This window comes from Balearica regulorum, chromosome 17 (genome assembly GCF_011004875.1).
Source record: "Balearica regulorum gibbericeps isolate bBalReg1 chromosome 17, bBalReg1.pri, whole genome shotgun sequence".
Classification (NCBI taxonomy): Eukaryota; Metazoa; Chordata; class Aves; order Gruiformes; family Gruidae; genus Balearica; species Balearica regulorum.
In genome coordinates, this window is record NC_046200.1 from 10,258,540 (window position 1) to 10,402,718 (window position 144,179).

A 144,179-nucleotide genomic window follows, 5' to 3' on the forward strand; every position below is an offset into this window, starting at 1 on the left:
TATCTGTAACCTTAGAAACATAAGACTGGAAGAAATCCTGGCACCTCGGACGTTCTCAGCCACTACCAGCAACATGCCGTACAGCTCTCATACCCACGGATCCGCATTTGTCTGTAAAGTACTTGCAGTTTTCAGCTCTCTGCTCTTGTTGGAAAGCTAGTGTCCAGATAGACTAACACCTGTCCTAATACCTGTGATGAGATCCTACACAACAACAGACACGATGGTCCAGCAGTGCCTTGTGTAATGTCAGCAGTGCCTTCCTATTGCTATTGGAAGAACCTTGCCTAGGATCACCTTTGCTGTTTCTTTACTGCTTCATGTACTGATGGTTCACAGTCATCCACTGACAAACTAATGCATCCTTTTTTTTCCCCTTTTTTTTGTGGTAGTCAGTTTTCTTCCTTCAAGAGAATCTATTTTTCTTCATCCCTCTGCATAGGTTTCTGTATAGTTAAAAGAGAGACAGACACATCCACAGAACAGTTCCTCTTACCCTAAATTAAGAATTCAGAAGAGGCAGAATAGACCTCTATTCCTGAGGTATCTTCTTGTTTTCATTGGCTGCAGAAGAAGCCCTGATGACCGGTTTGACAAAGACGCCTCATTTTCCATAGCTAATGGTGAAGTGCATCCCAAATGTATGTTATATTTGTATGGAATTGCATCCCATTTCCATTGCTCATTGCTTTCATCGTCTTCCAGCTCACCAGCCATGATACTCTGATCCTGTTAATGACAGTGCCTCTTGACTGTTTCGTCAGAAAATTTCTTTAGGATACTCTGGCTTAAATGACAATAGATCATTATAGCGAATATTAAACAAGCTCAGTCTTGAATCACTAGTTATCTCTCTATCCCAACAGTAATCTATTGGCACCTCTCCTTCAGACAATTCCTTACGTATTTTACTGTTCTTGTACTAATCCCCATCTTCTCCATCTTAATTAATAACTTCCCATGCGGCATCATATCAAATGCTTGACTAAAATCCATATAGATTAGATCTACTACATTTCCCCTTTACTTAGAAAATCAGTTATCATCTCAGCAAAGAAATAGTTCAGGATACTCGGCAAAATCAGCATTGTAGTTGCATTTTATTCTGTTTATCTTCTCTTTCTCTCCCTTTTTTTTTCGTTAATTATATTTTCCTTCAAAACTCTTCTGAAAGCCTGAAATGGTCTCAAAGTCAATGAGCTCAGTGGCCACTTAGATAACTTTTAAATAATCTTTAAAAGAAAAATATTATATCTATTATTTTCAAATCATGTAAGAACCACCTTCAACTCAAACATTTATTTAAAATCCTTGCTATCAATCTCGTACTTGTTCCTCTGGAATTCTGGGATGAAAATTATCTGTTCTCCCTCACTTGAAAATGTTGAGCTCTTTCAGATTTGCTTTCACCTTTTTTTGTGATAATTTCAATTTTCATCCCCTCATTCCAACTAACCACACTGGTTTCACTCCCATCTTCAACTTCATTCTTCTCTTAAAAGCTATGGCTTTTAATCTTTTCCTTCTCTACTCACTTCATAGTAGCACCAGTTCTTTTCTTGTTCCCTGTTTATTTACATGGCTGAAGAAATGTTTGCTTTTTGTTTTAACTTCCTTCTGACATTTATTTCAGAGTTATTTTCAGCAAATCCTACTTTATTCTTAACACACATAGGTAGTGGTTTTGTTCATCAGTTGTTTTCCTTACTTTTTATTGCTCTCCCATAGTCTAGTGAAATTATGCCATTGCACAGACTATATTAACTAACAGGGCAGACATAGTGAAATACAGATGTTTTGTAGATAGGTACAGAGTGAACATATTAGCAATGAAATTCACAGGCCAACAGAAATCAAAGATCTTGTTATAATGGAAGCAATGTTTTTATCTGATTAGAGTCGCAAAATCCCTTGCATCAGCCCTGCGAATGCCAGAATGCTGAGCAAAAAGCCTCAGCTTGTAGCAATAAAAAAATTGTATGTTTCTTGTCTTCCAAGGAAATTAAAACTTTCTATCACTAAGAATACAACAGAAGCAGAAGTGTACAAAATAGTACCCTGTACAAGCACTAAACGACTAGCCTAATTTCTCAAACCACTACCTTCTGTTTATTTTTTGTTAATTGGGTTTCTAACCCCGTGATTTGGAACAGAACCCTTACAATGCAAACCAATGCAGAGCTGAGTGAATCTCTGACCAGTTGCAGCATAAAACTAACTCTGAATTGGGAACCTTTGTGGCTATTTTTGATACTAAGGATTCAGATTACATTTACAGTTTCTGATTTTCTTTGATTACATATGATTTTCCTAAAGGATTGTATTTTGCTTTTCAGCTATGGAAAAATTATTTGTAGAATTTGTACACTATCAAGTTTTGAATTAGAAAAAATAGGAACAGGTATGAGAAATTAAGGTATTGTTATACAAAGATCAAAATGTAAAGTTCCTTGTGTCCATCCACCAACTGCAGTCAAAAGCCCATAGATAGCAGCGGGGAAAACAACTAATCCAGCTAATTACAAAGGGGCTTTACTAAGGATAGTATATTCATACATAGAGCATTTGCAGCTTAGAGACAAAAGATTCTCAAAACCCATCTTAGCATAAAATTGGAATCTCCTCCATGGACACTTTGGCATCTGTTGGAAAAGACCTTCCAGACACATATGTCTGACTGTAGAGGTAGATTTCTATTAAGGGGGCAGTAAAATGACGTTTTAATTTCATGAGCTATCACCAGCTGTTCTGTTACCATTCAAGCACAGTTTTCCTGGGTCACTGCAATGCCTCAGAGGATCCCTATTTCAGCTCCAATCGCATGTTCTGGTCCTCAGCATTTCTAGTGGCGCTGTCAGGACTACCCCATCGGAGAGGCAATGACTACAAATCTCTGCTAAGAAACTTGCTTTATTTTTAGGACTAAATCCTTTTTTATTCCTGAGGAGCAGGCTGGTTAGCCCTCGCCTTCACTTTGCTTTCAGACATACACCCTATGCTGGCATTCTCTGCCCTGTGTGTTTTGCTTAGTTCCTGGAATTATAGTTTTCCCTTTTTGTTTCAACTTTTCCACCCAGCTTTACCCATCAGTTTACTACTGTAAACAACTGTTTTGCCTGCTAGATGGCACTGGACATCCACTAGCGTTGGGACTGAAGGCAGGTGGCACTGAAGAGCTGTAAGGGCACATGGCCACCCTTTGGTCGTTATTCTATTTACTTTCTGCAATGGCATTTTCTTTGCTCAGGTTACTTCATTCTTCACCCACTGCACTGACTTGCCACTATAACAATTCTGCCCATGTAGAATGTTTTCTGATGAGTTTAAACTTGCTATTAGCATAGCTACAAAGGACTGGAGCTGCTTCTGAACCCATCAGTTGGTCGAAAATGACTAAAAATAAACTGAAGCCCTGAAATTCCTCTGGGTTTCAGCCACTGACTTGATTTGAGTCTAAGTATTTTGTGAACAATAACTTATTTGGGGGGATACAATTAATTAAACTTTTCTGCCTGAAAGCAGCATTACAGAGCTATTTGTGAATAGATACTGAGGGCTCATATACAAGGACCGTGTGAAATCCGCTTGTTTGGATTCTGTTCTGAATTCTTTGTATACTGTTAGGACAAAAAACTGTTCGACATAGCTACCTTGGACGCTTTATACTCAACATATACACCAAGAAGGAAGTTGAAGCTTTCATTTGTGTCTGCAGAGCACCCAGCACAATCCACTGCTGCCGTTCTGACTGTGCTTTTTGCAAAATAAATGTTACAAAATCCAGTCAAACAAAATTAGGAATCAAAGTTAAACACAAGTATCTGGCTGGAAGTGGAAGCGTCTCTTTCTTCAAAATATCCACTAGCCCAAACCATCCTTCAGAATATGCTCATTGCATCACAGCATCTGTAACCAGAGTGCCACCGTTACCCTTCTAGTCCAGTCTTTCACCTGAGAATGCTGATCTGCACCGCAGTAATGTGCTTGCCTTTCTCGTACACGGACACATGTTTCACCCAGTGCCAGACGTGCCCACAGTGGGTGTGATTTCTTGGAACTTGAGGGTGTACCCTCTGTTTGGATGGCAAGTTCCCTGGTTGTGGTTGCTTGGAGACATTACAGGTATCATGGTATCTGCCTTGCATGCCTGTAGATGTTTTCCAGGTAGGTGTGGTCATACTTCTACTTGGCTCATCAGATTCTCCACAGATGTCCATGGTTCTAGTGACAGCGCCAGGTCTAGCTTTCTCATTAATTCTTTTTCAACCTTATAATTATCATGTATATATGAAGCTGAATGCAGTGTTGCATCCTACCATATCATTTCTAGGTGCCAGACACCTCATTTTTATCTTTTTTTGTCTCCTCTGCACTGAGAATGTGTCTCACTTTCCATTTCCTTAGGGATGCTCAGAACTGATTGTCCCCAAACCTAGAGAAGATTCAAATACAAGTACAGCTTTTTGCAGACTAAATCTTCTGGTGGCATTTTAGGATGTTTCTCCCCTTCTTCTCAACCTTCTTCGCTCCCTTCACTCTTAAATGTTATCACCTAGCAAAGTTGGCAGACAGACTGAAATGCTTGTGCCTCAAGCCATTCCTGTGCAAAGCCTGGCACCTTTGTTCAAATGTCTGATGAAAGTGGGTTTGAACTAAGATGTTGGTTTGTGAAGTGGCAGGGGCACACAGATTGTTCTGCTGCCTGTTTCTGGGGCGGTAAGCTTCAGCGGAAGGAAGGAAGATTGAGGGCAGATGATGGCATTGTTGAGGTCTTGAAATGCCACACAGAGATTTACAAAAGGGAGTCTTTCTAAACCCAAATGTCTAAACTTGCCTGAAATAACTCCAGGATGCATTTTTCCCCTGTTTAGATAACATAGTACAAGGACTTCTGTGTATTTGCCTACTAATTCCTCTGGCACAGCATGAGGCAAATGGCTACCTACACCTCCCTGGCTATTTGCAAGGCCACTTAGCTTTAAAATACAGCTAAGACCAACACCACCAATCTTAAATTAACTTTCCCGGTGGGGGAAGAGTCTTGAATTGATCCTTATCTACTTCACTGGGTCTTGTGCTGACAGTCAGGTTTGCTGTTCTCACCACTGTTAAAGTGTTCTGCTCTTTATTGAGTGTACTGTGAACAAACCACCAGTCCAGACCTTTCTGATATGGCTGTTGTGATTTGCCTTATCTTTATTTGCTCCTCAAGCCACTTTGGTAGGGCTGAAGAAACCATCTCCTGTAAAAAACTTTGAACTCTGGATGAGCAACTAGAAAATATCTTTATTATCAGGGAAGGAGAACTTAGGCTGCAGCTGGGATCCAGCTGAAGTGCAGGCAAACTGCAGGGATCTGCACAGGAAGTGGCTGAGAGAGTCGCTGGCGTTGAGGCTATTAGGGAATTCTTAGAGATGTGTTAAATGGTAGGCTCAGCTTCACTAATGAATCACCTTGCTCAGGCTACATACAGAGAGTTTTGGTTATGGGTGGCTCCGAGGGCACAGGAGAAAAGAAAATGTCATCTCACACTTGCCGCTATTACAGTGATTCCTACATGGGATAGTGGAAGAACTCCTGTGCACGATTACAATAAAAATGTTTATATGCATTGCTGCTGTTATTACAGATTAATTAGCTATTGAAGGGAGAAAGTGCTACAAAGGTATAATTATAGATTTCTGCACAGCTGTACTTTGTGGCAATGGTCAGTAAAATTAAGATGATATCAGTTCACTTAACATTTTACAAAATAATAGCCGGAGCTTGCAAGCTGCGCACATGCTTAGTGTAAGCACCTGAATAGCCCCTGCTTGCTCAGTGTGATTACTGATGTGCTTAAAGTTAAGCACGCATGAAAGTCTCTGCAGGACCAGGGATGCAAAACGCAAATAACTTTTCCCCTCAATATACTTCCAATAGGTAAATAACTTAAAAAATGCACAAAACAAAACTTCAGATTTCTATGGTTTCTATGGGTGCAAAGGCCATGTCTTCATCTGTGTCCTGGATGGTGCAAAATGCACTGTCAGTCCCTAACAAATAGACAGGAGTGAGAAAAAGCTAATATGCAAATTGCGTTATACATGAGGATGTTCTCTTAATTTGTGTATAGGGCTCATTTCAGATTCCAATACATGTACAAGCTATAATCTATATAATTTCCCTTAACACACACTTGAGACCTCATCAGTGATGGGAGAAATAATCTTAACAAATGTGTTTTTCATTGCTCAAAACCTGGGAGGGAGCAGCAGTATCTGGGTTGCCGGGAGGCAGTGGTCGGGCTCCGGGCTGGGTTTCGGGGTGTGGGTGGCAGGGAAGGGGGGGCGGCTCGGGGTGGGGGAAGCCCGGGTCCCTCGGTGGGAATTACCCAGCTCCCCGTCCCTCTCCCAGCCCCGCCGCGGCAACATTTATTGCAAAAGCAGGAAATCGCTTATTACTAAACTAGCTGGCAAGGGAGCAGGAGCCGATGCTGTTCCACACTGGCACAGCACTTGCTTAGCTGCTGCTTTCCCTGCCTCTCCTTGTTCCGCTCTTTCTTCTTCTTCTTCTTCCCCCTCTTTCTCTCCTCTCTCCCTCTCTCTCTCCTCTTCTTTTTTTCATTTTGGCTTCTATTCAAATGTGGGTCAGGGGTGAGCGGCTCCCAACGTCACAAGCTTGCAAGATGGCGCTGGGAGGAAGGCTGTGAGATGAGGAACAGGCTGGTATAAACCGAGAGGACAGGAGAGGGAGAGGAGGAGGAGGAGGAAAGGGGAAGGGGAAGAAAAGCTGCTGCTCCAGATGCAATAAGAAGGTAACGCGGAGCGGGGCGCGGGCGCGGGCGGGGTGCGGGGCCGTGCGTCCCGCTCGGGCGGCCGGGCGCTGCCGGGCTCCGCGGTGCAGCCCAGCCCCGCTCCCCCGCTCTTTATTTGCAACCCCGGTTATTTGCCCATCTGCACGGGTCCACTCGGGAGAGTCGCCGGGGTGGCGGGGGTGTCCCCTTGTTCCCTGCCCTGCAGCAGCCGTGCCCGGCACCGGCGGCAGTTCCATTGAAAAAAAAATACAGATCGTTTTCTTCTCCCTCTTGCCCCCCTCTCTCCATGCCCCGGGCCCCCTCCCCTCGCTCGCCCGGCGCGCTGCCCCGTTGCTTTCGGGGCCGGGGCGTGCATACGGTGTATTGGCCACCGCGCCTGTCTGGGGATTGCAAATGTTGGCTATTTGGTTGAAGCGGCTGGAAACTTTCCCCCTCCTCCCGTGCCATTTGTGTGTGTGTGTGTGTGTGTGTGCGCGCACGGGTGTGCGCTGCCCCTTCCCCGGCGGCGGTGGGATCGGGGCGGGGGGCCGCAGCTGCTGCCCGCCGGGGCCGGCCGGCGCGGAGGTGACCAGCGGGGCGGGCAGGCAGCCCCGGAGCAGCAGCCTTCTCCCCATCCCCACTCGTCCCCTGCAAGTGAGCCGTATTTTATTTCCCCCCCCCCCCGAAAAGAGGGAGCGGAGCCTTGGGTGCCGGGGGGCGTGTTTGTGCTGGGGATCCGGCCGCATTGTGGAGGAGAGGGCAGGGAAGGGGCTCCCGGGACTCGCATCGCCTCCTTCCCCCCCGCAGTCCATCCGCGGGGCTGCAAGGCGACGAGCCAGGCCGGCATCCCCCAACCGCAACGCCGGCCTCTGCCCCACCGGGCACCCCCTGCCCTACCAGGACCGCGGTGAACTTTTGCCCTGGCTCCCCCTTTCCCCGCCGCCCCCCTCGGCCGTTCGGAATCGCGGAGGGAAGGACCCGCCGGCTCCGCTCGCTCTGCCCGTCGCTGCGGGTCTCTGGCTTTTGTTACGGCACCGTCTCGGATGCAATGGACGGAGCGCAGGATCGCGCACCCTCCCGCGGCCGGGGGCTCGCAGGACCCTGCCCGCCCGGCTTTGTGCCCCCGGAGGAAATGCGCGCTTCCCCGGCCCCGCCAGCCAGGCGCAGAGCTGTCCACCCAGTTTAAAAAAAAAAAATAAAATTAAATTGTACGTCCAAGCTGGCAATATTGTTGCCGAAGCGCGTAACACTGTAATTCAGGGAGCCGGCAGGGCTGATCGCTGCCCGCGGCTGCCCGGTCCCGGGTGAAAGGCGCCGCGGAGCGCCGCGGAGCCGGGCCGGGCTCCACATCCCCAGGCGCGCCGGTGCCAGCTCGGCGGCGGGGGGCCCCGGGCTTTTTTGTTTTTTCTGGTTGCATTTAAAAGCAAAGCAAAGCCAAGCCGGGGAGGGGGGGGAGTGGGGGTGGGGGGAGGCTGTGTGCGCGGTCCCCTGCGCGGTGCGCGGCCCGGGGAGCCCCGCGGGCGCGCAGGACGGCCGCGGTTCCCGCAGCGCCCAGCCTGCTCCCTGCCTGCTCCCGGCCCCTTTTGTATGGGGCGAGAGCCGGCGGGAGAAGTCAATTATTGACTTCTGCTTGGACTGGTCCCAGGTGGAAGTGGGCACAGCGGCGAGCGGGCGGCTCTAGGCGCGCCCCCCGCGCTCCCCGTTATCGCGGCCGCCAGCCGCGCTCCTCCCGCAGCCGCTGGACACCGCGCCCGGCCCCGCCGCCGCCCGGGCGCTGCTCCCGGCCGCTCGGGTGAACGCGTGTTTATACCCGGGGATTTGGTGACTCGAAACTTTCTGCTGCGAAATCCGCAGCCTTTGAAAACTCGGGCTGCCTCGGCGCTTCGAGAGGCGGGTAACTTCGCGTTCAGTATCTGCGAGTGGGGCGGGTGTATACCTTTACATCAAATTAATGAATTATATATGAAAGCAAGTGTTTTAGCAGACGGCTACCGAAATCACCCTGGATGTTACTTAGTTGTTAGAATAAATCTGAGAGAGCAGCCAGAAACCAGTTAAGAAGAGCATCAAAATTACATTCTGCTAATAAACTGTCCTTTACCCAAAACTGGTTTAAATTTATTGCGGAATGCTGTTTATATTTGAATGGCTCCCATGTTTTTCCACAAATTAAAGGGGAAAACAATATGCAATAGTCACTTTCATTGGAAAATGTCAGAACTATGAGCAGATGTTTGCTGTGCTTGATAAATATAGTGTATAAACAACTAGTATTTCAAGATGACTTATTACTATTTTTTATGACTCAGAACTATTGTATATACTAAAGCAGCTCTGGAGAGAAAGCTGTAAATGACTCCTTAGGATTTCACAGCAAATCTACATGGAGAAAATGACATATGGAAAGAAAATTGACTTATTTCCACAACTGCAAGTGGCCTCCTTTTTGCGCCTTTTCATTAGCAATCTAATCCTAAAAGCATTAGGAGCAATTATTTGCAGTGGTGCCTGACATTCTAGGTCTAATTATTTAAATCAGTTTAACTTTTGATGGTTGACCCATTAGGTCAAATCTGTGTGCCCTTTGTTATATTTATTAAAAAAAAAAAAAAGGAGGGGAGGGGGGTCTTCAAACTTGCCACCTGCTACTGACATATCATTTTAGCTCTGGAGGAGATCAGCATTAAGAATAAGCAACCTCTTACATTTGTTACTTTCCATTCTACCATGGGGAAGGAAGCCCCGCGTAAGTGCCTTGTTCTTTTGCGTCTAATGTCCATTGCTTAATCAAGGCAGACTTGTGTGGCTGGAGGGGCGTAAGCAGGAGGAATGGGAGAATCTGAGGATATAGCAGGTTTTTCTTATGTCACGCTTCCTAATCTACGTGAAACGCAGATGAGATGCACATACATAAAAGAGATGATTTTTCAGTGTTTGGGGGAAAAGCTTCTTCCAAGGATCTAGGAGAGCTCTAAATCTTTAATGCATAAAGGAATAGCTCACGTTAGTATTCACATACGTTGCTGGGTGGAATGACTTATGGATGTGTAGATAGTAATAAGTATCGCAAGATGCTCGAAGCACTTGGAATCACGTGATACACTGTAGTGTCAGTGCTGAATTGTTTGGCAGAAGCCAATGTGTGACAAGGGGTGGGGGGAGAGGGGAGAGAAAGAGAAGGTGAGAGGCCTTATTCCAGGAGGGTACGTGTTCAATTTATTTTGATTAGTCGTTTAAAACAACTAGAACACAACCTAATGCTAATCAGTTTGGCTGTGTAACGGATTGAAACTCCCTAAAACAGCCACCGGAGCCCAAAATTGGTGGTCACAGCATGAAATTTGAAGTTGTGAACAGCAGATCTTGCAATGAGAGTTCTCGTTTTCTAGCATCTTTACAGCCCATAGTAATTAAGAACTGTCAAACATAAGCTGTATGTTGTGCGTTCCTGTGACCTTGTACAGAAAATAGTACGTGGCTATTCTTTGAGCTCCTGCTACCTTCTTTGATGATAAATGTAGGGAAATAGGGTATTGCTTGAAAACCAAGGTGCATTTGCCTTCATGTCAGAACTCCTGTTTGTGCTGACTGCAGCGTTTAACCCTTTCATCCAGGCTGATGAACATATTGTGGCTTGATAGGTAGAAGGTATCGGTATGACGGGGTTGTCATGTTTTCTCTACAGAAAACCAAATTTCCCATCCCTAACCAAATCTGACTGATAAAGTGTACAAACAAAACTGCAGTTTCTGACAACATCCGGGGAAGAACTGCCATGAAGTGGCATTTCAGTGCAGCAGCAAATATGGTCTAGGAGTGGAAGAAAGCAGAATCACATTTGTGACATAGCTATTATATTGGCTGTATTGTGACAGGCGAAGCTCAATGGGAAGGGGGACCATTTCAGCATCAGCGGACATGCCTACCCTGCTGGGCTTGGAGAAAAATTAACAGGGCTCAGCTGTGCGATTGCGAAAACAGAGTGTCGACCCAACCACAAGCAGGAGAATATCTTTTAAAAAATAAAGACTTCTCCTTTGGTTTGGTGTGGATTGAACACCAGTGGTGGAACCACTAGGGCTGCTTAAATTGTTTTTTATCTTGCTGTAGTATCAGGAGCAAGGACAATGCATTGCAATGCATTGCAATAGAGATTTCACTCTGCTGTGCAGTAGCTCATTGGCAAAGCAACTGCATTGGTTTGCTTAGGTCTTTTTTAATCAGCGGTGACAGTGTGCTTACTTCTCTCAAAAGCAGCAGAAACAATGTAAAAAAAAAAAAAGAGATGTATTTTCTTGTTCAGTTAGCATCTCCAGGTTCCAACAGGATGCCAATTTTAAGCTGGGGTTCTTTCCTTGAAGTGTACGCGTATTACAAGCTAGCTGTCCAAACTTGTAAGTTACTCATACTTCTTGTTTGTAATTCCTGGAAAGAAAATTCACCCTCCAGTGCTGGCTCCCACAAAACAAGGAAGAAATGAAACAGTGAGGTCAATTCTGAATTTTAAGCTGATATAAAAGGGCTTGTTACAATAGCTGTAAGGAGGAGACTACAACACTGCAATAGTTGTACCTGCTGTAAGTGACAGGTGGGAGAAATTTTGTTCCTTTTCATCTGTGTTTGGATGAGGGCCCGGTGCTGGCCACAAACTGCAATCCAGGATTAATCCTCACATAGTGTTTTCTTTCTATATATCAGATTTCTCATTTTGTTAATAAGCACAGCCTAGCATGCACTTCAAGTCAGCTGTTCTGGAGTGGAAGCAACAGGGTTTTGCATTATTGAAATGACGGCTCTCATGCTTTCCTAGAGCCCATATTGTTTGACCAGGGCAGGGCGGAGGGTGATCCTTGTAATCACAAATCCTAAACAGGGATTCTAGTTACTGATTTTCCTTAATGGAAAGAGGTGGGGAATCTAGTTTATCCAGGATTACATATGTACTATCTTGCATTTTCTGATGTGCACACTATGGATTTGAAGGGGCTAAAGAGTGATCTTTTAAACTGAAAACCTCACGCAGGGGTTTGGAAATGGACCTACTGTGGGAAACTTCCTTCACCACTAGCTCTCCTGCTAATGTAGAAAAGAGAAACTGCTGAGGTCTCTTGCAGCAAGTGTCAGAAGACACATGCACTGACAGCTAAGCTGGGAGAGGAAAGGTCCTGGTTGTCAGCTAGCAATAAGAAGAGTCTAGAGAAGTGCACGGAGTTTCCTGCTCAAAACTGTCATCAGGGGCTGTTCTCCCAATAAAAATGGCCCTGAAAACAGGGCATACTTCTTGCTTCTATTGCTAAATGTTCTGACAGATCTATGCAGGAACTAGGAACAACTCCCTCTTGTTCTTCCAGCTTTAGATACTGGATGGAAAAACTTGCCAATGTTGTCCTCGCCCAGGTTCTGGATGGGAGGTAGAAAGCATTTCATGTCAGTCTGCTGGCCTGAGGCATTCGCTGTCCTTCAGTCCCTTGGGTAAAGGAAGAGGGGGTAGCTTTCAATAATGGATCAGTTTGCCCTATCCACTCCCTTCCCCCACTGAACCAAACACTATGCAAGATAAAACTGTCTTCAAATCGGTCTTTTGCCATGAGTTTTAAAAGAGATACACGACGGACAGACTGGGGAAGAGGCCTCATATGGTAAACAACCTTACTCTGCTCTTCATGCTGGGCTAGTCCCATTCATTCCTGGACTGGTTTAAGATGACAGGGGTGTACAGCAGATTCCTTCCCCTAAATGTGTGCTCATTTCCTGTTGTATAAAGAACCATTCAGCGTGTGGATTCAGTTTTCCAGCAGTCACATAAAGACACTGCCATGTAGGACTCCACTTACTGCATTTCCATCTGCTGTCAGGATGCCACCAGCCAGTCTGACAGTTTGGAAATCTTTTCTCTTGTCCGATAAAGAACAGAATAGAGTAATTTGCATTGCCAATTTTGAATTGAAATCAGCTGACAAGAAACCTTATTTTAAAGCTTGCTTGTTTGTCTATGTGGTAGTTACTCTCCAGTGGAAAGACTGGATCTCACTGGTTTGTACCTATTAAAACATGCTGATGTGCAACTAAAAATAACTTTAAATAAATTTGATATTATTTTCAGTCAAGCAGGAGGACAGGGTTTAACACATTCGAGCTACGATTTAACATGCAAATCAGAAACAAAATTAATTTACTATGTTATTGTTTCTGAGAAATATAACAAGCAACTTCTTATATAGCATTAAATTCAATGAAATGCTAAACCTGAGTATTTTGAAGTGCTAAATAAAAATATTTGGAACATACTTTCTTACCAAAATACTTTCTGATGACCTCCTGAGGTCCCTTCCTATGTGACTTATTCTGTGATTGTTATTCAGCTCCATTTCAAATGCAAAGGAAAAGTTCTTTGAGCAAAAGGGAATTGATTATTTTCTAGTTATGCTGCTCTTTTATGAGTTTAGAACTAGTAGGTATTAGTCTCTAACACCTAGTTTTAATCTGGAGGGAAGTAAGCTTTCCTGCCCTTCTGCCCCTCCTCAAACCTCAATTGCTTTTGCCAATCTGAAAGAACTAGTTATTGAACTAAAACTGAAAAAAAACCCCATCCTCTCTGTCCCTTTACAAGAGGCTCCTGATGCAAAAGGTTAGTTAACTGCCCAGGATTGGATCAAACAATCAAGTAGTGGCTTTCTCTGTTTAGGGATTGACTTTCCTCAAAACTTTACTAGCAAACACATACAATTGAAGACCGACTTTTTTTTTAAACAAGACCTATTTAAAAGAAGATTTGCTATTATGCCAGCGTATAGTGAGACATGAACTTGTGCTGATTTTATTTAATGTTGTTTCCCCTGCCCCGGAAGGGTAAGGTGCTTTGTTATTCCTAGTTTCTGTTTACTCATAGAAAGTATTCAGAATGGTCCTCATGTGGAACTTTCTGCATCAAACTTCTCGAGTCCTTGAAAAAAGGCTCTTTGTTCATTTTCTAGACAGTTCAAATGCTCTTTGATAATGTGATATTAGTGGCATAATTATGCCCAGTCTTCAAAGAAAAATATGGATGTCCTTCTAGGTAGGAAAAATATCTACCAAAGTTGTAGATGGCAGGGAATCCACTAAGAAATAGAAATGTGCATGCATATCTATGAAGTGTACGTAGCCAGAATTGTAGTACCAAAATGCTCAATAAAAGGAATTTTGGTATGAGAGCGAAAGCTGTCTTGTAATTCTTCAGATGTCAGCAGACCGATGTTAGGCTGGGCGTGCTTTAAAAGTAATGTAACTTGCGACTCAAAAAGTTTTACCCAGAAAGCTTGGTTATAAGTTCTTAGTGTTATAAATTGGTGCAGTGGTTGAATGTATGCACGCATTTAATTCTTCTGGGTGAGCTTGTGGTCTAGGGAACTCTGGGTTCAGTTTCTATCACTGATTTAAATTTTCCATGCTATGGTCATGAAGGAAGTTAAGCAACTCAAGTTTTCTTCATCTTTAAAGTATGGAGAATACAATGTCCTTGGTTTGTCTTGTATATTTATCTTATAAATGCTCATCATATTTAAAAGTTTGCACAATGGGACCCTGACCTTAGCAAGGGCCTGTAAATGCTGTCATCATACATGTAACTCTACTAAAGCTTCAAAATGGTGAAGTTGCCAAAGGACTAACGCTTTAGTAGTACACAAAACTCATGGTGTGGGAGGAAGAATAGAGAAGATTGCTCTCCAGTCCTTCAGAAATGCTACATTTTTTAGTCTCCACTGTACTTCATCAAACTAGGCTTTCAAAATTGTGATGAAAATTGAAACATGCCAGATACAAAAATTATTCAGTTTTTGTTACAGCACTGAAAATATTAACAAGATTGTATTCCCCTGCAGTGAACACTGGGTTTTTTTGGAAGGTCCCTTTTGCACTGCCAGTCTCTTCCTGGGAATAAATAAATGCCTCTAAATAATCCCTTTTCAGGATGCGCAGAGCAGCAGCTTGTATTTTTTTGTCTTTCCTCCCTGGGTTGCACGGTGCAGTGCCAGTGTACTGCATGACGCAAGAGTCTTGGAAATTCTTGGAAAAGCACTTCCGTTTGCTCTAGGTAAAAATTGTGTTGGCAGCAAAACCAACTCTGCTGTTTACAAGCTGGCAGCATTCTTAAGTGAACTCCAAGAAAAGTAGTTTAATGTATGCGGTTCTGCATATCCATCCAAGATGCAGAGGTATTTGAGACTATTGGCCTGTTATTATGAGTGGTGCCTCTGGAGAAGGAATGTCTTGAGTATTTCCCCAAGTGTGGACCTCTTTTCAGTAGTTGTAGTCAGCTGGCTTAACCCAGTTGTGCTGGGTCTCCCAGTTTCTGGTTTCTACTTGTAAGTGATGGGTTTAATTGCGGTAGTGATATTCCTTAGTTCCTGAGTGAGGGAAAAAGTGACCTGAGTGCAGAGAGAGGACTATACGCCATTATTTTCATTCTGACAATTGCTATTTTGGTGGCTAAAACAGAGAGTTGAGTATGAGAATTTGTTTGCCACTGATTTGTTTTTTGATTCTGGAACAATAATTTAATCTGTCTGAACCTCTCTATCTCTACCTGTGTAAGGGCATGATATTTTGAAGATGGGCTCAATTTCCATTAGCATTTAATGAACAGTAAATAACAGTAGTAGCCACAATTGTCTAATATTTCACCCTGTTAATTGTGCAAGAGGATTTTAAGCTGAATGCTGTACTAATAATTCAGTGTCTTGTAAGTGGAACCAAATGCAGAGAAAACGAGTACATTTGATAGTGCTGTAGTACTGGAAATCATGCTGTTATTTAAAAGCTGCATGGAGGTGTAACTAACCACAGAGGACAGTCATGGAAGGAAAATATATTTTAAGGGTCCTGCTGGAACAGTGATCACTGGAATATGGAATTAAAATATTTGCCTGTCCAGCAAAGAAAACCTTTCCACCCAAGGGTCTCAAAAAGCTTTCATAATTAGTAACCTGTGACTTAACAGCTGCATCTCTGGCATCTTCATGTAACCTTTTTTGAGATGTTTATATGACTTTCTGAAAGCTGCACAAGGGCTGTTCCCTAAGAGAACAGAAGCCGTGGCCATAGCCAGACAAACCAGCTCCCACTCCCAGCAGACGCAAATGACTGATTAAGCACTCCAGTTTCTCTCTTTCACTTGTAATAAATAAACAAAATCTCCCTCTCCCTTCCAAATTTTGAGAGTTCATATGAAATGGGACCTGGGCTACATGACGCCAGCTGTACCATTTCAGAAGACTTATCAGTAGTGTTCTACCTAATACCCAGAGCATCTAGTACCATATGCCAGAGGCTTGGGATGTTCCCCATCCATGAACTGGTTGGACAAGAAAAGGAGAAAAGAGTCCAGGTGAGTCCGAGCAAGTTTCCATTTGTGTCTACTCTGCCATTATTCAGAATATTTGCCTATTTGTGCTTGCTTCCTCTGTGGTTACACATGGACCTGCGCTACCTCTGTGTTTGTCTAAAACAGCTTTGGTTGTACCCCCACCAAAAAGCAAAAAAAGCCCAAAAACCAAAACAAAAAACAAACCCCAAAGCACCCCTCCATAAACCTTCTTGGAGCGAAAGCAAAGCACATCCGCTTTTGAGGTGGAGGGGAAGCTGCTTCATTACAATGGCTTTGACCATCAAAAGTGGTGAGTGGGAGGCTATCTGACAGCATTAGGTCTGTAGATTGACTGGCTGGGGTCACGTTTTTGTAAGTGAGAAGGTAGCAGCTGTCCTTTCTGGCATGCAGGACGCAGCATTTCAGGGGAACTTGCCGATTTTTTTTCCATAAGAACTGCTCCATGCTGTGCCATGCTGCTGTCCCACCCCTCCCTCTCTGGTGCCTGGGGAGGGGGGAAGGGGCTGGGTGCCCATCAGGAATGCTTGCACTGGCACGGGGAAAACAAGTCTGCCTCTACTAAACTTACACATTACCAGGGACTAATCAGTCATGTTCATTGCTTTAGTTTTGTTTATGGTTCCCAGTTTATTAAATCTTCAAAGAAAGGATGGCAGCATCTTGAGTGAAGTCAACGTAATGCCAGGGTGTGGGATTTCCGTAATTCAGTCCTTGTCTTTAACAAAATGCTCGAAATTAAAGCAGCAGAGAGATAGTGTGATCATGGTGGTTTTGCAATAAAAGAAAAAAATGAACAGTGCAAACTGGTTGTTGGTCAGATCACAGTCTTCAGGGAAAACTGTCTCTAATAGATGTCATTGTAAGGGTAATGCTGCACTTGGCACCAAAAATTAGATTTAATGCCATAAATGGAGATAAAGCACATTGCAGCTGACAATATACTTCCAGACCGTGTCCCTGGCTAAAGAGCTTGCAATGCAAGGCACAAATAGGTGCAGTATAGATAACTGACTGGGGGGGGTCAGATTCTGCAAATGCTTACTCAGGCACTTTGCTTGAACTCAGTGTGACTGCTGGAGTAAGAGCTTGCACAATCCAGCCTGAGGAGTGGGGTTGGAACCCTGTAGCTGTTGGGTAAAACAGAACTGCTTGGGGGTTTTATTTATTTTTCAAGTGCCTGATGAGGCAGGCTTTAAGTAAAAGCCTGCTTCGAACCCTGACTTGTATGCCTGTTTATTTGCTGTAATCACCTGTAACCTAGAATTGCAAAACTCCTGTGGATACACCAGTGATGTCTTTGTAAAGTTTCCCTAGCAAAAATTCAACTGGATTTTAAAAGCACATGCTTCTTTCAAAACGCTTAGCTATAAAGTTCAGTCCTGCCAGCCTGGTGGGCTGAGAACATTTTGGAAAAGGTCAGAGGGCTACATGGAATACTATGGGTCCAATTTCCCAGGCTGATTTGTTGCCTGAACTCTTTGAAGGGAGCAGAGCACCTGCAAATCCCCTTCTGGGGATTCCCTTAAAATGTGGGGAAGCCTCCAACAGGTGTGTGGAGCTGGCATGGCCTTGGCCCAAGGTGGGGAGAGGTGTGGCTGGGACACGTCTGAACCTGCACTTGGGCTGGAGCAGGGAATCAAAGAGGCTCTAAGTGGTAGCTGTTCTCAGCTCCTCTCGTTCCCCTGAGTGCAGGGAAGGGATGCTAACCTTCACCAGGCAGAGTTCAGTAAGCCATTCTCCACTTTTCTGTGGCCTGTTAGGAAGCAGGCAGTGGGCAGGGGAGTTGCAGCTGCTTCCCCCCTCCCTCTGAGAAGCAGCGGGTTGGCTGCCAGGGCAGATGCTGACTAATTGTATCAGGAAAGAAGTGGGAGGTGATAGAGCTGATTCAGATCCCTGGTTTAAAAATCCTGAGCCTGGCTGAGTGAATGCCTGATTAATGTATTTTCTTCTCAGATTCATTTGCTTTGAGGTCACAGTTCAGAGGCTCAAGAAAAAATAGGCAAGATATTACGAGTCTCACTGGATGTGTGTCACATGCTCACTGCCTAGGTGATCTCCATGTAAAAGGCTTTGACAAAGTGAAGTCCCAGATAGACTGTGGCACTACCGTGTCAGAGAGGGGTCTGGCTGGGATGTCTGCTTGGGTAGGAGTTTGAATCTTTCCTTTCCTTAGGAGGCAGTCTGTTGGCTGGCATTAAAAAGTTATTCCTTATGATGGGTCATTGGATCTTCTTCATAAAATCTTTCTGGCTCATTTTAAAAACTTAATGTTTAAGGGCTAAACAAAGCATTTCTTTTGCTTTCATTGGAAAGAGTGTAAGCACTTCATCTGAGTAGGAAAGAAAAGCACGATTATTCATATGAAGTCAGTCTCTACAGTGAATGACTGAACAAAAAACGCCCAACTGGAAGAGCACATCAATTCTACTGAGGGCAACAGACTTTTTAATTCTATTCATCCCCAGAAGTCTTAGAGAAAAATATGTTTTCTCCCTCCTGCTTTAGAATGTATTTGCTCTTTAAGTACAAGTCAGCACAGTAATCCTGTTTCATGTTAACCGCTATGAAATATGGTGTGAACTTTTTAGCCTTATAGTGGCAGGAAATGGGATTTAAGATTTTTTTCCATGAGCATAGAAAAGTTTAGGAGCAGGATTTTAAAAAAAAATTCCTTACAATCCTCTCTCAGAGTCTATTTCCATAGACTAATCTTTCAATTCATCTCATTTGTCTATTATGCAATTTGGTGTATGATTTTAAATGCAAGTTGACACTTCAGATCCCTGTGCTGGCTTCAACTCTTAGTCCATAGTGTTGGCTTATTTCGATTTATGCTTTGGTTGTCTAACCTGTTGGATTCTTTGCTTCCTCCAGAATCCTCAGCTGTGCGCATACTTGCTTTTCCCAACCATTTCTACATATTTGCTGTATCACTGTAATCTCTTCATTCTCTGGGCTGTGCCTATTCTTATCTGTCTTCTCTGCCTCTTTCCACACAAAGTTTGCACCGTGTTTTGGGCTGTCCTTCATAAATGTAACAGTAATTTCTTCACTGTAAGCTACTCCAGAACTTCAGAGAGTCACCAAATAGTCTAGGATTACATCCATTCAAGTGTTGGTGTAGCATCTGTTTGTGCATGAAGACTCTCTTTAGAGTAAGATCTGTGTTTCAAAACCCTCTGCAAACTTCCTTCCTATTATAATTCTTGAAGGCCACTTGGCAACAATTTTTTTTTCCTGACTTGTATGAAACTGATATCCCAGTTAATAAAAAAGTATTATTGCAGATGCTTTTAGGGACAGGGAAAATGAGGAACATCTACTGTGACTTGCAGGAAAATCTTCTGGCTGTTCTACTGACGATGTCGTTCTTCTTCCCTTAGTGTACTTTTTAATGTTTGATTAATACTTCTGGAACAGAAGAGTCATATGATAAAGTTCTAAGGAATATTCCAAAAGAGACAAACTTGAATGTGTTGCTGCTTTGTCTTGCTAGATACTAGTGGTTATATTGAAGCCTCTGGTTGTACAATTCCCACTTGTTCTTGACCTCAAACCTCCAGCCTATGTCAAAGTCTTGCTTTTCAGAACTGCATGCCCTTATGTCTAGGGGAAACTTGTGACTGATGGAAGGTTTGATATCAAATGCTCTCAAATCCTACTGAAATCAGTAGGTTGAAGGTGCTCATTGCAAAGATCAGGGCCAACAGCTAAGATGCAGTTTGCAGATCAGACCCCTCCAGGATCTGGGTCACAGAGCCTTGGAGAGAAGCATTAGATAGTCTCATTCCCTGCCATGGACAGTCTTGAGCCTTCTCATTAAATTGATCACTATTTATTGTACACACACACATATATGCACTCTTTCTCTAATTTAAATATATATGAATAATACCTGACATGATCATTCCTGTGTGGAATAACTGAAGTCAGTTACGCTTGGTGTTTTACAACAGGAAAAAATGGGGTTTGGTACTTAGTGCTGAATAGCAGAGGCCAACTCATCAAGTTTTTCCATTGCAAAAATGCTATGTCTGAGTTTCTTAAATAGTGTGTGTCTGTAATAGGCCCAGAGACATGATAGCACACGTGGAGCACATGAAGGGGAAGACACAGGACATGAATTTTTCTGCAGGTTTTAACAAAGCCAGAATCTTCTGTGCCCTCTCTGCTCTGCCACACAGAACAGAAGCCTCAGGGGGTTTGTTTCTAAAGTCATCTGAGAGCTACCAGCACAAAATGAAAGCCCCAAGGGTTTCTCCAGTCATTGAAGGGGCATCCACAGCCTATAAATGTGAAAATGCAACTGAGCTGCACTTTGAAAGTGAGAGGACAGTGGCCTGGCACTGCCACTGGGGAGTCACTGAACAGTCAAGACTGACAGAATGTGGAACTCGTGAACTTTTGCTTAAACAAGTCATTTGTTTAACCAGGATGTGACTGACTGTATGCTGGTGGCTCTTGGGCCCCACATCCCAAATGTTCCTCTACCACCTTCCCCGTGTCTGTGCATAAGTCAGCTCCCCTTTGGGAGGGGAAGGACACTTGATGTGGCACAAAGCCTGCTGGAAAAAAATCCCAAAGTCATGCTTCATTTCAGACCTGGGCATGTGGGATGCCTGGCTCTAACAAGTAACGCGAGTTTTCCTCTGCTGTCTTTTAAGAGGGAGTGCCCACCTCTGTGTCTGGAGGCAAGGGTCTGCATGGCCTGTGTGAGGAGCAGCATGAGTCTGCTCCTGTTTTTTTGCTCCTTTCCCCAGAGGCCTCAGCATGCAGCTCACCCTGAGCGAGCGGGGCAGAAAGTGCTGCAGGAGGGAGCTGGAGGGCAGTGTGGGCAATGCAGGGGTTCTTGCTCCAGCCCTTGGCTATCTGAATCCCCAGCAGGCAGAGCTGCTGCGTGGCCACCGTCACAGACAGTTGCACCTGATGTGTGGGAGTTACTTGGCACCTTGTGGATGTAGTTTCCCATTGATTTTTGGTGGAATTGATTTATAGAGCTATTTAATGGAATTGATTCTTTTTACAACTTTTTTCCCCTCTTAAAGACCAATTGTTTTTCTTGAGTGATGGCTACAAGTTTGTGTTTATGTATTAATATGCTCATGCACCCACAGTCCCAACTGTGTTCTTTCTACTCGCACTGCAAAAGAAAGTCTCAATCTCAAATGCCATCTTAAATTTTAATATTATATTTGATGTATGACTTGGAATAAATTAAACATGCTAGAACTTGCAAGATGAAATCCTAGTGGTGGGTATAACCACAAAGCAGTGTTCTATTAAGCCAAGGACTGTCGAGAATGTCTGTTGTGGTTGTGTCTGGGTTATGAGTGGCTCCCTTTGGTTTAGTGTAGGTGGATATTTTTATTCTGCCTGGCTCATGAACAAGGGGATGAAAATTCAGAATTTACCTACAAGAAGTGTAAGACTCTGCTGAGTTTTCCTTTACAAGCCCATAGGTAGGAACCACATTTTTACCGTAAACCCAATATTTTGATTGTACTTAATGTCCTTCATTGATTGCCACTCCAAAGTGGCTTGTGTTAAGAAAATATGATATTCTGTACCTGGAGGAATATTATGAGAAACTGTGAATATCATAACTCTCTGTTATTGTTGTGCACTTTGCAGGTCAGTTTTGTCAGTAAGTTTAACTTGCAAATTTGTGTTGTGGTTTTGGGCTTCTTTATTTTTTCCTTCCTTTCTGTCTTTCTTCTTTCATGAAGCACCAAAATAAATTTGAGCAGGATCCTAGATCAGGGTGGGACTCCTGAGCAGATATTATGCCACCCAAATTTCCAGATCAGAAAGACTTAAACATGTGTGCTAAGGGCTTAGGACCTAGCTAACAACTGCCTGTCAGGATACAATGAAATAAATAACCTCTGAAATAGTCAGCACCCAAGTCATACATGGTATTAGTAATCCAAAAGTATCTCCTTGAATGGCAATGTGAAACAAAAAGGACATCAACAATCACAGTTGTGATCCCTGTGTGAAATTTAGCTAAGCAGTTTGGCAGCTGTATGTAGTACTAACTGAAGCTTCCAAGTGGTGGTCTGATGTAGCCCTAAGCATAGTACATTTGGGTAATCTAGTTATCACCGCAGAAGTGACAGAGATAGAGTCAGCACTAGTCAACATCCTATTTGAATAGAAAAGCTCTCAACTTCATGACTGCTTATCAAAACTTCCACCCTTGGCCAGCTATAATCTGTAGCCATCTAAAAACTGTTGAGAATCCAGCAGGGCCCCCTGCTGTGCATTTAACTTATATTGTGAGTTTAACAGGATGGCCCCAAGAATAATATCATTAGTATGCTGAATGTGCAACTGCTGAAGAAGTGGGTTGTACATGTGAACAAAGCTTAGCAGGAAAACTGTAGATGGTACGTGCATGACGCAGAGCAGATAATAGCAGTTTATCCGGTTGACTTATATCTACAACTCTAAATCCCACATACCATTAATTCTGGAAAAGGGCTCCAAACGTAAGCAAATTGCTCTGACCCAGATTTTAAACTAGTAAAGGAACTTGAATTCACATGCAAGACAATATGGGACCTTTTGCAAAACATGGTATTCAAATGTGGCTTGCTTAGAGAGGCTTCCAACAACAATCAACTTTCACCATGTGTCCCAGAAGACAGCGAAGAGTTTATTCAACATCTTAGTGATCCTAAATGGCAGTCTTTGAGAGGGAAAACTATATCATTACTTTGCAAATTAAACCTGCAGCAGTTGAATTATACTGTAGTTTTACAGAGGTGTTTTATATACCACAGCCACATTGTAAACTAGATTTTCTTTGCTTGGAATTATACTAGTGATTTGTAGCCTGTCTCTGACAGATGTGTATGTGTCTCTAACCATCACATGCCCTAAGCAATTATGCGGAGTTAACAAAACCTAGAGAAGGCAACTGCTCTTATCTGTCTTGCCCCATGCCAAGTCTTTGCCTTCCAGTCTCTGCTGGGAAATAGTAGAAATTCCAGGCATTCTTTGGAAGGGAGAGGGTTAAGTTTAAAGAGAAGGGTATCTTGTCTTTCACCACTACTGGGGTGGAAAGATTTTAACTGTGCCTGCTCCCTAGAGGTGCTTGGTTACGGGTGTGACGGTATGGCCTTGGCATGTCCTTGTGGGATTGGTTGGATATTAAGGATGTGTGCTGCCAATGTTCTTCCTTGTCATATGGACCAGTTCTGGCATTGTGAGTCTCAGGACATCAGAAAAAGCATTTACATGAGAATCGGAGATTTCATAGTTGGTGTTATGTAAATTGGTCTACAGCAAAGTCTTTATATAAAAGCATTGTTTGGCTTAGGGACTGTAGAGTCCTAAGGCTGTCACTGGGTGCTGTACAAGCACACTCTCTTCCCTGAAGAATGTCACAGTCTAAACAGACAGTATAGGCAAAAGATGAGAAAGGAACCAGAGAAAGGAAGAGATGCATTATTCAGCCAAAGTGGTGTGACAGATGGAGAGAACTAGGAGGACAACCTAAATTCCTTCAGTTCCAGTTTACTTTGCTACCAGAACAGGCAGTTTACTTTGCTACCAGAACAGACTACTGTTATTACAGCACTTTTTTGCATCCTTACTCTTCCAACTAAATTAACTTTCCTTGCCTCAAGGACTGACTAAGTCCCTGTGCAGTCTTCTGGTGTATTTTAGCTATTCCAGAGAACTGGAACAACAAGCACACAAACAAGTTACTGCGCACTGACTGATCACTGCTTACTCTCTCTATGTGAGGTTTTAGCTCATGGCAGTGAAAGGTAACCAGCTAAAACAGTTTTGTGCCCAGGACAAAGCCAGCCACACAAGTAGAAGTTGCTTCTGGATTTGCACAGCTACACTACTTGCTAGTTCTGGAGATGCCTACCTTCTGTTTTGGACTCTGGGTTCCTGGTGCTGTGCACAAGCAGGTCCAAGGTTAGGCAGTGCTAATGACACCTCAGTCTGCCCTAGCTCCATTTTGAGCATGCATGTGCATCTTACCCAGACTGGATCTGAGTTGTAGGCAGCTCTCCCACTAAGTCATAATGGTCTAAGTTGTTCTTGACTGTGTAACTTACAAAGAGCAACAAATAAGTCTGACCAGACTAAGGCTGACCTCTGGCCACCTACTCTCAGAACACAGAATGGACCCCATTTTTATGAGTCTCCTTGAGACAAAGTGTCGGTAAGAGGAAACAAACGCAACTTCTTACTGCCCTGTACTCTGCCCTGGCTCTATAGGGTGATTTTATCAGAAAGCTCCTGTTGGCTGCCCACTCTAATCTTGCTAGTGTTTTCAATTCCTTGCCAGACTCCTGCCTTACTAAGAGTTCAAGGGATTGCATTTCCGTAGTGCTTGGACTCAGAAAGCTACAAGATGGAAACACATATTCCTGCTCCAGAGGATGGTAAACAGGACCAAACAGTTACTTACTCTTTGTGTGTTGCCTTGGTAAATTTAAAGACTTCCGTGTATTAAATGATGCAATAGCAAATTCCTTACAAAAAATAAAATGCCTGTAATCAGATAATGGTTGCTCTGGTGCTAGTGGTAACATGGCATTGAATATCTCTTGGTTTGGCTTCCACAGTTCAGGGGTGAGGGGAACTGGAATGGTGTTTACTGAGCCAATAAACTTCTCACTAAACATAATTCATGGGCTCTAGCTGGCTAATAACCAGGACCTCAATGCTCTAACAGTTGGCCCCATACATTTTAAAACAAAGCTTTATTTGAAGTGAAAACTTTAAGAAAAATAAACTTTAGGATTTAGTGGCCTCTAATATTATCCACCTCCACAGACCATAAGATCTCATGACTAGAGAGTGCATTTTAAAATATTTCTATTGCAGTCTCTTTGACCAATGCTAAAGGCTGCTTGCTCCAGAGATTGCCTCAGCATCATTTTTTATTTGTTGTTTTCAAACTTACAGGAATCCATACACTCACTTCTTTTAAAATAGCACTGTGCAGGGATTTCTTTCCCCGTTTATGTTTAAAAGGAGTTTCTGCTGACCATTTGAGTGCTCTAGGCAATCAGCATTTCTTCAGTTATAAGAATGAGGTGAAGAGCTGAAACAAGGCTTACTCTCTTTAAGATGGCATTTCAAAAATTATTTCCATAACCTTTCTTACAGTCCTAGTTTTTCTCTGGAGAGATCTTCATCTGAACAGGTTTATTTAAACACTTGCTAGATTATGTAGCAGGATTTCCCTTCCTCTCCTCATGAATGAAGACCTGTGCTTCTGCAGGTTCACTCAAAGAGCGCTCCTCCTTGGAGCACTACAGGACTTAAGATTTGGATTGGTTTCAGATCCCCATCATTTCCCTGTGTGTAGAAGAGTATTCTTGTCTTCCGTGTTTGTTTAGTTTCTCATGAATGAAATTTAAATTCTTAAAGAATCCCTAGCAATTCTCAGAGGGGTGTGGGTGAGTAGTGGTTCTGCTCTCTAGTACACGTATCATTTGTACTGGGAGCAAAGTAGTTAATTTTTAAGGACTGGGAATCAATTAATTTAGATTTCTGCTAATGGTTTTACCTTCTCTGGGAGACCTTGCCACTTTGTGCTTCAGCTTCTTCCTTGGACGGATGAAGAAACAACGCCTGCCTGCCTCCTGTCAGATGCTTTGAAGCCTGTAGATGAAAGATACCATATGAATGCAAAGTACTTGCCAGTTAATGTCAGCAAGTCATTTTGCTTGTACCTTGATGGAAAAAGCTTTATTGTAGGCTTACAATGAATGGATCTCAATATGCACCAGTAGTTCTTTCACTTTTACTTAAGTCTTTTGGAGAATCATATTGACTACTTCTCAGAAAGATAGAGGGAGGTTAAATAATAAGCAATAAAAGATTATCAGAGGAAATTTCTTGTCATGCGATACCTTAAAGATAATACTTAGTAATATTTTGAAAAGGAAAGAAAATAATGACTATGCACCCAGTCACAAGGAGTTCCTGCTAAATACTATCTCATTCTCTGTATCTCAGGGATTATTTTCTGATGCAGAGCCAAGCCTAGTTCCATCAATGCATGGAGAAGTTCTATTATTATACACTGATTTGATAAGACAATATAATTAGTGCCTTGGTCCACTGATGCAGACCTCTACTGTCCAAAACCAACATCAGGTTATTAAATCAATTCTCGTATTTGTTACAGTAGTAAGTTAAAATAGCATTATTTAGATATCGCTTGTCTAAACTTAGATAAGTCATTCAACTATATCTGGGTTTGCTTATCCACATTTTTCTTCTGCTTTTAAAAAAACAGCATAAATTCATTAGGTAGGTGTAGGCTTTGGATTTCCTGGCTTTTATTGTCTGGTGTGGCAAGGTCTTCCCTGTCAGCTATTTGTGTCTTGTCTGTGTGGCTCTGCCTCCCCTGCAGCAGATGGGCAGTAAGGAAATGAGGGCTCCAGTGGATAAATGCAGCAGCAGCAGCAGCTGTTTTCAAGAAGGGTATCCATGAAGCAGGTCACAAGTGAGATAGTGTCTGGGCAGCTAATCTGGACAGATATCTACTAGCAATTTCTGCTGACACACAGATTGGGAGACCTGGAATTGAAGGCTAAACTGGCACAGAGCCAAAGTCAACAGAGAGAAGAATTTTTAGGTAGAAAGGCAGGTCTAAGTTTCCCCAGACTACAGTTGTCTTGGGGAGCTTGGGAGCCTTCTGGCTCCAGAGAAGGAAGAAAGAAAGAGGCCTTGCCAAATGCCCACTTCAAGTATAAACGCTATCCCAAGCCCCTAGTGTACAGGCTGATACAGGTACTTACTATTCTGCTGGAAGTGGGTTGACTTAAAGGTTGCAGAGAATTGGTTTTGTAGGTAAACGTTGATGTGTTTTGTTGGGTTTTTTTTTTTTAGCTCTAGAGGCACAGATCCTATAGGACAATGACTGATTTAGCCTGATGCTGAGGGACCCTTGTGTCTAGTAAGATCTGGGGTTTTTTTTACATATTGCATTTTGTATTAACTCGGGCTACAGACCACAATTCTGCTCTGTCTCCTGGTTTTGTAACACATTTACTTGCATGGGAACATCCTGCTTCTTGCATGTGTGAGGACTTCCAGGGTGAGAGCCGAGCCCTGCTCAGCTTTGTTCCTGAATTCTGCAGTGGAACACAGGACACACTGAGAATGCAAAGGGCCAAGCTGTGCTGCTGTGTGCTCCTGGCGTGCTGCTGGCATGACTGTGCAGGGCCAGACAAAGAGGGAAGGCTATTTAACGGGGCCATGTGTTATTGGAACTTGCCATCTAACATTCCTCGCTTTCCCCAGTGTGTTCTCCCCCTCCCAGGGTGGAATGCAGTAATTGCCATACCAGAAAGAAGCCATGATCTGTCTGTCTAGTCTGGCATCCTTTCTCCAAGAGAGGCAAACACCAGATGCTTAAGGGAAAGGTACAAGAACTCCTAAAACAAACAACTATGGAATAACTTGCCCATAGAGGAAGTTAAGTGGTTGGTTTATGCCCTAAGGCAAGAGAGTTTCTAGCCTTTACGTGAGTGTTTGGTGTAGCTGGGTATTCTCCATCATACACAATATACTTAAGCCATTCTTGCTGACTCGGTGCCTCTTTGAATTGGGGACCAAAGAACCCCACAGGTCAGCTGCACCACTGCACGTTGTGTTTGAGTGTCCTCAGTCTCAAACTTTTGGAGGGACAGGGATAGCAAGGTGTGATATTACTCTGTAGTGTGTTGCTGATGTCATTGCCTGTAGACCAGCGATCACTCTGGGCAGCTGTCATTCACATCTGTTTATTTTGTTTGCTAGTTTTGATTGTCTGCTGGCTTTTTTTGATTGCCCGTTGTCAGCAGCCCCTGTCTCTTGTGCTAAAGGCATAAACTGTGTTTGCCTGTGTGCTTTTTCTGTAGTGCTCAGTTTTGCATACCTCTATCCTCTGCTCTCAGTCCCTTCTACCTCTACCTGTACAGAAGTCTTTCTACGCTGTACTCGGCTTCGGGCTGTGTGTCGTGTCTTCTCTGGATGTTAGGGCTGATGAGTATACTAGATGTTCGTGGTCTTTCAGTAGCTCTTCCTGGAGAGGATCCTGAAAGACTGTGTTCCAGGTGGTATTAGCAAATGACAGGATTTACTCTGTTCAGGAAAGTGTGAGCTGAGCTCTTCCCTACTCCTCCCTTCTAAACACAAGAGCAGGAGGGTTGGCTCCATTGGTGCTCAATCAAAGCCACCAGTAAGGGACCACTGAACCTCTATTGTGAGTCAAGATAAGAACTACCATCCAGTTCCCTCCCTCCTGGTGTTCTCCAGTGGCTAAATCTTTCATCACAAGCTGCACATAGGAACAGCGTGTCCTGATGCATAGGAACAGTGCTGGTAACTGGTGTGAAATAGCCTCCAGCAACTGAAAGCAAGAGGGAAAGAGGCCTGCCTAGAAATGAGAAAGACCTCAAGCGATAGCTTCATTCTCTGGTGCTGATGTGGAAGTCAATATTATGCAGGACCTGTGTTCACCTCGGGGACGAGGAAGGGAAGAGTGCTTTTTTAATTATGTATTGTTAATTCTTTCCCAACCAGCCAGCCTGGGATTTCCTTGCATTCTGAGGCAATGCTTTCATCTGTCTCCTGTTTAACAATCTCGACTTGCTTGAGAAGTTGGTTTTCCTTCTTGTGGAAGATTGCATTGGAGCCAGAGTGTTGTTTACTTAATATCGATAATAAAAATTCTTTATCCTTCTTTTCCTTCCTCTCCTACTCAAAAAAGGGGTGGCATGGAAAGTAGCATGTATTTTGTGGGGGAAGATCTTTTGGGTTCAGCTTAGTTAGTAACCACAGTTACCAGACTGCTCTCACTTCAAGCAGGTGGTCAATCTCCCTTGTGCTAGCTGGACTTCTATAGTCCATGGTTCTGATTTGCCGCAAGCTCTCCCAGCAGTTCTAGGTAAACTGAAGCGGAGAAGTTAAGTCTCGTTTCCTAAATGGCAGCTAGACATAGAATCATAGAATCATAGAATGGTTAGGGTTGGAAGGGACCTCAAAGTAAATGGTAAATGGACATTTACCATTACTTGCTATTTCTCCTCTGTGAAATGGTTTTTGCTGAAAAAAATGTTGTATCTGTGCAACTAGCTGAGTTGTGGTGCTGTATGGCCCTTGATGAAGCTGTGAGAGGTCTGTTCAGCTTAGACAAACTGGAAACACTCCCAGTTGCATACAAACAGCACAACAATCTCACTTCTACAACTTGAGAACTGTCCTCTCTGGTAGGTGGTCAGATCAGTAGCTCATGGAAATGGTGGAGGCCACATCTAGATCCAGGTCCACAAGCAGACTATTGCACAGCTGTGGCTGGGATCTGGTGTCTATCTTTTCTGTATGTGAAGTACTGCCATGAATGTTTATTATGTGCTGTTGTCTTTTCCCATTTTTTATATCAAGGTCCTTTTTCCTTCTGATATTTTCATTCTTGAACAACACATATAATCTGGCAGATTGAAAAAAAGGCAAATGCAGAGCCAGAGGCAGGGTTTTTTTTAATGCAGCCTGAGATTTGGAGGCATGGATAATTAGAAAAATTGAATTTATAATTTTAGTTAAAATTAAACTCCAGCATAGCACGTATCTTCATCCTTTGTTGAACCCACTAATCTCTGCATGGGCACTCTTAGAATTAAAATGCTCTTAATTCAGTAAAATGAGATAAACCAAATTAAAGTTCTTTTTAATACTGAATGAGTGTGTCTGTATAGAGATATAATGTGGTTTAGCTAATTCACTTTAAATTCACAACTTTAGTTAATCTGAATCAAGTTTCCCAAGTCCTGCGTGTAAAGACCTCTTTATTTAGAAAAAGCTGCTCTTGTGGAAAGAGCAATGGACTCAGCCCTGTCCTGAGGCATTCTGGCGTACAGCTAGCTTTTTCAGAGAGAGAGTTTCTGGGCATTAGCAAATTGTCTACCACATCCTTTTCTTCTCCTCCCAGAACGCCGCTGTGCCACCTCCTAATATTGAGGTTTCTCAGCCATTACTCTGAGTACATGCTCTGTTTTTATTTGCGGTGCAGCTGAGGAAACAATATTTCAGCAACTTGCATCATTTCAGAAGAAGGAAAGGCAAACTAATCCTAAATCCAGCCCTGAACATATCCTTTGATTTGAAAGGCCTGTTCAGTGGACGTTCACTGCCCAAGCCAGATACAGAGCAGGAAGCGGAATGTGGGATCTCTCTAAAATAGCAAAGTTTTATGCAATAAAACTCAACTTGTACTGCATTTAGATGGGAAAGCCAAACCATTAGCACAACTATCTTTTTGGGTCAGAACTTGAGCTCTGAGATTTGCTTCTGGAAATACATGCTTTTCTGCTTGGAAATGATCTTGTGGTCATGTTACACCTTTCTTATGCAAGGAGAAACTAGTCACATGGGTCAAGTATAACCATTTAGGACAAACACGGCTTAATGAAACTTGCTGCTTACTGCAAGGAGTGCTGGACCATGTGAACTTTGACTGCAAGTTTCACCCAGTTCTGTTTATTGGCCTGTTTTCTGACTCTTGCCCTAATGGGTAATTGTTCATAGAATGGTTGTGTTGTCTCATTGGCTGCTGGTTTTGCCAGAAGATCAGCTGGGGAGCCTCACTTGGCATCCTCTAAAATTTTTTGGTTGGAATTTCCAGTGCATTGATCATGGATGTTATGAATAATGGGTAGGAGATAACCAAGCAAAAATTATTTTCCTTCACTCCAACTTTGAGTTGGAGACAAGCACGGGAGAGGTGGTTTTCTATGGATCAGTTGATTAATTCATGTTCCTTCCACCTGGCAAATTCATGCCTGACATGCTGAAGTCTCCAGAAGCCCTGAAAGCATCATGCATTCTGCATGTGTACTATAAATAAACTTTTAAAAACATAATTTAAAAACACCTCTGGCAAAGCACATGCTTAACTGAAACTCGCCTGGTGAAGATTGACTCAGGGGTGTAGGAAGGAGATGGGGAAAGATCAAGTGGGAGGAAATAAATGGAACCTGCTGTCAGAGAAAAGCCACTTGTTTGTAATTTTCAGGCTGTCCGAGCTCTTGGCATGTCAGCTTTGGGAGATCCCTAATGACTTTCTGGATATTTGCCCTTGGCATGCATGCGTGTGCATGAACTGAGAATTCAAATATTAACAAAGCTGCATGAACAGGTTTAGTCAACCTACTAGAAAAGGATCAGCTGTCTTGGAATTATGGTTGATTCTCCAATTCTAGGAATCCAAATAGTTCCTGCTGACAGTCTCCAATCAATTAAACAGAATAATTTCAACAAGTCCTCTTAATGAATTTTCATCTGTTCAACCTGCAATTTAGATAGCCACATCCCTTTATTTTAAATGGACAATACTTTTAATCTGCACAGAACCAGAGGCTGTTTGGGGAGATGGAGCTCTCTTAGGGTAAATTCCCCTGATAGTATCTGTGTAGGTATATAATCTGCACTGCTGCTGCCTCAAAGCAGGGCTGGCTTACTTGCTTGCTTGTTTTTTAAAGGTGTACGAAAACACGATGCATTTTTGAGCAGGAAACATGAGTCTTCTACACCAAGGCCTCTTTAGATTGGCTGCTAAGGGTTAAACATATTGACCAGTTCTGAGGAAGCCTGTTCCAAGGAAGGCATTGACTGGAATAAGGTTTTGCTGCAGACACAGGCTGATGTGCTTGCAGCAAAGATTGCAGGCTTATCAGTAAAGATAAACATGCAAGGGCTTCCAAAACCGTGTGTCTCTGCCACTTGTTTGGGATCCTTTTTCAGAGACCAAGAGAAAATACAAGATCTTCTCCAAGATAGATGCTACTTCGAAGAGGGCAGCCAGCAGACTTGGTAGAAACAGAGACCATGTATTACTATGTGGTTTGGAACAGGTACAGGAGATATTAGTTTACCTGGTTCAAAATAGTACTTGAGACCTTGCAGTATCATGTGGGGTTGGCTCCTTCCACTCAATCATCAGTCTTTTGCTTACTGTCCAAACGCTGGACAATGCTGGGTTTTGTTGTCCTCAGTTACTTGCCATAGCTAATTTCTGCATGTGGCTTTCTGCTGCCATGCAATCTCCAGGCTTTACTACTCATTTGTTTGCCATTTCCCACAAATACTTTGAATGTTATTTTATTTTAATCCTGGTGCTGAGAGGAGGGGAATGGAGATAATGTTTCTTTAAAAGAATGGAATAAAAATGCACAGGATCAGCTATAGAATTTCTGGGCACAGAACAGACCTCTCGAATTGCCTGCAAAAACAGTCACAATGATAACATTAGGTATAATTATGGTGTAGCCTTATAAAGAATACATTTGTCTTTATTTTCCTCTCTTCCTGCTTGTATCACCAAGCACTGCAAAGCAGGAGATGCAGAAATCAAGCACCTGGCTTCTTGAAGTCAAATTTCAAAAGTCTGCATTGAAAAATGCAGAAATTACTCCAGATGGGTTAGGCCTGGCACTTTCTTTCTGTCCAGGAAAGTCTGTGCCATTCTGAAATCTCAGCCTGGGTCCCTCTGTTTTGCCACCGAGTCTGATTGACACCTACATGTGCGTGGCTCTTTTATACAGGGGTGGACTTAAGTTTGAAAATCCGTACATTTTTGGACTGTGACAACAGTTGGTATGGTGTTTCAATCTGTATTTTAGTTTTTAAAAATTATACTGATTATTTTAAAAGGGAGTGTAGCAACTTATTGCAAAAATCAGGGAGGAGAACAGTTTATCAAAACAATTAAAAGGTTCTCTCAGTGGAGTGAGTCTTTGTGGAAAAAGGGACTTGTACAATTTAAAAAAATTCTCTTAAACTTGCAATGTGATAGATAAAGCTAGTTCTGAGAATGTGAAAATGTGGGCTCCATGTGCTAAAGCTATTTGAAAAGAGGTGTGAGTGAAGGGGCTGAGGTTGGTGTGAACGTCAGACTTCCTGCCTTCTGCACTTTCTGTGTCGCAGCTGTAGCACGTTCGTAGTGTGGCACTTCTTTTAAAAGGGACTCTGAACTAACCCAGCCTTTCAGGAAAAGGCTAGCTGCAGCCAGAAATTCTGGCCCATCGCAGGATGACAAGAGGAAGAGCTTTGTTACTAGCTTGTGTTTGATCTTAGCTGCTTTTTCTTCTGCTCTCAGTAGCATGCTAATGATACCTGTGGGAGGTGAAAAATGGGTGAATTCCTGCTAGGGTGCGGACAAGTTCGTAGTTTAGTTCTTGTCCTCTCCTTCCCCCCTGGTAAAAATTTTGGGGGCTGTCCCATATACATAAAAAGGAACTTTTTCATAGAATAATTTTCTGTCTTGCATCTGCTGAGGACTCTGAATCAGAAAGGCAGTAAGCAGTTGACTCAGTCTGTTTTGTCTTCTCTCCCCCTTTCTTAAGTTTAAAATTATGAGTATTTATGGGAAATGATTGGCTTGAAAGTCTAGGACAAGTCTGAGCTGCCCATAAGCCATTCCTTTGCTACAGTTCAGTTTTGCCTTGTTTATTTTAAAGTTTAAAGCTGAGATGCCAAGTGCATCCTGAACTTCCATTCTGTTTCAAATGCCAGAGTTGCCAGTTTCACTTTTCTTAAATGTGATTCTCTACATATTACCCCACTCTTGGTATCAGTGAATCCAGCAAGGGTGGGTAAGCTGCATGCTGGGTCAGAAAAATAGGGTGATGGTAAAAGAGAAGGGTGCCAAACCTGGAGGCAAATATGCCCCAGTTTCTGCTGCTGCCCAGGGAGAGGGTCTGCAAGTCTGCGATAAGGAATGGAAAGACACCAAAAGGGATGGGTGGGCCCCCAAAGGTGGTGATCTGAATGCCAAAATATCTTGCTCAGGCTTTGCAAGGAGCAGCATGCAAGTGCTTCAGAGGGAGGGCTAGCTGTGGTTTGTGGTTTAGGGAGTTGACAGAAATAGTCTCTGGACCCTTTTTTACGGGCCTGCAAAGCAGTGTTCTGCCCGGGGAACCGGAGCCTGTCCTCCTTGGTGTAATCCTTTCTTGCTTAGCAGGTTTGAGGCTGTGCTCAGAGCAAGCAGTCATGGCTGTCTGTCAGAAAGGCTCCTAGCTTAAGAAGTGGGGTTTAGCATCCTACATAGTTTTTGCTATGTTAGAGTTAGATTAGGATGGACACGTCTGTAATTAAACACTTGGCTTTGGGTTTCTGTTTTTAAACTATAGTTGTAAACCAGCAGTAAGTACTGTGGCAGGCAACCTGTGACAATGTTTCTGTGCTCAAGAACTGTGTGGGCTAGGCTATTTTTTTCTTCTTTCAGTAAGTGAACTGTGTAACTTTTTTGTGGACAGAAAATACAGAACGGCGTGTTGACCTTCATTGCTGATCAAACTTCAGTTGCACCCAGATATAACTGATAGCAGGTCTTACCTGGATTTACTTTCTCTCAATGCATGTAGCTGGTCACATGGAAGGGAAGTGAAATACATCAATAATATATACAGCACAAATGCCTGGATGGAATAAGAAGAAACAAAGTATGTCAGAGGGGAAAATGCACTGCAAATCTTTCAAATTCAATATGAAAACATTTCCATAGTCCAAATGCTTCATTCTACATGAAAGGCTGATGCTGAACCTGATAAAAGTCATCCAGATGGACAGAGATTGCTACGTGGTACTGAAATACTAGCATGCCTACTGACCAGTACTGTGCTCCTCATATCTGGTAAAGCATTGGTTACGCTAATCTCCCAGTCTGCTCCCCTTCCAATTGAGAGTTCTTCTACAGGGATGACCAGAGGGAATCTTAGCGATACTACAAAGAAACCTGTTTGCTTAAGAGGGCATATGTACATCTTTTAACAATCTGGTTGTGTACCTCCTTTGTGGGACAATTCCTGACCTTATACAGAGAGGGACAAGTGCTAATTAACTTAATTCTGGGAACAGGAGGTGGTACGACCTTTTCCAAAGTGATTCTTTTGGGCTAGAGTTTACAGAGAGGTATTTGCTAAGACTGATTCCTGGGTTTGCTATAAAAACATTATTCATGGAGAGGTGTAAAATTCCCTGGTGTGGCCAAGGGAAGAAATTAATCTCCCATTCCTCCGGTTTGGGTTCATGGTTCCTTGCCTAAGCATTGTTGGCACTGTGGCCAGATTTATGTTATTTAGTATCAAAACACAGTTAAGCTTCCTGTTTTATCTTTCAGCACTGAACACAGCACGCAGACTCAAGTTCTTAGACTATTGTTTTGGCCACCACTCACCGTATGTTGTGAACATCCCGTCTTTTATTGGCATCCCAGGAGGAAATTAATTTCAGGGGCATTTTTTTTTTTTCTAGCTATCAAGATGTTGTCTGTCCTGAGCATCCTCCAAATTTCTCCCTCTTTTGCCAAAGAAGTGGTAAGGATTCTTAATGCTATCTCTTTGCTGTACTCCCTCCGAGCAGCTCAAGGGACACAATTACAACCACCCTGAGTGTGCCTATGCCATTTGATTTTTGTTCTTGCTACCAGCACTAAGCAATCAGTCCCAGTTGCCCCAGTGCAGACAAAACCAGAGGCAGCTACAGCACTGCAGAAAGCAGAGCTTATAGAGATGTGCCTGAAGTGAGCAGGACAGAGGGCCATCGGTCTGACTCTGCTGAGGAAATGCAATGCAGCCCCCATGAGGGAGCCAAGTCCCTGACGACTCCCTGCCTGGCCACGTGTCAGGCTCACAAAGCGTCTCGGAAGCCCTGGCTGCCAGGAAGTGGGCAGAAAGCTGGCCATGGGGCCCTACAGCTTGAGAGAGGCAAGAAGGCAGCTGATGAGACTGAATTTTCCTCAGGGAAAGAAAAATCTTTGGTCCCTGCTGCCTGTTGTCTTCTAATGTTTTTTAAAAAAACCCAGCCAAGCAACTCTTCCTCATTCCCCACCACCACCCCCAACCACAAAAAAGCACAGGTTTGCTGGACCCTAAGAGAAACAAATGTAAGCACCTCTTTGGAAAACACTCCTGAGGCCTGCGGCCATCCTGCATTCCTGAGGAGGCTGTGAGAGCCTCCTCCCCAGCGTGCCTGCCCGGCAGGGCAGCCAGCTCCAGGGCTCTGAGGCCACGCTGTCACGCTGCCCCGCTCACTGCTCCAACACACCCACCCGGTGCTGCGATCTGGGGCTCGGACCTCTCTCAAGCCCGTCTGTAGCCACGCTTTGTGCTGCTCATGCTTGAAGCAGCATCTTTACCATGCAGTGTTTTCTGCCACAACTCCATGTCTGGAGTGTTGCCAGACTGATCTATGAAATTGTGAAGCAAACAGCTGCCACGTCCTCATCCCACTTCTTGTCACAGCGTTGCCAGTAGAGCAGGAAGTTTTTCGGTAATGTAACTAGGTAAGGGGTATTTATTTAGATGAGAATTAAGTGAAAATCCAGTTGGTTTGACCGCTGGGTTTCCCCCAGTTGGTTTGACCCTTATTTACAAAGCTCTAGTAATGCATGTATGTAGAAGAAAGATCTACATGAGTGAAAATGTGCCCTGCTAATATTAAAAGGTACACTGTGGAATTTTGCCTAAGGATAAAATGTAATTTTAATTGAAAGCTGCTGTAACTTGATAGGGAATATCCACAACAGTCTTGAGGATCTGCGTTAAAATATAGTTAAACACAGAGACAACTCCCACCACTCTGCCTCTTAGAGCTACATGCCCTCTTTGATCCATCCATGGTGCTTACGATTCCTAAGAGACATGCATACTGCCAGTAGTCAGAGCTCATTAATATTTATATGACACCTTCCATCTGAAGATGTGTGCTTTGTGATTATTAATTAAAACAATTTCACAAAACCCTAAAATTTAGCTCCATTTTATAGCTTACAAAACTGAGACCCAGAACATTTGTGTGTCTTTGCACGAGACAGAACAGGGAAGCTTGCACGCATGGACTCCTATTATGCCATATGTCTTTATTTTTCCTTCTCCAGTAACTTTTGAACCATATTTCGTTATCTTTCCTTCTCCAGTAACTTTTCAAAAGGCAGTACAGGTTTCCTTTGGCAATAAGATGCACTATGGTCCTTTACTACCTAGGCAATACTAAGAAGGTGAGTGAAGGGAACCTACTCTTTCACTGCGGTTCTTCATAGAGCATTTGCTTGCTTTTTAGAAAGCCTTTTTAAAAACACAATCTGGAAATGGCTTGTCAGTCCTGTAGAAAAGACCCTGAACAAATCTTTACTTGAACGTGTTAAACCTTTCCCTAGCATGCTGTATTTTAGTTCCTGTGTAAGAGTAGACAGAAAGGATGGTGGGTTATAATCCACACCAGAAGTGGGCTCTCTCTGTCCTTCCTGGTGCATATGGAATGAAGGAGCTTGGCTGAGTGTGAGACTGATAACGGGAGGGAGGGCTTGCCATGCGATTAGACCAGTTCACTGTAAACACCTAAGTTGCACAAGTGGCTCAAACTTTGATCTTTTTGTTGTGGAAAAGAAACCTGAGACTGTGAAACCTGCCCTCAGTCACAAACAAGGAGGTGGACATTACTCAAACTCAACTGCAGAAATGTAAATACAGATACATGTGATCAAAATGAAAAAAGCACTTCTTTCTTCCCCATCCCCTGCTCCCTGGCGTACAGTCTGCTTTTACCAGGGTTTCCTATTCTGACTTGCCTAGCTCTGTTTGTGAGTGCCGGCCCCAGTCCCACACCTGAAATGCCCAAATCCAAATGCTCCTGAGTGCTGTCTGGGATAAGGTTTAAGCCACAGGTGCAATTAAGCTTTTAAGTGGTAAGCCTATTTGGTTAGGGGCACACCTAGAGCCTGCAACAAGCTGAGAGAAAAACGATCAGTCTTTCAAACTGACAGGTGGTTCCTGAAATACTGCTGGAAGGGTTAAGAAGACGCTACAACATTCGTAATTCTCCTGGTATTTATTGTAACAACTCTCTGAACAAGTTCTCTGTGGATGTATCTGGCTGCCCTAGTGAGGTGGGACTTGACTTTAACTACAAATCTGTTAATGGATTATCAAAGTGATGGTGTTACTGAGGCCCTGGCCACACTTTTCTTAGTTCTCTCTTCTTTTCCTCCCACCCCCTCCTTCCCAAATCTGCCTGAGCAAACACTGGAGCAAAAGGAGAAGTTTCACAAGAGTCTAGGCTGTTAGCCTGTGGTCTCTTTTTCCTATTGGCATCTGGAGCTTTGATTAGATTTTTAGACGAAAACTGTTATAGCTGGTTGTCCAGTAAAATGCTGGTGAATATTTTAAGATGCAAATGTTCATAGATGCTTGGTGAGCATATGAAAAATGCTGGATGTGAGACTTCAGCGATTCCTTGACACTCTGATTTCTTTGCGCTGTGTTGTAGCTTTGCTTTTATAACCATTAGGACAACATCAGAGACCTTTGCTTTGCATAGCCTTGAGTTCTTGGGCAAGGATTTAAAAGTGGAACATTAAGACGTGTTAGTGAACACGTCCTAATTAGTCTCTACCTTGGCTACCACATGCTCAAAGGCTGTGAGCCTCACCTACAGTGTGCCTATCAAACGCCTTCAACAACATAGCATTTTATCCCAGTCTAGGCAAAGTCTCAAGGGTTACATTTTCTACTCAACGAATCACTCCTTTTAGTGGGAAAACTGCTTTCCTTCAGGATTGTTTCTCTGACTACTTTTTCCTCCTTGGTGTCTCTTTTCTCCTCCTTCCCTCTGCATACCTTCCCTGCAGCAACTCCCATTCCATCTGCTGTAATGTAAGCATTAACTATTTAATTGCTGATTAGGAAAATCTCATCATGTGGGCTTTGGAACCATACTGGAGTGGGAATAGAGGAGTGGGAGGCAGAGGAAGGAGAAGTGTGAGTTCCCAGTTCTCTATCACAGGCTGACCTGGGAGGGCATTAGTCATTCTTGATGCCATGAGGGTGTTTAACGTCCCTTCAATCTAATGGGTAGAACTGGTGAATGGGATTTTGATGTAACTGAGTCCTAGTCATCTTTTGCTGCTGAACTTGCTATTTGACCTTGAGCGAGTTAGGCCTGGCCTTTCATCCCTTAAGTGGATAGAGGGCAAGAACTATAGCTAAGTGCTTTGAGATTCTTGAATGCAGAAAACATACTCATGCAAAGGACTAGCTGCTTTTCCTGTATAATAAAATACTGTGGGGTTTGGAATTTTTTTCTTTTTCTCCACCAAGTTGTATAGTGTGAGATGAGGAGATCGGCAGCTCTCCAAGCAGTGAAAGCCCTTTTAGCTCTATGTTTCCAAGCAGCCATATGGGGGCTTTTACCCAACTGACTTATTTCCTTGTGTGATGCAAATTCAGCTGGTGTCCCCCTTCTCTCCCCCTGGCATCAGCTATTCTAAGCATTCTTGTGTTATCAGCATTTCAGCACCACTTTGCACTTGCAGTACCTAGTTGCCACAGTCAGCTGTAGTCTGTAGTGTAATTTGTGTGAAAATTCAGCGGAGTCCTGTGGGACTATGGGCTATGGAGGAGAGAAGGTGTGCAGGTGGTCTCTGCCTCGAGGACTTTTTGTGGCTAGTCGTAACTGCCAGTTTCTCGCTTGGTTTTGCAGGACCCTCAAAGTTGAATTGGAGATGGGAATTGGACCTTTTCCTTTCTGTCATGAAAGAGAAAGGACTGAAATATTTTGGTAGTTGGAGAACTAATGAAATCGCCATTGTAAAAAAAACAAGAAAATGGTATTCTTGGCAATTAGCAAGGGAAAGCATTCTAGTCAGACTGAAACTATCTTCTCATTTGTATGGGGAGTTTATTGTTAGCAGATGTTTAATTTCCATAAGCAATTAATATTTTGGAAAGCTTAAAAATTATTTATATACATGTAAAAAACCCCTTGTATTTGACTTCAATTAGGGGTAAGCACTCACACAACGCCTCCTCAAAGACCCCACAAAGACCAGAACTGGCATTCTTGATACTTTCAAAGAACAGATGGGTCTAGGTGTAGGACAGCACAGAGGAGAAGGTAAGTGTATATGTGGGCAGGGAATGGAAAGAAAGGAAAATACACCTTTGAGGAGAAGGACGAAAAATGTGAATACACTTCTCATGTTGTGTGCCTTCATCACAAACAACCCCTGCCTCCTATCCCCCAGCCCCACCCAAAAAATCCCCAATTCCATTTAGAAAACATCCTTGCAGATCATGTGGCAGCTGGCAAAGGCTGCTAGCCCTTCTGCCAAAGACAGCTTAGACTCCTGAAACAAAGCAAACTGGGTTGAAATTCTAGGCATTAAAAAACTAAAGCAGCTGCCTCCCTGACATCCTGGGTTGGACTCTGATTTCGGTTTCGCTTCTGCTAGATCTTAGTAATATCATTGCAAAGGTGTTACTGAAATGAGAATTGGGTCTGCTAATCTTGACATAGGGTCACCCATTGGTAATCCATTCGTTATCTCTGTTACGTTTGTGGGAGCACACGTATAGACTCCCTTTAGACTCCCTTTAGACTACAGTAATTTATTTGGCTTATTTTATGTCTGATGGTCACTTGAAACTGTACCTCTTGCTTGTCAGCAGCTGTAGTTGTTTTGCTAAGTGACTATCTAAAGTGAGACTTCCTTGTGCAAATGTGTATTTTAGACGCTGTCACCAGAAATCCAGTGGTTCTCCTCTCTCCCTACCCCTCCCGTCCCCTTCAGCTGTTTAGATTTCAGGACATGTGGCTTAAATGAACGTATGCTTGGAGTTTGCAAAATGGCTTGGATGACAGGAGAAATTGGATCACACAATGAGAGTTCAGAACCCAGGACCAATTGGTACAACAGGAGCCTGCTACTCCCTTACGCTCATTGTTGTCTCAGCATAACATCTAGCAATGCGCGTTTCTTGCGTCCCCCTCTGAAAAATGGTAATGCAACTGAAATGAGCAGGCGGAGGAATGTCACCACCTCCCTTTGAGCGGCTGGGCTGTCAGCCTTTGCTTTCTGTGGTACCCCCAAGGGCTGTGGGTATCGGGGTGGAGAAGGGCCTGCACACCTTATTGTGCCTTCTTGCTTACGCTGGAGAATCTCCAGCTTATCCTGCCAGTGCAGTGACTGCATGTGGAGGAGGGGGAGAGGTTGTGTTGCAACCTCTGAGAAAATTAGTTGTCTCTATTTTATCTTTTGCAGCTGCAGCACTTTTTTTTTTCCCCCCTCATCACTCCCCCCCCCATGCAAGTGGTATGTCTGAACCATATCCTTCAAAACCAGTTTTCTAAGCAGATTAGATGGGTAGCAGAGACAGCTATGCAATCAGGCAAAAATGTGCACTCAAGCCTTCATTTCGTGCAGTGGCCAGAGCAGTAAGTGTCTACCACCTGGATTATTTTTTTTTTTTCCTTCATTCTCTCCCTTTCCTGTCATTCTGCCGTGCTGTGGTCTGTTGCTGTTGCAGACTGAAACGAAATGCTTGTTCTTGTCCTTAATTATATCAAAAATAGGGAGGGGAAGGAAGTTGGGTTCCATGCTAATACTCATTAACATGAAACATAAAGCATGCTCCCTGGCTGGCATGCTTCACCATGCAAAGTGACATTTGCTCCCTGTGAGCGTGTTGAAGGGTAATCTGGGGATTACCCTCAGGTCCTCTAATACCAAACCTCCCCTGACTGGTCTGGAAAACCAGTGTCTAGGTTTACTGCTCCTCTGAATTCAGTGTACTCTCCTGGACTGCCACTGCATATGAATTTGGTCTCTTGCGGCCCCATATCTTTCAGTGCTCCCTATCAGCCTTGTTGCATGCTAGGAATCTGACAATAATGGTCTTCACCTGCTTTGAGATATCATGAGAACTCTTAAGCGTCGGTGTTGGTTTCATGTTTAGTCTTTTATAAGACAACGAGCTGAATTTAGGATTAAGCTCTTCAGACAAGTTTGGAAACCTTATGGCTTGTTCAGTGTGGGTGGAAAATGGGGATAGGTTAGTGGGCTGAGTGGCAGACCTGAGGAAAAGAGAGTTGAGTAAACTCTGGCTTTCTTCCAAGAGAGGAAACGAAGCAAAGCGTCCCAGAAACCATTTGTTGCCTCTTTGGAGGAGAGGAAGGAGCCTAGAGCAAGGTGATCCAAAAATGCTTTTTACTGTGAGTCTGGAGAAACACAGTGGATAAGAGAAGGAGCGAGAGAACTCATATGGTAAAACTAGAAAAGTTGGGGATTGCCGTTTGGGGGAAGAAGAGAGAAGGAGAGAAAATAAACCCTTTATTTCCCATATAAGGTATGGAGAAAGAAAAGAGAAACTAATCTGAAGACTTTTGTGCACTTTATAGGGTAAGAAATAAGCTACTAGAAACCCAGACAAGCAGTTATACTTGAAATATTGATAGAAGACTGTGTTTTAACATGTTGGCATGATGCACTTGATTGTCTTCTGCTGATCCCTCAAAAGTAAAGAATTACTTTGAGAAGAGGAAAAAAATTGCAAACGAAAGAAAGACTCAATCTTACTGGTATAAAGAGGGTGAAAAAGTGGGTGGAAAGCTGGTTGGATGTGTCAACCACAAGCGGTGAGATATGATCATAAAGAATTCAGGTTTTAAAACACAAGGAAATCATGCAGAGATATTTTTCACACTGACTTGTAAACAATGTCTTTGGGTGTGCAACATTGCCAAATTTACCCTTGTTACGGGGCAACTTACAGTAAGTTCCTACCAAAGCCATATGCCCTCTGTTTGAATTACTTAAGAGGAAAGGTTTGTCTCCTTATTCCCCTTCTATTAGGTGTGACAGATTAATGTCTTTGAGGGCAGATCACTGTTAGGCTAAATCTTTCTCTGGTTATGATTCCTTATAACTATAAAACAGTCACAAGGTTATGGGGTTTAAAAAGAGAGGTTTATTGCAGTTTCCAACACTGAAACTACAAGCTGAGTGTCTCTCTTTTTTTTTTTTTTTTATTTCCTAAAGTAAATCAAAACCATACATGCACATGCACTCTACCTTCTCTCAGATACACAGACCTAGGGGTAAGAACACACGCTACGAGAGAAGCATTATAGAGTCCACAGGAAAATCACTAAAATAGCGTTCTGTGAATATATACTGATCTTCCCACTGAGTCCTCTCCACTTGTTTTAAGAGCTGTTTGTTGAGCACGAGTTGGTGACACCTCTAATGTTTGGGGCAGAAGCCAGAGCCTTCAGCAACTCCACCAGCACTTGTTTCTACCCAACTATTGTAACAGCCGTGTCTGTGCCTTGGCTAGAAGCAGCAAGGGATCAACCATTCAGACTTCTGTTGCAAAACCTCTACTCCAATACTTGTCAGACTCTCTCTCGTCATTACATTTGGTTGATGAACTCAATCCTACAGTCCTTGGGTCACAACAGGAGCTACGGAGGAGGCAGAGACATGCTGATATTGCTATAATTTATGTTCCCTGCTGGGGAAATTTCTGTAAGTGAGCTTCATTGACTGCATTATTTTTAAGACGGTTTGCAAGAATGCTGCTGTGGTCAGTAGGAGCCTAATTTGAGTTTTTCTTTGTAGTGGATTTTTCAGAGAAAAATACAGTTTCTTTAAAATAGAACTTTTTTTTTTTTTAAAAAAAAGCGCCAAATTCTAGATTTCTGATCACCTGTAAAATTAATAAACTAGCATTTTACCAGAAATATTACATTGAACTGTCTATACTACCTGAATGGGAATACCTTTGCACTTTTTTTTTTTCTTTTCCTCTTTAACTAGTCTGAAAGGCTTTACTCAGAATTGGTTCAAAACATAGTGTTGGATTCCAGGTAGTCCTTGGCTGCTCAGAGAGCTTGTCTGATGTACCTGTCCTCTTCTGCCAGACTCCAAGGGCCTCAGGCTTCCCATATGGTGTTACAGCTCTCCTGCAGAGTGTGCTGTGCCATGGGACACCTTGGTGTGTGCTATGGGAACTGCCTTCTAGCCAGGGAGTCTGACCCAGAAGTGTGACCAGGGTTATCAGGCTGCCAAACTGCAGGATTTGAGGCAGTGCAACATTGTGGGAATAAAAGCAGTTCAATAGTGTACTGACTCAGAACAAAATTTCTCGGGTCAGGTCACCAAACCAAAATGAACCAACTTTGGTTTCAGTAATGTAAAAATATTCCATTTCAAATGACACAAAATGCGCTGGTGCTCACAAATAGGTTTCTCTTTTTTTAAACTTGTGAACTTCCGTTCTACAAAGAGTCTCTAATTTCAGTTTTTTTCCCCGAATTGGGATGAGAGCGAATGCTGAAATACTGGAATTTCTTCCTTTCTGGGGAGGAGGCAGCTGATAAGTATGAGCAACCAGTTTCAGGGTTAGGACAGCTGACTCTGAAGACCTGTACACCAGAGCAGGGGATGGTGAGGCAGATAGGTGATGAAGGGGACGGGAACAGGAGGCAGGAATGATAAGCAGCAATGAGGGCTAGAACGGAAGAGTAAGGAAGAAAGAGCAGAAGTTTTAACTTGGCTCCCTGGGCTGTAGGAACAGCTACATTTTTGTGCTGTGTTTTGCTGTTGGCTGTGCCTAGCTCAGCACCTTCTGTTTTGCTGAGTGACTGGCAGACATGCAAGCTAGTGCTGCACTGAGAGCTCCTTCAGAGAGCTTGAAGCACTTCATAGAGAGGGCAAGAGCTGGGTGAGGTGGAGCTGGAGGTTCACACCAGTGCACAACTAGGCAGTGCTGTGTGGTTTCACTTCTGCTCGCTGAGCAGTTGAGTCCTTCCGTGCTAATTGAAGAGGGGTTAATGCAGGACCAAAAGATGAGCATTTCTCAGTTCCCATCCAGGCTCTGAGCAGGGTGCTGCAGCCCTTGCAAGTTAGAGAATCTCTCTGCCACTAAGTCTTCTGCAAAGTTGAAAGAACAGAAATACTCTTTTCTGGTGTAACTGGGCAAGAGCCCTAGTGGCTGTTCCTAACACACTGCAGAGTGCTTATTATGCTGATGCTTTTATTATTTAAAAAGTTTCTTAACTTTTTCTTTAAATATACCAAATTGATACACTCCATCCATCAGCAATGCCCTCCAGGAATGAGTAGCTAATTAGAGAGCAGGACTTGTGAAAAGACAAACCTGGGTTATGCACAGAACAGGTTTCTCCAGTATTTATTGCCTATGTTACTGGCCAAGCTTCCTTGTAAGTAATAGTCAAATAATCGGCCTGGGTCCTTTTGTGAATGGTATGAGTCTGTGTGGTCCTCCTTTGTTAGAGCAGCTCATGGTTTCTGAAAGCTTCTGCACCCCCTGTTCTGAACAGCAGAGCCTGGTGGCACCAGCTGCTTCTCCCTGGAACAAACATTTGCATGTGACATTAAAAAAAAAAAGCCAATTTCAAAAAGTATTTGCTTTTTCTTATCCCCTCATTTTTCAGCCCTTCTTAAAACTCTGGAAATATTTAAAAGATATATTTAGCTTTTGCTACGAGCATCCCTTAAACAAGTAAAACTTGAAGAGGAAAGAGAAATCTTTCCTTCAGAAATGAAACAGCAGCCAGTGTTTGGAAATATTTTAACAATAGACCATATGGGAGTCCCAAACTATTAAGCTTTATTATTCAGAAGGCGGAAAATGTGGTTTGATATTCAATTGATATACAGCATAAATGAGAGCCGCAAACTCGTCTCCCTTGAGCTGGGATTCAGATGTTCTCTTGAATATAATAACTAACGCTTTGGCCTAGTTCCACAGAATGCATCCAGCCTGCTGATCACAAGCCAAGAAACTGTAGAGGTTTTTTTTTTCCTTCCCCTCTCTTCTCCAAAGTACTTTCCTCTCCTGCCAGCGTGAGCTTTTGGCCTGAATATAAATCTCCTGATATTAGATGCGTATAGAAAATGGGGAGGATGCTAATAGTGCGCAGCAGTAGAGCTCTGTGTGTGTTTGTTTTCGTTCTGCTTTAATGATAAGGTTTTCCCTCTGTGATGTGCTGTCAGGGGATTATGTTGGCCATCCTAGGTGGGAGCTTCTTTGTTCCTGTTTCACTGTTCCTTACTGCTGTGGGAGCAGGTGAACATCTTCTGGGGTTACTGTGAAGTGGTGCCAGAGACCATGAGAGTGTGGAATTTGTTGGAGAGAGAGACTGGAAGTGGTTTCAGTTTCTTTTTTTTTTTTCCCTCCCCCTCTGATTTGACTTGCATATATTTATAATTGCCCTTTCTATCATGTCTGTCTTAACTTTCTCTCCTATGGGGAAAAGAACCCATAAAAGTTGCTTATAAAATATTACATACATGCGCTAAGGTTGCCTATATGCAAAGGGAGACTGATAGTTACACAGATACTGTGATCAAGTAATGGCAGGCTGGATCACCTGCTATTTTTTGACACGGGATCCCTGATTCACTCCGTGTACAGGATGGACCAGCTTTGTCAGTGTGAATGTGGGAGGTGTGGTACCAATAAGGAGTTGCAGGGACACAAGAAATGGTCTTGCAGGTCTGGCAGTTGAACGCTGCCCTGAAATACTGAGTTCTGTGTCTGTCTTTCGCATCTCAAAGGAGCTCTCTGACAGTATCGTCCTTGGAAATGGCTGACCTATGTCCACTGAACCTTTCTGCCCTGTGCCCCTCCCTAGAACCCAACTGCCTGGGCACAGACCTCAGGCATGGAATATCATGCAGGTGGTGATGTTTAACAGTCAGCTATACCAAATCAAGTCATACTCTAACAGCGTAAAAGCAACCTTACAGAGTGTGTCTTGATTCTGTTCCCTGCCTATAATGCATGTGACATGAGATAGCTTTGTATATATTTTAAGTTGTAGGTGTTGACGATTTTTCTCAGATTTTTGGGCTGCAGGACTTGACAAGTTTCTATAACTCTCCCCCCAGTTTTGTGACAGACATCCTCAGCTATGTTGGGTCCTATCTTTTCTAGCCTCTCAGAATCTGAAATCAACCTAAGAACCTTCTCTATGGTCTGTGATTTCCCCTGAGTAGCTAGAAGACTCCAGCATTAAGCTATCTGGCATTTTTCTCTGTAAGTGTGATTAGCCCAAGGAAAAGACTTTCACTTGATGTTTAAGTCCAGGAATGCCTGTAATACAGAACACTGTAAAGAATATAAATTATGCACTCTGAATGTGAAGCTCAGTTTTGGCTTCTGCCTTTCCTCCATTTCTCTTTTCAGTTGTTCATGATAGCTGAAATTTTCCATGTTTTTGTCTCAACCCACACACAAATTTTTTCCTTTGGGGAAAACTGGAGCAAAATCAATTTTAGTGCAATTTTTCAAGCCTCTTTGACTTGCACCTACATCTGTTTGGTGTGGGGGAGTGGAATTTTATCATAAAACGTTTGATTTATTTAATGTATTCAATAAGCATCCAAGATGTGCCAGGTACTTTCTCAGCCCTTTTTGGATGAGAAATCTTGCAAGCTAAGAACTTAATAAACAAAGAAGCTACAGAACTCAAAATTTCCCTGCTGTTAAGGTCTCCATATATCTAAGGAATAAACCACGTTTCAACAAAGCAGATCCAGAGACAAAATGTCACATGCAGTACTGCTGACATCTAACATTATAGGAACAACTATTTTTTTTACATATTTCTTGATCCTGTTATCTGCCTGACTTACAACAAACTCAGCTGAGATGTGTCCACTCAGCAGCTCTACTTTCATTGCAACTATGAGTCAATTTTTATTGATGACGCCATTGCTATGATTGTATGACGCTCTACTAAGGGCTCATCTGAACAGGGTCATTGATTCAGACCAAGGTAAGTTACAAATCTGAGCGGAAGACCTATTCCCAATTAACTTCATCATCCTAACAAAGAGGTGATTTGGAATAGTTAATAAGGAATAGCTGTTCTGGAATAATCCCTTTTTAAGACAAACCCTTACTCTTTCTGTAATTGCATTCTAGGAAGCTATTCTGTACTGAATCAGCATGGGATAGAGTGCCTAGAAGACGTTCAGACCAAGCACAGCTAGCGGTGAGTGGGGCAATATACGCTGGGATGCCCTATTGCAACTATTATGAGTGAGCAGAAGAATAGCAAAATTGGTTTCCTGTGCTTCTCTCTAGAAGGCAACTGGAACTATTATATCAAAATAACTGTACAAAGGCCTCTCTCTTAGCAGGGATGAAGTATGAGCTGCCTGTTACTGTCTGAACATTAACCCCGTGTTATGGACAGAATGCATGTTTCAACTCATAACTGATTATGATTTGATTAAATGTTGGGGTGTGGAAAGGACATGTGTGCTTTTTTCAATGTGTATATTTACATTATTATGTGGGGAGCAATTGATTTATCAAACCCATCTGATTATTCAATAGTGGGGAAAGACAATTGGTTGGAGGAAAACTTGTATTGTTTCTAAGGTAGACAGAAAATTAGTTTAACAGATATTTGCACAATCTTTTTTTTGAGAAGAACCTACACTAACAAACCAAGCAAATAAAGGAAAAGCCAATAATTTATAATGCCATGAAAATTCTTCTGCAGCATAAAATTTTGTGCTTGCCCTTGTCAAGGAGGATGGGCTGGAGTAGAGGTGGTGTTCTTGTGCTTTAATGCACTGTAGCTGTGATAGAGTTGCTGTTAATACATAGTTCTCCTGACTTTTGGAATTCATCCCTTCCCTTAAAAGGGAAGATGGCAGCCTGGAGTGGAGAAGCTCCAACTGCAGCCCTTTGGTTGTTAATCCACCCTGACTTTCTTAAGCCTCCTACTTAAATCATTATCTTAATGAATCACCATTGCTGCTATCTTCAGTGCTACACAGGAACATGCAAATTTTCAACAGCCTGGGGGAAAGACCTTTTTGTCTGTAAAGTGCTCTGATACTTGCATTTAGATGTTGCCATGATAGGTACCTTGGATACCACTTTCTGCCTAACCCCATGGATAGATCACGGGCTATAGTGTATCACCAGCATATGCCTGCTGGGCAGCTCTCGGGGCTTGCCCCTGAGAGGAGATGGAGGTGATTCTGCTACTGACTATAAGGAGCAGCTTTAGTTCAAGCGGTTGAAGCCAGATCGCTGTGCAGGTTTGTCATTCATCTGCCTCTTGGCTATGCTTTTCTTTAGTTGCAAAATGACAAGGAGTTAAAGGAGTGAGGATGGGGGTCCCCCCTCAGCCCTGCAGGTGCCATTGTGACTTTGGGGCAAGTTTCTTCATCTCTTCACTTGACTGTTTCTACAGCACAAAGAAATATGCCATGCAAATGTTAATTATCAACTACATTGTCTCCCAAGTAGGTATCAAGAAATTTGACACAGCAGGAAAATTACCAGCTTGCTAGAAAATCTTAAAAACATTTGTTTGAGGAAAACCTGAACATAGTGAAGCCACAGAAAAGTATGTCCAAGACTTTCAGCATTATGTTGTCCATATTCTTCCTTGAAGAGTCAGCTTGGCTAGGCATTGAGCTCTGCCCGCTTTCAGCTCTCCCAGATGATCACTTCAGAAATGTTTACTTGTAGATGGTGGGTATGGAGAGTGAGCCATGTATAGCTGTTTCATATGGCAAATCTTTGTGGTTATTTGCAATATGCATTGAAAGATTTGATTCCTTTATTCATTAAACCAAAAACTGAGGAAGCTGTTTTATGCAAATGTCCTAGATGGTAAGAAGTACTCTTCTCAAATTGCAAAGTAAATTCACCCATTGTCCCCTTTATGTGGCTTAGAAGAAGACCCCATTCCCCTACTATGGGTAACTTTTCCTCACCAGTAATAATTCTGCTTCTGGAACAATGGCAAAGATACCAGGTGAACAGAGATCCTCTACTCTCAACTGGGAGAGGACAATATTAACAGAACTGAGCTTAAATGCATTTTCTGCAATAACCTTATCAATTGTCAAGTCCTGCTTGGGACAGTTATGCCCAGAAAAGGCCAGAATATCTATTTCAAGGAGGGCATCCTTATTCTTCTCAGCTAAATATTCTCTGAAACCCACTGAGCTGGAAGTAGATGTTTTTAGACTGAGAAGAAATGCAGTTTCTTGGCTCATGCTGAAGCTAAGTAGCATGTTCTCAATTGGTTACCAAAGAAAGGGAATGTGACCCAAACAGTACATGCTGACTCTTTGCAGCTCAAGGCCTGGACAGGAGTCCAGTGTGAGGCAGGAGATACTGCTTCCTTACCCATCTGTGCACACCTTCCTGGACAGCAGCAAGTAGCTAGCCCTGTGACTCAAACATTTTTTTCTTGCCTAGCGTAGCTCTGAATAGCCTGCCACTTTCTTGTAACAATGTTTAAGACACTTTCTGTAAACTGCTTTACAAAGATAATTTTTCTGTTCATTGTGAGCAGAGTGTTGTGTTTTCTGTATTGAAGCTCCTGGCTGGTTCTGATCCCTTGCTGGATGGCAGCATCTTATAATACAGGGGGACATTAACTGGAGAGGCCATCTATTAGATACAGCACTTCAAGAGCAGTCAGAGTAGGGATTTCAGAAGAAATACCAGAAGTGATTTTTATATGTGTGTGCATAAATAAGTGGGGTGTGTGTATATATATTTTGCGTGTGTATTTCAAAAGGGAAAATTGAGGTGACTAACATTTGAGGCTGAGCGCAAAACTTAAATGCAACTTTTTCTCATTCCAGTCTTGGAAAGTGAGGTGATGGGTGTGGGCAGGTCTCTGGCTGACTTTCTGAATTCCCTTTATGTTAGAGCTCCAGCAAGGGATTTGGTGGAATTTCTCATTCTATTGAGTAAAAGCGATGTTCTATCCCACATTAGTTTCCTTAGAAAACAGAAGGAAAGGGACTCCTCTTCAACACTTACAATCACAGAATTGTTTAGGTTGGAAACGACCTTTAAGATCATCAACCGTTAACCTAGCACTGTCACTAAACCATGTCCCCAAGCACCACGTCTACATGTCTTTTAAATACCTCCAGGGATGGTGACTCAACCACTTCCCTGGGCAGCCTGTTCCATTTCTTGATAACCCTTTTGGTGAAGAAATTTTTCCTAATATCCAGTCTAATCCTCCCCTGGTGCAACTTGTGGACATTTCCTCTCGTCCTATCACTTGGGAGAAGAGACCAACACCCACCTGGCTACAACCTCCTTTCAAGTAGTTGTAGGGAACAGTAAAGTCTCCCTTCAGCCTCCTTTTCTCCAGACTAAACAATCCCAGTTCCCTCAGACTTGCTCTCTAGCCCCTTCTAGCACCCTTCTTTGGACACGTTCCAGCACCTCAATGTCTTTGATTCAGTGAGCAGCCCGAAACTGAACATGGTACTTGAGGTGTGGCCTTACCAGTGCTGAGTACAGGGGGGATGATCACTTCCCTAGTCCTGCTGGCCACACTATTTCTGATAATTAACACACCCAGTGTTATTTTTGCAGGCACTGTATGCAAAATGTTCAGAAAATGAGATATCCAGAAGGAAGGTGAAGGTTTAGATTTCAATATGCTGAATTGACTTATGTTATTCACCTAGCTTTTGCATGCTATCTTATGCTCATGGGTAGTAGTAGAGCTTTGTTGATGTACAAAGGTTGTTATTTCTATAGTTTGCTAATTCAAATTCAGATGTTTGTAACTATGGAGGTAAAATGTGTCTGTGCTACTATTTTGTTAAGCTGTGTTGAGCTACTTTTGTTAACTGCATGTTCACAGGAGTCTGTGCTCAAGTTACCTGCTCAGTTTTCTGGTCAAGTATGCTGAGATGCAGTGTTTCAGCTCATAACTTTATGGTTTGTGTTATTTTTCTCATGGCACGTTACAAGTTCTTGCCAGAAATTCTGAAATTGGGGTCAAACAAAAACTGCTCTGATGTTTCTCCCAGCATTTGCTAATTTGGCAGTATTTGAGCTGCTGCTAAGAAGCATAGAGAAACTGCAGCTGAGCACTGTGACTGACAATGCTGTTATGAACAAGTGATGCACACAGCATTACACGGGTAGATGGATTTTAATCTGCAAGCATATCTATCATTAATTTTAAGGGCTTTTGGAACTATGGTAACTCAACTAAGAGAGGGGAGATAAGCCAAGCAATTATGTGGAGCAGCTATATTTGGTGAAGCATGTCTCTTGGGATTGCAGGGGCTTGTGAGGCAGGGTAGTGAATTGTGCATCACAGTGCCAACCCTGATCCTTCAGGACAGTCACTCATTATATGGGGACACTCAGGAGATTTCTTAAGACTGGGATATTCACTGGCATAAGCTTAAGAAAGTTTTCTTGGTTGGTCAGTATAGATTTTAATGTAACAATGCCTCTCCCAGCTTGTTGGGGAGAACCATATACTTTATGCTTCTCTGGTTTGTGGGTGTACAGGTGAAAGAAAGTAGCTGTGAGCTTTGAGCAGCTGCAAACTGCCATGGTTTTGGGAAGACTGGGTGGGGGGAATGGCAGGGATTTGAAAGCTGTGAGTTTGACTGGCTTGAATTGGGTAAAAAAAAAAAAAAAAAAAAGAGAGATCTGTGGCAGCAGTTGTTGAGAGATGAAAAATTTCACCTGTCACCTCAGCAGACTACTTAAGACCACTATCTGAAATGAATCCCCAAAAAGTTCTTGCAGAGAGACTAATGGCTGACTGGGAGGAAATGCTACACTCCCCGAAGAATCAACAAACTCTCTGGATGTTTAACCAAGCTGGTAAACCAAACAGAAACCATCAGTGTGCTGCTGTGTAAATTCATGGTGTGCCAGTATCTTAAACACTATGAAGTTCTGATTACAACCTCTCAAAGGTAGTGGAGGGCTAGGGAAGGTCCAGAGAAGACCATCAAAGATGGGTCTCAAGTCAGTCAACGTGATTTTTCTCTTTGCCATAGAGAACAGATGACTTATTACAGACATTGCAGATGTTTTACACTGTCATGAATGGGGTGGGGAAGGGGAGTAGGGAGTGATTCTTCACGGTTCTTTAGTATTAACTAAATTGATTCAAAGCAGGCAAAGAAGAGGCACTCTGTCGAGCAGCAGTTACCATGTGAAACTCATTGCCAAAGGGGGTTATGGATAGCAGAAGTCTAAACAGATTGAAAAATCGATGAAGGACAGATAAGTTCTTATTAAAAGTGATGGCCTGGATGCAACCTCTGGATCAGGAGATCTTTAACAATTGCACAGGGTATAAGAAGGGAAAAGACTGCCTGTATTCTATTTCACTGCCTTTTCCCCCCCCACCTCGCCCCCCTGCACTTTTTTTTTTTTTTTGGGTCCTATTCTGGCTGTTCCTGTTCTGAAGAACAGAGAGCAAGCTAGATCTTTGCTCTTACAATATGGCTATTTTTATAGTTCAAAACTAGAAAGGAAACTAGCTACACTGCAGTGCGGGGAACTACTTTTGCCTTGCAGCCCACAAGTAATGTAAAGTGCATTGAAATGAAGAGAATTAGGAGCCAAATGCCTCCTAATACCTTAAAAATGTGTGTGATATAAAATGCCTCTCTAGCCTGCTTTCTTCGTTAAATTTCTGACTTAATAAAAAGCTGAGCTTATTAACAAAGCTATGAGTCACTACAATGCTTCTAGTTATTTTTCTTACTTTCTGTGCTTGGTGCTACAGTCAGTTGAGTTGCCTGATAATGCACCTAATGAGCTGGCTTAAGTATTTTAACTTGAGTAGTAGTGGCACCTTAGACTGGAAGCTGAGGATACCTGTCCTCCGAAAAAAGGACTGTGAAGCACAACAGAAGTGAGTTGGGGAGGAGGCAAGATACTAAAATCTCTTGTATATGTATAAAAGCAGGAAAGTCTAATACAGAGCAGGGTTTATAGTTGTGACTGTAGTGGCAACAGTCAGTTGGTATTTGGGAGGTGAAAAAATCAGTTTTACGTTTTGCTAGATGATTGTACTGTAATACAGCAGTGCCTCCTGGCAGGGAAAGCAATGTAATGTAAAGCAATACAGTGTGGAAGAGCAGTTGGAGAGCTGTCAGAAGCTGAGTAGCTTGGAATGCTTCCACGTGAACCTGGGAGGAAGCAAGCTCGCTGCAGCGTGGCATTCCCCTGCCCTGAAGAGGAGTACGGACTGCAGCACAACTGTGAATAACGCACCTTACAAACCACACAGCACAGCGCTCTGGAGGAGGGCTGCAAGACACTTTTCTAGGCAAAATAGTGAAAGTTTCTTTCTTCTCTTGGGAGATTTCTCTTCCAGCTCACAGTGGCTTTCTGAGTTCACATGCCAGGCAGCCCTGGGGCAAATGAGTTTGTACCTGTCAGCTGTCATTGCCTGGCACACCTGAATACTCAAGGGCACAAGGCTGCCAAAGGAGTAGCAAAAGGCTGGAGCTCTCTAAAGCGCAGGCTGCAGGAAAACTGCTGGGGCTGATCTGATTGGGCAAACAAGGACATAATGGCTCATATTTTTTTAACAGTTTGTATTTCCAGAGGGCTTTGGTGCACGGCATTGGCTCTTATTCCAATTTTTAGATGTTGGATGTACTTAGCAACCTTACTTGTGGTTTTTAACCCTCCCCCTTCTTCCTGCCCCCAGCATTTTTCTTCCCTTCAAATCCTCTGCCTCACTCTGTGTTGCTACTATGAATTGCTTAGGATGATGAGTCCTGCTTCTTACTTGGAGCCTCCGGATGCTATTAACAAGTAATTGCTGGAAAAGCTTGTTTAAAGATCAAAACCCTACATTATTTTTTTAAATTGCCCTTTGAGGTGGCTGAAATGCTACTGAAAGATTACTTTCCTTTAATACTGGACAAGGAACTGTATTAGGTAAGGAAAATAGTGTTCTTACTAGATGATTTCTGAGGTATCAAGTCACCTTCCTTTTAAAGAAGGGATGTGTAGTTCTACTCCCCCTGCGTGCTTCTCCCCCCACGCCAGCAAAACTGATGTTTACAGCAGGGAGCAAAGAGGTTTTATTGGCTCTATCCCTTGGACACATCCAGGCTTTCTTTTTTCAATAACCTGTAAGAATGCAGTGATTCATTCTGCATGTTTGCTAACTAGCTACAACTTCAAATCCATCAATATGGGTAAATTATCCAGGGAGATTCTCTCAATACTCAAGTTACATATATGAGGGTTGTCCAGCGTGATGTAGGACCAGGGCAGTGTGTCTAATACGCTACTACTTCTCCTGTTGTAATCACATCAGTCAGACTACTGGATGGTTAACCTGTGGTCATGGATGACCTTGAACAGGATCCTTCACCAATCAGAAACCAGTAGGTACATGCACGATGCACCTCTCCAGGGTAAGACTGTTGTTAGATTGGCTGAAATGCGACAGGTCTTGCTCAAAATGTAACTGAGGTGTGTTCTGTCAGTGGCAATATGAGTCACCATTAGCCTACTAGTCAACCATTGGGTAATTAGGTGAAATTTGCACTTATTTAACATACTGAAAACTGTTAGGCAGACCTCCTCACAGGATGAGTGTCTCCTGACTTTAAGAACAATGGTTCATTTTGCATTGACGTTCATGCAGCCACGGGGACACAGTAAATGTATTGACTTTTTATTCTACTCTCATGTAAGCGTACACACATTATTACATGAAAGCAGCATGTGAGCTCATAGCTGTACCTCATCGCTTAATGAAGCATTTGCTTTAAAGAAATGACATGGACCTTCTGTGGAGGCTGTAGAAGCAGTAGCTAGGCCGCCCAGGTCTGAGCCCCAGCAGGCAAAAGAAAAGACTTCATTTCAGGTTTCCTAAGCTTGACAGGTAGCCAGGTCTGTGCTAGCAATTAAGGCGTGAATTTTATGAAAGGTAGTGCTACCTTGGGGAGGAATAAACAAAGAAGGAACTTAGTGCAGAAACAGTTTGAGAGATGTCATGGATTGTGAAGACAAACGTGAATTTGGAAGTAGCATGAGAGCGTTTCACGAATACCTGTCTCTTCTGTGCTTTTTCACGTAACATTGTGTCAGATCAGGCGAAGGTCTGTCTTCTACTCCCCTGCTATCTTCCTGATAGCAAATTAAGCTTTAGCTTTTTACATCTGGCACATGTATTAAGAATTTTTTTTTTTTTAAAGATTTCTCTAATATAAATTGCTAAACAAAATGTGGACAGACACAATCACAGCCTCTCAGTATGTATGCCACTGAAAAGCACGCAGAATGCATATTGTAGGGAATTGATATGTACCTCTTGCTTTCATGGTGTGTGTTTCTCTTTCCCCATTGTTGTTTACTTCAGTTTGTGTTTTGGTAGCCTTTATGTTAGGAAATTGTGGGATATTGAGCAAAAGCCAAGTAGATGTAGTGGCTAAAAGCTACAGAATTGAACCACCTTTTTAATACCTAGGAAGACATACTTGCTTGAAATTACAATAGCTGTCTTCTTACACAATTTTTATACATCTCGGTGAGTTTAGGTCTATCTATATTCAGGCGCTACTTGTCTTCTGCCAAAGGTGTAAGGAAAGATGAATGCTCAACTGCAGAAAGTCTGTCCCTAAGCATGAGGAACAAGAGTTTGTAAGAAAGTACTGGGCTTTTGATAGATGTAGCTGCTTTTGCAGGGAGACCTTGAGGCTGTTTGATGCTTTTTTTTTTTTTTTTTTCATTTAAGTTTGTTTAATGCAGTAAAGGATTTCAGTTGAGAAACTAATGACAGCCTAAGAAACTTACGATGCTTGTTTTCTTTTTCTAAGCTGGTGAATAAGAACTAGATATAATGGGAGGCAAATATGTGGTAGCTCTAGATTTTGAAGGATAAGGCAATGAGAATTCCATTTTAAATCATCAGCTATAGCTCACATTAATAAAGAGTTTGTTTTAAATGTTAAACATGTTTGGACTTAAATGTTTAGTATGCTTGATAAGAAAATGGATTCAGAAAATTCTCAATGGATGGTTACTTTCTGGATTTTCAGGCAGTATGATTCAAATGAGAAAAATAAAATGTCTAATAAAGGTCACTGGCTCTTTATTAAAATAATAACAGGAAAAAAAATGTCAGCTGGATAAATACCTGTAAAATAGAATAAATATTTCAACTGGAGATAGCGCAGCTTTCTGGTTAGCAAAAAATAGTACCAAATTGAGAGCAGACTATATTTAGTTGCAAATCAATATGGCTTAGTAGTTACTAGCCACTGATCATCCTTTATGGAAATAACTAGAGTGTGAACGTAAAATAAGACTAAATTTGGTAGTCTTAAATTACTTTGATTTAAATCCACTCTTCCTCTACCATTGGATGCTATTTGAATAAATAAATTAGTACAAGCACATTTAGCTGCTGGCATGGCATTGCCGTGGCTTTTCCTGTATTTGCTATGATGTAATATGCAGATAAAGGTAACTCCCTCTGTGTGTTCATATTAAGTCACTAACATAACACTTGGTCCTACTTCCCCCCTCCCCCTTCCTCTGTCTCAACTCTATTACCCTCCCCCAAAATTTAAATGGGCAAGTGAATTTTTAATTTGTTGTGTTTTATGTACTTCCCAAGGTGTGTGAGCTGCCTCTGAAGGTAAGTGCACCTGGCCGCCTATTTTCCTGTCTTCTGTATACTTGATACAAACTGCAAGAGAGGCCTAAAGAGGTTTTTTTGTATTTTACTCCTGGTCACATGTTTGGTACTGTAACTTCTGAAAATTAAAATTAATTATGACCTTAGAGGCGGACAGTCCAACAGTGAAATAGCTTGTAATTTATTTGAACTCTGAAATTCCACTGGTTAAAATTGTGTAAAACTTTCCAATAAATTGTTTATATATATAAATTTTAAGAAGAAAAAAACCCCAGCTTAATTATGAGTCTGGTTCCTCAATTAAAAAAGATAGCTACCTGGTTACTCATTGCTATGCACTAGATCACTAATTTTCCTCTTAATGACAGTAAGATTTTTGTCATTTTCCCCCATAAAACATCCTCAATTATCTAACAAATGCATTTGCTTTAAGGGGACGCTGTCTAGGATTTTGTGCCCCATGACAGGCATGTCATCAAATAGCTGTAGGTCGGTGAAGAACCTCTGTTGGACTAAATGCTTGCAAGTACTGACAAGAGTGGGAGTTGAGCATTCGGATGGAGGCCTGTACAGAGGCTCACAGACAGCTCTGTTCTCAGCTACTCCTACTTGAAATGAGTTATTTTGTTTTGCTCTTACCAAGAAATTTAGACCTTCTGAGTCTTCAAAGAAAATGCATGTGCTGCTGTCTCCCTACGGGAACGCACAGCTCCATCTGGGTGTATGGAGAGGCTGCTCGTAAGATGACCTGGTTTTCCCAAAGTCTGAAAATTTTGTGGAAAAATGAAGTGAATGATTGCACTCCTATACTAAATATGGGGATTTTCTTTTAATGGCTTCTTAAATAATTGTTTCTGCATTAGATGCATCACTAAGTATGAAGGTTTCTGCAAGTGTACCTTCACAGCTACGAAATACAGGTGGGCCTCCGTTTGTTTGTTGGGGACACAGACCTGCTCTTGTGATTTGGTTTCAAGTTGTTCAAGAAAGATGTGACAGTGTATATTCTAAGATCTCATGACAACTGTGTAAAGTTAAGTGCCCTTCCCAGGCTGACTGCTAGCTGGCCAGGAAGTCACTAACACTGTGGCTGGCAAAGAATAAAGAAAATGTAAAGATGCTGAATCTTGGTTATGGGAAACTGCTCAACATTTAAACTCCTGTGTCTGAGAACATGGGGTGGCATTTGCAACAGGTGTTTGCCTGGTACTCAAAGACCCAGTGTAATAAATAGTTGGTTAAAGAGTAAAAGTTCACCTGATGGTTAATGCTGATTTTTATGGCTATGGACTTGAGACCTCTTGAAAATGAGAAATGCTAGTAGTAAGAAGTGCATGTGTTTCTAGGGGTAGATGGATTTTGGCGTCCTGCTCATTTGTTTGAGAATGAAGTATCATGGCGTGGCGTTATTCTGGATTCATTTGAACAGAGATGGCAAGTGAGATGAACAGGTGACTGGGATGTAGAGTTTGTGAGAATTTCCCTTTCCTTCTGACTTGCACTAGACTGATGAGTTGGGTTTTTTGACCCCACTGTATCACCCAGCCCTTGAGGGGTTATAAAACAGAAAGTGGACTGAAAAAGCTCTACCTGTGCCACTTCAGAAGAATGTTTAGCTTGGCACTGCCTTCATCCCTGACGGCTGCTCATGATGCCTGGGGCCATTTATTGTAGGGATGAGCAGACAAACCTGATGTGTGCTCAAACCTGGAAATATGATTTAATTAATCAGTGGAATAACTTATGGATGTGGTAGATTCCTCATAAATTAAACTTTTCATCAAGATTAGTGTGTGCATTCTTGCTTGTGCATTCTCTCTCCTAAAAGCTGTTTCCTGAATTCAGGAGTCGCTTGCTGGAAAATGAAGGCACTTGTGCTGTTAAGGAGGAATAAGAAAGGAGGATCCTACAAAGCACTATGGTCCTCCACCTTTGAGCCCATGCAGGCTGGTCAGCAGCTTCTCATGTCCATTGGTGATCTGGCTCTCTTAAGTACTACAAGATGCTCTTCATGAGATGGGTGGCATGGGGGCAGTTCTTCATGCTGAAGAATAAATACCTTTGTATTGCAGAGCTATAGTTCAACCAGGTATCATAGAATGGTCTGGGTTGGAAGGGACCTTAAAGCCCATCTAGTTCCAGCCCCCCTGCCATGGGCAGGGACAGCCCCCACTACATCAGGTTGCCCAAAGCCCCATCCAACCTGGCCTTGAACACTTCCAGGGATGGGGCATCCACAGCTTCTCTGGGCAACCTGTGCCAGTGCCCCACTATCCTTACAGTAAAGAATTTCTTCCTAAAACCTGATCTGAATCTCCCATCCTCCAGCTTAAGGTCATTACCCCTTGTCCTGTCACTACCTGCCCTTGTAAAATGCCCCTCTCCAGCTTTCCTGTAGGCTGCTTTAGGTACTGGAAGGCTGCTATAAGGTCTCTTTGGAGCCTTCTCTTCTCCAGGCTGAACAATCCCAACTCTCTCAGCTTGTCTCCATAGGAGAGGTGCTCCAGCCCTCTGATCATCTTTGTGGCCTCCTCTGGACTCACTCCAACAGGTCCATGTCTGTCTTGTACTGGGGACCCCAGAGCTGGATGCAGTACTCCAGGTGGGGTCTGATGAGAGCAAAGTAGAGGGGCAGGATCACCTCCCTCAACCTGCTGGTCATGCTTCTTTTGATGCAGCCCAGGATGTGGTTGGTTTTCTGGGCTGCAAGTGCACATTGCTGGGTCATGTTGAGCTTCTTGCAACACCCCCAAGTCCTTCTCCTCAGGGCTGCTCTCAATCCATTCTCCAACCAGCCTGTATTTGTGCTTGGGATTGCCCCGACCCATGTGCAGGACTTGGCCTTGTTGAACTTCATGAGGTTTGCACGGGCCCACCTCTCAAGCGTGTCCACGTCCCTCTGGATGACATCTCTTCCCTCCAGCATGTTAACTGTGCCACACAGCTTGGTGCTATCAGCAAACTTGCTGAGGGTTCACTTGATCCCACTGTCCGTGTTGACAGAGAAGTTAGTGTCAGCCCCAATACTGACCCCTGAGGAACACCACTCGTCACTGGTCTCCACTTGGACAAGGAGCTGTTCACTCTAAGTGCAATCATCCAACCAATTCCTTATCTACCAAGTGGTCCATCCATCAAATCCATTTCTCTCCAATTTAGAGACAAGGATGTCATGCAGGACAGCGTCAAATGCTTTGCAACAAGTCCAAGTAGATGACATCAGCTGCTCTTCCCTTACCCACCAACACTGTAATCCTGTTGTAAAAGGCCACCAAATTTGTCAGGTACTACTTGCTCTTAGTGAAGCTGTGTTGTCTTTTTTTCATTATCTGTGCCAGTCACAAAGATATGACATAGAAAATGCTGTTAATTCATTTGCTGCCTTAAAAATTTTCTTGTTGGCTCTTTCAGCTGCTTAGGCCAGCAGGTAGTATCCTCCAGGGCTTAGTGAAGAATTAGGTTGAAATTGCCAAGGGGTGTCTCTTCCTGTACTGACTTAAGGATGTATGAGGCTCACTCTCCTTTGTCCTTCCTTCATCCTGCACTAGCCATATCTGCCTTGTGCCTTGTCAGCATTTTCTGCTTGGGAATGGCTGAGTGGACTCTGCTCTGTTAGCTGTGCATCTTTTTTTATTTAACGGAGATTTTCAGAGTGTCTATTTGGCATAAATCAGTTCAGAATTTGCTGGTAATAAGTGCAGAGGAGGGAAAGAAAAGAATAGTTGGAGCCCTCCGTCACTTTCTCTTGGCAATGTCTCGTTCCTGCTCTTGGAGGAGGTTTTTTTGCTTGTCCCTGAATTGATTCAACCCCCAGAGCACAAATGCTCCAAAGCTGTAGTCGCAGGGTCGCTGTCTGTCTCCAGAAAGTCATGTGGTAAGGGGCTCTGCATGCTATGGAGAGCAGCTCCCCCCGTGCAAGGAGTTACAGGATACTGCTGGGGGTAGCTACAGCTGGTATGCGCTGGTACTAATATAATCCTGCAGGACTGTGTCCATGAGACACAAGTGTGACATGTGAGGTATTTAAGGAGACACACCTGTTCTGGGCACAGGCCTGGGTAATGCATGCCTTGGAAATGGAAGGTTTTGGTAGAGAAGGAAAGACTCCCGTTTCATCCATAGGAGGGTTTTGCTTTCTCCTTTGTACCCAGTTTCATGTTATTTTATAATTCCCTAATATTATGCAATCTTGTGGTCTGTTAGCACCAGGCTGTTTCAAAGACCAGGTTAGTATTTGCATTTGAACTTTTTTACTTTAGTGTGTGATTCCAGAGTGATTAGTAGGAGAGAACAGCTTCTGGGCTGTGATGGTTTGGGTGTAACTGCTCCCAAGAAAGGGCAGAGAATTTGGAGAATGTCATCTATGTGCCGGGTTGGGTTTTTCAGTCCTTTAGATAATTTAGATTTTATGTTGTGTTTACCTGTATTTTTATTGTAAGGCCTCTGTCTTGCAATCTGGAATGGTAAATCACATAAAAGTGATATCATCTTACCAAATTCTGTACAAAAATATTTTGTCTCTTTGGTTTGAAATTTCTGAGTATTCTCCCTTTTTTCTTCCCATCTGCCCCCCCAACTCAAAAATTGTTGTGAAATGGCTACTTTCCATAGAGAAGACAAAGGAAACAAATGCAAAATAAATCTTATGGTTGTGTAGTATAAAGAAATTAACTTGCTTAGATTTTTGTCTCTCTTTTTTAAGGTAATCTGACACTTGTTTGGCAGAAGATAGTTTTTTTGCCATTGGAAAGGGGATGTATTAAGATGGAGGAAAAAAAAAATCGCAGGGTCTGTCATATGACTTGATTCCATCTGTCTGTCTTGTCTTTCAAGTAGAATTGAAATGTTTCTCTCAAACTTCTTTAACATTAAAAAAAAGGCACATAATGTGGAATCTCCTAGTTAGCCTTGGTCTCACTCCACATGCCCTTCCTTTCCATGGATTCCTGCTCTTGGTGAGCTTTTAAGTGCTTGTTGGTTTGGGACAGCTACCGGGATTGGGGCCAAGATTTCTCCTGTACCTGACAGACTGTCGTGTGAAAATAGTAGCAACTGGACAGTCCTTCCTTCCCATCTTTCTTTTAAATAGAATTTGCCAGTAAACATCCAGTATGCTAGTTGTTTGTAAAACTAATAATGGCTGGTGGAACTAAGGAAGAGAGGGTGAGAGGCATGCTTTACTCCAGGGCCTGGTTAGTTTTGGCAGTGAGGTATTTAGGGGGGAAGGTGGTTATTACTCCCTTCTATACCAGCTCTGAATTCTGAGTGGGGTGGACTGGAATAACCAGACCCTGAGGGGACAACAGATTCTCCTTCTCAGAAATGAAATGTTGGCAGGGGAGAAGATCCTGGGAATGGAGACTCCTTGGCTCTAGCCTCACCTGGCTCACTGTGAGCAGATCATCGGCTCTTATGGCAAAGGCATATAAATCTGAATTTCCTTAATCCTAACCTGAAAGATGGCTGCAGTGTGGCAAGAGCCTCCTCACCTGCACAGGTGAGCAGAGGTGCTGACCAAAACCCATGGTCCTCTTTAGTCCCTGTACACTGGCATTCACAGTTCAACCAGCCCCAAAGCCTGAAATAATTTTCCTTCTTGTGGGCAGACACGTTTTTGTACACATGAATGTGAAAATACCTTTGATTATGATACTAAGAAGCAGAATATCTCATTGTAAGGGAAGCATCCTCCTTACCTAGCTGTTGTGCCTCCCAGGCTAGCTTTGTATCTCTGCACATCACTGTGTTTTGCTGCACAGACACAGCCTAAGGCAGACGTAGCCTCGCTACTCTTGCTAGTTGGTAGTGGTGGGCTCTCTCCCACCCCTGTCCCTGTTGGATTCTCTGAGAATTAATTGATTTCCAACCAAAAACTGACGAGATTTATTCTGGGTGTTTTTGGGGGGGGAGTGGTTGGGTTTAGTGCGGTTTTTGTTCCTTAACTGCACCCTGCAAAATGTCCTGGCTGAGTTGTTTCCAAAAACTGGCATCTTTAGGGAAGGGGTTATAAATTGCTAATTTAAAGCCTGCAACAGGATAATTAACTAACCAGTTTGATGTAAATGGCTTAATGGGGCTTTACTAGCCCCTTTGAACTTAAAGTAGCACTAAAAAGTAAACTGTAAATACCTTCAAGGAAAGTACTGGCATGCTTGAATGTGGGGCTGCTTGGTTGTAAGGAGCAAGCCTGCTTGTCTTGCCAGGAATCCAGTGGCCTGTGTGACAGCAAACATGTCAAGGGGGTGGGGGACCAACCAGGCACCCCTTGGGGAAGGCTCTGCAGCTACCCTAGATCTTCAGGAAGCAAATAAACTCTGATCTATCAGGCTTTCAAACCTGCCCTGCCTGCTTTGGAAAATTTAAATCACAACCTCAGTTTAAATGCAACTGTAATGAATTTCAGCAAGGTTTAAGAAAAGAAAAGAAAAAACAACAACAACCACCCTGAGGGGGAGGCAGCCACTAGAGTCCACCCTAATTTTCCTGCAGTTGTATTTGCATTAAGGTCTTCTGGCAAGTCCAGGCAGAAACACTTATTACACTTTGTTTCAGAAGACCTCGTTACCCACTGAATCTGCTGAGACAACTTACTGCAGCCCTGCAGCGGATTCCAGTCTCTGATGTGTTTTGGAGACTTTCGGGAGAACCTCTAAACTTTCTTACTGGGCTGTTACAAAATTCCAAGGGAGGAAGTCAACAACTATTAAGCATCTAGAAGTGAAGATCATTACAAAGTGGAAGCCTCTCATGTAGTTAGGCATTGATCTCACTTCTGGCTATGCAAACTGGAGTGTCAGGGAGAAGAATTTCGGGCCTAACGGCAGGCAGGAGTATTCCCTCTGTGCCTCCCTCCATGGGAGAGAAGCTCCCGGGCTGAGTGCTGCTCTGCTCCACCTTCTCATTGCACATGCACCTCGCAGTGCCAGCAATAATTTGCAAGAACTTTCTCTTCATTGTTCCTTTGTCTTGCCACCATCTTTCACCTATTGCTAGCAGCCTTCCTGGGTACTGGAGGATGTTTTGGAGTTTGAAGCACATCCTCAATTCCTACTGTGACCCCTGACACATGGGATTTGGCTTTACAGCCAGGTTTACTGATGAGTGTTCCTGGTCCTTGGCTGTGCTTTCCTGCCAGCTTTATTGCGCTACCCCTGAAGACCATGAGGCTGTAAGGCTGAGCCAGAGCAGGGCTGATGCAGGAAGAGGGCAAGACATAACCTTTTCAGTGGTGGCCCTGACTTGGATGGGCTAAAACAGATCATGATGCCTCATCATCTGTAATGATGGATCTATTTCTCTGTGGTTTGGTTGCTGGTTTGGGTTTTTTGGTGTGTTTAGTATTTTGGTTTTGTTTTGTTTTTCCTAGCTGGGAAAATAATGGGAAATAATGTACCACTAGCAATATTCATGCTGGCTTTAAAAAAAACAAACCAACAAACCAAACAAAACAACAAACAAAAACTAAACAAAAAACATAAAAGCACTGAAGTGTGTTGTAGAGGGCAATGATACAGAAGTGCTACATCTTATTTTAAAAACCATGTCTGACAGGATTCAGTGCTGTACTCTAATTGGTTATTCAGGTGTCTACGAGCCTATTGTATGCAAAGATCAGAAGGCTCTGCTGCGGCCTTTGGAAGAGGTAATAACATGGCACTTCTTTGCTCCTACACGTTGACGGAAGAAGTTGGCACCATGGCACTACCTGCTTGCTGTGAGTGGGTGGGAGCACAGTGCAGGATTAATTTAGAGTTGATTGTGTTGGCAGGGATCTGTCAGCAGAGCTTGCCCAGCTGCCTGTGCTACGCTGTAGCTGTTAATCCTTCACTTTTATGAGCACTAACCTAGATCACATTTAAAAAAATTAAAACTGCACGCGCTATTAGAGAGAGAGAGATAAACTTGCAAGCAGAAGAGCTCTGTATACATGCAGTGTTCACAGCTGGAGATTCCCTTCAAGGAATGCCAGAACACCTTAGTGTGCCAGCTTTGATATCTTGGCATCTGACTGGGAAATGCAAATACTCAATCTTAATCCATCATTCCCACATGCTGATGTATCCAAGGGTAACTTCTGTGAGTGGTGGTGTTATTCCCATATAATTTCAGCTGCTTCTTTGCTTCCCAGCACCACCCCATCATGTGTCCAACTGAGTACAGTGTCGTCTTTTGCATTTGTTTCTCTCATGAGGAGGCAATAAGGGCATTAGTGTGCATGTGCAGCAAAGGAACAAACCCTGTGGTGGGGGAGGGTGGGGTTGTTTTTATGAAGCTTTTCTCTTTCTAATTTCTGCGCCCCCCAACCCTTCCGCAGATTTTTAGATTCCTCACTAAGTCCTTTAAATAAGATGATCAATCAAAACCCAAATGAACAAAAAAGCTTTTTCATACTTCCTAGGAAAATAAAAATTAAGTTAAAGAAAAAAGTGGATTGTAATAATCACCCTTTCTTTCACATAAGAGATGGTCAGAGTTAGGACTTTCTGAAGTTCTGGTGTACTTTACATGTCTTCTAATAACGATACTTTTAAAATGAAAGTTTTATACAGAAAATAATAAAAAATACATATGAAGAAAGCTAGCATGACTAAGAATTTCTACTGTACCATCCAGTCCATGGAAAGACCCAAACTCATCAGTCATTTTTGGGCACCTCAGTAAACTTCAGCTGTTAGTCCTGCCTTGAAGCTATGTGTATCTCTGTGACCCAGTCTCTTCTAGGGGGAAGAAGTAGTATTTGCAAGATGGCAAAGCAGAATTTATTTTCCTGGCAGTTTCACTATTTGTTATGAATAACTGTCTTTAAAAAACCCCACAATGGTCCTCCTCCCAATACACTTTTTGTTTTGAAACCCACCAAACCCGACACCCATGTTTGATTTGTTGGCCTAAGCGTAACAGGAGAAATGTGAGCCGTAAACCCTGGCGAAGCACTCTTGATGGCTACTGCTAGAGAAAGAACAAATTATGCATAACAGTCCTTTCCTGACTTTTCCTCTGTTTTTAGAAACATGAAAAATTTCATCAGCATTCTTTTCTGGCTATTGCAAATAATAGAAAGTTATGTGAAAATTAGAACATAATGAAGACAAATTTTAGAGTGGTGTCTGCTGCAGGTCTTGGGTGTGTTCACTGAACTGCCTCCTGCTCAGAGAACAGCTGGAAAATCCAAGTCCTTTCCCAGCATGTCAAAACCAACTTTTTCAAAAGATGCAGTAGTTGTGCCATAGCACCTTGCCTGTTTGTAAGCAAATGTATTCTATTGGGACTGCCTCTGCCTGGGCCAGCATTCTTGCATGCAGCTGGCTGTATTAAATCAATTTGATGAATTACTATATCCTTTTTAATTTTTCTAACGGCAGGTCCTTGCTATTTCTTGCCTGCACAAGAATAAAAGGGCTTTTACATTACATACCCTGTTATAAGACTTTAATTGTCTGGAACAAGTCTGCGTGTGTAAAGACTAGTCCTGGAAGGGGCTGGGGATTTAGGAGTACTGTCAGGCTTCTTACACTGAGGCGGCAGAGGAAGGTGGTGTGTGAAAGCTGTGTTAGCATCCATGATGGAGGATACTCTATGATAAGAAGGATGCCGTCTATGCCACTTAGTTGACTGTTGCTTTGGTTTGGATTTTGAGGTGTTTTTTCCTGCTGTTAAAACGTATTCTTTGAGTGAGGCGCCTCCCAAGAAAATGCCTGGAGAAGGGAATAGATTAACCCTAGACGGACTGACTTGGTGGGTCAGAGAAAGCTGGATGGTATCAGAACATCCCTATGGCTGATGGGGCACATCTTTTCTCAAGGTCATGAGCCTCTGGACATGTGCATTTTGGGGTACCTGCACTGTGGCATAACAATGCTACAATTTATTCAGCCCTTCTCCGTGACAGAACTGTGTGTGGCTGAACAACGTGCAACCAAGGGCCAGGGACTGAAAGCAGCTAGATACAGGTGTTTGGGAATGCACAATACCAAGAGTGAGGTTTCAGTCCAAACCTATCCTCACTAAACTTCTTGCACCCTCTGGGAGTCTCTTGATGTTGTTATATTAGTGGGCTCTGCTGGAAGTGGTAAACATATAAGAATTTTATTTCTTCCTTCTAGTCCAAGGTGTAGGTAGTATCAATGGTTGTTGTGGCTGTTAGCAGTAGTTTGTACATGTATTACTTCTTTATGTAGCTATAAAACTGCTGAGTTTTCATCTGTGTAACGGAGGTTTCAGTCCCTCTGGCTGTTTTGGGTTGTCAGTTTTGGTTCTGTTTGGTTGGGGTTTTTTTTTTCTTCAACTGCTTTCCTTGCTGAGAGGGGAGAGCTCTATGGGAAGTGATCCAGCAAACTTTTTAAATAGCCTTTTAGTATGTGGTTGTTTTTTTAACTCTTGCTCAAGCTTTTAAATATGTGAATTGTCTCTGAATTCTCGTGTGAGGGCCTATGAAACCTGCCAGCCAAGCCTAAATCTTGCAGGAGGTGTGGCCACTTTTGTGTTCTCAGAGCTCTGGCACAGACACCTGGTACACCTGTGTCTCCTGCTAGTTTCAGTACTGTCACAACTTCACCCCTCATGCCTGTTTCTCTGGTACCTCCTGTTTTTCCCAAGGTTATCTTCTATAAATAGAATCTGCTCCAGCTTTTCACTCCCCCACACCCATCTTGAAGAGAATAATTACCAATGAGATGGTTTTAATAGTGCTGAAAGAAGGAGGGTGATCCTTTCTGCTGTGTCCTTTGAGGCTTTTTTCTGATAGGAAATAAATTGCTTAGCAATTTCCTTAGGTGACAAATGTAAAGTGAGGAGCTTTTGAAGTAGTTAAGCTTGAGTATTTAAACATTCGATAAACCATGGGTTATCTGAAGAATAAAATTGTAATTGTTTGGGCACCCCCATAGAATTCCATGCAAAGATCTCCATTTGAGTATAAAATCTAGTAATTTCCTTAATTGTTGTTAGACTGGTGGAGGTAACTGTGGTATCTAGTGTTCACCTGTCCAAAAAGCAAAGCCACACTCAACCCAGGCTAGCAGAGATCCTTGGGATGATGCAGCTATCTGTCAGCAGCCAGAAGACATAAACATTCAGAGCATTCATAAACCAGAAAAAATTCTCTAAAATGAAAAAAAAAAAAACCCAAACCCTAAATGAAAGCATGTAAGGGTTTGAGGTAATGATGCTGACTTTACTGTCCTTTGAACTATGCCTGCAGCAGCCCAGAGCTTAACATCATATCAACCAAGAGAAATGAAAGAGAAGCTGTCTCTGTAGGTTACATGATGCAACTGGGGAGCAATTGCTCAGATAGCAGGGTGCTCTGCATGGAGTAAGTACCTACCGATAGAAATGCTGTGTAAAGAGATCGCTGCTGGCACACAGATACCTGCTGGCAAATTACATTGTAGTTGGTGGAAGGATAAGAATCTACTACAGCTTTTTAAAATCACCTGTGTCATGATCACCTCATGATAAACATTAATCTCTCCATTGTAAATAAAAGCATAGCACGTTTCCCAAATAATCTCTTAAAATAAAACCAGATTGGTGCATGAGAGTAACCCAAGTCAGAACAACTAGTCAACCTACAGTATTACTACCCAGAAGCTCAGAAGGAAATGGGAACAGTGGTACTTTTTCAGGTTTTACAGCCACCTCTTTGCTCTACTTTGACAATTATTTATTACCACTAATACTATGCTTTGTAAACTTATACAGTGCTTTATGAAGTAGGACGTTTCCTATTTTAAAGATCTTATAATCTTGTGGGCTGATAAGGGGTGCAAATTATTGCTTGGATGTTCATAAATAGCATTAGAACTAAGAGTTTTATTAGTGCTGAGTTCTTTCAAGCCTGTGGCTCTTTCTTTTTCTTAACAATGCTTTTCTAGTCAAGTGCTAAAATGAGGATTTTGACACCTTGATTCTCCAGGCTGGAACAGTGTGGGCATTCTTTTATTTCTTGTAGTGAAACAACAAAACCCAGGCAGAGTCCCAGTGCAGTAACTGTTGCTCTGCATGGGTTTAATCCACCATCTTTGCTTGCCTCTCTCTTTGAGACTACAAATCTGGAGTTTGGGTGATGGCAGCAGAGAGCAAACTTGGGAGGTTTGTGTGTGTGTGTGTGTGCGCGCACACGCGTGTTTTAAATAAACAAACAATGGAACGGCAACTTCAACAAATTGAGAGTGGTGCTAATTTGTTATAGTGCTGTCTTGCCTTCTGGCAGTGTTGATTTAGGAGAAGCTGAGCAGACTGGAACGGATGCGGGGAGCTGCTGGTTCTTTTGCTGTGGGGTGTGTATATAGTTTAGTATAAAATGCTTCTAGGGGTCCTGTCCTGAGGAGCTTCCAGATTACAGGGTAAAGCACATGCATAGGCTGCCAATCCCCTTTTCAAAACCAAATCTAGGGCAAAAGTACCTTCCCTCTCTGCCTTGCTCCTCCCCTCCCACTTTTTTTAAATGGAGAGATGTTTTAAGTCTTGATTCAGGACAAGAGCCTATAATTTATGTGTTTTGAGGACTGCCAGAAAATTCTTGACTTTGACAAGAATAGTGTGTAGGGAAGGAAAGGAGGAAGATCCTTTACTTTGGATCGTAGCAAAGTTTTCAGCACCCCATGACCTTGCTGGGCTGCCTTTCATAAGGTGCCTAGGGCTGTAATCCCCAAAGCTGAGAAACTGCCTGACAGAGAAGGCTGGCGAAATGTGCGTGAGATCTCTGCAGCCCTGCACCACAGTTGTGCAGTGCTGCAGGATAAGGATGGCAGGATGGGAGCCTTGCTGGGAAGAGGTGGATTTTGGAAGCATATGCAGCCTGTGAGCTGAGTTTAAAGAAAGTCTGAACTCTCAAGTTAAGAAGACTGAGGAACAAAACAGTCAAAATGGGAAGCAGTGGCTGAGGAGAGGCAGCCAAAGAAATGAAGAATTTTGAAAATGAGTAAACACTGCTTTCTCCATTGGTTATCTTCAGCTTGGACAGATTAGGATGCAATGCAGATAGTTTGCAAAACTTTGAGTCTGTTAGTCTTTCTTCTTTTACAAACAATAGCAGCTTTCTGGCATCCTCTCATTTGCCAGGCTCAGAATTGCAGGAATACTTTTTGGTGGTTGCAAAGAACCAAACGTATGAGGGAGAGTTCAGGATGATCAGTTAGGCATCTGATTTGGAGGGACATTTGGCAGGCAGTACAGTCTTGATACAGCCTGGACAGATTCGTAAACAGTGGTTTGCTTGAAAGGCTTCACAGGAGCAGGGCTTAGAGACAAAGATTTCTCCGGGAGGTACAGGGATGAGTACCTGGTCAGTTCTTGGGGAAAAAAAAAGAAAAAATGGTGGATAAAGTGCAAAAGGTGCTGTATTTAAGGCATTGTTTATTTATGTTAAGGAGAACTGCTGCTGCATTTGCAGGTATGCATGAGATAAGGGAATGAGATTGGGTTTTGTAGAAGAAAATGAGAGAGCAAAGTTTGTTTCTGTGCTCACTGGTATTTGGCATGTGGTGAGAGAGATGACATTTTGGTCTGAGGCTGTTACTACCCATGTCCTTCCTGCAACCCTCAGCACGAAGCTCAGTGTTAACTATTGCAACAAGTTCATGATATTAGCAGTACTCTGTACGCAGATACTCTGGTGCAGACTGCTTCTCTCTGCAGAAAAGTCTGCTGAGTCCACCCAAGAAATAAAAATAAGCAGGCCATTTGGGAGGATCTTTATCAAACCCTCTCCCATTTCTCCCAGTACTCTGGGGCCTTGTTTGCTCTAACAAACCCCGTAACTAAGGGGTCTGAGTCACAATCACTAGTGGATTTAACACTCCCAGCTGCCTGCCTCATGCCTGTCCTGGAGATCCCTCCCCAGTTGCAGGGACAGCTGGAAGGGCCATGCATTTGCTCCACTATTGCTGTGTTTCACAACCCAGCTATCAGCTTGTACCTGTGGTGACTCAGAGCCCTAAAGCTGTGCTGCAACTGGGAGGGTGCAGTAAGACAGTTGGGAAAAGTTGGAAAAGGGTCATGACATTCTTTCTTCTCCACAGTGCTGTGTGCTTTTGCCCCCAGAGCAATGCCCAGCTGAAGCTGCCACCCTGTGAACCCCCTGCCAACTCTGGCCTACCATCCTGAAGGACAAGTCCCAAGCTTTTAGGACCAGAAGCATCTTCTCACTCCATGTAATTCATAGAGTTGTTGACTCTGCCAAACGCTCTAGGATTAGCTGAGAGGTAGCAACAATCCTTTAGTCATGTCCTAAATTCTTGCATTGTAAAGGGAGAATTCTGTGCATCAAGGCTCAAAGGTAGCTGGGAAACAGAGGAATTTTGCATACCAAAGGGGCATTAACTGGTGGATGGGTAAAGGGTATCCCTCCTCCTGTGTGAGCTGAGCTACTCCACTGAATATGTGGGTGCTTTACAGCAACAAGGAGTCATTACATCAGCATGGGACATCAGAGCTGCCTTTGCCACTTGTAATGAGGGTACAGTTGGAGCTGAACTTGCTCAGTTGTTGCAGGGCTGCAGAAGACCCCAACATCTATGCTGCTCACCAGCTTCTGAGACTTTATTTGTTTTGTGCCACTGCTGTGTTCCTGAGATCAACTGTGCTCTGCAGATATGCAGGAATTTTTAGTGCCTGGGTCTGCTTGACAAGATCTACGATGTTCGTGCCTCTTCTCTTCTCCGCCCACTAAAGGGTTTGGGTAGTCTTAGGCTCCTTCATGTCAGCAGTGAAAATAAATGTATAATATACCCTGGCTCTGTTTAGGAATTGGCAGGAAGCTTCATTTCTGACTGCAGTGTGATGTTCTAACAGTAGGAAACACCTTTGTTTTAAGCAGTTCTCTGCTAATCTCTGCCCTAGAGGGGAAATACAACTACGGAGAAGAGCTGCTTGCTTCATCCGTTCACAGTAGCAAGAAGCAAATTGCTGTAATCTGGGTGTAAATCTGCATTTGAGCTGCTGTCTCGAAACCTGTCCAAGAAATACCTTTATGCAGCATTCAGCCTTTCTTAAGCTGAGTATTGCTGGTATTGCTGAGTGTTTTAGAGTCCTGATGCTGGCAGATGCAGCCAGTAGCATGTTGCTCGTATGCAGTCTAGAGTGTGTGATCTCTTGGAGTTGGGGGAGCTCCAAATCCCTGGGGCTCTGCCCCGTTAAAGTTGCACACTGTTAAAATATGAGTTGGCCTGTTCATGCTGGCAGTGGTCCATTCAGACTAGTTCAGCAAATGCTTTTGGTTCAGCATAGACCTGGTCAGTAAGCAAATACTCGCTTACATTTCACTTCTTCATTGTATTGACAAGATTTAAAAATCTTCCATCTATAGGAGTCAAAACAGGGCAATCTGAATACAAAAAACCTATTAGTTCAGTGTAGAAGAGATTTAGTTACAGAACTGTGGAGATAAGAATGCAGGTGGGAATGATGGGAAGACTATGCTGGGCCTGAGCCCACCAGATGTCCAGGAAGAATGAAGAAACGTCTCCTTACATTCAGTGTCCTTTTCACAAAGACAATTTCTATCTGCCAGGCCAGTGTTCTCCTTTACGTTCTCTCTAATCCAATCACATTAATTATTGTAAGGTTTTTTTTTTTTTTTTCCTTTGGCCTTTTATCTTTTAAGGTTGAAATGATAATCAATATTCTCCTAACTTTTTAAATGTAAGATTTCTATCTCCAGCAGCATGGCTGGAGACGTGCAGCCATCAACGTGACAAGACATGAGAGTCTAAAAACCTATTTTAAATCCCTGCAAGGCTGCAGGGTTATTTCTGTTCTGTTTTGGGGGGGGGGGGGGGTTTGTTTTCACTGGGGCAGCACTGCACTTGCAGAGAGGGACCTATGCTTAGCATCTGCCTTGAGACTATCCTCCTTGATAACCCTGCTGGAGCTGATTACAGGAACTCTGGGGGATGGAGGATACACACTGCAGAGGATACCCTAAGCTTGACAAGCTATGTATCTATGGGATGTGCCTTTCCCTCACATGGAAAAAATGTTGCTTTTTCCTTGGGGCAGGGAAGAATGGAATTATGTATCTTCAGTTTTGTGACTCTTGTATCAGCTGCAGATCACCATGAATCAACTTGACCTCTAGTCTCTAAGAACATAGATTAAATTATCAGTGAAGCATCATTATAAATAAGAGAGGGTATACAGTATTTTTTTTTCCCTCTTGCACTAACAAAAGCCAAAGGACCCAGCCTGGCTCAATGCCATAACATATCTAGAAGAACAGGTTTCAAAGGCTTGGGAAGGGGGACAGGGAAATGGGGACAACATAGAGGATCACCATTTAAGTGTTTGACTTCCATTGCCTGTACTGTGTGGGGAACGAGATCGTGAAGCTCTGAACGCCCAGCTTTTCTTGTTGTAGAAGCATTTCTAAATGGTGATATTTAGTTGCCTGAATTTCTGGGCAGAAGAAAGCTGGTGCAGACATCCTGGGATCTGCTGTTCTTGGATGTATATGGAGTGGTCCTCCTGAAGCTCAGTGTCATTGGGAGTTCTGAATGGAGGTGGCCAGAGAGAGTCATCAAGAAACTTGCAGAGGCCTTCTGCTCTGTTTCCATCACAGTTCAGCAGTTCTGGGGAGATGGGTGGAGGGGAGGTTGTTCTAGTAGTTACATATTTAAGGCAGGTGGCCGTTTTAAAATGTACATTTCAATTTTGATTGCAGTTTTTTAATTGCATTTAACAGCGTCCCTGCTGGTTCTCCATTCTGCATCCGTGCAGCCACGTTCTATTGATGGCCTGTTGTGATTTCAATGGAACATCATGGGATGTACCTGGCACGTCGGGCAGCACTGGATGGAGGTGCCTTTAGCCCAATGTACCTGGCATGGTAAGCGGCAACCAAGTGGTTAATCTGCATTCTACTGCTCGTAGTCTCAGCTTGTATAGCAAGGTGTTCCTGCTTTGCTGCAGCCTTGCACTGACTGGAAATCACTTTGCTCTCCTGATGTTAGTGCTTTCATGCACATAGGACCTCTACCCTTTTCACCCATGGAGATTCCCCTTCCCTGGGCAGTTTACCATGCAGTAGAGAAGGGCCTAGCTGTGTTGGGCTCTCCTTGGTATTCTAGAACAGGAAAGAGAAGGAACTGGGGAAATCATCTGACTTTTTTTCTTCTCTCCTTTTTGGGCCAGGAGCTGGTAGCAGTTGAGCATGTATTGCCCACATACCTAATGTCCAAATGTTGCCGCACAGAGGTATCAAACAGGTGCTTGTGTCCATAAGCAAAGCTATACTGTTTCTGTGGGAGTCCTGCAAGAGCTGCTTCAGGGAGCCGGGAGGGCAGTTCTGCCTGGCACCGATTGGAATGTAACAAACTAAACAAGGTCCACTTTAAGTTTGCTGATGTGGTATCCTCTGCAAAATGATCCTCCATTCTCCTTCTCTTTTCCATGTCCACACTTGCAACATCAGCTGCACATCCTGCTCTGCCCTGCATGTTGCTTTCTCTCCCTTCCCCAGCTTTGCAGACCTCTCCCTGAGTAACTTGACATGTTGGTCTTACCTATTTTGAAGTGAAAGATATTCCTGTGGGAAGAACGAGGGTGCTGCATCCTGTTTTCTGCTTAAGCCCACCTCAGACCTTTTGCTGCTCCATTGCCAATGATGAAAATGCATGTTCTTGCCTCTGTTTCTGAGTTCTGCTGTCTGCCTGCTCACGGGGGCTGGGGATAGGGAACCATTTGGGCTAACACAGGTCTTGCATTCCTCCCTATGCCTCTGCTGCTCTGGAATGTGAATACCTTTACAAGGCATGGGCTAATGACCTGCCAACTGCAGTTCCTGGGGGGAAGGTTAGTGGCCATGAAAGCCCACCTCACCCATACCTCCAGACAGTCCTGGAAGTAGGTTCTGTTGGGATGCTGGGAGAGGAAGATCAGCTGTGCCAGCGAGCAACAGGAAAGCTCTCTTCCCAGAGGAGTCTTCAAGTGCTCTAAAAAAGTTAGTTCATCTGAAACTGAAGGGTGGAGTAGTCATCTGTTTCAGTTTCACCCAGATCCAGTAGCAGCTGGACACAGCATTTTTAATGGCAGAAGTAAATTGGTGGGAAAGAGCAACGTAGGAAACAATTTAATGTTGTCTTGTTCTTCCCCATGGTCACTGCTGCAGTGTCTGCTCAGTGAAGCACAACTGCTTAGGAAGGTGGAGAAATAAGTAAGCAGGCCACTATCTTTTCCTAGGTATATTATAACATGCGCAGTAGGCTAATGCTTTAATGGCATCTAATTTGATACATCACATCTAATCTGTTTGTTGGTTTTTATCTGCAGTACTGTTAGTTCACTGTTCAGGTGCTCGGTGTCTAGCCTTCTCATCCATCCACAAATCCTCTACGTGAAATGAGTGATTCCTTATATCTGTTTTTGATTGATTCTTTGCTTCACTGGTGTTGCTTCTTAAAAGGTAAACAATATTCATATGCTGCAATCTATAACTCAGAGATGAAATCAAATAGCATCTCCTGCCAGAGGTTGCTAAGATAACACATTTAGCATTCATTCAGCAATTACTTTTAGGAAGAGATTTAGCAATATGAAAGAGAATCAAATCTGTAGTGAATATGTAGATTTTATACCATTTAAAGGGGTGAAGGGATTCCTCTTCTCCTGTACTTTGGCAATCTAATTTTCTGTGACGTCCAGAGTCTTCGTGGAAATTGAGACAAAATTAAGTTTTTCCTGCTTTGTAGTGAGAGCAGCACAGCTCCTGGAGCAGGCTGTGTGTTCTGCACAATCTTCAAGCCCACGGGATCAGTGTGCCCAGGCTGGGCACAGCAGCTTGCAGTTACCCAGCTCCTTGGGCAATATTGCTTATGAAGACGCTATCAGCTCTTCGCTTGCGAAGCTTTGATGTGTGGCATCTGCTTGCAGCATTACTGTATTCTGTGATTTGTGCCCTGTATTTTCATGTCGCTGCATGTGCTGTGTATCAGTGTCATGGATATGGTGGAGGTAGTGGACAGCCTCAGTCTTGCTTCATTCCCAACTTGCGCAAGAATACTTGAGCAGGTTTGTTGCTCTGAAAACTATGGGTCTTGAATGACTAGGAAGCAGCCTGAATCTGGAAACAGACCATCTCTAATGCTATTTGTCCAAAGCCTTCTCTGATCCTGTTTTAAATGCAAAGGAGTGAAATTTTGCACACCAAATTCAATGATAAAAGACTGTGGCCCCAGTGAGACATCTACATATTCCTGAGGTCTGGGGTTTGGTTTTTTTTTTTTACTAGAAATGCATCTGAGCTTTTTCTGAGCCAGGGCTCCTCTGAACTGGGAGTTTGTTTTTTCTATCTTTTTGCAGAAAACAGAAAAGGAAGGGTTCTTAAAAATGATACTGAGATACAAGAAATATAAACCACTGTGATTTTTCAGGGCTTTTGGGGGGCTTTTGTTGTCATTATTGGTGGTGGTGACGTTATCCAAATGTCCAGGGTTTGTTAAGAGCCAGCCTCTGCATATTAATGGATAGCAAGGCCTTTGTAAGGCTGCACCTGCCATTCGTTTGGGAAGATCTGCTATAACTTTTATATTGGACTTAACCTCATAGTTGTCTTTGGTCCCATGCTTTCAGCTAGCAGTGAGATCTTAGGAATTCTATAGATTAAGAAATAATGCTTGCTTCTCTTTCACTAACAAGTTTTCCAACACACCTCTCTTTGCCCACCTCTGAAATGCATCACTGCTAAAGAAGAGTTTGTAACTGCTTAGCTCTGGAACATATCTGGAATGGATTTATTTTTGTTCAGGACCGCACAAGATACACAAGCTAGGTTGATGCTATAAAGCTTTTGTCAACAAAGATACGTCAGTCAGAGGTGTGTTCTCTGACCCATGTTGCTGTCCTGGTAAAAGCCCTTGATGGGTAATTCTGGCAAAATTTTAAACATGGGGCTCTCAACTTGGCTGAAGGTTTTGCTGCCTTGTTCCATTACGTTAATTTTGTTGGGGTTGCCAGATCCATGTTAGACTTCAGCTAACAAATTCAGATTTGATAGGCAGTGTTATAGTGCTTAAACCTGATCACCACTTTTAAAAACTACTAAAGGCAATAATCTGCCTCATACTTACGTCCAACTGAACATGAATATTTATGTAAAATTTGACATGTGAGATAAATAGAGGTAATTTAAACAACTAGTACTGTGCTAATTTTTATGCTGCAGAACATACTGAGGTTTAATAACAACATTATCTTCCTCATGAAGGTCAGTAAAAAGCAGAACTATAATTCTACCCCTGTTTCCAGGGCTTTCCCTGCAGGCTCATTACCTGGTTTCAGTATCATTTAAGGCAGAAAGAAAAAAACAGAAGTAAAAATCGAAAAATATTTCCCATAAGTAGCTGCAGCAAGCCATGACTCTTCGCAAAGGCTTAGACAAACACATATACACAGATTTCTAGACCCCAGCTTCAAGTGCCACATGAATGGGAAATAAGCTTGCTTTCACTTCAGTAACATACTTTTATTCATTTTATTAGCCAGTTTAGACCAAAAAATATTGGCTGTGCGCTTTCCTTTCTTTTCCCATGTTTGTCCTTTATGGAACACTTAAAAACCACATCCAGGGATTTTGTGTGCTATGTGCATGGAGAAGTGCCATTATGTTTGTAGTGGAAATAGTGTAGTAGTAGCCTGTCTCTTGCTATTCTTGAGCAGGATGTGTTTATATATATAGGTGCTGCGTTATGTTGCAAGCCATGTTTTTGTCCTTCCCTATCAATATATCTTGGTGACCCAGAAGTAAGTGCTTTTACTGGCCTGGCTAGATAAAAGTGGGTATTTGGTGCCTCTGTGCTGTTGCTTCTTCCTCTTAATCAGCAATTCTGGAAGCAAGCCACTAGAACCAGACACATTGCCTGCATGCTGCAACTCTGATGTAACTAATTACAGCAAAACTTGTTTTTAAAGTGCTCAACACTGTTCAGCAGTGGTAATCCCTGTCTCTGTCACATTTCTGTGATGCTGCAGGGTGAGTTTCTATGACAGAAACACTATAAGTGAAGAACACTATAAGAGAAGAAATAACTGGCTAGCACCATGGCAAGCCTGTATTTCCTCCTTTTGGCTGCCACCCTTTCTAAAGCCTCTGGAAACAACATTAACTTGTGCAAAGGCACAGTGGTGAATCCACCGTCATCTTGGGTTCCCATCTATTGCTGAAACAATATAGAACAGAAAAGCAGAGCAGCCGTGTTAGCTGTGGGTCAAGGTGATGAGCCCCCGAGATCTGCATGGATGCTGAATTAGGTGCTGGTGCACTGAACAGGAGCCACAAAGTTCTACCAAATCCGTAACCAAATACCAGGCTGACCAGCTAACCAAGTGAAGAATTGTGTCCTGTGGAAAAAGGGAGGCACCTGCTTGGCAGATCTGTTGGTAAAAGTATAAGTACCAGGCTAGTCAAGCAGCAAAATTGGAGGAAAAATTGCATTTGTTTACTTTTTGATAGATTTTTCAGAAAGCAAAACCTTTTTGTTGTGCAGAAATGGATGATGTAGATTTACCACCTTTCTGCCAAATGCAATCTTTCTTTTTATCACCAGTTAGTAAGAATCAGGTTTGAGGGAGGTTATTCTTAATATTGACAGTATCACTCCTTATGTCTTTTCTCTTGTGTACACATACTTGACACAGAAGAAAGATAATGCAGTCTAACGCTTCATCATTTGAAATCTGATGGGACACAACATGGTAATGGCACTCACAAGCCAAAAAAAACATTAACTGATGATGACTTAAGAGAAAATTTAAGCTCTTAATTTCTATGGATTTATAGCCTGCTCCTCCTTCAATAAGAGAAATCTATTTCAATAGTAAGATGAACTGGGGAAGGAAGGGAGTGAAGGGCTAAAGGTGGCTGTTTGGTATTTAATTCCTGCATTTGAACCTCACAAACTATTTAAAATTAACTTTAACAGATAAATGCCCATTACAAGTAGTAGTTGGCACTTTCAAACAAAAAACTCAAGAAAAAAAGTTAAAAAATTGATCATGGATTCCTAAATGCAGCCTCAGCTTTAAATTCTAGGTTTTATGTATTGTAGCGTCTACCAAACGTACAATGGAAATTAGTACTGATGCGCCTCAAACTAGATACTGCATACAGTGCATACTACTGGAAAAGCCAATAGAAGTATCTAAAATACATTGTGAATACTCTTTGTGAAATACATGAAGTACACAGAGGTAACCACAACTTTCCTCTCTTCCCAGTACTTCAGGGTAGAAAGACTGTGACTTGAGATAGGTTACTTGACTCTATCAGTTTCAACAAAATTCCTTCAAAACTAAAGGCAGGGCAGAATTAACTTAAGAAAACAGTTTCAGACTGTTGAAGACATTCGGTGGCACTAGCTAGCTCAGCATTCTGAATTTCAGCCAGTTCAGGGTTGATTCTAGCCCTTAATGGCAATGGATTGGGATATGGACATTGCCGGGGGGGGTGGTTTTTAAAGCTGCCATTCATACTCTTAAGGAGATTTCCCATTCACACCTCAGTGTGATTGGATTTAGTTGTTACATGTCATTTTCTCAACCCCAGAGCAGCTGGGTGTTGTAAGATTTCAACATGTAAGAGCCAAGAAACAAACTACATGTTAAAGCAGGGAAGCTGCAGCTTATGCTAATTATTTTACATGCTCAGATATGCAAATGGCAGTGAAGTAGATGCTTCTTTATTCTTTTTTTCTTGCTTCTCATCCTCCCTTCAGATTTGTGTCAGGAAACAGCTTTCCCCTGTACCTAACTACTGTTTTCGTGCTGGTATCTTTTTAATAGTAATTCCAGCCAATGCTGATTGCTTTTGTAAAAAGAGATTTACACATCTGATTTTTGAAAGACTTGAATCAACTCTTAGCATGAGAAATACTTCTCTCTCTATTCCAAGCAGGATCACAGCTTGCAGGGCTAAATGTACCCAGAGCTCCTTAGTCATTGCTGAGCTTAACATTAACAAGACTGTGCCACGTTAACCTAGTCTATTAAATGTAGACTTGTTCGAGTGCGAACAGCAGGTTCACACCTCTCATCCTCCTGTTTTGCAGGTGGTAAGGTGAAGGTGAAAGGAAGAGAAGGTGGAGATGGAACTGCCAAATCATGCCAAACAACTGCTACTGCAGCTGAACCAGCAACGAGCCAAAGGTTTCCTCTGTGATGTGATCATTGTGGTAGAAAATGCCCTCTTTCGTGCCCATAAGAACATCCTGGCAGCCAGCAGCATGTATTTCAAATCCCTTGTCCTGCATGACAACCTGATTAACTTAGACACGGACATGGTGAACCCCACCGTGTTCCGGCAGATCTTAGACTTTATTTATACTGGTAAGCTCTTAACGACTGACCAGCCCGGTGAACAGAACTTTAATGCTCTCCTCACCGCAGCAAGCTACCTCCAACTGCACGACCTGGCAGCTCTCTGCAGAAAGAAGCTGAAGCGGAACAGCAAGTCCTTTGCTGGGAAGGCCGGTGGCCTTGGTGTTGGGAGATCTGCCAGGAGTCAGAGACTTTCCACTGCTTCGGTCATCCAAGCTCGCTATTCAGGGTCAAATGAGGGGTTGAAGGGCTCGCACTCAAAGGAACTGTCAAAGGGAAAGCTCTCCGATGACGAGGTCTTCATCAGCAGCTCCAACCAAGAGAACTGTCACTCCTTAAGCAGGGGAGCCAGTAAGAATGGCGGTGGGGGCAGCAGTGCGAATGGGAGCACTGGTGACCAGGAGCTAGGCCTCGACCTGTCCAAAAAAAGCCCGTCACTCCCTGTTGCAGCCTCCCACGATGACACACAGCACAGTGAAAGCCAGCATGGCTCTCCCCAATCTGCCTCAGCCCCCGCAGCCAACAGTGCCTCATCGTTTGACGAGTCTGGAGTCGGAGCCCCTCATAGCATGGCGGACAGCAGCGACCCCATGGAGATGGATCTCAGTGAAGAGTGCCATCACTCATTGACAGAGAGCAGCCAGCGCAAGGGCCTCCGGCACTCATCCCGCAAGAAGGAATGGATCAAGAAAGACAACGCCTTTGACCGAAAGGAGGGGGGCAAAGATAGGGATGAGGGTGAAGGGCTGCCCAATGGTATCCTGCTGGGGCCCTTGTCCAAGTCTGTGGAGCGGAGTCTGGCTGGGGCCTATGGCGCAGACCTACCCTACCCATGTAAGGAGGAGGTAGAAAACGGTAAGGAGAACAGTGACGACAGTGGCCAGAGCGAGAGCGAGAGCGGCGGGCATACTAGTGCCAACTATGTCTACCGACAGGAGGGGTTTGAGCCAGTGGCCTACGGTGACAACCTGTACGTCTGTATCCCCTGCGGCAAAGGCTTCCCCAGCTCCGAGCAGCTCAATGCCCACGTGGAGACGCACACCGAGGAAGACCTTTACATCAAGGAGGAAGGCACCTACGGCGGCAAGGACGAAGCCGAGGATTTGTCCAACCCCAACCAGTCCTATGCTGCAGAGTCCCGGCCCTTCAAGTGTTCAGTGTGCGAGAAGAGCTACAAGGATCCAGCCACGCTGCGACAGCATGAGAAGACTCACTGGCTGACACGGCCCTTCCCTTGCAACATCTGCGGCAAGATGTTTACGCAGCGGGGCACCATGACACGACACATGCGCAGCCACTTGGGGCTCAAGCCCTTTGCTTGCGAGGAATGCGGGATGCGCTTTACCCGGCAGTACCGACTGACAGAGCATATGCGTGTCCACTCAGGAGAAAAACCCTACGAATGTCAACTGTGTGGTGGGAAATTCACCCAGCAGCGCAATCTGATCAGCCACCTGCGAATGCATACCTCTCCCACATAAGCCAAAGACTCCAGAATGAGCTTCGAGCCCATCCGCAGTGATTTACCTTTCCGTAGACTTGCTGCTTAAAAAAAAAAAACAAACAAAAAGAAAAAAAAAAACAAACAAAAAAGGGGGCAACTCCCCATACTCTGTTCAGTCATGGGAGGCCTAAACAAATGTAGCTTTAACATTTAAAAAAAAAAGTTCCTTTTTTCCCTTTTTTTAAAAAAAAGAAAGGTCCACAGCCAAGCTGATGCATTTAGCCTAACTCTCCCTCCAAATCTTGGTGGTCTGGCAAGAAATGCCACTTCTTTTTGCGGACATCGACTTCATTGCCATATTGATTATCTGGAGCAGGTAGGGGGATCATGGGGAACTTTCGACCTCTGCTGGCTGCCCATTCCCCGCCTCTTTCCTTCACGTTACTGTCACCCTACTCACCTCCTCTCTTAAAACCAATTTCAGTAGGGGCATTTCTTGCCATTAAAAAGCAAATTCAGTACACCTTTTCAGTGGCCTAAGTAGCTGTGAAATAACGTAGCGTTGCATTCACAAGTGCGGAAGCTGTGTCTGTGGACCATCTCACAGAGTTGGCAGCCCCTTTGGATACTGTGGGAAAGCCATATCCGTGGTAGAACCCACCACCCTTCCCCTGGGCTGGTGATGGTGGGGAGAGCAGTCTACCTAGGTGTGCACCAGCCAGAAATGGCGATGCTTCCTCACCATCCCTCCCTCTTTTGGTTTTGATCTTTATCCTTGGCACACGTAACCACACGCCACCTTTTCCCACAAAACACACAAACCTCTTCTGCCTTACCCATGACTGAACAGGGACTGGATGCCCTGGGAATTTCTTTCAGTGAGCAGGGGGTCGTCTTTACTTTTCTAGTAGTTTCGTATGAATATTCTTTGCTTAGAGGTACTTGTTTTATTAAAGGAAAAACCATTGTAACGTTTATGTGAATGTTTGAACTGGAAGGTCTGAGGTTAATTCTAGGGTGGGTGGGCGGGGAGGGGGTTTGATGTAGGCTGGACTTGCTACAAGTTCCTTAGGTACTTTTTTATTATTTTTTATTTTATTTTTTGTGTGTGTGTATGTTTTTAGCTTTCCTCCCTCACTAAAGAGCAAGTCTGTGTGGACAGACTTGTTACCTTTGCTACCTCTTGAATTCATGAGAACAATAAGATGGTTAGTGAAAGATTAGGCATTTTTTTTTCTCTTATTGTAAGTAATTAAATGTATAAAAGTAGAAGCTAAATTAAAGTTAAGGGATTTTTACCACCCCGTCCTTCCATCAAAAGTCAGCTAGGGAAATGTTAAAGCAAAGCTCAGCCAAAGACAAAGCAAAAAATACGTTGAGCCAGAGGCTGTGCTGGCTGCTTGGACTGGCTCATTCACAGTCTCTTGGCTGTTTGTAGTCACTTTCAGATAAAAGAAGAAAACTTCTCTGAGCTTTCTGGGCCCTTTCCAGTTTTGTTTATTGAATCTGGATACTATGGGGAGGGGAAAATGTCCCCCTCATCTTCCACTCCCCCAGCACATCTGGGTCAGTCTGTAAACACCTGGCAGGACAGAGGGTGAGGGCATAGCAGCCTATAATTTACTAGAATCCAGAGTGCAATAAGGTGGGGGAGAGGAGGAAAAAGCAAACCAAAGTGTTTCATATCCTCCCTTTTAGACAATTTAACACACGCACACAAAAAAAAAAAAAAAAGAAAAATGAAAAGAAAAAGAAACAAAATGTTCTTGCAACATCTGCATAAGACATCACAGCCAACAGCTGCTATTGGTTTAGGAGAGAAGACAGAGAACTTAGCCCACCAATTCTTGGCCCTCTTGACTTTGTTGGCGTGACCTTGTGGAAAGCTATGGCTTATTTCAAGCCTCTCGTGACTGTGGTGGTAAAAATTCACAGCCAGTAGAATCATCCCTTCTGAATTGAGTAAGGTTTACACTTGTGTTTTTTCTTTTTTTTTTTTTTTAATTCTCCACTCAATCCAGTATAGTCTCTATGTGTAAGGTTTACCAAACCTCACATTTTGTCTTTTTTAAAAAACAAAACCAATTTTTTTTAAGTTTTGACCAAAAAAGAAAAAAGAAAAAAAAAAAGAAAAAAGTGAGCATGTTTGACTAAAACAAAGAAATATAAGCTTCATTTTTCTATTGGGTTTTTTTTGTTTGTTTTTTGTTTTTGTTAAGGTAGACTAGTCCATAAGAAGTTTTTGGGTCAATTGAATGAACTGAGGAAACTGGAATCCAGGCTCCAAGCAATAGAGAACCCGAAGGCGCTGAGCCTTGGCCTGGTGTCTTGTTACAGGGAACACGCTTGCCCCTCTCGCCTACTGCGCTCCAGTGTGCTTCTCCCAGTGCCATTGTCTGCTTGCTCCCGGATGCCTGCGAGCTGTGGAGTGTGAGAGGGGAGCATGGACTTTAGGGGTTTTTTTTCTAATAATTGTGCTGAGATGCGCTGTTTTCTTTTGGGGCGTTGGGTGAGGTTTTAGTGTCTTTAGCACTTCTACATTTTGAATAGATATTGAATCTTTTCTCCTTGATTCCTTGCCAACCCCCCCACAAATGTCCCCAGAATAGTCTTTGGGGAGGACAGGGAAGGCCTTGCCATCTACCTTTTTCTCAGAGCAAGTCTCAGCAGGGCCCAGGGACAGCCGTGCAAGATTAGTTCCTAGGCGCTTTCACCCTTCCTTTACCTTCCCTCCAACCACCCTAAACCTGAGCTGCATCCCACACTGGCTTACGGTGCAGCCAGAGCAGGCTCCCCTTGCTGCCGGCTGGCTAAGGACCCATCAAGTTCAGATTTTCAAAACAACTCTTAGCTCCCTTAGTGAGAAGGGCATGGCCGGGGATGAGCCCTGCCCCCCGCTGCAGGTTTTGGATGCGGGTTTCCCCCGTTCACTTGTGGCCCTGCAGTTTGCTGAGACGGGGCCGCCACCGCGGCACGCAGCCAGCAAAGGGGACAGCAGGTGGGTGTCTGTGCAGAAGCCATCCTTGGGACAGCAGTTCAAGCTGTGACCAACTGAGCCGAGCGACAGAGCAGCCCAAGGAAGCAGTGAGCTCCTCAGTGGGCAAATAACCTGCTCCCCCTGGTTTAATTCCATTTTTACAAATGTGTGTGGGTGATGTAGCCTCTCCCCCCACCTCCAGGCCCCCTCTTCATTTGCTTCTTAATCCTCAAGAATCATGTTGAATTTTCAGGACCCAATGCTATTTTTAAAAAATTTTTTTTGGAGCATCTATTTTTTTTCCTTTATCCCCTCCCCAGCACTTAAACAATACGACATAAAGTCTGTGTACAGCAAGAGTATTGTACAAAAGGAAATTTTGTTCTTTTTTCAAGTAGCTGTGTAAAGTTGTGTTCCATAGATTGAGTATAAACAACATTTTCCAAATTGTGACAGTAATAATGAATAACTAATATTACTCAAAACTTCAGGGACTGTTTCAGGCCTGCTTGGGGCCTAAACACTCAACTGCATTTGTACGACATAGTATTGTATCAAACATTTTTCTGTATTTTAATGAGAAAGCAAAACACTAGTTTCATATTTAAGATTTTAAGAGTTTTAGGGTGGGGGGGAGGGAGTTGCATATTTGTTTTTTTTAATTTTATTTTAATTTTTTTTTAAATACACAAAGAGCCTCAAGAGGAATAAAACAATTTAAAAACAAACAAAAAGAAAAAAAAAGAGGCCAGGCAGCTTAAGTATATGCTTTAGTCACTTAGTTCCAGAATGTTTTCGGAATAACAGGAAAAAAAAAAAAAGATAAAATAGCAAAAGTTGTATAAAAGAATAAAGAAGCTCATACCCAAATTCACAAAACTATTTTTTAAACCAAAGCACATTTGAATGAGTATGGAACCTCACTTGGCTCAGAAAAGTACTAATATATTTATCTCATTGTTTACATAAACTTTTACAGTTTCAGACCTCAACAGATCTAGGGGCCAGTCAAAATTAATCTTTGCTTTTTCCATTGGTTTGTCTCCAAAGGCTACGCAGCATTCCCCAGCTTGGGAGGGGAGATCTGTGTCCCAGCCTGCATTCTAGCACTGCTTGGGGAGGGTGGGGAGAGGGAGGGCAATTAGAAATATGGCATGTAGATGATATTTTTTTTTTTGTCTTCTACCCATGAGAAATATTGCTGGGAGTGAGACCCAGGCACTATTGCAGAGGCATTCCAGCCTACCTCTTCCTCAGAGGAGTCTGAGGGTACCAAGAGGGTAGAGAGAGATGTGAGAAGCTCTAGAGATAGAGAAGGATGTTGTCAGAAGATGGTGGGAGCTGCTGACCCAGCACATCTCCTTAACGTTAGCCACAGGGAGCTGGGCTGAGCTGCTTTCCAATCCTTTAACTGCAAAACCTCCAAAAATAAATTCCTGGAAAAAAAACCCAAAAGCCTAGCTCTGTGCATTTGGGGGAGTTAGCAGGAACCACAAAGATCACAGAAGACACCAAAGAGCTATTGACACGCAGCTTCTGTGAGACTTTGTGGCTGCTGACCTGGAAGAGTACGCACAACTCTGAACTGCCCCTCTGCGCCAGGCAGGGGCTGTCGCAGAGGTGGCTGATCTCCCTGTGCTGTCTGGGGTAGCTTTAATGGTCTGGTGTGGGGCAAGAGCACGGAGCTGCCGCCTCCTGTTCAGAGCTGTACTGTTCAGACCATCTGAGCCACCTTTTAATTAAACGAGCTGGAATGATTCACTCCAGACCTTACAGTCATGTGCAGAGCCCAACCAAAACTCCTAAGTCTTTCTTGGTGGAAACCTAAGCTTGATTTGCATGTTAGAACAGTCTAAAGATGACCAATGAAGATGGTTTGCTAAAATACTGCTGAAGCCAAAAAAAAAAAAAAAAAAAAAAAGTTTAAAAAAAAAGAAGCTCCTCATCATTAGTCTTGACCCTTTGTAGCTTTTACCTTCTACACCAAAGCCACCTCAAATATTTGAGGGGGGGCTGATGGAAAATGAAATATTAATTTTGCCTGGTCTTAATATCTAACAAAGATGGTGCAAACACTATTTGACAGTGTTGTTTTTGTATCAATATGTATGTGCAGTAATGAATGTATTTATTTCTCAGATTCTGTATGCACAGTTTTGCAATGTAATTCAGAAAGTTGCAAACACAAAGATGTGTCCGCAGGGTCTTCTCTACAGGATTTCAAAAAAATGAAAAAAATATATTAAAAAAAAAGAATCTCAGAGACTCTCAGCATAGCCATAAACCATAACCTGTGAAGACAATACAAAGACTGGACTTTTGTAGCTTTGCATAGAAGAGGAATTTATGTTTTGCTGTATTTAAATGTTTCCATTTACAGTGTCACTCTTTAAAGATTCCTGTTTTGGTTTTTGTTTTTCTTTTTTTTTTTTCCTCTCTCTCGTGTGTGTGTGGAAAGCATTGTTTTCAAGCAGTGCAGGTTCAAAGTCTGGGTTAGCAGTATTTTACCGTGTCGCTTCAGTTCTGAAAAGCAGGAGTATGGGTCTTGACGAGGGAAACATCCAGCGCACTCAGTGAAACAAAACGAATTCTGAAGTGACTGCTGGCAAAACCCGGGAAGGTAAAAGTCATCAGAGGAACGGTTGTGTGCTTCCGATTGCAGCTTGTGACTGAGACAAGTCTGTTGTCCTGCCTGAAGGACACTAAAGTCCCCCTCATCCCCCACTTGCTGTTTACGGTGGTAGCAATAAGGATCTCAAAGGTGGGGAGTCGATGCCTAAGACAGCTAGAGGAAGCTTCGTGCCAAACCCAACAGTCTCTGTGCCATCTTGTGATGGGCCTTGCAAACTATACCGAAGCATGAGATTTCCTGTGGTGTAAGGTGGCCAGAGTCCCTGGGAAAAGCTGTATTTTACAAAGCTTCTTGTTCCAGTATTGGTGGAGTTAGCAGTTAGGGACCTGCTACAGCCTTAAAAATTAGCATGTTTGTTGATTTCTGGATATTTGCCAAATTCAGAAACCTTTCCAATCAGCTGTGCTGGAGTTCAGGGAAAAGCAAACCAAAACCAGAGACAAAAGCTCCCTACATTTTAAATGGGTTTGAGAGGCTCTAGATAGTAACCCTCTAACTCTCCCCAGACAGCAGAAATGCTCAGCATTGAGATAGCATGTTTGAATAAACATTTATTTAAACAAGAGTTTAAAATCTAAATGAGCTCTGAGCTGTAATTCTGGAATAATTCGATAGACTTCTAGCATTTTTTCTTACTTTTTGTTTAAACTTAATGATTTGTTCAACATCAATAAAGTCTCTCCATTTACTATAAACCCCTTTCTTCTCATAAGCCTACTCTTGCACTCCAGAACTGGCCATATTCTTGAAAAATAAAATTTGGGAGTTGCTTTCAATAGCTGAAAGTAGCTTCTGCAATGTTTTAAGTCCTGTGGTACTTTATTGTCCTGATTTTAGTGCAGGAGACAAGCAGGCAAGCAGCAGCTGATTCTCAACCCCTTTCCACTCCTTGTATTATGCATTTTTTCAGAGTAGGGTAAGAAATTTTACCTTTGATGATTCTCCATTAGACTCACTAAAATTGCTGCTTTCCTTGCAAAAGGAAAAGATCTGGGATCCCTTGTGAGGCATTTCCAGCTCTGCTGTAAGGCTCCTTGCTGGACCTCGTCGTGAGGAAGGCTTCTTCCTTTCAGCCCTCCTTCATCTCTGTGCCACAACAGAATGGCTATTTATTCAGCTTTCCTTGTTTTAACTAACTGGACTCAAAAATACCAAAACATAAGTTTAGAGCTAGAAATTTGTTCACTGGTCTCCTGTCACCATCCTCTTCCCCTTCCCTCCCCAATTTTCCTAAGTATTTTGAAGCCCAGTGTTGAACACATGGGGAATGATGGATCAGTGTTCTTTGAACACAGCAGACGCTGTGGGATGCAGTAGGGAAGGTTTAAACCAGAATCTTTCATGCTACATTTGTTGGCAGTTAGGGACACACTTCATAGCGCTTGCTTTCCTTGAGGAGTGGGACATTTTTTAAACTTTCTCATTCACAAGTTATCAATTGAAGCACCTAGCACAACTGTTGCTCTAACTTCCACAGGAGTTTTGACTGGCTGGGGATAACTTTTCCATGAGGAGAAGATCTTGTTCTGACTGGCTGGATATTTTTCCCCATTTTATTTTAATGTTTTAAATACAACTGAAAAAGGGATGTTGCATCTCTCTCATTTTTTTTTAATTTTAAGCCTTAACTATCAGTCAGTCTAGGAGCCCTGGATGTTTCCTGAGGAGGGGGAAAGGAGGGGAGGGCAAGGAAAAGGCCGACATTCCTGCTGCAATGTTCTGTTCATTTCCTTCAAGAGCTTGAATTCAGGTCAGAGCCACACATAGTTGTGGCTTCAACTCAAGTGTCATATAAAAAGATACAGAAATTATAATATGATCTCAGCATTCAGAAATTTGCAGTCTTAATGTACAGTGATGAGAAACTGTTATTTTATGATCTTTTCATTAAAAGCTTGATTGAAAAATTACATCTTTTGCTCTAGAGTTCACCTTGTTCCTATAGCTGACTCTATCCATGTTTTCATTTATTCTTGTCCAGGGATCCAAACCAGCTGCTTCCCAAAGCAGAACCCCCTCCCTCCATCCATAGCCTAAAGAGCTGCACACAACTTCTCATTTTATACACCTATGCATTTTGCTCATAAGCCAAAATCCGATCCTTATTAGAATATAAGAAGGGATGAAGTGCATGGGCCAGGCTGGCGTACAGTAAATGTGCAGGCAGTGGATAATGGAGGAATCATAATTTCACCTTTTTTGTTGTGACCCTGAGCAAGTTGGGGCTGTTTTTGAAAAGTTACCCCTGCTTTGTCCTAACCACAGTTTGAAAGCAGTGTTTGTCAGAGAAAGTAGATGGTAGATGGAACTGCTGATCCATAAACCCCTTCAGTCCATTTGGGCTGTAAGTCTAAGTCCCTGGGCACATCTTTGCAGAGCAGAGAAGGAGCTAAGGCAGAAAAGTTTCCTAAAATAAATTATGGTTCTCCATCCACCTGTGCTGCAGGTAAAAAGGGGAAATGCTTCCAGGAAAGATGGCTGTAAGTAACAACAAAAGCACCCACTGCAGATTTCAGCCTCTCAAATGTTCAGATCCAGACGTTTTTCCTTGGGCAGGTTAGGTGTGACCCTCACAAAATTAATTAACGTTTCCTTGGCCTGGGTTCTTAATGGTTTTTTCTGGTTCCCAGGCCAGCTTTTTGCATCTAAGGATCCTTCAATAAAACACCTATTTAATGGAAACAAATTAAGCACCTTCGCCATAATGCAAGAGCCCAGCCTAGTATTTTGCAGCATTTTGCTTTGTCATGCTACTCATCACCATGGTTTTGTTGTTTCTCCCAGAGCCTGTTGGATTGCCTTAACGTGCAGCAGAGTAACCCTGGCATTGATTTCATATATTTCTTTTTTCTCCCCCTCCCCCCCCCCTTTTTTTTTAAACACAACGCTAACTATATTTTAAAGTGACTGACTGAAGGAACTTTAAGTTTAGTCAGTTTTCTGACAGGTTGCAAAGTCAGCAGCACTGGTAAGAAAATCATTTTTATTTGTCCTTGGAGATGTGTTTTACCCAGCAAGGTTAAAGAGAAGGACAAAAATGAACAGAAAAACAGATGAAGAGCTACAGAAAACCAGTGGCTGTTTTTCAACAGCTCAGATGTGGTAATGAGCCTGTACTCTTCTTCCAGCTACCAGTGACTTTTTTTTTTTTTCTAATTTCTTCTGGAAGTTTTTGCTTCCTGGCACCCATTTCCCTGTGGTATAAGTGGTTTCCAGCATAGTTAATAGATTGCATGTTCTATTTTACTTTCTTTGCCGTGGTCAGCTCCTTTTCATCTCGTAAGATCCTGTGACAACTATACAAAACTCTTCATATAATAACTCACAACTGAAATGCAGCTGCCTCGGCGGTGGAACACTGAAATATGTACAACTGAAATGCAGAGCGCAGGATGTAAAAGATACCAGATATGTCTGGAATGCCTGGGAATTTACTTCCCTCTGCTTTCATTGCCCCCATGTATTGGTAGGACTCCTTTTCTCCCAAACCCACACTTGCTTTCTCTCTACTACCCTTCTCCTTCTTGAAGAGCAAACAGACATCAAGTCAAACCCTTGAATGATACATTTGTTTTTTGCTTTTCTGCAGGAGATACAATTTCATCAAAATTGGAACTTTTCTATGGGAACAAAATGATTTTTTAAAAATGAAATTTTGTTTCAGCCACTGCTGAGGTCCCGTTTGGGCCCTGCTGAGTAGATACAGATGCAGAATGTTTCTTTGTTTCCTGAGAACTCTGATGACTGAAGTTAAAAGGGAAGGACAGGTTTTTTAAAAAGATTAATTTCAGGTCAGTAAAAGCCAAAAGACTAGCACCTCATTTTGTGAATTATTTCTAAAATATGCCTTCATCCTGTTTTGTATTGAAAATAGACTTCGAAGCACTGGAGGTTTTATCTGCAAGTAATGCCAAATTTTCAACAGCTCTAAGAATGCTGAAGCTGTTACCAGCTTTTAATTTTGTGTATCTATCTGGGTTTTGTTTGTCTGGATGCACTACAAAGTTGCCCAGGTTTAAACAAACTGATTTTGTGTGCACTTGTGCAAAGTCTGCTGTGTCCCAAGTTTAGTGTGACCTAGCTTAAATCAGTAATAGCTAAATCTAGTGTATTTGCCTGAGCAAACCTCATTGTTCTTTGTCTTGTTCTTTTCTTGTGCAGTGGGAGCCACCTCCTGCAGCCCCCCCATAAGCTGCACCTTGAGAATCCAACTGAAGGGGTTCCCACAGGAGAGGCTGGCTGCTGTCAGCAGAATCATTAAGTCCCTCACTTGTTCCACATAGTGTGTATATAGTCTTCAGCTCCCAACTCAGGACTATGGGATCCTTTATAGCAGGAAGCAAACTACCTAAAATGCAAATAATACAACGGTTGCATCCAGTTAGGAGCCTAGCCCCCTAGACTGCAAATGTAATGCTGCTTTCAGCCATCTCTGCACACTACCGTTTGCCTTAGGTTACCACGTTACCTTCTGGTAATGCTACTGTTTCTTGGTGTTAATTTCATTAAGCTCATGTTCTTCCAGCATCTAAAGCCAACACCCATCCAACCCTCACCTTGAGGTACCTGGATTACAAAACCTGGCAGAGAGGGCCAAAAATACTCCAAAGGTTGCTATTTTGACCAAAATTGCTTCCCTCTACAACTCCTTGGAGCACTGCTCTTGCCTCAATTCTGCAGTTTCCTCCCTGCTACGGGTCACCGCACCACATCTTCCTTCTTTCCCTTCATGGGCTCTGTAGCAGTGATTGGTTTGGTGGGGTTTTTTTTTCCCTCTGCAGCTGTGCTGTGTCTTAGTGATGAGCACTATTGGAAACTGCTGCAGAGTAAGGTCTGAATCCATATGTTTTAGCTCGGTAGGTTGAGCCAGTTCTAAGAAAGCACGATCTCCCTGCAATTACAGCTCATCCATAGCTCCAATACTATAGGGTGAGAAACATTCATCATACTGTCTTCTGCTGTTCCAGGTGCTAAGAAGGGAGGCCAATGTAGCTGGTGTGTATCAGCCTAGGAGGTGATTGATGGTCCTGCCTACTTCCTTTGCTTTCTGCCTTCTTACCATCTTGCCCCTTAACTTAGTTTCTCGCTTAGTTACAGAGAGCACCGGGAGAGGAGAGATGTTGTGGGGCGCTCTCAGCAGGAAAGGATAATTTTTTTGATAATTTGGCTCTGAAGCAAAGGCCCAATTCTCCCTCTCTGTTCTTGTCCATCCTCTCCTTCTTATACGCAATAATTAGATTTTAAAAATGCAGACAGAATCCTGCACCCCTTGCTGCTTTATTCAGACTCAGCCGCCATGTTAAAGCTACAGGTTCATTTACTTTTGGTTAGAGTTTTTGAATTTGGTAAAAATCAAGAACTCTTCCAGAAGCCTGACTTGAAGCAAGCAGCATTTAAGGCTAGTAAAAACATGACGTAGCCTTCCCTTGATTTCAGAGGATGGCGGTGGCAGAGCAGATGCTAGCTCTAAGGTTTTGCCTCCCTGCACAGCATGTGTGTGTGCAATGTCTAGTTGTTTGGTGTGCACCTACTCCCCAGTACGGGCACTGAGGATTCAGATGCAGGAACCTGGCCAGACTACATAACCACATCCCCTGGCTGTGGCCGCACAGCAAGCACTTTATGAGCACTAGGCAGGAATCGAGCTCCACACCTAGGCAGATGCTGCTTCTCTGCAGCCCTACAGATCCGTGTGCCTTCACAGTAACGGGCCTGGCCAGTCAAACACCATCTGGGACTGGCTGGACAGATCTGACCACAGGACAGTGGAGAGGGCAGCATCACCAGATGTCATGTATCGGCCTCTCAGGCAACTGTAAAATGTGCAGAACTAAGCTCTGGGTTTCTAGTCTTGTCACCAGAGGCTCTTGCTACCCCACCGCCTGGCAGCAGCCTCCTGCCAACTCCAGCTGGTCCCCTTGCCACAATAGCAGTCAAAGGCCAGCCAGGGAAGATTGCACAACCAGGCCTTGATCTGTATTTTCCACTGCTCGGCCAGCAAACCCCTCCTTTTTTCCAGCACAGCTGTTTTCCATCTCTGCTCAGGAAACATGCCCTGTTTTTGATTCCTGGGTCTTGCTTTATGAAGCAATCATGGGCAGGCTGTCTGGGTGGAACGGGTCACAAAGTGGCTGTGGGATAACTCTGGATTCTGAAAACCAACACAGAACAAAGGGGAGCTTTGCCAAGGCTCAGGTGAGCCTGGGGTCAGCACACAGACAGGCTACTGACGCAAGCACGAACGCAGGGTTTTCTTTCTCTAGGCCATGCTGTTTGAAATGCCCCCTCCCTTTTCCTCTCCTGCCTGTTTGCCACAGCCTTTTCCTTGCTAGATCCACATTTCAGTAACAACAGCGGGTGCATGGGTGATGGTGTCACTTTTTTGCTACATCTTACTCATGCAAAACTCCTAGATCAAGGTGGCTGTCTCTTCTTAAGCCACCAGCCTTGTACAGCTAGGTTAATAAGCTGCCAGTTTGTCCCCTTCTAGGCATTTTGGTTGATGGTATCATGACACGCAGCTGTGGCTTGGTAACTGGTAGCCCTGCCATTAAAGACACTTAGCTCATGGCTCAAGCAGAGGATGGTGGGGTGGCAGACAGTGGGTGGAGGCCCAGGATGAAGCACAGAGCTGGATGTGCTCCCCTCAGAAACACCAGCAGCCAGAAACACCCTGGCATTGTGTGACCAGCAGGTCGAGGGAGGTGATTCTTCCCCTCTACTCCACTCTTGGGAAGACCTTCCCTTGAGTACTGTGTCCAACTCTGGGGTCCCCAGTACAAGACAGACATGGACCTGTTGGAGTGAGTCCAGAGGAGGCCACAAAGATGATCAGAGGGCTGGAGCACCTCTCCTATGGAGACAAGCTGAGAGAGTTGGGATTGTTCAGCCTGGAGAAGAGAAGGCTCCAAGGAGACCTTATAGCAGCCTTCCAGTACCTAAAGCAGCCTACAGGAAAGCTGGAGAGGGGCATTTTACAAGGGCAGGTAGTGACAGGACAAGGGGTAATGGCCTTAAGCTGGAGGATGGGAGATTCAGATCAGGTTTTAGGAAGAAATTCTTTACTGTAAGGATAGTGGGGCACTGGAACAGGTTGCCCAGAGAAGCTGTGGATGCCCCATCCCTGGAAGTGTTCAAGGCCAGGTTGGATGGGGCTTTGGGCAACCTGGTGTAGTGGGGGGTGTCCCTGCCCATGGCAGGGGGGCTGGAACTAGATGATCTTTAAGGTCCCTTCCAACCCAAACCATTCTATGATTGCACTTACTGGCTCTCTCCCCAAAACACTGGAAATTAGCTAGCTTCCTCAAGAGTTAAGGCATTAATGTTAACACCATCTATATTAACTAAAAATAGTATGTGTCCAAAAAGGGCTGTGTTACAGCTGTTACAGGAGTCATACCTTGGCTTTTCTAAGTCCTTTACATGTGAAGTGTGGTCCTCTACAACAAAGGCCTATAAAGTGTTTTTAGGCTGGAATGGGTAGAAGGGGCAGCTATGATGTGGAGCTCACAAAGATGTGCTCTGGAGTAGGCTCTGAGATCACCAATAGCAGACCAAATGGTGGAGGAGGCTGATTGCTTTTTCTCTTTTTTTCCAAGAGGAGCAGAGCTAAAAACCAGCTGGGCACCATCAACAAACTGCCTGGCTCTGCATCTAGGTCGCGACAACACACGGAAAAAGAGAATGGAAGCACAGTTCCGCCTCCTTTTCTTTTACAAATTTACACTTGATCAGTTCCTGACCACTCTAACTAGTTTAAAAGTGTCCATACAAAGGACTTAGTGCCATAAGAGGAAGGATTAAAAAATCACTTAATTGAATCATTGCTGTCATCACAGTCTGCAGCAGCAGCAGCAGCCAACATGTGGGCAGCAACTAGGGAATGTTCAGCTATAGCTACTTCTTTGCTTTTAGTGGGAGACTTTGTTTCAGGGTGCAGGTGGGAACTGGAGGATGGGAAGGGAAGGAAAGCAAGCAGGCCCAGATGTCTCTAGCGGTGCATTGCATTCCTGCCCAACAGACAGATGTAGCCTGCTCTTCCAGTTTCCGGTCTCTTCTGAGCAGAGAATGCCACTCACGCCAGATTGTGCAACAGCAGTTTAGGAAGTGTACAAACACTGGCAGGAGGGAGATATGTCAGTCCTTGGTGGAAACTCTGACCTAGCCTGGCTTCAAGGCACTGATCGCAGTGGTGAGGTGTATATATGCAAGGGCTTGTCGCACACTCACAGCGCACTCTACCCTTCCTGACAAGGTCTGTCAGGCTCCTTCTGTGCTTTGCTATAATATAACAAGAGCGCTATGAGCGCTTTGTCCCGTCTCTTTCCTTTGAAGGCAGCAAAGGTGAGAGGGATCTCTGTTATTTTTAGAGAGCATTTAGCTTAAACTCTTGAACTCCTTACAAGATGGGTACCTTCCAAACCTCCTGACCACTGTGAACACTTTCTACAGAGGCATATTAACTTCCCTTGATTTGGTTGGAGTGCCTGCCTACTCTCATTACACTTTTGCCCTGCAAAGTACTGTTCTGCAAACTATTATACTACAGAGACCTGTGACCACAAAGTCCAGACCAGGTCCACAGCAAAACTATAATACAAGTAAAACAACAATTTTCAGATGGATCACCCTTTCTGTCAGCGTCATGTAGCCCAATGCATGGTCTGTGGGGCACATCCTCCCAGTAGCATGGCCCTTTCACACCCTAGGAACCAGTGAAGCAACATTCTTGAGCAACAAAGGGAAGCATGACACAGTGGCACATAAAATTAACTTGTTAAACTTCTTTGACTGCCATGTTCTTTCTGCTGGGCTCTGATTTAACCTTATCTCCAATGCCACTACCTTGCTTTTAGCTTAATCCCCATTTTGTTAAGTCATTTTTACAGTTTCATTTCTTTTGCATGAGGCACAGTTAAAGAAGCTTAGGGAAAAGACAGGCTTGCTTTGTTTTGATGCCAAAGGTAATTTTTTTTACTTTCTTTTTTTCCCTTTTCAGGTTTTTTAGTCTAAACAAGAGATGACATACCTTTTGAAAAGCAGCTTTCTTGAGGTGGCTTCTGCCTTGAAAACATATGCACCTGGAAATTCCAGTGCTTGAGAGGAGCTGTAGAAGATCAGTGTATAAATGTTCTTGCTGCACTTGGGGAGCTAGAAGATAGGCTGGATTCCATGCTCAGTGGTTCCAGTCTTCCCTAGAAATGTCAATACAGAAAGCATCAGCACTGAAACCTAAGAGCAGACTAAAAGATGAGGCTTCTTTCCCTTTAACGAGATCTCTTGAACAGCCTTCCTCGACATCCCAGTGGAGTTCACTCTACTGAGATATTCAGAAAGGCAATGCTTTGACAACCTGATACCAGTATAGGTAAGAGATCTTTTAATACTGCAAGAACAACAGTGCCAGAAGCACAAAGCAAAGCTTCTCCAAGCCTTCTTAACAAATAGACCTAGTCCTAAAAGTTTCTGTATTGGCTGGTTCTACCTGCCTCATTAAGCCTGGAGAAAGGATAGAATTAAAGTGCATTTATTTTATATGAAGCAAAGCCTGGCACACTGTCTGCTGCTGGAGACTACTAAGTTCTTCAGACAGCCTTGAGGTGCTTGAAGGGAGGACCTGTGAACACATAGAAAAATATGCACGAGCAAACTATGAAGCCTGTTACAAAAGCCAGAGAGATTTAAGCTGTGCTGGCCTTCAAAGGAGCCTGTTCTGAGCAGAATTAGGAAACAACCACGACTGCCCATGTCACTTAAGCTGGTAGATCTGAACATGTATTAACCATGCAGTGGGAGGGAAAATTTCAGAAAGGGTCCTTTACATCCACAAGCCTTTGATCATTCATTTAGCCTTTTGTTCCTTGGTACCTGCTACAGCCAAAGCACTCCATCAGGCAGCTGAGGGGATGGCTGTTTTAGAAGTGTGCATAGCAATAAGGAGAGTTAGCAAAGCTATGTCAGGTTGCTCTAGACCTTATCCAGTTGAGTTCTGAAAATCTCCAAGGATGGAGCTTTCATACACTTGCTGGGCTACCTGTTCCAGTGCTTAAAAGCTACTCTCACTGTGAAATCTCTTTCCATATATCCAATTGGATAGGTAATTCAGTGAGCTGAGGGGTTTGTCTAAAATGCCAGCATTATACTTTCCTCCCTAACTTGATGTGTGGAGGCTCCAGACCCAAAATCACAGTGACAGCACTATAAAGGGAGCCTGCAATGTAATTATGTATGGGCACACAGGCTGGAGGGGACCTGGGGTCCGGAGATGACAAAAGACATGGTAACTGGCTAGGCCTTGTCTTTGCTTCTCAAGGCCTGTGCCAACTGTGCTGCCAACCATGTGTGCTGTGCACATTAGGTAATGGTCTGGAAAAGCCTTCCCTCTAGAGGCATGTTCTGTGTTCGTGGTCTTTGCAGCTATACATCCAGCCAGCTCTCCTTCCTCTTCCTTAGCTTTGTGAGCCTGGGACTGTGGAGGAGTCAGCCCATGTAAGGGCTGCAAGGAGTGGTCACCCTCTTGTTCAACTCTTCAGCTTGTTGAGGAGTTGCGCTGTGCAATGCTGAAGGCAGAAGCAGGGCACAGATCCTCAGCAAGTGTGGTACGACAGAGTGAGAGAGGCCCTGAGGAGATCCATAATGCTGAAAGCAACAGATGCCCCTCTTTGTCTTTTAGGGCTACAGAGCCACTGAGTCTCAGTGACTTTATTTGCTTTTACAATTTAAGTTACAGGGAAATCTATATTTAGAAAGTGGCAACAGGAGAAATTCAGCTAGTGCCACCATATCTGCATCCACTCTGCCTTGCTTTCCTCTGACAAATGGGTGAAGGGAGAGGCCAGGGACTGGACATGCATTCAGTTTATTCTCCTGGCTTTGAAAGGCTTAGTTATAGTAGGGCTGAGAGCCAAATGCAAACTCTGTCTTGAGCCGTTTCTTCTCCTCCCCCACTAAAGAATGATCTTTAAGCTCCGGACCCTCATCTCCACCCAAAATGACTGCCCTGATTTATTTTATGCTTTTTTGTTGTTTCCTTTTAAATCACTCCTAAGCTAAGCGTTTGTTTGCCAAGTTTTCAGCCTGGAGCAAATTTTTACAGTCGAATTATAACCTCCTCTGCTTCCCCTTGAAAAAGAGGTGTTTTTCTGGATATGCTGCTGTCCCACCCATTACTCACCTTGCTGCTAGGAGGCAGGGCAGATGGCAAGCTTTTTAAATATCAGCATCTCCAAGTTCAGCGTCGCAGGCATGGGTACACATCTGGTTAAACTATTTCCCTCATATCTTGGCTCAAAATCCTTGGCTGAGACATCTCATGGCAGTAGACGTGTCCAGGGAGCTGAGAGGGCGGGAATAAAGGAGACAAAGTGGTTAGGTTTCTCAGAAAGGGAATGGATGTGGGCTGGAATATAAAGAAATGCCAGGACTGGAGAGTCTGCTCTCTCAGCACGTTACAGGGTTTTGACTCTTCAGGGCAGTATGATGCTAACACACACTTGAGAAGCCCCCTCCGAAGTACAGGCTGCAAAAAGCAGAAGACAGCTGAGGCCAGTGCCTTCCACTGAAGGGACAAATGGGAAATGGTCTGAAAGGGTACTATGACCTGGAGCCTCAGAGGGACTTGGACGCTTCCTCAGGGATTTTGGTTTTCCTGCTTAGAACCCAGTGAAAGCCTGAAAATCCCTGCTCAGCTGCCAGTGAATTTCAAACACTGATTTTGAAACCAGGAAGGTTCTGGAGAAGATGTTTCGAAGCAAGCAGCTTCATCTCCCAACCATCTGCTTTACCAGTGGGATCCAGTCCCTTGCGCTTACTCAGAGCATGCCCAAAAATGTTATCTGTGGTCTGTGATGGAGCGCTGGAATTGGGGAATTCCCTGTGGATGTGTCAGATTAGGACTGAAAGTCCTTCACTGGATTAGAGATGTTTCTTGTACAGGAACTGATGTCCAAATTACTCTGTATTATGACCTTTTATTATTTTTACCAACTTATTTCCCCTTCTTCCACACAATCAGTTAACAAGCAGAAGTTGCCTCTCTCAACTCCAGGCAGATTGCCTGCCTTTCCACCACACTCCCTCTCCTAAAGAACTGCTCCACGCTAGGAGCCACCGTTGTGTATAACGACATTTTTACACATGCTGGCATTGGGAGCAAGTTATACGATTGGTCGGCTTTAAACCACTCAGTGCACGGCTCTTCTAGAAAGGCTATTGAATGGGAAGGAGAACATCTAGCATTCAGCACAACAGAAAGTCCAATTCTGGTATTGAGCTTCTCTGCAAAGGGGGGAGCTGGACCCAGGACTAGCTCTGAACTTGGTGACATCATCAGATGTGGAAAGCCACACAAGATGGTGCATCTCACGTTCCTGTAGGAGCCTCTTCCTACAGGTAAGCTCTCAGGTGCATATTAACTCCCACTGTCCAGGGAGTCACAGAAACTGAGGACAGAAAGGGACCTTCTGGTCCATCCATCTGCTTGCTCCAAGGCAGGTCAAGCTCGGCCTGCCATCCTTGACTGAAATTTTTATATTCTGTTTTAAATACTTCCTTCATAGACCCCATGGCCATGTTTGCACTTTATTCTAGAACTTCATTAACTTTACTGCTATAAAGATTTTTTTCCTAATATCTTGCTGTAGTTAAAAACCTTGACATTTTGTCCTATATGTCCTGAATATAGAGAACAAATTATATCCATTCTCCTTGTATTACTTGTATTGCCCCTCCAGCCCTTTACTACTTCATGATGTTTTCACCCTTCTCCTTCATTCTTCTTGTTTAGGAGCCTCAGGCTCTCTCAGCTCTCCTCTAGAACTTCTCATACCTTAAGGTAAATACGAAGCTTGCTATCTTAGAAGAGAATGGCATAGTCCCACACTTTGGGGCAGGGACTGAAGTGTAGCTTCATGGCAGATTGTATCAAATAATTGAGCCAGCTTAAAAATTTCTTCTCTCCACTGGCTTTCCTGTGGTACTACAGTTCACCCTTTTCCCCAGTTGTGATTATCAATGAGTCTGCAGGCTATGTTCCAGCACAGCTGGAAAAAAAACCAACTTCATTTAAAAAAAAAAAAAAAAAAAAGGAGAGCTGTTTTTAACTGGGATATTTCCAGGGATCTGTGAGAACTTCTGAAGCTAGTTTCACCTCCCAAGGTGGCTTATCATAACTACCCTCTAACAAGTATTTTGCAAGTATAGTTACAGAATCACAGAATTGCTGAGGTTGGAGGTACCTCTGGAGATCATCTAGTCCAACCCCCTTGCTCAAGGCAGAGTCAACTACAGCAGGTTGCCCAGGACATGTCCAGTTGGGTTTTGAATCATCTCTGAGGAAGGAGACTCCACAACCTCTCTGGGCAACTCATTCCTATGTTCAAACACCCTTACAGTAGAAATCAGTAAGAAGAGTCTGGCTCTGTCCTCTTTATTTCCTCCCACCAAGTATTTACACACATCAGCTAATCATATCCAACTCCAAAAACTTGCTCTTTTCTCTCCTGCACACCTCCTTCTCCCGTTACAACTTGCTTTGGTCAGTGAAGCAAATTCCAGTTTTAGGGAGATGCCAGGGTGATACACAGAGCTAACAACCGCTCAAGTGAGCCCAAGTGTTTGTTTGCTCCTGGTCTGATCATATCTACATGACCAAAGCTTGTTGTACTTCACAGTGACGAAGAAACAAGGATGCAGGTACCATAGGTATCAAGGCCAGCATCAGAAGACAAGGATGAAGAACTGCTCTACTCATCTTCTGTATCAGACTCTTAACATTCACTAAAAAAAGCCACCACCATCATATCTAGAAGTCTGCAGGATGATAAATACTTAAAAGCCCTGAATCTGCAGGCAGCCTAGGAAGCATGAAGAGCTGCCACTTATCTCAACATACGATAATGAAGAACCACAGTTCTGGAAAGGGTAGGAAAGGATAAGAGAGCAGCAGCCCAGTATCTTTCCCAAAATGCTGGATTTCTTACTCTGCCTCTAAACTACTATCCTGGCTTTTCCAGGGAAGGAGTATGGTAGGGTGGAAACAGAGAAAGAAATTCTGCTCCTCCCTCCACTCTCAGTGGTGTGCCTAGATCCCAAATTGCACTAATTTGACCTTGCCAGACTTTTCAAGGAAACAATTACATGGGTCTCTGCCCTTGGGACTTTACATTCAAAGTCTCCAACCTTTCGGCACTTGCTTGGCTTATAGCTGCTCATATCAACACGCTATGACTGAGTTACAGGCAAAGAGGAAAAGGCTGGGACACGCATACTCTTGCAAGGGTTGTCAGAGAGCAGAAGACAATCACAAACGTTTCCCTCTGCACCAGGTGAAAAACTTTACAAACCACGGACACTTGCAACCTTCCCTCTTTTCTAAAGCATGATTTTCCCCTGGAATATTTGTCTTTCCTACATTTCCCTTCAGTAATGATCTAATCAGGTAGAATTCTTCTGCTACTAACCAGATGAGCAGGGGAGCACTTTGTGGTTAATATTATCAATGGGGATGTCAGGAAGGCTTTGACAGGATTACCCTTGGAATTTGTCATTTATTAACTAGGCCATTAGCTAAAATGGCACAGCTGGGGTGGGGCTGTTTTTCCTTTGCACATGGGAGATGGCTTGTTCGAGGGTGGGGAGGCTGAGGGTGGTGGAGTTCTGTCTCCATCTGATTCAGAGATCTTGAACAGCTGCCCTGGCAGCCCTAAGGTATCTCTCCCCATCTGTGCGTCTTTCTTTGCTTTCATCATCTCTTCACATTATTGGGAAACCATCACAAACCAAGCTGCAGACTGAGCTAGCAAAGCTTGCACCACCAAGCGTAGGCTTGTGGTCCTGTCCCAGGGAGGACAGGAATGAAAACCCGCTGTTACAGGCTGTTCTGCTATTGGAGGCCAGAGATAAACACTCCAAGCCCCTAGCCCAGGGCACCAGCAAGGAGAAACTGGGTTTACAAATAGAGGCATATTAGACTTGCAGAAGCAGCTGGGATACAAAGTAGGCAGACACAAAAACTATGGCCAAGTGAGGGAAACAAAACAAAAAATTTGTTTTCTCTCCTTGAAATTTAGCACTGCTGTTTGCCTAACACAGACAGATGGATAAACATGGTCAGGTAATGGAAGAATACAATCAAACATTAGAAAGGAAACAAATGTAAAAATATAGCTGCTACACCCTTCCCTTCCAAGCAGGTATCTGTCCCAAATCCCAGAGGCGCATCATTTGGTGTGCTCCAAACAACTTTACATGGGCTATTGCCGGAGGAAAGTTTTGCAAACTTCAGTCTCAAAGATCATTGCACCAGAGAAGAGACAGGCAGAGGCACCCAGCACCAAAAGTGCCGTGAACCAAAGGGCGAAAGAGTGAAAGAAACTCCTTTAACACACTGCAGAACATGTCTTTATTCATTCCTTATGCGGGCAGGAGCAGGGAAATAAAATAAGACCTCTATTCAGTGCTATTTTTCTCGGTAGCACATCTCAGGAAAGATGTCAGGGATTCTCTCTGCACTGCCAGTTCTGCAGGATGAATCCCATACGATGGCACTGGTTTCCTTGCAGGAAAGGGGTCTCTAATTTTCAGGGATCAGTGGAGCACAGGGTTCCAGAGCAGGGATTGTGGGGAGAGGACAACAGGTGCTCCTCAGGGCAGATGTGAGTCAGAGTCTGGGGAGTCTAAGGTGACTGTAGTCCCAACAGCAGCCACGCTTGAAAGCTGCCTCTAAATAGCATCTCCTCCCACCACTGCCAGAGACAAAACCTGTGGCTGGATGGAACCAGCCCACTGGTGTGGCCCAGCAGGGCAATTTTTACATTCTTACAAACCCCAGCATCACAAAGGCATTGATGGAGAGCTTTTAGCATCTCTCAAAATTACCTGTCACTGCATTCAGACACCCTACAGCATTTATTTGTCCTGAGTAAGTCAGCAGGGTAACTGACCTCAGCATGGAGCAGAACTGGGCCCTTGCAGAGCGTTCAGACAGGGGAAAGAAATGTTGCTCTTCTCAGAGCACTGAATATAGAAAGGCAAAACCCGGTGCTTGTTTCTAAATCCTGTCCTGCCTGGATTAGCAGGAATTAGCACTAGAATCCAAAATGCTGCAGGAACAAAAGCACATCCAACCCATACAGTCTGCTCTGCTTCGATACACACAGAGAACATATTTATGTAATTGCATCCACTCTCACTTGAAATGTGCACTTATGCATAGAAAGGCCTGCAAAAGGCGGCCCTTGAAATTTATAAAATGGATTTCCTAGATCATAAACCAAGATCTTGCATCAGCCCTTTACCATTTATTCAGCACGAATAGAATTAACTGAAAATTCAACAGCTACTCCATAACTTCTCACATTGCCTATGGAAAAACCTATCAACTCATGTCTCAAAGTCCAGGTGTGAAATTCCTATTTCTCAATTTGTTCCAGCAATTGCTCTGATGAGGGAACATCCCAGAAAAGGTCTTTTTTCACCAGGTACTTTGCAGAAGTCTGGCTTCTGAACCCAAACTCCCTATACCAATGTCATCTTCTTCACCTTAAGCAGATCACTTAGTCTTAATTTAGAAGGAAGGCTATGGGTTCTCCTTGAGGCAGCTTGCTCCAAAGAGGTCCACCCAAAAGACAAATTAAAAGCCCCCAAAAAGTCAACATAAAATAGAGACTGAACCTAGCAAAACTGCTGCTGATATTCAGGAGCAGAAACCACATGCCTCTTGCCTGAACAATTTCCAAACCATAAATGATGTTTAATGTGGAAAAAGTCATAAATGTACAAAAGTTACTTCTAAACCCAAAAACACAGGGTTTCTTACTTACAGCTTTGATGAATGAAGTGTTTTGTATTCTGGCGTCACGCTTGGCACTCTAAAGAACCTTTCTGCTAGGTGGAAATTAATGGCACTGCACGTCAGCATGTCCACTGGCTTTGCAGCAGGCTGGAGAGTGCCCTTCAAGATTCTAACACAGGCTATTTCTGTTGACTGCTCAGCAAGATGGAATATGTTCTCCTTCCACCAGTGGTATATCACAAGAAAGGGTTAAACAATACTAAAAGGACTTTAAGTGTTGCTTTTGTGCTCTCAGTTTTTACCTGTCTTTCAGCTATGCATTCTCTACTGTCCAATTCAGCAAGAGACAATGCGTGAATAAATCATGCACAAAGCAGAAGAGGCTCACATAAAGCAAAGCAGATTAAGGTATTTCAAAAGGACACAGGAAATGATGCTCTAGTCTCCTCTCTGTTGCTGTTTATTTGCAGACATTTCCAAGTGTGTTCCAAAACTATATTTAAAATTAAGCTTTTAAAGTAAACAGTTTGCACTGGGCGCCAAGATTGCTTTAATGCCAAAATAGAAAACTGTCTGTCTGGCACATGCATCACTTTCCAAGCAGGAAATTCAACAAAGCATTTAATACAACAGACATCATTTGATAGTCTCAACTAAGACGCCCACTTGGCACTGGCAGTAACCAGTCTTCCATCAACTGCATCCAAGAATGATGCTTGCCTGACTTGTTATCATGCAAAACTTTAATGGGAGTATCTTCCTCTTTTGAAGTCCGTTGGAACTGGAAACGTAGGCTGAAAACGCCTGGTAGACAACCATGCAGAACATCTGAGAACCACCCTTCCGGGATGGAAGCAGACAGAATAACATCAGAAAGCAGAGCTTCCTGGCCTTTTCTGTACTGTGAGTCACCTCATCTACACACAGTGCTGGGGAATCCCTATGGGAGCTACGGCCATGGGGAACACAGGGAAGCAAAGCTAGTAACTATTTTATATATTTATTTCAGTAGCTGGAACAGGTCAGCAAGCTTGTAGCTGCCCTGTCAGCTCTCTGAAGGCAACTAGTGGCTAGTCAGCAGGCCACAGTTTTGAGTGCTGCTATATGAGCTGTTTTCTCTTCTACCCACCGCTAGTTACTTTTCACATTATGTAATCCCAAACTTCTGTACAAGGATCTTTTTCTCTTCCTGCATCAGTGAGAGGCATGGAATCTTCACCTGATGTGAGAGAGAGCTATGTTAACTCCTTCACTTACAAAACGCAGTGTCACTTAGAAAAAGCTGTGATGGGTAGTGTAAAAGCTGCTACAAACATACACATATCTTTGCTTATAAACATGTATGACACCAGATCCTCAGGACAAACAGTCTTACTATTAACATTTGAAGACTCACAGTTTTCCTAGGCAAAGGTGGTCTGTTGAAAGAAATTCATAATTGAAAATATTGCATCACTGTATGATTTGTTTAAGCACACTCCTCGGCAATCTTCTGAAGCCTTGCCCCTACTCAGAGCAAAGGTATGCTACCTACCAATGGATCTTTTTGAGCAGGTCCTGATAGTTGTTTTCATCACTTCTAACAACCAGTGACTCAGTTTTCCTTTTTTCCTCCCGCACCTCACTCAGTGAATTAAACAGGCTGTCAATGGCTCAAGGCCAAGTCTGGCCCTCTCACTCTGACAGCACACTTTAATTTTGCTGTTCAAGCACTTCTTCCGGGACAGGTGCCCAGTAAGTGCTTTAGAAACCAGTGTTTACTATTCACGAGAGGAAGAATTTCAGGAAAATACCATCATAACATCCATGACGGGATTTTTTAATCATTCTTGTTACAGCCATGCACTTTTGGCATGCCAGCCTTCTGAAACGTGCCTCTTTTGGGGTCCAACCCACTCTAGGTTGCAGTTTTCTGTGCACCTGGAGTGAACATTGCCTCGGGTCTGGTAGCATCCAGATCTGTGGCAGTGTTCTCCCTGGGAGACTGGGAAGCAGTGATTAACAGGCTCCTTAAAGCCAAGTAGTTAGAACTAAAGTATGTCAGAGGAAATATATTCCTTAACTGACCTACTGCAGCATACCTGGTCTTTCCTTAAGGCTGGAACTGGAAAAATCCAAATCCTTTGCATCTCAGCAGACACCTAATTCCTGAACAGGCAACAGAGTCGAGTGTCCCCCCTAACAGTTCATGAGTTCCCTCTCTTTCACTATCAGTATATTTTGATATTTGACTTCTAACAAGTTTTCTCCCCAATATACGCAACTTCTACATCATATTAGTGGCTGGTGCAGCTAGGTCAGAGTCTGTACGCACAGCTAAGTGTCACATACCAGATGCAGAATCAATTAGCTTGAGTTCCACATGAATGAGGCAGCATTCTTCATCAGTGGTAGCTTTGTTTTACTCTCTTGCTCATTACTGAATGCTGTTCCTGCTTCTTACCCATTTGTGTGCTGATGTCTTCAGAGCTTCTGTACAGCCCGCAGCAATCCAGGCATTGCTCCCATGCTCCATCCTGGTGCATGCTTGCTTATAATTACCTTTCCTGGATTTCCTAAGCTTTTCCCAAAAGGCTGAGGCACTTTTTCCTCTTTGCTTTTTCTCAGCTACTATATGTGTTTTCCTCACACCTATTCAAAATTCACCACCATAACAATCCAATGTGCCACCACTGTCTGTGTCAGAACAATCTGGGAGCAGCCATTCCTGGAGCTGCTATGGAAACTCAAGCATTGCTGAAGGAGTTTTCTGGGCAACTTGCAGCTCCTCACCTGCAGCCTGGGGCACACCACCTGAAGCTGCTATCACCATGCCCTGTTTCCTGTCTCATTAAAGGCATAAAGTAAATTGCAATCCTTTATTCCAGCATGGAGCATAGAAGTATCCTCAATAATTTTTTTATTTTTTTTTAATATGCTTATTTCTTTTGGAGTCTACTTCCAAACTTGATTTAAAAAAATAGTTAGGAATGAAGAATGCAATGGTACATTATTCAAATGGATGAAGATCCTCACAACTGCAATGCTGCACCCTCTTTCTCACCTAAATTTACTGAGCTTCAGCTTTTAACCACTAAATACTAACACATTTTTTCCCCTAGTTGGACAACTCCATTATCAAAGCTGTACTCTCTGAACAAGTACCAAGAGATTACAGTAACACCATTCTTTTCAGTAAATTAAACATATTGTTAAATGGGGTGCTAAAATTGATTCTGAGTTATCAAATACAGAACTCTCCAGCTCAAAACACATAAACCAAGGGACAAGTGTTGATACAGCTTTGAGTCATTGGAATCATTGGGATTATTTCCACCAGCATTGGTGAGAGCACAGCCAGGCTATAAGGCAACAGACACTCCGGAACCCCAAACTCCTCTAAAGGAAAGTCCTCAGACCAGGCTTGAAGTTTTCTAGTGAACAGACACAAAAGTTTGTCCTGTTGCCACACAGACTTTGTTTGGTGACTAAGTATGCCTGAGTATCTTGTTAACATGCCCTATGATCTTGAAAGCTGACCCTTTGCAATAAGAAGTGTGACAAAGAAACAAGCTCTTGAATGGGGAAAAAAAGGGCTGTATGCCCCAAGCACTGTAACCCGAATAAAGGTGCTTTCTAAAGGAACAAAGATGCTTGTACACAGGTGCCTGCTACAATTGCTGATCCTTCAGTCAGTGGGTAAAGCGCAAGACAGCAACACTGTTGGGAACTGGGCAGCATGGGAGTTTGAAGCAAAGAGGCCAGTCTGCTTAGTCTCTTGATTTCACAACAGTTCCTGAAAATTTCTGAGTTCCAGGAGAGCTGCCCAACTTCCTCTGAGCTGCTGCCTCCGAGCTGCATTTGCAACACTGGCGGCCTGTGTATTTCAGGAATGCAAAAAACTGGCACAGTGAGGTCTATCATTCAGCCAAGATGATGTGTTGGGACATGACTGAAGTTAATTAAAAGGAGCTTAAGACAGACAGACAAAAAAAAAAAGAGTTTGCAAGACTTCTTAAAGAGCCAATTAATTATTATTTGTGGCTGCACACGCCAGCTGGGCCACAACATGGAACCTCCCCAGCCCTTACCACTCACCTCACAGGCTTTATACAACGCCAAAGAAAACCCATAAGCAGGTCAGCCTTCAGGAGCTCTGGGCCAAACTCCTTGCACTGGAGCTGGGTAGAACTTTACTGAAATCAGCAGAATGGCATCATTTACACTCACAGATTTATGCTAGGTCTTACGGGTGAACACAGAAGAAATGAATAGTATCTTGGTTGACATGTAAAAAGGCATGGGCTACTGCAGAGCAGGATGACCCAGTGACAATCATCTTTGTGTGCATGGACTGGAAAAGGAAGGACTGGCTCCAACTGGAGTCAGGGTGGGGGAAGAGAGAATAAATATGAATAATTTCATCCTCTCTACTGCACGATAGTGATCATTTTCAGAGCTGCACAGGCACCCACACTAAAAGAAGGATAGTTTCCCAGAACACACTTCCAGACTAGTTTCCTATAAGGAATTCATTGCCTCTTTATCAATTCCCTAAGACTCTAAATTCCTCTAAATCCCCAAAGACTAAATTCCGAGTCTTGAGTCTATGGCACCAAACCCTTCACCCAGGACAGCAGAGCAATGTTCACATGTGAGAGCAACCTCCTTGCTCCCAATTCTTCTATACATTCAGTTAGCACTGTCCCAGATGGACAGCTGAGCAAAGACAAGAGCGGGTCTCACCACAGACTAGCCTGGCTGGGAACGCAGAGCCACGTGCACTGCACAAAGACAGAGCAGTCAGAGCCACCCATGGGCTGAGCAGGCCGTCCGACAGACGCTTACCAAAATTTGCACTTTTCCTACTCAAGAGGAATAGACCCTACTACGCCCTGTTGGTAACCAACAAGTATGTGTAACAGCAGGCTGCAAATTTTAACAAAGGTGACTTTTTACTTTGGCTCCCAGTCATTTCAGTGGCTTATGGTGATTACAGTGTACAAGGCTCCTGTGTGCGTGTGACTGGCATGGCTGCTCCCTGGGCCGGGGCGAGGAGCCTCCTACCGCTGCAGGCCCCACACCTGCTTGCACAGCCCTACCTGCACGTATACCTTGGCAGCCCCTGTGGCATTTGCTGGGGTGGGGGTGGGAAGACCATGGTGTCATTTACACACAGGTTGAGCAAACCAGGTGCAATCAGTTTGGGTTTGGCTGAAGAATCCTCCACCCTTCTCAAGCTATTTAACCCCTGCAGTGCCAAATCTTTATGCATGCCCAAGGCAATGAGAGCAGTAGTCTGCAGAGAAGAAATCTTTAGGTCAATCATCCTTCCCAGATCCCTAAAGGCACCACAGGAAGGACAGGTCATATAAAGATCCATTGCCTAAAGACAGATAGCCAGAGCTCCAGCTACTGTATTCTGAAAATTATTTTATCCAAAGCAATGAAAACACATAGTAAATACCGTAAAACCAATTGTCATCTGAAAATGGTTTCCTTGCCCTGGTGCTACCTGGCCTTGGACAAACTAAAATGATGCTTGAAAACACTTTGAAGAGCACAGCATAGGGACCAACGTGTTGTAGGTGCAATGGACAAGAAGATGGCAACCTACTCACTCCTCTCCACGGCTGCAGTAGCTCTTCTGGTGTTGCCCTGGTGAGAGTGGATGGCCAGCATGGGGAGCCTTAGAAAGGGTTCCCTGCTTCAGCCTTGAGACCAAGTGTTTGGTTACCCACCATGCAGGTTATGTTCAGAAAGTGACCTGAAGGGGCATCTCTTTTCCACAGCTTTGAAAATAAAGCACCTACTGCACACAGCAACATATACACTGGAGCATAAGCAGATAAACTGTGGCACTTCTGAGCAGCACATACCCCAAAAGCAGTCCACACATAGCTCAGATGACTTACAGCAAGAGGGCTGCGGTGGTACAAGGACTGCTGGGCAACCCAAGCCTTCAGTACTGGGAAGCAGTGCAGCAATACCACTGTACCACCCTGCACGTTCACCCCAGCTCCATCCCACAGCAGACAACTGAGACCCATGGTCTGAAAATCACTCCCTCAAACACCCACCTTTTGCTTTCCCACCCACGAAGCTCTCTGGTTAGTAGGGTATACATCTTGTGGCACTCTGACACAGGAAGATTTTGGTATGCAGTTTGTAGGGGCTGGACGATTAGCCATCCCTGAGACCAGGGGTCTGTAAAGTCAGCTAAGGGCTGCTTACTCCCAGTCTGTTATGCTGCTCAAAATTAATACTATCATGACAAAACCTTAAGATGGAAACCCATATGGGAAGTTGCTGACTGCAGATCACTCAGGCTGAGAGGGACATGTTTGAAGAAAGGCCTGGAACAGCAGATTTTATTTGAGTTTCTAGCTCCAGTTGTTCTTCTAACCCTTTCACAAAGGGTTGAAGAAACAGGGGAGGGACTTGGGGGGAACTCCCGACTGAAAGTAGCTTAACACCTTGCTGGATCCTCGCCAAACGCAGTTTCAAATTAACAACTCTAAACCAGCAGGAAAAATGCTTCTCTCAACCCCTGAGGGGTCAGTGCAAGACCCAAGCACAGGCGCAAGGCAGAGCTCAGATCTCACACAAAAAGACAGGGTTGCTCACCTCTCTCGGGGGCTGAAGCCGGGAGAAAGGGGCACTGCTTCCAGGAGGGGACAAAGCCTGCAAACCCCACAACAAAGGCCACTTTTCAGCAGCACATAAAAGAAGGAGGGCCTGGCTCTACCCCTCCAGCCAGACCCCACCCCTCGCAGCGTGGAGGCCTTCGCCCCAGCGCTAGCCAAATCTAATCAAGTCTGACATACAAGACAAGGCGGACAGTCACTTGCCTTAGGCACCTCCCGCCTCTGCTCCTCACCCACAGGCCTCCCCCCCCGCCCCCCCGACCTACACGGGCGCTGCCTTGCTGGAAGAGCTCACACCAGCCAGCCCCACCGCACCATCCCTGCCTCCTGAGGCAGCCTGCCCCTGAGCACGGCTTCTGGCCGTCACCTACCTCTGGTCAGGCCCCTCGGAGGATAAGGTGAACCCCCTTCCTCCCACCAACCTGGAGGGTCCCTGGGACCTTTGCTGCACCAATGCAATAGCTCTGCTCATGTGGGGAGAGAGATGGCCTGTGGCCCTGCAGTAGTGGGGCATGAGCTCTTCCCTGCTTGCACCCACAACTGAGGTTCCTTTTCCCTGACACCCTACATACCAGCCCCCATCAGGGGGTGCTACGTACATGGGGGAGTCTTTGCCCCTCAGTCCTTACAGTTTAAAGCACAGCCCAGTATTGATTAAAGTACAAAGAAACTGGGCCAGATCCTCAACAACACAAATTTCCTTTCAGATAGGAGAAAAAAAAGCTTTAAAAGAGTTCATTTAAGCATTGCTGAGACAAACAAGCAAGTGCTAAAGGTAGAAAGCAGCTCAAAGCAGTCAGACCTGTCTCGTGATAGCAGGGAAGGCTGAATATTTCCTAAAATTGCCCCTCCTGCATTACCTACTCCACTCCTCAGGTCAGGGCTTAGTATGCTCCAGAGCAGGCAAGAATCTAGCAAGGAAAGCTGAATAAGCATTGCTTGAAAGGGAGGAGGCAGGAATTCACCAAAGTGAAGAGGAGGAGAGAGCACAGGCTGTTTTTAGAAGTACTGGCACCACCTTAGTCCGCAGCGGCCAGGAAACTGGTTGGAAGCCCCACAACTTGAGCAAGACACCCAGACCTGGGAGCCAGAAGAGGAAGGGACTTGGCAAAAATTCCCCTGCAAAGCAAGGAATCATTTCTGCAGCAGAATATTCAGCTTGGCCTCGTAGCAAACAAACCCTGCCAGATACCTGATCATGCCACCAGTACATTAGCACTCCGCTCCTCTGCTCTAATATAGCCATGAATCTTCTTCATCTATTCCTATCTTCCATTTGATCTTTTTTAGACAGCTTCCCTCTAACCCCAGTCTTCCTGCACTGCCCTGGGGCCATCACAGTGCTGGCTGCACCAAGAGCAGCCGGTGTCCCATCCCCCTGGCTCCCAGCTGCCCACCCTCATTCTTCTCACACTGCCCTTTGGGCACTGTTATCTCACCCCCTCCTTTGAGAGGCTATGGCTCATAGCACATGGAAGGGTGAAAACCACCACTCTGGCCTTCCTAGGGTTAAAGACACAGAGGCCAAGCATCAAAGACCCAACTCAGGGAAGTTTCGGCATTATGCAGGAAGCTGAGATAACCTGACTGATGCATTGCTAAACTCACTGCTTCAGTTTATCTTTATGCTTCCTCTCTGGGACTAACTGTATGTAGCACACCCAATGGTGCAGTGTGGTATAAAGCACAGCGCAGCTGGAATGTATGCAAGGAAACAGAGCAGATAGGGTAATATTATAGCATGGCATTTATTTTCTTACTTGCTTGCAAAACAGAAGGGGGGAGAGAGAGAGAGACTCAGTACAAGGTCGCCAGAGTGCCTGACACCCACAATACCGCAACGGAGTTAGAATATACCTATCCATAGTGCAGTTGTCTGTGTCAAGGGTTGGTGGTGCCAGCATAAATCTATGGGCAAAGTCCAAGAGGTTTACACCCATGCCAGCTAGAACTTTGAGAAGAGAACAATACCACTTCAAATACATACAGACACCTAAAAGCCACACTGAGCAAATGACAGCCATGTGCTTATTTTCTGAACATGTTCGTCCCTTTTGAAATCATAAAAAATGAAGCAGAACAATTTTAACTGTTAAAGATGTTTTCCAGGGCACAACAATACACCGTATAATTTCTCTTCACTATACTCCATGGAAACAAAAATAATCCTTTTAGAAAGACTATAATCAGCTGGTTAGAGCATGTGTATATCTCTCCCCAACAGACACAGAAAAGATAAATCTACATTTAAGTTGTAGTCCTGTTTCAACATGTCATCTAATAAGACTGTCAATTCTAGTCTAGCTATGAGTATCTGTTGTTAGAGGAATAAAATCCTAGCTGAAAGTCTAGAGCTAAAACATAACTATCCTGGAAATGTCTTGTTAATGAACAAATGGCCGCATAAAACACACACTACCATTCACAATTATATTTTAATTATCTTCTGTGTTGAAAAGAAGCATAAACATATCCAAATCCACTTGGGGAATGCAAAAAAAAAAGAGACAGAAGAAAGCAAAGTTCACTTTGGACCAGATACTTCCCATGCCAGGTTTGAAGTTGCACAGGAACAGACCCTCCAGCAACAGTTCTGGTTCCAGACCTTTCGTCCAATGAATCCTGCTGCAGACAGGACCCTGCCATTCTTCCCCTTTTAGAATAAATGCTTGCACAGGAAAGGCCTTGTGCCCACACAGCAAAATGGGTGACACCAGCAGGCATGGAGGGAAGTACACAAAATGGGTTTGATACGACTAAAGGGGATGACTGATAAGCAGAAAAGTACTTTTTTTCTTGGTTACTTTAAATTAGAGTAAGTCTGTGTCTTTGGGTCCATGCCTAGTTTTTGCAAGCTAGCTGGATTCCCATCTTGTCCTTCCACATGCTCATTCTGGCCATGAGTTTAGGGCTCCTGAAAGGCACCAGATGTTGGGGGTGGTGTTTGTTTGTTTGAACTCCCCTTGCAAAAACAACACTAAAAGAAGGGAAGAAGATTGGATGACTTCAGATTTGCTTTCCAGCAGAGTATGACTAATGCAGGGAGGTAGCTTGGTAAATATACTCAGGGAGGACTACAGGCAAGGACAAAAAGGTGCAGAGAAACTCAACAGAAAACAAGCAAGAGGGACAGAAGTTTAGAGTCATGAGCAGAGTGAAGAAAATGGAGAAAAAATGCGTGATCAGGAGAAAGTTTTTGTGGACACAGCCCGGAAGGGGAGGGTCAGGAGTTTAATTGCCAGGAATCATCTAATACAGACCCAGCAGACTAACATCTGAGGTAAAAGGTGAGAAAAGAAAGGGCAGGAGACTGAACAGAGATCAAGGCTCACTTGGTGGTGAGCAGTCCAAACATTGAGCTGGACCTTGTTTTGGTTAGTTACTGGTGTGTTACTAAGGAATTCACACTGTCCTTCTAGAAGTTTATAGCATTCAGGAACGTTCTTCTCCAGTAACCTCACCATGCCTGCAATGGAAGAGCCCTGTGATCAAAGTGAGCCACAAGCACCTATTGGGAGGTATAACAGAAAAGGTGTGAGGATAAAGTATCTAAGAATTGATAGCGATTTGTGGGACAGGGACAATCTGAGGAGGAAAGGGTAATGTAGACAAAAGGAAAGCCCTGGAAGGAGAGAACAGAAGTTCTTTGAACTGAAATTCTGCTTTACTTTAAAACACACACATTGCAACAGAGATGCGCGCATGCACGCACACAGACAAACAAGTCAAGTATCCACATGAACACAGTTGGTTCTGGATATTCCGTCTTTTTTTAATTGGTCCCAGGTGAGGCATCAACAATCACATCTGGAAATTTTTATACAAATGGCAGGAAAGCCAATGACTCGGGTCACAAATATTTCACGCTCTCTCTTTGCCAGAAACACAGGACAAATGTGGTTTACATCTGCCTCCCTATAAATACACACACTTACAAGATTCTCTGCTATGGCAAATACTTCTGCAAGAAAAAGCAGAGCTGGTCAGTGTGCTTCCCGTCCCACCCAACGTAGATCTGGTCAGAACTGAGAAACTGGATGCTGGGTGACACCTGTGGTCCAGGTCAGGCTTATCATTGGGACAAGGATCAAGAGATGACAAAGACATCTCTACTGACTGTAGATGAAAAACACAGAATCAAGTTACATGGATGAGCACTTTTAAAAGCTGCTGCAGCCCCAGCCTTCCGGACCCAGACTCTCCATAAGACCACAGGAGAGGCTGTGTCAGGTACACCCAGCTTCTGCCTGACATGCAAACTCAAATTAGCTCTCAAAAGCTCACCTTTCAATGAAAAAAACCACCAGTCCTCCTTTTTAACTCTTCCTGCCTCAGCTGCTAACAGGCTTGCTGAAGAAAGGCAGTGATGGCAGTAGCTACCACCTGAATTTATCCACTCATAGTCAAGAAGAGATTGTGCTAGTTTCTTGTCTGTGAGGCAGCAATTCAAGCAGAGCACTGCCTTACTTAACTAGTTCTACCCAGTGTGCACTGGTGCTGCAAAATGCTATACAAATTCAACATGTCTCTGTAGTAAGGACCTGTCTCTTGGGTATCAGAGCCTAAACTTAGATCAAGTGCTAACAGGAGCCCTGTTTCCTAGCAGTAACTGTGCTCAGCTTCATTTTGGGAGTAAGCTTCAGAGGACATGATACCCTCAACACTGTTGCTGCACGAGCATTACAATTGCAAAAGATGGACACAGCTTCCCTACTACCTGTGTCAACGGTGTTTTCAGGAATGCAGAGAAGATGTATTTCTGTTCAGTACTAGCTAATTCTTAGAACCACAAGATCTTTGCTCTTCTGAGATGTCCTGCTAGTGCAGACAATGCTGTTAGTCCTCTGCAGTAGGTACTGATTTAGAAGAACTGAGACCTGCTGGGTGCAATGGAGTGTGCAAGGAAGGCAGAGTCAGGCAGGAACAGCTTACACGCTCCTAATGAGCCAACTCCGATCCTATCTATGGTAACTTTGTGTTGCTCCAGGGGTAAAGAGACTGCCAGAGGTGACTTAACTAGATGTCAGAGGGAATTCTCCTAAAACCACCAAAGCAACCCATTCGACATTTTTTCATTCCCCCTGCCTGCCCTTAGCATAGTGGATGTGGCAGTAGCTATTTACAGAGCTCTGCCAACCTCTGGGTAGCAGGGTATGACAAGGGCCACTGCACTGCACCCCTAGAGCAGCTAAGAGTCTGCAGCTATAAACTCCAGGATGATGAAGCTGCTTAGCAGACTTAGATAAAAATATTTTTCCCTCACTGAGGAGACTGCCTAAAGCTAAAGACACAGCTTTACCTACATCTGAATGCCCGCTGTTATGCTTCATGCCATCAGAATTTGTAAAGGACAGGAGAGTCAACAGCACCCAGCTAGTGCACCTCTTGGGTTTTGGGTTTTTTTCCTAATCTATGGCATTTAGCTAGGGCACCTGGCCATATTTTCCCTCATCTAAAGCTTTAAAGCAAACTGGAAAGTTCCATGTATGTTCAAGCAAGAGTTGATCACTCAGAACAGCACAGCAAAATACACATTCCCTTAAAGTCAGTGGAATTCTAAAGGCAAAGCACTTAAAATTGACCAAATGTCACTATTTTTATTCAATGTTTAATTAACACATCCAATTTACCTCTAGTCCCACTGTTGCAAGACAGAGCTAAATAACTTGCTAATTCGGGGGTTTTTTAAAGGATTAAAGAAATTTGATTAAAGATAGCATCTTTTGATCATTCTTTCACTAGATTTTTAGAGCGCTCCATCAGCCAGGCTAAAATCTGTGCTGCTTCTGCTGGTACCTGTCCTACCCTCACAAGTCAAGAACAAGTACTGCCTTAACAGGTACCTCATTTTGGAGTTTTCCTTGGGAACCCCTGCAAGGGTCACTGCTAGAAACAATATCACTGAGCTGATCAATGAATTTGTAAGGATGGTTTACACCATTTTCTTCTGGCACTTTGGGAGCCCTCCTGAAGTCCACACCAGGCTGGCCAGCATCCCTGCAGGATGGAGGTAATACATAGCACTAAGAGAAACAGAACCAAGTAGAAGCACAAATGTTTGGAGTCCTCCTCCTGAGTGCTGACAGACACTGCCGCAATCTGATTTATTCTCTGTAGCCTTTAAGGGTGCACATTGAAATGACCTCCCCACGTGTCTCCACCAGGGCTCATCTGGTGTGCCACAGGTGTGAGGCTGTTGCTGCTCTTAACATCTTTTAAATGTTCCACCAGATGAAGAGATGAATTCCCTTTGTTCCTCAGAGATGGAGTTTCTTTCATTTCCTGCATAAGGATGCAGTCCACACTTCCAGTAGAGGGAACAGATGATGAGGGCCTAGAGGGTAAGGGTGCATTTACATGGGATGGGTTATCAGGTGTTTTTGCATAATTAATCATTTATGCCCATTGGGCTGCACATGTCTGGTAATAGCAATACTTTTCTGAGGGTGTGCTCTGTTTCACAAGAGCTCAAGAGAAGAAAACCACCTTTTCAAATCCGTTTGCTCTCAGCCCATGGACAGAGTCCCCTTAAAACCAAAGCTGAATGAAAGGACCCTGATTTGGCTTATTTGCATATGTGATTATGTAAATCAACCTACTGCTTCTTATCCCATGGCAGCAGACCTGCCATACTAGGCTGCAGAAGAGCCTCCAGGTCTGTGCCACAGTGGAGAAGATTGGATTATAGAAAAGGACATATGCGTGAAGACAGGTCCTAGCTGCATATTCACAGTTCATCAGCAGGCACATGGGAAAAGGGGGATTTAACCCTTCACTGTCAGAGAGGCAGGGAAGAGGAAAACGGCGCAACAACCATGGAGAATGCTCAGAAATAATGCAGGAGCCTTTGTTTGAACATGTTTAAGGATAAACAGTAGAAGTATTCCATGATCACTCAGACAGCAGCCTGCTGTGTGTGAAAGGGTTAATGATCTTAAGCCACCAGAAATAAAAAAAAAAAATTTAAAAAAAAGGTGAAAGATTTCCAGCCCCAGGATCATCACAAGAGCAACTGCCTCATTCACATATCACTGCCACTTTCTGATGTGTGCACACTAACTGCTCGCTGCTCACCAGCATGCACAGTACCTAGCTCCTGCATTACCGCACAACTATCCTGCATCCCACTGCTGTCTACACTGTCATCTGTCTCCATACCTCCAGCCTTCCACCTGCCATCCTACAGATGAAGCATCCAAACCAATGCTAGCTGCAGTGCACATGTGCCCAGGACATGCCACAGCCCTATAGGTCCTTGCTCTTTTATTATGCATCTGCCTGCCTAGCACCCCACTACCTCCTGGGGTGGCTGGGGCATTAAGCCCCTTCTGTTAACAAAGCCTTTCTTATCTCTGGGAGGCTCAACAGGCCCCACCGGAGCTGCAGCACTGCTAGGGTTAACACAACCCTACTCCAGCATATCAAAGCATCTGTAGGAAGTGGAACATTTTTAATGCTGTGAGGAAACTGCTGCACGGACAGCAGAAGCAAAGGGACTGGGCCCTGTCTCCATCAAGAGGAAATAGAAGCGGTGTTCAGGGATGCACAGAAAGTGCTGAGCAGTCACAAGATGTATTTTGCAAGCTCTAAATAATCTCTTACTAGAGCTATTAAGGCACCTCTCACAAAAAAAGCATGAAAAGCAACAAAAGAAAAAAGAATGGGCACTTCAGAGAACATGGCTGATACGAACCAGCCATCTCCCAAGGACTAATTTTAAACTGACTACAGGAGAAAGTGACAATAACTTTAGGGTTCCAAGAAATGTCCCAAAGCAAAACTAAATACGCATCTGGATTTCTCTTTGTTCTGAGATTTGAACTCAGGCTGGTTTTGGCCAAGAGTAACTCAACATTTAAAGCCAACTTTGCCCAACCTAAAGTTTCCAAACCAGGGCAAATAAAGTGGATTTGGCAGAGTTTCCTTTGGAGAGATTTTGCATGCGTGACACAAACTCAAAGCAAAAGGTCTTGAGGGGGGGGAGGGTTGGGTTTGTTTTGTTAATCCTGCCGAGACCAGGAACACAAGGGGGGATTTTAGCAATACCGTAGGATGACCCAGACCATTAACATCTCTTCAAACGATGCCATTTTTACCTACCATTTGTAAACCTATGGAAAAGCACATTGAATTGCTGTAGCTGACTCTGGCTGTCTCATTTTCCTGCTGCAAGCAGGACCCAGGTGAGCACAAACAGTGCCAAATCAAAACCAAACTTAGTAAAATGGCAGTGTTAATGCACAGCCCTGGCAGTCCCAGAGGACCTCAGTTCAAATATCTGCGGTTTGAAATGTAAATGAATAAAGTAAAATTCATTCACTTACAGGATTCCTCATCCTCCTAACATCCTCCCAATCATCAGTTTTGATGCCCCTCAAAGGCAAGATCAAATGCAGGAAGCTGGGGCATCTGGATTGTATCTGTGCTCTAATCCCACAGGGTTTAGATGCCAGCTTCCTCTTCTGTGGTGGCAGTCCCTCTGCAAATCATGCTCAGAATCAGGGGAACAACCAACCCCAAGTTTCTTTTCACTACCTCAGAGTAAAGACCCCAGAGTGCACCCCAGCTGCGCTGCTTTAGCCATGACACCGTACTGATTCTGTGGTCAGAAGGATGACACCATAGGAACAACATCCATCTAGCTCCAGCAAAAAATATTCTGGCACTTGCGAAACAATTACTAAGCTTCCACTCATCTGTGTTTGTTTCCTCACAGTGGAATTCAGGGTATGTGGTCATGGAGTCCAAACAGCTCTAGATGCTTGTACATGACTGCCAGTCATGGTCACTCCAGAGATAAAGCAACAGAAAGGAAGGAATCTAGCTGAGGGAAGGAACATGCATATGGACAAACCCATCCCACTGAGCATTGCAGGGAGGAGCAGGGTGCTGAGTTCAACATATCCTTAGGGACAGAGCTTGGAAGCAATGGGAAGGACTCTTGGATGTGCTCAACAAGAGCGGTATGAGCTAGCTGCTGGCAAGGACTATCAATGGCAGCATTCGCATGTTATGCTGCTCTTTCCCCCTTCTTGAATGCCCCTAGCAGACTTGTACCACTCCAAGGTACCAAGCCCATACATACACCAAACCTTTTCTCTTCGGTCTCTTCAAGGCTGGACATGGACCTCTGCTGTTACCTGTACCTGCCAAGGCCCAGAAGCAGCTCCCTACAATCCCGCTGATCTCTTGCGGTCAGGAACTGACAAAAAGGTGGGAATGCAACTGTACCCTGCAGGAGCACCAGCTGGAAAAGTGACAGCTGAATACTGGAAACTGCTTTATTCATGGGTTAGTTTAAGGCAGATATTGTCAAACTGACCAAGAGCTTCATGCCCTAATAGTATGGTATTGTCTACTCTGCGGCCCTCTGTGTGCCCTTCCCCTCAGAGTCCTGCAGCTCCAGATAAAACATCCCAAGGTCAGAGTGTGCTCTGAATGGCAGCTGCTGCAGCACCCACAGTGCCCTCCCTGTCCCTCGCCTGAGCATCACCGACATGAGGCATCCAGCCCCAGTCAGCCGGAGAGGTTAGACTCCAGCAATGTCTTCCCATTCCCGGCTGGCTGTCTCCCATGTGGCGACGCATAGCACTATTCACCCGACTATTGGCCCAGCCCAGAACTGTTTTTATTAGAAAACACTAAGGCGAGCCTTTCCAAGCCTCAGAAGAATCATCTTGTAAAGATCTGGGCTTGAGATGCCAAATGATTGCTGCTTTGGCGGAGTCTGCACATTCATTTTTTATTGGTCACAAACGCTTTCCAGATGCTGGCATGCTGGCTGCAGATTGCAACTCTGGGGACTTGGCTCCCAGCCCCAGTCACTTTGTTAAACTCTTGACCTGCTGTGGGTTAAAAGAAGCAGGGAATGGGACTGAGTCACCATGAGGGCATTGCTAAGAGAGAGTGCGCACTACACAGCAGAGACCCATTTCAGCCGCTTTCTGTGCTCAGCTGGCATGGAAAACATTTAAGGTGGTCCACAACAATCCAGCTCAGCTGCCAAAGCTGGTGAGAACTGCAGCATAACACCAGCCCGGGGTTTAGGAGCAGGGACAGAGAGGCTATCCTGCAGCTGGATTTTCCACACTGCAGCCCATACACTTTCCATCTTTTTTTCCTCTGCACAAGTGGATTTCCCATCCCTGCTCCAGTACTAAAGCAATCCTCTGAGCCAGAGCCATGTGCAACATCAGACTGAAAGCTGAAGCCAGGAAACCTTCCCTGGGTTCAGGTTTCATGACAAGCTTGAAGCTTGTTCATCAAGGAGGTTTGCAAACCTTTGGGGAAAAAAGACTTTCTGGATTCTCGGCTATTACAGGATGTCCCAAATAAGGGAAAAAAGAGAAGTGAACAAGCAGAAGGAAACACAATTTTGATAGAGCTGTTTGATATTTTTCTGACTGGAAAAATTTCCCTTTGAAAAACATAGCTGTTAAAAATCATTGGTTTTTTTCCTCCCCCTCAATAGGGGAATTTTTTAAAACTAGTATTTTGCACTTTTGATAGATTCCTCAACTGAAATTTTTCTGCAGTTGATGACTTTCTTTAATCTCGGTTTTCAAGAAGAAAAAGTTCTCTCAAAATCTCAGTTCAAAGATAACTCTTTGAGCCGAAACAAAATTTTTCACTCTGCTTTGAAATATCCAGCTAAAAGCAGTGTTTCAGAGAATGTACTTCCATTCAGAACTTCAGGACAGCAACGAAAACGATTCTTGATGAGCTCTATTGACCTGAGCTTTGGAGCAGTTTCCCCCTCCCCTGTGTGGGCACCCCTCCAGGGGAGGGCTCAGGGAGTGGAGTCCCTGGCATGGCCTCTGCCCCAGACATCACCTCAAGGCTCTCACCCCCACTTTCCTATCCACTCCCTTAACAAAATGCTGCCTAAACTACAGGCCCTGGTCTCTCTGCTGGAGCAGATGAACTATGCTGCACTGGATGCCAGGCAGGACAGTGGCCAGGACTCAATGCAAGAATGCAGACAATGGTTGGAGACCCACAGAAATTAATCAGCTCTTCCAGCACTCACGCAAAGATGTGGTGGTGACAATGGCCATTAATGCCTGGTCACTTGTCTGCTACTGCTTTAGCTGGGGGAAACTGGTAATAGAGGTCTGCTTGCTCCCCTCCGCCCTAGCAGCTGGGGATGGAGCTTCTTCAAGATGTAGATAGAAGCAGGATGCTGAGGGTTGGCTGGGTGCCTCACTGCTGGCTGTTAACTTTTAGCCTTCCTTCAGACCTCTGCAGGACTTCAGTGTCACCCACGGGCCACTCATTAGAACAGGCAGGGCATGAGGGTCTTGAGCAAAAAAGGGAAGAATAAGCAAGCCAGTCCTGCTCAAGCCTTCCACAGCCACCCAAAGAAGAGAAGCCACAGGCAGGGGTTTCAGCAGGTAAGCTGGGATCTGCCTCTTTGTACTCATCCTGCTCAACAGAGGCCTGCCCACATCTCTAAGCAATCCATGATCCCTTCAGCATTACCTGTGCACACAGAAAGCTCTGCAGTCCTGAGGGAGTATTGGGGGAAGGTTTTATCCCATGGAGCTCATCCAGTGATGCTAATTAAATCATCACGTTAGAGCTGAGGGCTTTCTTGAGTAAGTGTTACCACTTGAGCTGAATCGCACCTCAGAGCTCAGCCAGGTGTGCTGCCTAGACTCCAGAGAGCCCTGCCAAACTCATTTCACTTGTGATGCTAAGGCCAATTCCAGCACAGTCTCCAGAGTTTAATAAAATAGTGGACAATCCAGTGTAAACCTAAAACCTTTTAGATTCAGCCAAGTGGAAATCCAGCCTGACTCCCCACCCAAAAACAAACAACTGAGAAAAAGAGAGAAAGTTTTACATAATAATCTATCCAATGTTACAGCAGACAGGGTTTCTCCAAGGACATTATGTAATGTCTCAAAAGGGCTTTTAGCTGAATTATCAGGTGACTTGCACAATTACTAAAGAGAAAAACAGAATCACAGGTGAGCAGTGGGTGTGAGAATACGCATCTGCCTATTGTACATTAGCAGCAGCAGAAGTGATTCAGATTCAGCGAGATGTCATTGGAGACAGGCTCATGCTACAGACCTCAGATTTGGAGTTGACAGGCTGCAAAACCTATAGGTGTTTAGATCTGACATTCTGGTCCAAGCCTGTCTTCTCCAGCACTAGGGAGGACCACTCCACAATCCTTTGCAGACTCCCCAGAGTGAGTTTTCCCGCCTCCTTGTATCTTCAGGCCTTTGCACCAGGAATCACTGTCCTGGGACAGATCATTCGTGCCACAGAAGAGAGAGCTCTTGGCTATTTCCACTCTCACAATCCAAGGATGGGAAGAATGAAAACGCTCCAGATGAACTCACTGTGTAGATGCTGACATTTACTTACATGTTATTTTCTCCCTCACCCCTTCCGCTCACTGAGAGCTGCAGGGGCACAGGAGGAAGGACACGTGCAAACATAGCCAGTACATCAGATAATATAACCCCTCATGCCAGCTTCCTGAGTTCTGTCTTAAACTCAGCTTACAGCAAGAAGAAAAAAAAACAAAACAAAACAGCAAAAAGCATCACTTTTTGCTGGAAGTCTGCTACAGAACCTCTCTCCTCTGATAGTTAGGAACCTTCTAATCACCAGCCTAAAGTTACTACTGCCAAGATGATACCTATCTGTTCTTGTGCCAGTGTTGCCTTTAAGCAGTTGTTCTCCCTCCCTGGCATTTACCTCCCCTTTTCCTCCTGTCCTGGTGTATTTATAGAATTTCTCTCAGCCTTCACTTTGCCAGACTAAACTTTTTATTGAGGGAAGATTTATCTAATAGGTTTTTACATTAGCTTTTGCCATAAGTTGGTCTGCAATTGTCCAGCTTCAATGTTTGAGTGGAGCAGCTTTGCTTTCAGATCTACACTGTCCTTTTAGGACATCACTGAAGAGGTACCTTATACATCCATTAAATGAATGGATGCTCTATTGCTATGCAGAGTGCTTTGCAACAGAATAAATCCTCACATGAAGACAAATCTACAAAGTACTATCAATATGGTAGTGATTATTGAAGCAATAGGTAGATATTAGCACACAGAAGGCAAGAGAAGAGTAAGGTGGATGGTACTGAGAGCCCTTTGAAAGAGAAAAGAAAAGGCATTTGGCAGAAAGAAGAATTAACTTCCAGACAAATGCAGAAACCCAGTACTGCTCTTCAGCAAGCCCCTAGGCAGCAAACTGATGATGGACTGCAGTGGAAAGAACTTTTCCTAAAGAAGAGGAAAAACCAAGTGTTGCCAAAATTTTTGTATTAAAATGTCTTTTCTATAGACAGTTCTAGTAATATCAGAGTAATTCTACACATGGAATCATAAAATTATACCACAGGAAACTTAAATCCTTAATAATCCCCCACTTGCACCATAATCAAATTGCTAGTATCATAACCCTATTGTGTTAAAACCAGCCAGACTAGCAAAGGAGAATGCCTCTTGGGTGAGTGCATGCAAGTGTCACATGACATTGGGATAAGATAGGAAGGCTTTGTCCTGTCTGCTTTTGGGTTCCATAATGCTTTTCAGTGTAGTAAGACAGCTTATAGGTACACTATCCTCTCTCCTGTGAGTGCAAGCCACAGATACATACGTGAACCCAAGCCAGTGTCTGCAGCTGGCTTAAATACGTCTGAGAACTGCATTCGCAGAAGAAATTGCCTTAGACTCCATTTTCTGGCCAAATTATTGCTAACATTTTGAAGTAGTTTCTACTGGAGACATTTTTAAGGCTAGATTTTGTACATGGGTACAAATCAAACAATTCCATTGACATCTGACAGAATTATTCCAGATTTCACTGGGGCAGCTGATATAAAATCCTCAGCATTTTGTGCCCCTCCCAAACTCTGCTGTGAAGTCTTGTTGGTTAACTAACTTTTGTATTTCACCCAAGAGGCAGGTGCATCAGACTAGAGAGTGAATAACTCTGAGTTAATCTGTTACACTGTGTTGCTTCCTACAGAGTCAAGTGCTACACAAGAACATAGCCTATTATAATTGAAGGTAAGTGCAACTGATTATGTAGAATTCTAGGAGATACGGTCAATCACCCAGGAAGCTTTAAAATGCATTCATATCTCTTTTAAATGCATCTAATGCTACATTTTATAGATTCAAAGACTTTTACTAACCACTGCGGCAAGCCACCAGCAACACCTACTGTTTAAATGATGGGTGTCCTACCAACAGCTCTTCTGCTCCCCCTAGCACTTGTTCCTATTATTGCAGATTATTTATTGAATTGCCAATTACTACTAATTTGACAGTACTCTGATTGCAAAGCTGGGTTTCACCCTCCCACATGAAACCTGTGGGAAGGAAGAATGGGTGAAAGGAGAGTCATGAGAAGATTCCCCTGAGTCAACCTGGGAAGAGCTGGTTTCAGCTCACCCCTATACATCCCGGCCCTCACTACCCCTGCACTCAGGGTCCACTGCAGGCCAGAAAGCTCATTCATTTTCCTCCCATTCCGGAATCTCATCCTTGTTGCGTGCCTCTTTGCACATGGAGTGGGGAAAAGGTATGGCTCAAGTGCTTCTGCCTGGATTTGCACTCTCAGACTTACCTACACCTGCATATGAATGCACACGCACAATTCATAGCAAGACTAAGCAATTCACAGCAGATCTCCCTGAAATTCTTCCACTTTGAACTCTGCTAAGTATCATCACCATTATTATTACTATTGTAATGGGTCTACAGGACATACCACTGCTAACTCATGGGTCCAGCAGATCTCAAACCTCGCCTCTGGTGCCTCTCTACAAATGGATGATAGCTCCCTTCAGCAGCCACTCTGACACAGCACCTCCCTAGACCAGTGGGAACTTCAGCACAGAGCTCCTCCATGCATGCAGCACACTGCCTCCGCATCAGGGCATGTGTGACACCAACAATCAGCACCTTGCATCAGGAGTCTTGTTGCTCACCCGTGTCCTCTATGACTCACCGTCTATTCTCACATTCACATCTTGTTCTTTGTAAGCATTTCATCAGTAATAAATAAATACATATATGTATCCATACTCAAACATCCCTAACCTGTATCTGATATGATGCTGACAGTCATCAAGAAAGGAACAGTGGGTTTGGGGTCCCTTATCAAGGGTCAAAGATTGATGTTGATATAGCCTCATCCTTAACTGAGAACAGGCTCTAAGGAGGAAGAAAGATGGACTTCTAGGGGGCAATCTTTGAAAAGAAAACTTAAAAGTCTCCTCCAGACACACCATTTAGGTTCTCTGGGGTTAAGGCAGGAGAAGGCTCCCCAGAACACACCCTAGGGTTAGGGAGATAGGAATATGACTAATTCTAGTGCATCATACCTACCTCCCTCTGGAAATCAAGGAATAAACGTTGTCTGTCAGGGAGCAGCTAGCAGTTTGGGACTGGGACTTCGTCTCCAGGAATTTCTTACTCTCATCTCTTTGCTGACTGGGAAACAAATTTCTCTCTTAAACACTTCCTGCTTTCTTCCTACATCACTCCCTTCCTCCAAAAGTGTAAAATGAATCAATTGGACAGCAAATCAAGAAAGAAAAAGAAGACGCACTTATTACAAGCTGGAGAGAGTAAACGTCTACCTTCAGTTGCAGGGATTGGCACGGATTCCTGCCCATAAAGATAAGCCTCCACAGCTGTAGCTCTAGGTTAGATCTTCCTCCAAGCATGATAGGCCTCAATCCAGTGGATAGTACAAAGAGAACAGGGATTTCCCCAATATTGGTACATACTATATTAAGTTCCACCTTCAGGCAATATATAACGGATGAATTATAAACCCTTGAAATCTAGTTTTCTAGTACAAACATTGGTAGATCCTTGAAACAGTCATATTGATATAACAATTACACCGGATAGCATTGTTTACTAACTGCAATAATACACCATAATAAACTATAATCTACCTTGATATTATAATACTGTGCTATGATTACAGCTAAAACAAATATTATGCTGAACTGTGTACATGACACTTTCACATTCTTCTACTCAGCCACACCTAAGGCAACTAATTTAGCATATATAAAAATCTTAGCTTAATTTCAAGTTTCACAATTGCAGAAAGTGCCAAAACAAATTGAAGTCCACAGGCAGAACAAAAGGAAACAGAAGGTTATAGGACCAGCAGTCTTCAAAGAAAAAAAGGGAAAAGACTGGCAAAGGGAATCACTTTACAGAATTTGAAGGAAAAGAATGTTGGGAGGGTTATAAAACAACATAGTTAACATGGTCAAAAAACCTTTGATTCCCTTTCCTATACAGAGTTAACAAAATAAGCAAACTGCACACGTGCAGTGATAAATGATTTGGTCACCTTCATTTACATCCGAAGAACACACTAAGTAAACCTCCAAAATAGAACTACAACTGCTGTTCCTGCTGTAATAGCAGGATGCATTGTAGCTGTACTATGATTTGCCATGTCCTGCAGAGGAACATTCAGACTATTGCACAGTCTCTTCTAATGTCCTGTGGTGCTTCAAGAAACATGGTGAGAAAGTTTACAGAGTCATGAGTAAAGCCCCTCACACCTAGATCATCACTCAGGTGCCCTGGTTGACAGTCATTACTAACAGTGCTTCATAACTGTCACAGGTTGTACAGTTTTGGAACGGTCATGTGGTAGGTATGTTAAAGTAGGCAGATAAATCCATATTCAGGTAGAAATTAAAAGAAAATATTTCCATTTGCTAACCCTAAAATGCACACACATGTGCACACACACCCTCGTGCACACAACACCCCACTTTATCATAACGTTTTCCAAACACAGCGTTGCTGCACAGTGCATCACAGCTTTGGGGCGATTGTTCCAAATGCTTTAGGATGAGGATTCTTTTTTCCACTCTGAATCTCACATAAGAGCAACAATTTTTTTGGCTTTTGCTCTTGCCTGATTTTGTTCAATGTCAGTCAATTCCAATGTTTGCAGTTAGATGTACAGCAGACTTTTCAAAATGGTGTTGAGTTCTTCTGGTAATCTAATAATTGCAGTGAGCAGGCTGGACAGGTCTTCCTGGCCTACAGAAAGGACTGAATATGCCATCTCTCGGTTCCACTCCTAACCCTTCATTCAATAGCCTTTTCATTTGCTTATTTCAGTGCTGGATCCACCCTATACATGAAAGGCTCAGCAAGCCATCATGCAAACTAGCAGAGGTTTGTGCAGAAGCCCTACACGCAGGCAGAGCTACAGTTAACATGGTTTTGGTTAGCCTCACAAAACTAACATCTCCAACTTTGCAAGAACAGCAATGACTCTTCCTCTGCCACCTCACATTGTCATAGTTGAAATGAAGATGTCAACAATTTTCATCCATCCCAGTTTCACCACATTCAGGACACACGTATGTGAAACACAGTTCAAGTAGTAAGACTGAAAATCGGGGTGTTCATTTTGGAACTGGTGGGCACATATACACTTAGCCTGGAATATCACAAATGCAGTTTGCCCTGAAACAGCCTAGCGAGCGTTCATGCCTGAGCGACCCTCCCATTGTTTTCTGTTGCCGGTCAAAGCACTGTATTACAGGTGTGGAAGTGTCAGTGGACCATGAGCTCTGCATCCTTCCTTTGGAGTGAGAGGAGCAGGGTAGGTCTACCAATGCTGAGCTTCAAGCTGCTGCAGGTAGATTTCTACCATCAAAGTGGTTCTGGTATCTCTGCATTACATTGTAGTCACTCTAATTTAAGAATAGAGGAAAAAAAAAAAAGAAAAAAGATTGGAGACTAATGTTTTATGAAAGTTGAGATTCTCTCCCTCTGCATGATACCATCTCCCACATCAGAGAAAGCCCAATAGCCGTGGGCTTCCCATCCAGCCCTGGCTCCTAAATGGCAAAGCTGCAAACAAACTCTAAATTAGGCAACGACTTCAGGTAAAAGCAGAATTACCACACACTTGTCAAGCAGCCAATTCAAAGCAGAAAGACCTGAGAAGGAGGCTGAAAGTTTGATAGCTTTGCTGGCTTGATTGGCTGCCATGATGCCCAGGATGACCGATGACACTTTCTTGGGCAGGAGCCATCTCCTGCAGGGCCCACACCCTGAGCAGGGGCTGCTCTCCTTCAGAGCAGCTGGCTCCTGCAATGGGTTCACAGCCTAGATGTTTGCTCCTTCCTGACTTCTGAAACAGGTCCTACTTGTATGGAGGGGGGGGCCTTGGTGTGTCTCTGGTATTTATAATTACACATTTATTGAGCTTGTGCAATCCAAACTCCAGCTTCAGGCCAAAAGTTCATTGCTAGAGGGGTTCAGTAAAGAATTTCCTCCTGAGAATGGAAATTACATCACTTGCCAAGTGTGTCAGGCCATTTTCCAGCCTCCTGTTGGGTCACGCCCATTTTGACTACTCTAGTTGCTGGATACTGTACACGCCTGGCCGTATCCTTAAGCTCCATTGGATTAATTGTGTCTGTATGCTCCAGACATCAGAAAACAGTAAAGTTGTCATATAGCCCTTCCTGTCACAGGCCCCAGGACCCCAGAACAGCTGAAGCAAGTCAATGCATAAGGACGAAATTGGGTTTCCAAGCAGCAGACAGCCAACTGCTGAATATTTTGCACGTATATCCGTAAAATACCAGACCATTCTTGGCAGATCTCATCACACAGGAAAGTCTATGGTGACAATAATGACTTTTTTCTGATGAAATGCTTAATTATCTCAGGGACAGACTGCTTATCATGCCAGAGAGAATGCATACATTATAAAAAGTGATGGTTCCTGCCCCAAAGACTTCACAGTCTCTGTTCAGCATGATATTATGTTCCTTTTGTATCGTTTGTGTAGCATCATGAAGAGCTGAATATTTGATAGTGTATTATCATCTTGCACTTAAGGAAATACAAATACTGGTCCTTCCATATGCCATTAAAGGATCATTGCCTGTCTCTCCATACACAAAACACATGCCTGAAGACTCCGAAGTTAAGAAAACAGTTCACCTCTAATGCTCTTATGTGATATCACACCATGCTGCCATGCCGATTAACAGAATAATCCTAGTGCAAACAGATAAACCAGAACTCTTACACAGGCAGTTTTAGTTTTTTGTAGAGTCCGATACCACTGCTGGTAGTAAACCAGGGGAACGAGGCTGATTTTGTTATCAATACCAAGGTTCATGTGAGTATAAATGCTCTTCCTTAGTCTTCATGTATCAGCTCCCTCAATGACCCTACTACATTAAACCTTGCAATGTGATAAACAGTTTTGTAGATGGGGAAATCAAGGCATAAAGTCAGAGGCCTCTCAGGGGATCAACACAGTGAGTGAAAACTGAAGCCAAGAAGACCTACCTGTTGCTAGTCTATAAATTCCCTTTGCTGACCACCAGGCTAAATGTCCTCCACCTCAGATGGGAGCACAGGCATAAGGGCTGATTATGAGAAACAAGTTACAGGAAGACATGGATTTTAGTAAAAGAACAGACTGGACTGGAGGGATTAATGTGATTTAAGGGGTCACTTGGGGAAGAGAATTGGCAAACATAAATACAATCCTATTCAGCAAAATTTAACTAGCAGATAAACCAGGCCCTAATTGTAGGCAGATACCTGTACTGCTGTAGATATGAGGTCCCTTTTCTCCCAAGGAAACTAACAGCTCTGTGCCCACCAGCCTCAGAGCTCCTGCACCCAAAAAGGAGCAAGGAACACACAAACATGATTTGGGGATATGCAAACAGCACAGTCTGGTGATTTCTTTCCAAGCCAAGACTGTCAGAAGGGGCATAACCTCCCCAGCTCCAACCCTGATGCAAGAGCATCCTCAACTCCCATGGACCAGGATGGAAGCCACACATACTAAGGACCTTGCAGTAGGAGGCTCTTCATTAAGGATTACTCTAACACTGAGGCCTTGGATCAATGCAAGGATCTTGTGCTGTTCCAAAGCCCCTGGAGCCAAAAGCGCAGAATAATACAGGGTTTTTTATTCCCCATGTTGCACAGTCTAGATAGTCTGGGGTCTGGGATAATGGCCAGTGGCATTTCCAAATGTTTTCAGGTCCTACCAGAGGTTTTGAGCTCAGCAGATCCCTCTGACAGGCACACATCTCCTTGTGATTTGAGACTGGCTTACTGCGGCTAAGGCAGGCAGCATTACCTGCCATGTCAGTCTCCTAACACAGGGCACTCAGCCATGTCAGGCATCCATCTGGTCTAAAGAAAATGATCTCTGAAATGTTTTGTCGATCTTAAACCTAATCACTATGGCACAGCTTAGCCGGAAGACCTCCTGAAATCTAAGATAACATTTTCACAGACAGACATATATGCAAACTCAGGACAAAAACAGGAGCTGGAAGGAGCCTCCAAATATAAATCACATTGTTGCTGACCAATAATTGTGCCAGACCACCTTAAATGGACACCGTGCCCATCTGCTCTTCCCCTCTCCTCCCCCACACCTCCTCCCTCAGGGTTGTAAACCATCCTGCAATATTTAAAGTAGTATTGTTCACCTCCCTTCTGAAGCCCCTGGACCATTTGAGTGGCTATATATTCTCTCTGTGCTGTTTGTTATTCCTGAGGACATGCACATTGCTGAACATACTAATAAAAATTTCATAAAAGAGGTTGCCAAAGGGGTGCATATAAGGGGATTTGTAAAGCTCGCTCACACACACACTTGCTCACACACTCTCCATTCACCATTAAGAAAGGGCTGCAGCAGGCAAAAGCAAGTACCTTTGTACAACAAAAAACCCGGTTCTACTCCTGAATGGGACCAGGCAGTCTTAGGTAACAGAGCAAAGATCTGTATCATCCAGCGATTCAATACAAGCAAACACAGAAGCGTGTTCCTTTGCAATCCCCAGCAAGTTAAGCGAAAGGCAAGAGGAATTAGCAAGAAAATGCCTGTACAAGGCATGCCAGTATAATAGCGCTGTGTGTGCGTGTTGGTGTACTGCCTACTTACTCATCCACAGTGAGCCTGCTTGTACCTTTCCTCAGTGCAGATTAAAATGACAGGGAGGAATATTGACTAGAAACATATTTAGGAAGAGTGCTCTTTTTTTTTTTTCCCCACCACCTTTTTTTTTTTTTTTAATAGCTTTAGCAGTGGTCTGTTGGCTCTAGAGACTGAAATCTCCAGCCATCCACTGGCTGCATGCTGCACGTAACAGGAATAGCCGGTCTCAGCCACGTGCTGCCATCTTCATGGGATGAATCTGCCTGGGACTGCTAGGTTCCTCTCTGGGGTTATTCCCGAGATTGCAAATATCAGCCTGGTCTCTCCACAGGTTTTGGGATGTGGAAGTCAGAGACCTTCCAAGTTCACTTCCTTTAAGGTGACCAACCACACTGAGGTCTCTGTGGCTTCTTCTTGCTAACTACTTTAGTTTAGGATTGTTGATCTTTACGTTATCACGCTTGTTGTCTGCAGCCTGGGACTCAGTGGAGTAGAACTGGGGCTAGTACTTGACTCTAAGCATGTACAAATTCTAAAAAGAGCTAAATTAATAGTTTGAAGCGCTGAGCAAAACTATTAGCCTCACAGACTGTCCTGCCTCAAAGCTAATGAGAATTAGGTCTCATACAAATGGAGGCAGCTAGGAAAGCTAAGGTACTTTCAGGTGATCTGTTTGATTCCTTTTTCCCTTTGCATCTTTCCCCAGGTGATCAATGCTCTGCTTTAACATAGATTAAACTGTAAGATTTAACACTTACTTTCAACAACTCTGGACTGTTAGCTAAGATTTTCTGGGCAGGACATGGGATTTTAACCAGCTTTTAAAACTCTTCAAATTGGTCTGTATACAGTATTCACCAGATGTTGTGCTCCGCCTCTGAGCAACTTCTATTTCATTTTATCTGAGCTGTATCTCTGCCTCCTGGATGGAAAGCACAGTATAAATGTATGTCATTATAATCAAATACAACGAGAAAAGAAACAAAACCTCCACAAAATCCACAAATGCATGTTTTGACTGTACTAAAAAAGTAAAGCATTTATAGAATTGTAAATAAATGACCTAGTGAAGTTAGAGTCTTTGTTAAGCCAGACATTAGGAAATTACTGCAACGCAGGTTATAGCCCTCACAGCGAGTAACAGCCTGTGTGGAATGGTTATGGCAGCGCATTCAGTTATGCATTAGGGATGTTTTTATTATAACACATATTTACAGCCTTCATGATCTGTCTTGTAAATACATATTAAGGAAATGTAAGCAGTCAGCTTGCAGTGCTGGTCCTTAAATATTTGCCAGTTTTACCTCAGATAAACAGGGACAGTCTCCACAGGATAGAGAGCTTTCTTTGTAGTTGCTACAATAGGAAACACCGGGAAAGGACAGCAGGTATTTAAGCAAGAAGCAAGCTCAAAGGCACCAACTGTCCTTAACACTTCAAAAAGAGGACTTAGGCATAAAACAATGGATGGTCCAGTGATGATGCCTACTCCATTCTTTGAAATATATTCATACATATGTGGGCATTTGGGTGGGCTGATGGTTGGGTGTCTCAACCTCCAAGTTTTCTTATGTGACACCAGGATGCTACTTCTGCTCAGTTTTTCACCCAAGCCTCATGTATGATCTACTGCTGTACCATAGCAAGCGTTAGTAATTATTACACAGGCAAACAGATGCACACTGTGTGAAGTGCCTTGGCCACAATTTTACTAATGTGCAAGAATATATTTACTGAGAAGAACAAACTCTTTTCCAGATTACAATCTGTATGTGCTGAATATTCCATATCCATCCACCAGCCCAGCAAGCTCCACGTGTGCATATTTAAATACAAAACATACAGATGTTCACTGTAATTTGCCTCCCTGAACATCACGTCTATTTAATCCATTTTGAAGGTCAAATATATTTTAATATTTTGGCAAATGCCTTTGGTAAACAGCACAGTTAAATTGGGCAGTAAGTTTTCCTCAAAAATGCTTACAGCAACTAGCCTGAACAATTAGCTACAGGCTTAGACAGATGCAGCTGGAGAACTGGGGCTGGGGTGAGTGTGGTCTGCCAGACTTGCACTGGCTCTGAGCAAGGTCAGTGTGGGTGCCTGTGCTGCACTCCTGGCAGTGCACTACACAACCGGTGACAAGGAGCAACAGCAGAAGGCCTCAAGGCAGAACACAGCAAAAGAAGTAAAAGCTGGAAAATGTAAAAAGTGAACTAGCGAGGAAGCTCAGCAATGCTCTAAACCTAAGTGCAGCTCATCTACAAAATGTCTCCAAATCACTGTCAAGAGCATCACACAAGCATTAAGGTAAATGAAGTATCAGTGCTCCCAGGAAGGGAGCCAAGAGCTGGGACTGAAACTCAGTTGTTCTTAGAAGATACTGTCTTCATGTGAAATACATACATACAAAAATATATGCTCATTTCATGGTATACATATGTAACAGTGCAGATGCACTGCTTCGCTACATGAGTGCTCAAGCAAGACACCTTTTGCATGTCAGCAGGAGTTTATGCATGGTTTTCACGTGAAATGTACATTTTTTTTTTCACACGTCAGCTCAACAGCGTGCATGAACACCAGATTGCAGGCACATGTGCACATGCATGTGTTCTTGTGAAATACTCTGGCAAGTACGCAAGCTTTAGGAAAATGTTCTGTCAGACATTATGTTGACAGATGTAGATGCAATGCCTCTTCCAACTTACAGAAAACCAGTCCAGACATCATCTTTCCATACACAAAGCCAAAACTGGAGTGTTAAAAATTCAGCACTGACATCGCATCCAATATTTTAATTGTTATCACTTGACCCTTTGGTCCACGCTTGTTTGAGGCAGCTTCTTTTTTTATTAATATCTCAGCACACTGTGTGACACAACTTGAGTGTGTCCTAATTTAATTTTAATTAGTGCCGACTTTTGCTTTCCTCACTAATGAAACAGTGCTCATTACGAAGTGTAATTGAAGACCCCTAGAGGGAGGGGCGCCTGGAGACCTCATTGTGTTGGTACCCGGCATCCTGCCCAATAAAATTCCCTTCTGAATGAAAGCAGTTTTATCATTAATTCATACTGCAGGGGGGCTAACTAGCTGCCAGCCGCTGAGTTCATACTGCTCTTAGGAAGAGCCCAAAGCCTGTTTGTTTTCTCCAAAGAAACAATTCCAATTTTCTAATGACTAAAATACTTACATCGTAAATCATTCGCTCTCGTTGTTAAAAGTATCTTTGAACATTGGCTGTTATGAAAGTATGCCTCTTCATTAGAAGCAGACTATTCATGAACTTTTTTGTGTGTGCTTTTAATTGAGCTTGAATGATACAAACACTGAGTTGTGGTTAAGTCCATTTAAAAAAAAAAAAAGAAAAAAAGAAAAAAAGAGAGAAGGAAATATCCTCTATTTACACGCACTCTAAGATGACCCGGGCAATCACAGTAAGAAACAAACTCAAAAAGAGCAGGCCAGACAGGTGATTAAGTAACTATCTTTGGATGCCCACATGGACCACCGCTAGGAAAAAGGTCTGTATGCCCAGAGCAACCCCCAGCTCTCAGTTTCTTTGCTCCATCGGTGTCTATGCATGGTAACTGCAGAGCAAAATTCTTCAGCCGACTGCATGTACATTGTTTATGGCAGACTCAGGACGTTTTGTGATTTTGGCTTCAAAAGTTTCCCCTCTCAGTTACCAGGCAGAACACAGAATTGCCATTGCACTCTCTCTGAGCAAGGACTGTTTACAGTGATTTGTTCAGAAACAGTTACTGCATTGTAGATACACCTTCTGCTTTATTCCAGGCCAAGGTGTGAACACGTCAAACCTCTACAACAGGACTGAGCAAAATGGGGCCTCCAAACATATCAGAACTTTCACCATATCAAACACTAGAAACGGTAGAGTTCTTCTGGCAACAATGAGGGTCTGGAATGTGGCCAGTCGGCACCATGTCTTGGAAGAGCCGAGGGAGCATGTGCCAACAGACACAAAAATCCGTCCAGGAAGGGGATACAGGTTTACGTACAAAATGGATCTAAACTTGCTCTAAAACTTTCACTTCATCAGTATGGGATTAGGTTTTACCTATCATGCACTGGGATTAGAGATACTTATCTTCGCGTTAACTCAAGTAGTATTTGTGTGAAAAAGCACCTCCCACAAACAGGATATCTGAAAAATGCACAGCCTTTTTGCTAGCACAGATCATAAGAAATTGCTGATTGTGATTTTTCCCAAAACCAGCAGCAAAAAGGCATTCATTTTACCTAAAGCAGCGGAGACCCAAAGGTCTTTTCCCTCTCTGGTTGTAAACAACACCAGAGCTTGTATTCTAATAAATACCTGAAATGACCAAAATGGTTTCTAACTGTACAATGCTTCTCAGAGCAAAGGCCTCCCAGTCAAGCCTGATGTGTGCACGCTGATTTGTAACACTCCCTGCCATCCCATTTCAGGGCAACAATTGCTGACAAAGGTAACTGTTTTCCAAATTTGTGCTGCCCAAGTTGTATGCACAAGTATTCTCTAGGCTGAGACACAGCTTAATATCACTGAGAACCTGGCCAGAGTGTACAGTGTGCTCAAAACACGAAGGAAAATGACATGCTTACACAAATCCAGTCCCTCTCCCTAACCTCAAATTAATGACTCTTCATTAACTTTCCTGAGATGACCCTGTATAAAGCAACAGCAGAATAAAGAGATCCATGGACAATCGTGCATTCAGATGACTATTTCCAGTGTAGTTTGGAAGCTGAACCACAATTTAATTGTATCTCATCACAGAAAAATCTGTGTTCATGCGTCCATCATAAGCTTAGGCTTTGGTGATAAGAAAGTTGGGAGAGACCCAGGGAAGGGATTTTGCCGACTGACTCACAGCACCCATCACCAGCAAAATACCATTAGCGAAACTCAGTTCCTTTAATAATGAAGTGTCTGATAGACACCACTGCTCTGGTTCTGCTATTAATCTTGTCCTGATGCTGTTACATTAGGGGATGTAAACTATCTTTTCTCTCTACTCATTATGGAAACTGTGCAATTCACATCCTCCCAGGAGTGCTCCAATTAGCCAAGCCTGCATCACACTCAGCTTTCCATCAACTCGCTGCGTTATGCTGTGCTAGAAAAGCTAACCTCCTACTGCAGGCATGCACAGAAACAGCCTGCAGTAGCATATCGCTGCTGACTCTTCAGATACGTTCTCTCTAAAGCTGCAGGTTTTGGTCTCATCAGCAATTCCTGAATCTTTATACAAGAAAAGCAAATCCAACAATAAAATATTTTTAAGTAGCTGAGACACACACATGATTCTTGATTGTAGCAGAACTAGGGGGGGAAGGCAAAGGCTGTGTGTGACCTTAACCAGGCTACTTTTACCTGTCAAGCAAGATTTTGTACTGTCCAGCACTACTACTGAAAGACACACTCTACAGTCTGAGTAATGTCCTCTCCCTTTCATGGTACAGTCAATTAGCAAATAGGTAACTCGGTGTTTTGTGCCTCTACTATATTTATAGTGTATATATACATATAGTATGTATATACAGAGAGAGTATATATATAGTATATATAGTGTATATATATACACACTATATATAAGAGGTTTTTAGCCCACCTCTTGGGCTTTCCTAACTTGCACTTCGAAGTACACCGCCCCCAGCGCTAGTGTTTTACATGAACAAGTGGGCTTGAAGAAGAGATTAGACTTGCTTTTGCTTTGTTTTGCTGCTTCCAGTTTAAAAGCAAACAATTTCTGCAACATTTCCATGGTTAATTTCATTCTGGATAGGAAGCACAAAGTTGTTGTGGCTCTTCAGTGAGATCAAGCAGAGGTTATGGATTTTGCTTCACAAGTGAACTATCCTCTCCATGGGAACTAAAGCCTGCTTCACTAGGGGATGGTTACAGTGGCTAGAAAGTCTCTGTTAGTCTCTGGTCACAGCTCTTGTTCTGCATGCAGCAGCCAAATGATGATGCTAATTCCCTAGCCCAAGCTCTGCCACTGCCCTTCTGATCTGCTAGCATAACTACATTTGCAGTTGCTGCCTAACTCAATGCTGCTTGTTGGGGAGCCGGCCTGGGGAGGGCAGAGGACTATTGCTGCTTCCTGTGGCTCAACTACAGCAACAGCAGGACATGCAAATGTAACCCATGGCTCCTGGCTGCTCTTGGTTGTTGCCATTGCTTTAGGCCATTTGGGGGGACAGCAGAAGAAAGTATATATAGTATTTTAGATTTCAACCTTCAGAAGTTCATTTCAAGCTCTCCTGAAAGTAGGAAGAAACAACTACTCAAAGTGATGCAGAGCTGTTGATGATAGAGTCTGTACTCCCTAGGCACTGGGCATCCCAGCCACTTCAGCACACGCTGATTGTGGAGCTGGGTCAGTGTCAGCCCCACACCCCATTTCAAGAGTGCACACTGCAGCACAGGTGAGGAAGCAGAAAGGATGCTCTAAAGGATGCTGCACAGACTGAGCAGCCCACACACATTATTGAACATGCATCCTCTTGTACATGTACTCCAGAAAGATAGCAAGAGGGGTTTTGAATATTATTTTTTTTTAAACAGCCTTCCTGCAACATGTTACTTTTTAAGCAAGTTCTAATCGTGATACAACTCCATATATCCCAGCCACGCATCCTTCCTGAATGGCTGGTGACAGGGCCCAGGTTTGAGACTTCGACAAAACATGTAGGAAATAGCTATTACTAGCATTTTCTAAGCTCTCAGCTCTCCTTAGTTTGAAATGCAAAGTATGCACATGTGCATTAGCAAAATGGCACATTCTACTGCGTGGGAGTGAACCACTCTGGAGGTGACATTGGGCAGGGGTTACATGTGTATGGAGCAGCCAGCTGATGTGTGAATCCATTACTGTTATCAGGAATGCATTCAAATGACCTACTTTTTAACACTGTCACACTGCCCAACAGAAGAATTCAGTAAACTGCTGGCATGCAATTCTCTATCTAGAGTGATAGAATAATAACCCATGCAGATACACAGCAGGCTAATCCTCTTCAGGTATAGCTACATTTTTCTGTACAAAACTATCAAAGAAAGGTAGAAGCAGCCAAAAAAGACCTTTTCTTTTTAATCCTCTCGGTGCTCTTTTCCAGCACGGAGTCACCAGGTCACCACACAGGATGGTGCTGTAAATGGCAAGTGCCACAGATCCCAGGTTCTCATACAAGCTGAGGATGCAGAAACTCGTTCAGCAGCACCTAAGTGGCACAGACAGTTTATCACTGTTCCCCTCCTTTGCTATTCATTGTGTCTTTACATTTCTATGAATGAACTTTCTCCACAAACAGCAACTGTCTTGTTCTCAAGTCAGCACAGCCTGCTGAAAAACATACTACAAAGCTCCATTCTTACGAGGAGATATTATTGTTTGTCCTTATATTCCCTACATGTTTCTATTTGTGACTGAAAGAATGAAGTTGCATTTCACCTGCGGAAATGCATAAATGCAACCACATGCTTTTAAGCATATCTTGACATAATGCCTATAATGCAACTCTCCCACTTTAATTGAATCATTTAAAAATATGAAATCATACCTTTTTGTTATCTTAAAAGTAGAACAATTATACTGACTATAGAAAGATGATAATAATACAGTAGTCCTATTACAAGCGTGTTGCAAATGCATTCAGAATAAGCTGGAAAGACAACTATAAATCTTCAGCATTTGCCAGAGATGGGTTTAAGTAACAAAGTAACTCAGATGAAACAATGCCACCAACTTCAACAAGACAAAGTTTTCAATCCAGTTCTTACTGAGATCAGGTCCTGTACACATCACACACAGCTGAGTCAGAGCTACAGACAATCCTTATCATCTTCCAGTCACATCTGAAGAAATGTGACTCCTGCCTTCTGTTCTAAAGGTAGGAGAAGACAGGCACCCGGGAGACCGTCACTGAGAGGGGCTGATCCAAGCCACCCTTGGGTTACCAAGGAACTGAGTGCCTGGCACTCTGGACTGAAGTAAAAAAAAGGTATGAAAATACAGGAGGAGGAGCTGACTCAAAAATCTGCTTTTCCTAAGTAATACTGTGCTGGGAAGCATCTCCTCTCCTCTGCTCCCAGCATTTTGAGGAAACAGGGGGCTTTTGGAAATCAAAATCAGACTATCCACTACTCATTTGGGAGCCAGGGCAGGGACATAGACTGCAGCACTATGGCTGCAACGATGGTAAGAGCGATGCACCTGCCTCTCCACACTCCTGAACACATCTGCTATAAGCAGGACGTACTACAGCACAGAGGGCTGAAACACCTTTGGCCAATAAGTACTAATCAGAGGGGAGAAAAAAAAAGTCAAAACACTTCTTCTTTAGAGAGAAAAAAAAACAACTGAAGCAAACATTTCATACGTAGGATACTGAAAAGTCCTATGTCCTCATACATCCCTTGAAGGCCGTATGCATGTAAAGGTATCTACACACTACTTACATCAACAAGCATGTTTAATGTCATGAAGCATGCACAAAAAGCAAGTAGAGCTAACAGCAGCAGGAGTAAACAAATATTTAGCTCCAGCATAATAAATACAAATCTCCAACAGTCACAATGAAGAACTTCAATCATGTTTGTGCACACATGCATCTTCACTGCCACACACACGTATACCATTCCTCCCATTAACAGAAAACCCTCTCTTCTCCATTTGTCCTTCTCTTGCTCTTGTTGTTCTTGTGATTGCAAACATAGCTTAGCAAATGGCCATTTCAGGCCTAGTGTGATGTTTTACTCCTTAAAGGTGTTAAAATGTAACACATGCAAGAAGGGGTTCAGCTAACGTGGGAACAGGGCACTCACACTTGGAAATGCTGGTGAAGGAGAAAAAGGGGCTTTCCAGTCCTGCATACCCCTGCAGTCACAAGCAAGAAGCTGGTAGTGCGGGAAAGCCTGTCACTCTCTGTAATTATGTACAGAGTATGTCATGTACTGCCAGTACGATAGCACGAAATTACTTTGAGTTGGTTATCTGAATGCAAGACCCCATTGCTTCGACTGCAGGTGAAAAGCAAACCAACTGAAGTTAGATTACAGATTACTCCAAGCGTAGAAACAACCCTCCAGATTCTCCATCTATCAGACATAAGAACAGCTTTCTTCTATAACCAAACCATACAAAGCCCTGAATCCTGCAAACCACTTGCACCACATGAAACCTTTGTACACAGCTTGATAAACACCCTCCTCAACACAGGGAACTCAGATTGTAGTGTCTATTTTTTCCATCTGCACCAGAAGCAGGAATTGCTCTAAGGGTTGAATTTCTGTCCCTGTTGGCACTCAGGGTGGGCCAGTCCAGCCCCTGCAGCTGCCAGCCAGAGCCCAGACACTGGCCACTCCTCGCATTTGTTCATGCCAGACCAGAAGCTGCTACTGCAGGAAAACATGGCAGAGATGCTACATTACTGACACCGGTGCTCTCAAAGCATGCCACATTCAATCCCTTGCATATAAAGGGTCTGTTTTGCAGGCTGTTATCTGCTCCTCCAGACAGCTGTCCATGAACCAAAAATTTGGGAGCCTGTCTTGACTGTGCTGATCAGATCTGAATTAACAACCTAAGGTTGCAAGGCCAATTACAACAGGATTTTTCCATAGGGTTTCTTTAAATTAAATCACAAGCAAAAAATGCAGCTTAGTCCTTCAAAAGCTGCAATTTGCTAAGGCCCTGAGGGCATTTTGGCAAACTCTTCACAACTTCACTCAAATATTATCTACCTCTCTGTGCTGCCAAATTTCAAGATAAACTTCTGTCCCACAGATCCCTTAACATCAGTATGAGCCTGATAGCGAGACTACAGTCTGTACACGTAGGTGTGCAAACCAGGTCAGACAGCTCACAGTTCTTCCTCCTACCAAGGCCACTGGAACTGCTCAGGTCAGGGGTGGGAAGAAGACAGAGACTTCTTGTGAGTTGATGGAGACTGTGGATCTGGGTAAGTGGCCAGAGTTCAAGTTCAAATGATATAAAGCTTGCTTGCCCCTCAGAGCTCTGCCATTTCACCATGCAGTTCTTGTCCTCAGCCCTCACTAATGTTAGTTCCAATTAAAGAACGCTTCTTTGTGTTCTGCATAATGAGGATATCCCTTTATCAGAAGAGAGATATGCCCCTGTGCTTTCACTTACAATGTTTTCCGTACAACCCCGTTATTCCTGTGATTTCAGAACTTGTTTTATGACAGGAACTTTGGTGCTTCCTACATGACTGTCATCCTTCTGGGACCTTGGAAATGCCAAGGCCTCAGGAAAACTCTGGAAACACAATTCTTTACTGTATAATTCTCATCTTTCACAGTATATTTTTTCCCTAAACTTTCTCTTCCCAGAAGCATCGCACACTTTCCAGTTTCATGCTACTTCTCCTTAAGTTCTATTGTGCAACCTCTAATTTTTGTATGACAGCCTAATTGAATCAGGATTAGCACAAAATTCATTAATGCTTTCACTATAATAAATAACGATGTTATCCAAAGTGGTTTTCCTTTCCAAATGTAACTCTCATTTCAAAATTTAAATTCATTTAAATTCAATTTCTATAAGTTGCATTCCTAACTCCTCAAGCTTCTAGTAGTATTATCTAATGAATCTGCATTGGTTTTGCACCAAATCCAGGTAGGAATATGTTAATTAGCTTCACGTACAAGCTTTCAGTTCTCAAATTCCCCTTTGTGTTTTCTTTTGCTTTTACAGTGACTGTAATCACTCTACATGAAAAAGAGATTAAAATGGCCAGTTCACACACCGGGACTTGCTCTGGCATGATATGAGCATGGACCAAGAGACAGCTTTGAAGATCATGTAAAAGAGCAAGGTTGTATTAGAAATAGCTGTATCTTCTTATTAGTAAATCCCTCTCCTTTTTTCTTGATAAATCAGGGCTGCTTCTTTGTATGAAATCGTCACTGCACAACAAAACAGTGGCAGAACAGCTGTGAAGTTTCCTCTGTTTATGCCCCCTGACCTGTCTAAATGTCTCTTTTAAAGCAAGGAGGGAGGAGATACGCATATCCAGACCTTTACATGTTCCCTATACATGTGCATAATGTGTAACCCCAAGACATACACATCCATCTACCTGGCACAGCAACATTCAGAGAATGTGTTTATACTCTCCACAACCTATTTTCCCAGTGATGGAAGATTTAAAGTTTCTAATTTTTTCCTTTCCCTTGATGAAGGATTTTCACTTTCTCAACCCCCTGGGGAGGCAGAGTCACAGAAACAGCAGCAGGGCACAGTAAATCTTTGAAACTAATAATTATTAAACACATAAATCTATTTAATGCATAGAACCCCCAAACACGCTGACTGGATAATATGAGAAAGAAAGAGAGAGAGATACTGCACATAGCAAAAGGGCCTTGCCATCTTTCCAGACGCAAGGCTGGAACTGTGTTTCAGTGACAAGGGTTCATTTGCCAGAGCAGTCACTGGGCAGGAGCCTCGGGAAACTCTGGGCTTCCAGATTTTCATTCCACGCTACCAGCGGCTCAGCTGGAGTCCCTGGCAGGGAGCTGTAAGCAGAAGCTGGAAACCAGACCTCCCAAGTTGTTTCAATGACCACAACTCCCCATCCATACCAAGCCCTTAGCAATTTTGGGCCCCTGAATGGGAACAAGGGAAGTGCCACGCCCAAGGAAACAGCAGAGACACCTGACTTGGGGCTCTACACAGACTCCCTGCTGCAAGCTTGGATCAGATGGTGCCAATGCTGGTCTTGTGCATTAGTGCTCAGAGGGCTCTGGCTGCAGGAATTCTCCTCCCTCGGCTTTACAGCACCTGGTTCCCTCTCCATCCTTCAGTACATCAGACAAAGCTGTGCTAACCTGCTTGATTTTCTATTGGGCCAAAGTGGGTACTTCTCTCTCACAAAAAAAAATGGCCTGGGTGCCATGCGTGAGATTTAGGACAGGCGGGTTTGGGATACAAAGTTTGCCTCCATCGATACTCTGGGAAAATGGTGAACAAACGCCGCATCCCCTGTCAGGAAGCAGCTTCTGTGCCAGGC

At 43.6% G+C, this 144,179-nt stretch overlaps 1 protein-coding gene and 1 long non-coding RNA gene across 5 annotated transcripts; one reads left to right on the forward strand and one right to left on the reverse strand.

Moving 5' to 3' along the window:
* Positions 1 to 6,431: 6,431 nt before the first annotated feature.
* HIC2 (HIC ZBTB transcriptional repressor 2) lies at positions 6,432 to 89,674 on the forward strand. Of its 4 annotated transcripts, none has more exons than XM_075769628.1 (4): positions 6,433 to 6,796; positions 47,897 to 47,966; positions 74,086 to 74,229; positions 80,444 to 89,674. In XM_075769628.1, exon 4 carries the CDS (start codon positions 80,480 to 80,482, stop codon positions 82,190 to 82,192), a length of 1,713 nt encoding a protein of 570 aa, XP_075625743.1. In that variant the 5' UTR covers positions 6,433 to 6,796; positions 47,897 to 47,966; positions 74,086 to 74,229; positions 80,444 to 80,479; the 3' UTR covers positions 82,193 to 89,674. The 4 variants fall into 4 exon arrangements, with proteins under 4 accessions (XP_075625747.1, XP_075625743.1, XP_075625744.1 ...); XM_075769631.1 differs by lacking the exons at positions 6,433 to 6,796; positions 47,897 to 47,966 and adding exons at positions 15,902 to 16,142; positions 75,672 to 75,804; XM_075769629.1 differs by lacking the exon at positions 47,897 to 47,966.
* LOC142604260 (uncharacterized) lies at positions 25,711 to 119,703 on the reverse strand. Its single transcript, XR_012838138.1, has 5 exons — positions 119,507 to 119,703; positions 98,938 to 99,099; positions 96,793 to 96,958; positions 34,500 to 34,582; positions 25,711 to 25,778 (listed from the first exon to the last, which is right to left on the reverse strand). It is a non-coding gene; the product is annotated as an uncharacterized LOC142604260 (long non-coding RNA).
* Between the last annotated feature and the right edge of the window lie 24,476 nt (positions 119,704 to 144,179).

What these genes read in the sequence shown, in the direction of transcription:
- HIC2 (XM_075769632.1), top strand. Translation starts at nt 80,480, where the DNA reads ATGGAACTGCCAAATCATGCCAAACAACTGCTACTGCAGCTGAACCAG.